At 39.8% G+C, this 144179-nt stretch overlaps 2 protein-coding genes across 5 annotated transcripts; both read right to left on the bottom strand.

The window, feature by feature from the left end:
- Nucleotides 1–24578: 24578 nt before the first annotated feature.
- RRM2B (ribonucleotide reductase regulatory TP53 inducible subunit M2B) lies at nucleotides 24579–42864 on the bottom strand. Of its 3 annotated transcripts, none has more exons than XM_088064651.1 (9): nucleotides 42828–42864; nucleotides 38071–38223; nucleotides 36419–36535; nucleotides 35358–35491; nucleotides 33705–33799; nucleotides 32660–32793; nucleotides 28515–28619; nucleotides 27341–27454; nucleotides 24579–26870 (listed from the first exon to the last, which is right to left on the bottom strand). In XM_088064651.1, exons 1-9 carry the CDS (start codon nucleotides 42828–42830, stop codon nucleotides 26718–26720), a joined length of 1008 nt encoding a protein of 335 aa, XP_087920777.1. In that variant the 5' UTR covers nucleotides 42831–42864; the 3' UTR covers nucleotides 24579–26717. The 3 variants fall into 3 exon arrangements, with proteins under 3 accessions (XP_087920777.1, XP_005517037.2, XP_087920772.1); XM_005516980.3 differs by lacking the exon at nucleotides 42828–42864 and adding an exon at nucleotides 42618–42731; XM_088064646.1 differs by lacking the exon at nucleotides 42828–42864 and adding an exon at nucleotides 39052–40387.
- Nucleotides 42865–48360: 5496 nt separating this feature from the next.
- UBR5 (ubiquitin protein ligase E3 component n-recognin 5) lies at nucleotides 48361–133393 on the bottom strand. Of its 2 annotated transcripts, XM_014255144.2 has the most exons (60): nucleotides 133231–133393; nucleotides 115920–115964; nucleotides 115360–115441; nucleotides 115108–115184; nucleotides 114186–114305; nucleotides 110970–111159; nucleotides 109268–109427; nucleotides 102575–102724; nucleotides 100409–100620; nucleotides 96069–96185; nucleotides 95878–95988; nucleotides 95021–95175; nucleotides 93017–93134; nucleotides 92037–92221; nucleotides 91158–91267; nucleotides 89461–89573; nucleotides 82717–82860; nucleotides 82507–82618; nucleotides 82145–82299; nucleotides 81106–81303; nucleotides 79743–79953; nucleotides 79073–79117; nucleotides 75808–75934; nucleotides 74725–74876; nucleotides 74230–74325; nucleotides 73697–73820; nucleotides 73274–73371; nucleotides 72337–72485; nucleotides 71821–71912; nucleotides 70766–70912; nucleotides 70549–70667; nucleotides 70326–70452; nucleotides 70097–70226; nucleotides 69711–69871; nucleotides 68964–69203; nucleotides 68688–68811; nucleotides 67989–68100; nucleotides 66810–66941; nucleotides 65917–66174; nucleotides 65301–65569; nucleotides 63041–63252; nucleotides 62448–62678; nucleotides 60596–60669; nucleotides 59854–60026; nucleotides 59641–59754; nucleotides 58886–59106; nucleotides 58108–58228; nucleotides 57908–58006; nucleotides 57395–57638; nucleotides 56707–56818; nucleotides 56037–56181; nucleotides 55626–55756; nucleotides 54692–54752; nucleotides 54231–54406; nucleotides 53777–53861; nucleotides 52678–52833; nucleotides 52196–52309; nucleotides 50749–50893; nucleotides 50084–50169; nucleotides 48361–48981 (listed from the first exon to the last, which is right to left on the bottom strand). In XM_014255144.2, exons 1-60 carry the CDS (start codon nucleotides 133290–133292, stop codon nucleotides 48769–48771), a joined length of 8442 nt encoding a protein of 2813 aa, XP_014110619.1. In that variant the 5' UTR covers nucleotides 133293–133393; the 3' UTR covers nucleotides 48361–48768. The 2 variants fall into 2 exon arrangements, with proteins under 2 accessions (XP_014110619.1, XP_005517036.1); XM_005516979.3 differs by lacking the exon at nucleotides 79073–79117.
- Between the last annotated feature and the right edge of the window lie 10786 nt (nucleotides 133394–144179).

Here is a 144179-nt window from a genome sequence, read left to right as displayed (position 1 = left end):
AGCACCATCACCTCCTGCAGACAGCAGGAATGGTGCTGGAAGAATTGGTGCTGCCATGCACTGGTGGGGCTCACAGGGCTCTCTACTCCCCCCATTTCTGGCTTTCTGACGTGGTGCCCTGAGCAGCCCCTGCAGGGGAGGGGAGATGCCTGACCCTTCACAAACATGGACAGTGCATGGAGACAGCCAGAGCTTTTGCTGTGTTGGGACAAGAAGGTTTCTACAAAATCAGTGGTCAATGACCAGTTCTGTAAAAAGCATCCAAGAAGCTGCCCAAGGTCCCTCAAGGTGTGAAAAACAACAGACAAAAAAAAAAGAACATAAAGGAAAGAGGAGAACACCAAGAAATTATATGCAATGAAAGACACCAAGGCAAATGAAACTAATGTTAATTTACTAGAGGAAAGCAAGAAGAAAAAGAGGAGGGTGATGAAACAAATTGTCAGAGACACAGGAGTGGAAAGATACAGCGCATAAAGACAAGATGCAAGGAGGAAAGCAGGAGAAAGTAATGAATGGGCAAGTGTGTGGTGTGGTGCAAAGTGAGAACATCTTGAACACAGTAACCAAGGACCAGAACAATGTAAGAACTGGTGCTCAAGCTGTGATAATCTCAGCTCTCCCAGAGACCAAATAAGCTGTCTTGTGTGGTGGGGAGGGAGAGTGGGACAAAAAACTGTTGAATAGGGACAAGTCAGCCTTACTCTAGATCATGCCATTGAAGCTTTGAGAACCATTTCCAAGAAAAATTATGCAGAGTGTAGGAGAGGAATAACTTACATTTACAAACTCACAACATGTGCTGCAAGCCAGGCAGTACAATAAGCACCTTATCAGAGTAGACATCAGCCTGTTTAATATCTGTGCTTCTCTGGTACACCAGATCCCAGTGAGAGGGGAATTTGGTCCATACTGCATAGTGCAGTGGAAAACACTTATCTGATCAGCCACTGTTTTTTCCATTACCCAGCAGCATTGTGCCTCTAGCAAATACAACTTTTTCCACAGGGAGGGTTGAGGAAATACACCAAATGAAAATAAATTGCAGCCTAGATTCCCTGAATCTGGAGGCTGATCCAGCAGTTAAATTGCAGCATTTGGCAGCTTCTCAAAACAGAGTTTAGTATATCTTCCACAGCATGAAAATCTCTCACAAGTAAACCTTGAAAAATATTAGATCAAGCACAACTGCATCCCAAGATGACAACTGAGTGCCTGGAAGCCAATCAGGAGCTTGGCCTGTTCCAAGGGCAACATGTCATCAGTGGTCTTTGCACAACCCTCCACCTTGGTCTATATCCCACTTGTTCACAACATCAAACCTGTCTTCCATGCAATGGCTAGAGGGGGTCCACAGCTGCATGACCAAGCATTAGGCATGAAGCTGAGGTGTGGTGGCAAGAACAGGCAGCTGGACATGGAGCAGCAAGGCCAGCAGGAAAGGATTTGTTGGAGAATAGGATGTAGGGCAGTGGTGATCATCTGGCCATGGCACTGTACCTTGAAATGCTTTCTGGAAATATTTATCTATGGTAGAGGATGGTTTGGTCTTTCTGGATCTTTACAGCTCTTCCTTTGGATCAGGGCCAGTGAGCCACTGTACAAGGACAGAGCCAAAGTCTGCTGGCAGGACTTCTGGTGTTTGCAGTGGTGTCAGTGGGAAACAAATCTGGATTGCTCCATGGCAGATCTCTGCTTTACCAGTTATTGGCCTAAGGAGGCTGTCTCATGCTCTTGACCCCCAAAGAGGAAGATTTGCTGGAGCTGCCCTGTCTTAAGAGCTTGATTTTCATACCTCTGAGTCTTCCAGTCAGATGAGACAGGCCTGCACATCTTGCTTGTTTATCGAGCACATTACGCAAGGGTTGCTCATCAGGGTGTGGATTTCAGATAAGTTTTTTGCAAGATCCGATGGCTCCAAGATGTTTCCGTGAAGATCTGCTTGTGTCAGCTGTACTGTATTCTTTTTTCTCCTTTCCCCTATCCAATACCTGAGATGGATATATCTGCCTTAGAGCAGTGAGTGGTGCTGTTTATTCCCACAGAACTCTTGTTGTTACTTGCATAACAGGGTCCAAAGTGAATAGATAACTCCAGCAGACAGGTCTTAAACAAAGCACTCCTCAATCTACAGACACATCAGATAGTAAACTGCTGCTGATCACTCCAATCAGCCATATCCAAAAAGAGTTCAAATAGGAAGAGGTGCAGGAAAAAAGTCACCAGAATTGTTAGGGGAGATTAAGAAAGATGTCCTTGCTCAGCCTCTAACTAAGCAAAAGCTGAAAGATGATAGGAGAATTTTTTATAAATACCCCTCGAGGAAGGGGAATACCAGGGAGTGAAAAGAGCTATTCAGACTGGAAGACAGCCTTGGAACAAGAACAAATGGCTATGGATGGGCCTCAAATAGTTCTGGGATGGAAACTGAGTTTATAACCATTGCAGTCATGAGGATCTGGCACTAGCAAGACTGTGAACAGTGTTAGGAGGCAAAGTACCTAATCTTACAGACTAAATGTTTAGGAATATGTCGTCTGTCCTTAATTCATTCCAACAATTTAAACTCAAAGAAATCAAGAGGAGGAAGATGAAGCTCTTCTTCTAAATCTGTTGGGGGAAAAGTCCAGCAATTCTCAAACAACATAAATGGAACTAGTTTCTGACAAATGGCATGGACTGACAACTCCTCTGTCACAAGGCAGAACTAAAGGAGGCTCTGGCCATCAGCTCTTCATGTTCATAAGAGCTTGAAGAGCCATCAGATGCAGACATTTCCCCAGTGGGCACCACCATGCAAAAAAGCTCATCCTGAGCCACATGAGATGGCCAAGCACTTTACACTCACATTCGAAGGACAGAAATAGCCCTGAAAAGTCTACGTGTGAGGTGGAAAGCAGATAACTCTCACCCCCTTTATTCATGGTGCAAAGCCTTTGAAAGAGAACACAGCTGCAGGACACCCACAGTAAGACTGGCAGACACAGCACCTCGTTTGCCAATTTGCACACAGGGCAGCAGAGCATGGCCAGAACATCACAATGAGCCCTTGTGCTGGCCAGAGCCTCAGGGCAGACCTGGCTCTCCTGTGCTTTCAAAGAGGCACACTGAAATGCCTCTGACATGTGCAGGAATGACTCCTCACAAGGCAAAATCATGAACTAGAGCCAGGCAAACAGTTGCTGTCTGTAAACAAAAACAACAACAAGTAAATAACCAGAATTGCTGGAAGTAAAATGCTGAATAAGTAAGACCAGAAAACAAATTTTCCCCAGTCTATTTTATCTTCGTGAAGAATATGTCCTGTTTTCTGCCCATCAGAAGTTTAATCCACATGGTCCCCCCCTTTCCATCATCTCAGAGGCCAAGATGTGGTCCTCTCTTTCCCAAGCCCCTTGGTCCATCCACACACTCTGAGTTCCCTGTTTCCTCACTCTCTCCACTCCTCTCTGCCCTGTCCTAAATTACCCACACTTCTCTCAGCTGAGGCACATCTTTCCATCCCCAGGCATGGAAACTCAACCTGTTCAGCCAGGCTGAGGTAATTAGACATCCCTCTCTTCTTACCTGCCATTCCTTTTTAAATAAAATGTGTAGCACACATTGTCCTTGTCCACAGATAGGTGGGAACATTCCTAACCTCTTTGTAACTCACATTTGCTAACACAAGGATTTATTCCCTCAGGCACATGATCTTCCTTAATCAAAGAAACTGAAAGGGTAATATCAAGAAATGTGACTGCAGATCCAGAACTTGTTTGGCATTTTTTGTATTTAAATTCTTTCTTTTCTTTTCTTTTTCTTTTTCATAGTTACATTCATAATTTCAGGCTTAACTATTCTTGCAAAGTCTAAGTCTTTTTTTCACCCCAGGAGTAATAAGCTTGCATGAAGATCCTCAATACTGCTTCCAGTCCTTCTGCCAACAGCTCTTGAATTTGCCTTCATTCTTTGTAAATATTTGAAGGGCAGCTATCTCTTTGTAAACAAAACACTAGGCTTTCCCTGTTTGCCTTGGCTAGGATACTTATGTTTATGAATGTATCTAAACTTCTTCTTTATGACTACAAAATACCCTCAATATTCATCTTTCTGCTGATAAATAAGTTTTTTTTATACTGGGAAGCACATCAAAAAGACAATGTCAAACCCCCAATCCAAATTATCCACAGTATCATAGAATGATTTAGATTGGAAAAGACCTTTAAGACCATTAAGTACAGCTGTTAATCCAACACTGACAAATCTACCAATAGATCATGTCCCCGAAATCATAAGATCATATCCACAAATTTTTTTAATACCTCAAGGGACAGTGACTCAAGCACTTCCCTTAACAGCCTGTTCAAGTGCTTGGCAACATTTTCCATGAAGAAATTTTTCCTTAAACCTTCCCTGGTGCAACTTGAGGCCATTTCCTCCTGTCCTACAGCCTGTTACCTGGGAGAAGAGCCCCGACCCCCACCTGGTTAAAGCCTCCTTTCAGGTAGCTGTAGACAGCAATAAGGTCACCTCAGGCTTCTTTTTCTCCAGACTAAACACCCCCAGCTTCCTCTACCACTCCTCATGGGACTTGTGCTCCAGACCCTTCACCAGCTCCATTGGTTTTCTCTGGACTCACTTCAGCACCTCAGTGTCTTTCTTGTAGTGCAGGGCTCAAAAGTGAGCAGTGGATTCCAGGGCTCTGTGTGTGTATGTGACAACCTTAGAAAATACTCAAATGTATAAAAGGGTCCACACATCTCTGGGACCAATCCTTTCCCTGCAGAGTCTCCAGACTAAGGACACCCCCTCTAGATTTCTCCCCAGGACCAAACACCTCTATTTCATTCCAGAATGGAGCAACAATTTTATGATGCTCTTTCCGATAGCATTTTGTACTGAAACAAAGAAGGGTTCTTTGGAAACCAAGATCAGATTATTAACATAGTCATCTGGATACTTTGTTAGGGCACTTTTGTCACCTCTTCTGCTTCTCCAGATTTGAATTGTCTGATGAGAGGCTAAAGAACATCAGTGTTTCAAACTGACTTTCTATTTCCAGCCAGTAATTCACCTATCAGTATTCTTTGAGTTTACCCTGTCTTCCACCTTCATCAAATTTAGTAGCATCTGCAGTGAACACCCACTGGGTTCTGCACCACTTTTAGGGCAGCATTCCACTGAAAACACTGAATGAAAAATGTCCTTGTAAATATTTTAAAAGGAAAAAATGTGGAGTCTCTGCAAACAGAGATGTGGTGCAATAAAGTTTTTTGTTGTTTTAGTTTGGTTTGGTTTGTTTCTTACACACTGAAGTTATAATTACTTTGTGAGTGCACAGAACGGTCAACATTAGGAGCTAGTTTTGTATGGAAAGACCATTAATCAACAGTTCTGGATTTATATTTTTACTGAATGCATATGAGCTAAAGGAACAGGACAGCAGACATTAAATTTTATTGTAGTAGCTTTGACTCATTACCATCTAGGGAAGGGGAGATGCTTAATCTAAGAACTGAAATTAATTTGCTCTATATTATCATTCAAACTGGAAAATTACTTTGGAGTACCAAGATTATTATCACATTCCCAGAGCGCATATAAATGTCACTTTCTGAAAGTCAAAGTTGAAACTGCAAACCACAAAACTCTAATGTTGTTACCACAACATTTGTTACAGTCACATATCTTTATATTCTAGCTCTTGTTGTTACACTATAAGTTTTCTACTTCCTAAACATCTGCTGTGTGTTCAAGATACCAAAGAAGATGAGGTGTCTGCCTTGGGGAAAGGCTGTACATTTATGCATGTAATAAATCACATAGGAAGTAGAAAGGGAGCAGTCTTAAGTCTTTAAGTCTTGTTTTGAGGGGAAAGAACACCCTGCTGTATTTTAGCTGTTTGGTTATAATACACTGGTAAAACACTATTTTGGAATAAAAGTTAACAGAGGAAGTTATTCCAGCATGGTTTTGAGAAATGGGTATTCATGAGCAGGTGGCATGTCAGTTCACTTCTGCTAGCTGCTTTTCAGCGTTTGTGTGTATCTGTGTGCATAACAAAGGAAAATGAGACTTTGTTTTTGATACAGGACATCCAGAGAGAATAGGAACTCAGAATGGGAGCCAAAACCTGAACTTGAAAGGCCATTAACACTCTGCATGTTCTTTCCCTGAAAGCTGATACATAAATATTTTTAATTCCTGTACCAAATGTCAAGGCTCATATGTGATGACAGGAGATTTAAAATAAGATTCTGAGCTTGAAGCATGGAAATGTTACAAGGGCTTTAAAAGCACTGCTCCTCACTGTGAGACAGGTAACAGTTAAATACTTTTTTCATGTGGTGATTAAGAGCTCTCCCTGTCACCCATCTTTATGTAATCCTACCAATACACAGTGGTGGGCTGCTAGCACAGAAGCACATAAATCACTGCTACAATGCTGGGAGAGCGAATCTGAAGTGTGTGGGAAGAAGTGCCAAGGAAAGTTTATCCCACAGACAAGCAGAAGAAGGCAGTGTGAGGAGGAGAGATGGGCTAATGTTACCAGTGCCCCAGAATCCCAAAACATGCTGTTGAAATCCAGCTTCTGCAGCATGGAAAGGGGTAGACAATAGTGCAAAGGGCATTTCTTCATGGTTAAATCTGCTTTTAATAACAGCTACTTTGTCAAGCCAAGAAGAAAGTAAATGGTAAACAATTTGCTTTAGGCTGGAGTTAGGAGAAAACTTTCACCTACCCAGATGGAGTTATGTAAGGCTTCATGTTTTTTCACATCACTTGTCAGCTCCAGACAACAAATATTTAGAATGGTCTTACTTGCCCTCACTATTAAGTTCAGGGCTTCAGATTCTGGAACCATAGTGCCACACAGCCCGTGCCTCTCCTAAGAGTGATGTCCAAGCACTCATCCCCCAAATTAGTGGAAAGAGGTGGGAGAAAATGACTGTTTTATGCATTTGGGTGGCACGTTCTTCAGTTGTGCCACAGACCCCATGCAGGTCCCCTACCAGTTTCACTGCTCTCACGAAGTAGCAGAGGGTCTGATCTGCCTTGTGGCAAAGGTCCCCTCCTGTGCCTCACCTGCCATTTGTGACTCCTGGAATGCACCACGGTGGTCCCTCATAAAGCTTCAACACATCCACCAGGGAGATTTGCAGCACCACATTTTCTGCCAGAAGGAAGGAGGTACTCCTGCCCAAGCCCATGCCCAGGCCTACGTCCTTCCTCCATCTCCCAGACCAGCTGCACAGTTGCTTCAGGTTCCATCAGGGAAAGGCTTCACTTATAAGGGTGTTGTTATCATTGTGCTGGAACATTTTTGAGCTGGCAGAGCAGCTGTGTGGTAGTCCTCACTTCCCACTTTTCAAAACATTCTCTCTCACCACTTTTCAGAGCATTCTCTCTCACTTCTTTCTGCCTTAGAGACAAAGTGTGGCTTGTTTCTCAATGAGTGCCTGTGAGGAGTGAAGCCACAGCCAAGGCAAGAAGGTCTGCTCCTTTCCTGGCATGAGTTTTGGTGAGGTGAGAATGGTCCACAGCCCATCCATGTGTTCATCCCAACACCCCATGCACAGAGATTATCTCTTTCCACCATATTTTGCAAATGGAGGAGCTACTGCTTGGCTCCTGCACGTAACCCATATCAGGCTGCTTTCCAGTGGGGCTGGGAGACCGGCCAGCAGCACTGCAGAGAGCTGTGTGAACAAGGGACACTTTAAATCTGGAGACAAAGCTGACTTCTAAAGGCTTCTGTTGCTGTGTGTGGTGTATTTAGCAGGCTTCAAAACACCATGGGAACTTCTGTGGCTGTTTGTCATGCCTGATTCTCATGATGGATTGTTGGAGGACAGAATATACAATAAACTCAAGGAAGGCAATTTACATTTATTAAAATGCAAATTCTTTTATGCTATGGCACAAAATGTAAATACTATTAATATTTCACATATTAAACTATAGTTTTTGCATGAGTATCTTAACATTTGGAGATCTAGGTCTGACCAATGTCATGAAGCTCCTACTGTGGAAATTACCTGTCTGTGGTTTGTAAGGGATGTTTCTGCCAAGAACAACAGCAGGTTCTTGAGCACAGAAGCTGTTTACTGAAGGTAAATCACCTTGGGAAAGTCAAGCAGGAAAAGGGAAAGTACAGAAGGAAAGCAGAAAAACTTCCAAGTGCAAAATGAAGAGATTCAAAGACAGGGTGAGAGTAGGAAGACTGGGCGAGAGGCTGTTAGTACAGAAAAGAAAGAGCAGAGAAGGCAAATCACAATCTGTTTGTGTACCTATCCAGAGACAGAGGGACCCCCCAGGAAAGGGCAAGCTCCACCTGCAGGACACTGCACTGGGGAGGGTGTCTTGCCCTGGGTGCTCAACCTGCTCTGTCTCCCCAGAAAAGCAATCTCCAGAGGTTCAAAAGCTCTGCACAAAGCTGCCTCATCTGATCACAAACCACAGTCTGACTGCAAAATCTGTTTGAGAGGGGATTTGTCTTCCTTTGATAATATTTCATCTCCTTTAGGACTGAACCTCCAGAGGGAGAGGACACCAGGCCAGCAATAAAGGGTTGTTAATTTTGATGATGACCTAATCAAGGGAAAGAGACTGTCATTATGGAGTGGTGTGGCTCTTCACAGGTAGAAATTCCTCAGTCAGAGCTGATCTATGTTCCTGGGTCTGAGGCACAGAATTCTTTTCTCTGCTCACTGTTACACTCTCAAAAAAAACCCCAAACTAGTATTTATGTTATTTGATGTGAAAAACATCTTTCATCTGTAAAGCTGTAAAGCAAGAGTTCATGCATTAGTATGACTTTGTGTGAAAACTCTTGCTTAGATCTGTTCCCTATGTGTTAATTATAACTGGAACCTATTTCTCTGCTAAGCTTCAGGTTACACTTCAAGCAATAAATGTTTGCAGGTAAATAGAAAAAACCATTAACAGAGGCAGCAGCTACAGAATATGCAGCCTTTTTATATATAAGGAGTGATCCATGCATGGGCAAGTCAGGCAGCTGCAGCATTAGCACCCAAACTCTGTATAGAAAGGAAAAATTGCAGATTTACTGAGAAAAGGAGAGAGAAAAAGAGCCCTGTTTTTTGCATGGAGCTCTGTTTTGTCCCTGGTCCCCCTGTCCTGGGTGTCCTGTCCTGGGTGGAAGGATGGAGGAGTCAGAGGCACAGCACAACCTTCTCTGTGCCCACTGCACCCCTGTCAGTCCCTGAAAAAGTCCTGGGAGGAGGATGCTGGAGAGCAAAGAATGGGTCTGAGGACACCCAGAACTAATAGTACAGGAAATTTCCTGGAAAGCATGAAGTAAACACTTGAAAAAAAGCACAGAGTTGCCTCCCACTCTCAGCAACTGTATCTCACACTGCATTGTCTTTAATCATTACTCAGGAGCTATGACATGCAGTAATCTACTTCCTCAGCTTCATTTAGCATTTGCATGACAGAGCCTTATCAAAATAGAACTACTGGGACTGCAAAACAAACACTTAATTAAAGCTGAATGTTTCTAATTAAATCCAGTAGGATAAACACATTACAATGAATGTCATTTCCAATAGTGTCCCTAAAATGACAAAACAAAGCGGCTGTGTGTGAGTGGCACACCCCACAGAGCAGCACCACACATGTTCACACGGTGCTTTCCCTCTCCAAAAGCTGCTGGCAGACCACGTGCACGGCCTCCCTCCCTGCAGCAGCATCCTTGGGCCACCATGGCAGTGCAGTGGCAATGGTCACAGATGGCACTGTGCCATCTGTGCAAGACAAAACCGCATGAAGTAAAGAGGGAGAGCAGGGAAGTAATGCAAAGATGCCTCACAGCTCCAGCTGAGTTCAGCAAGGACCCCTGCATGGGTGGCAACCCAGCCTGACTGGTAATCAGGGTGTTTTGGTAAAAGTGGTGGGGGACAGCAGTTAAGGGTACCTTAGTGTCCTTATGCAAGGTGCAGAGATGGGAACAGAGGAAGGCCTTTGGGGAGTTTCCTTCAGAAACCCTTCCAGAAAAATACCTGGAATTAGGTTTTTCAAAAATCCAGTCGTGTTCTGTTTGTGAGATACCAATGTGTACCTTGAATCAGCTTTAGAAGTGAGTTAGTGGGGAGCAGCCAATAACAGGGTAGTAATTTCTGTCTGAAACAGCCTAAATGTCCTCAATTCCCAAGCAGGATCTCAACAGAGGACACTTGAAGCTGACCCCTTTCCCCAGAAAATGACATATTTTCAAGAAAACCAGCACAAGGTGGCAGGTCCCCTAGGACCAGTATTAGGCCACTTGTAATTATGGAGGAACTCATTCTGGGCAGTCTAAATTTTAGATGCTTTTTCTCCTCTGTCCTGTTGATTTTTTGTCTTTTTCATTGTTTTGTGTGGAAAATTACCTGTCCTTTTCTCCTGTACCCAGGGTTTTTCTGGTCATGGCCAACAGAAAATGGTTCCCAACCACCATGGCCAGATCATGTCGGTGCTGCTGAGAGGAGCCAGATGTCTTGAGCAGTGCCATCTGTAACATTTATCCCTAAGACTCGTGGTTTGCAATGTACCAAACACTGACAGGCATGGCCAGAGGACTAGGAAGGACTGCTGAGACAGCTGGGTCGTTCACCATAACCCATGGGGAAAGGCAAGAAGGACAAGGCTGGACAGCTTATTCAGAATGTTCTTAAATCACAAAACCCACAGTGCCAACAACTTCTTACATTTTGGGGGGTTTGTTTTGCATACCTGGTGAGGAGAAGGGAAAGGAATTTTAAAATGTTATGAAGGAAGGTTTGTATGAGACTGGCTAAGGTGAGGCACTGGATTTCACTGCCTGGGATGATGGTGGGATCCAGCTCTGGAGTCTGGATTACCCTGTCATGTACAGGCTTGGCTATCATATAAGGATTGACAGAGGTGTGATTCATGCTGCCTCAGCCAACAGGAATGACTGGGGTGGTCTCTTGAGGACCTTTCCAGTCCTATTCTTCCATGCCTCACAATTGTTATTTCTGTCCCTTTTGCCCAGTTACAGTAATGACAATCCTACTCCTGACTGTAGACCTCATGCTGCCATATTTCTCTGTGCCATATCTGAACTGCTTTAAAATCAAGCCTCTGCTGATCACAGACTGGCCAGCATACCACTGGGACTCTGCTGTATTTGTACTGCAGAAAAGACTTGCAGCTAGGTATTTTTAGTAAGCCCATATGTAGAAGAATGTTGTTACACACTAGAAACAGATTGCAGTCCAGAGCAAAACAAAACACGGAGAAATAATCATTATTCACACAATCACATACATATAAATAGCACAATCACCCACAAGGCTGTCAAACGAGGCCAAAGCCTGTTGCATTTTTGGCAATCAGTAGGCAGTAGCCACGTGTCCCTACCAGGAAGACAGGATTTGACCCACAGCAGCACTTGGGGTCAGCATGGGATAAGGCTGATGGGAACTGGGCTACTTTCGACACTATCCAAGATCCTCTCCCCAGGACACATTGATCCATGACCTTAATCAGCCATGGCAAATTTGGGGCAATAATGAAGTTTAACCCCCACACACATGCCCTCACAGATTCACAGAATGGTTGAGGTGGGAAGGGACCTCTGGAAGTCACCTGGTCCAAGGCCCTGCTTGGACCATCCAGAGCAGACTGTGCTGCACCATCTCCAGCTGAGCTATTCTTTCTCATATCTTTATTAACTTTTTTTTTTCTTAAGTAATGTGCTAAACCAGTCAAAACATCTGGGGAAGATGTGCAGTGATGAAGACTTAACAAGATTAAAGAAAAAATGCCATATTCTTTTTTTTTTATTCTGGTCACATGGAAGACATCAGAAAGCATCTGATAGGCAGCAAATCAAACAAAAAAGGCACAAGCACGTATGCAAATACCCAAATACATAAAACATGAGGGGTGGGAGGAATGCATTAAATACCATTCAAAATTGACTTTCACTAAGCAGCAACTGAAAACATCATTGATGTAACACTGCAAGAGTTGGGTCTCATTTTTCCTCAGATGGGTTTGACCATTATTTGATCTTTACCTTATTCCAGGCCACTCTCTTTCAGACTGACAGGCTGCTGCTTTATTTGGAAATAGAAAAAATGTCAAGACACTTTCATGAGGGATGCCTTGTGATGGGATGTTCAATTATTTTAGGAGCCCCTGGCAGGGTCTTGGCCCACACCATGTGATACTCTCCCAAACAAGCCCCAAACGTGGGAGTCAGTGCTGTCCCAGCAGATGCTGTGGATGCAGCTCCACTCCAAGGGTGAGATGGTAGCAGTGCAAGACCAGGCTGCCCTGTTCAGCTTGTTCTTGGAACAGCTAAAAACCGTGGGCACATTTAATTTAGTACTGTAGGTGTGGTGTGGAAGTCTAAGATGGAATGGGTGAGCTTCATAAAACCAAAAGATTTATGCAGCAGTACAGTGAAAAATGTCCACCACAGGATCAAGAAAAGTGATAATTTCTGTGTTTATTTATCCCAAGTAGTTAAACATAATGTGTCTAGAAAATCAAATAAGGCTTTCCAGACAAATGAGATCATGCAGCAAGCAGGTTTCGCTGGACTTCATATGAAGCAAAGCCTAAAGACCCCAAAACACACATTCTTTATCCCACAAGGATCACTTTTTTGATTATTTAGCTTGTGCTGATGCATTTGAAGAGCTCCCCAGTGGCTGCTGAAGGGGCTGTTACCCACACTCCATGTGGTACCACTGTACCTTGGCTCTCAGCTAAACATCCTCTCCACACCACCATGGTGCAGCATCAGTGACGGACCCATGCTGCATGTGCACAGGCTGCCAAACCTGAAATTTGACTCACTGTATAATTTGTTTTAGGAGGTAAAAACCTGCTTGTAATGAAAATTTAATGTTCTGTGACTCACACTCCATTGAAGTTTATACAAGTATTCATGGTCATGACATTTATTAGCAAAGTAACTGGTACCCCTCTGGTTATTTAAAGGCAGCTAGAATTATCTTGATGAGTTTTCTTGGCTATTTAGAGCCAGTTAGAATTATCTTAATGAGTCTTCTTGTTAGGAGTTCTCAAATAATCTTATCTTCTCTATACAACAAGAGCAGTTCACACTTACAGACAAAAATAGGTCTCAGTCAACCTACAAATTCCAATTACAGATTTTATGGGTTTGGACATTGCCTTTAGAATAAGCTATTGAATAATATATTAGCAAATTGCAGTTATAACCCTACAAAGGTGTTCAAAATTATTTTCTTTTATGTATTTCTTTCCACCCACGTTATTTCCTTCAAAATACAAGGTCTAATTTTTCTCCTTTTTCACAGTATTTTATTGGAGTCCAAGAGTGTTTATCTTTCCAGTCATCTATTTGCACATCAGAACATTGCTGAGAACAAAAACCTTTTGTTTTTTAAGATAGCAACTGACAGATAAGAGCTTTAATATAATACAGCCACAGAATTATTAGTTTTGGGCACAACAGCATCAGCAATGACACATTCTTATCCAGTAGGATTGTTACAGACCCATTGGAAACTTGGCACAAACAGGGATACCTAGATTTCATCCTTTGAAATTGTATCTAAGGCCTTCCTTCCTGAACCTCTTTAAATTTCCTGACAGCAACAGACCAATACTAAACTGTTGAATTACATTTCTGGAGAATTCCAATATTTTTTCCATACTTTACTGAAGAACTTACATTTCAACTAACACAGTTTTACTTTAAAATACCTTTTTTTTAGCCTGCTCATAAGATATTTCAAAACAACTTAGGTAAAAGGTATAATATAAATAAACATTTTTGCTCAGGTTAACCAAAAGATTTTCCTTTAGGCTTATGCTTGTTCACAAACAAGTCACAATTCTGTGGCTTTTTAAGAAAGATGCTGAAGAAAATTACTTTATGCTTTGCTTATCCCATGGTCTGTGCAATACATTTTTACACTAACCTCAAAAAGATGGAACTCTTGGAAGATGAACCATAACAACTTTGAAATTTGCTTCACGTGAGCAGAAAATTCTTTTGAAGTCTGATGATAAATTAAATTACGGATGTTAATGCAATTTCATCTTGTTATCCAGTACACACAGTTCTTCAAAACTTAATCAAGAACAGGCACTGAATTTTTAAAAATGGATGTTATTTATTAAAAAATTAAATGGAGATTATGCTCTAAGTTACAGTGGTTTTGCTACATTAAAACCCACCATGAAAAAAATATAGCTCTTTGATACACTTTGTTTTACCTAATATATTTTTCACATAGCTTGTTCTATGTGAATGGTAGCAAGGATGACCCTAAAAGCAGAACTAAACCACTTCGTCCCAGCCTAAAGGCAGTGAGGAAACCACCAGCTGAGGCAGTCAGCTCCTCACTGTTAGAGACAACTTTCAATTACCTGAGACCCTTTCCAATTTACTAAAGTAAATTGAAATTTACTTTTAAAATCCTGCAAACATCCCAACAACACTGGAGTATCTGTGCCTGCCCATGGTGTCTTCCTAGTGCTTACTATACCAGGCAGCAATGTTAGGAGCAAGGAATGGAGCTGGGAGGGAAAAGGGACATGCAGAGATAGGAAAGATTTTGTTTGCAAAAAGGATACTTTAGAGGAAAAGAAGGTACACTGACACTGTGATGACAAACATCTGAGAATTCAAATATAATGCTAAATTTGCAGTTTTGTAATATGACTCTGTAGTAATATATGTGGTCTTTTAAAAGAGCTGGGATTGTGGGGTTTTTTATATGAATGGAAGTTCCACATGGAAGAAATCAATCCCTTCCAGTAACATCCCCAGCATCCATCACCTTCTCCCCCAGCTTACACTGGTGGTAACAAGGGGTTGCCAGGTCCCAGCTGATGTCTCTTACGTGCATTTATTTTCTCCTGCTATAGTGTATAATACACTAACATCTCCACCTTCCAAAAAGGTGGGAGGACTTGGATCTTTTTTCCTTAGACAGATGTGACAATATGAAATAGGGATAGCTAACTCATCACTTGCAGAGGATGTGCCAGTTCCCCTTCCAGCCCCAGAAACCAGAACACGGGAGCCACTGAAGAAACTGCGCTAAAATAGAGGGAGAAAGATCAAGATCAGTAAGAGCTGTTCCTAACACCACAGTGTGAGACACACCTGGCACAAGAAAAGATCAGATACTTCAGGCTTCCTGGCACTGAAGACAATGTAAACCAAAATTAAATTCCCTGAGCACTTTCCACCAAGCAGAGACAAACCTGTAATCCCAAGAGGTTGGTCTGACAGACCAGGTCAGGCAGATATGACAGAGCTAATGAACCAAAATGTGAAGCTGGTAGCTGGAGAATGAGGCTTGGCCTTGAATGAGCCCAGTTTAGAAAACCAAAAAGAGGTTTCATGCTGGTTTGCTTTTCTTCTTTCTTGAAAAGCATCCTTTGCTTTGCAGGGCAGAGAGGACAAACCTATCTCCAGAACAATTATCTACCTCCCAAGCAAAGTCATGAGATAAGTATGGTAGAAAGTGGCTTCCTCCAGTACAACTCAACTGGTGCTCCTTAGATGGGACTTGCAGCTGGGGAATCGACCGTGAGAAATGCTCACTCACCGATGAAGTTGAAAAAAGACAAAGTTATTGAAGCAAGACTATTTATTAATATAAACAAGTCAGCTGAGTCAGGTGCATCTCACTGAGGAGGCACACCTCCCCTTAAAATGCACAAACTTTTATGCCCTTCCCTGGCTGTGGGACTCCCTGTCCTTTTTCCCTTAGGCTGAGTACTCGGGAATTCACATTCTTTCCAATCACTGACTGTGCTCAAACCAACACCTCCTTCCTCTTCGCCCTCCTCTCCCCAGCAACCAGCATCAGTTGGCTCCCCTTCTCCTCCCCCTCGCACTCATGAGACCTGGCCTTGTGCTAGCTACACCTTTGCCTAGGTGACATGTTCTAATGGCTGGTTAAAACGGCTGAAACAAAACATTATTTTATCCCTCACATCTACCAAGTGTTTTCTCAGCTGTGACAGCCTTGGAATCATCATCATGAACCACTTCTGCTTCTGGAGGTTCTTCATCATGAACTGATAAATTCAGTGACAGACATTCATCATCTGCTCCAATTTCCAGTATGACTGGCCAAAACCACCCCCAGGAGGTCTCAAATTTGGTCCAGTATCTTGTGGTTTAACCCAAATTGCTCCTCAGGAAACCACTTTCACACACTGAAAGGCAGGATTTGGTGCTGAGCCAGTACATTTGGGTCATATGTCCCTATGTGTACGGGATGAAACAACTTCAAGCACTATCCTGCATCCATGTGCAGAGTTTAACCATGCAGCACGGGTCTGGGTCCTGTTAGTCACACCAGCACCTTTCTGGCTCCTGCTCTGGACCAGAGCCTGCTGGGTAGAGACAGACAAACCTCCATGGTTTGGGGGGTGCAGGGGAGAAGGCTGCAGCACATGGGCACAAGCCAGGTTTTCTCATGACAAATGATGGCAATGCAGAGGCTACAAAGCAGCCATGACTGTAGTTACCTGTTGCACTTAATACCTGCAGTTCCTACTCAGCAGTGTGCTTGGGAATTCATCTCTGGAGCTGTTAACACAGCAAGTGTGACTGAACTGCTCTATCAGGCCATTTTCAGGACTGGCAAAGTTTACCCAAGGGACCTCAAGGACTCTCAAAACTACAGCTTCTCCTTTCTTCTGACTTTAGTGTTTAGACAATACAGGTCTTGCAGCAGAATCAGGAAATTTATAGGGTAAAACTTGCTGTGCATCAATCAATATCCCAGTCTCCATGACATTTTTTCTTAGTTTGGGGCTAGAGTCCTATGCAATGAACATCATCTGGAACTGCAGTCTGGATGTTAACAGTAGTCCAGAAGGATATTGTATATCCCAAGGGAACAGATTTAATTAAGTGCAATCTTCCTCTGATTCCTTCACATAACAGATTCCATGAATTTTCTTAATCAGAAGCCTAAACTTGTGTGGCTGACACTCCATGGGTTTGGAAGAGAGCTGCAAGGATGTGAGGAAGGTGTAAATTAAACTAGGTCACATCAAGATTATTCTAATTTATTTCTTCCGGTACTTGCAGAGTTGGCTTCCACTTCAGCTTCTGCTCCAAGCACCCCAGCTCATAATTTAAACTAATTAGATTCCTGAGGCAAAATTCATGCTAATGTGTGGGCAGAAATACAAATACAATTTTACAGTATGATTGCCCATCAGAGATGCTCCATTCTACCTTATAGCCCAGTGCCCCCTGCAAAACCAAAAGTGGTGCATAAAACACCCCAGTGCTATGGCACCAGCACCCATCTGCACCCTCAGGGAGCTTCTCTGGGCAAAAAGCAAGTGCTTCAGTGGCACGAAAGCAGGAAGGAATGGTCAGCACTCACCTCAGGGGGCATCAGGATGAGGGTTTGGTTTTCATCCAGGACAGGAGCAGAAAGCCCTGCTCAAGGGGTTCGAGGGAGGGAAGGAGATGTCAGGTTTCTTGGTGGTATTTCCCTCCCATGGACACAACTCATCACTGACCATGCCAGCCTCTGAGCAGGAGGAACCACTGGCACCCTGGAGCAGCTGGCATCCACTTCCACATGGGAGGATGCCACATCATGCAGGCCAGTGGCCCTGGGAAAAATAACTCATCAATCACTAATGGAGAGTCACAGGAGATGCTCCTACTATGTAGGAGTAGATGCTAAAGAACAGCTGAGCAGGGGGCTGTGGTTTATTTTTAATCTTGTAAAGTGTATTTGCCTTCCACATGATCCTTTCATTCTTCCTCTCCCAGCACATGTAAATAGAGAGAAAGTAAATGGCACATTCAGGTCCCCACAGACTGAGCCCCAGCATGGAGCTGCTGCAGATTGAGTGTTTGCTGTAGCTGTCTCACAGACCCACCTGATTTCACAGAGACTTCTTCCTTTTCCTCACACCCCAGGGCAAGGTCAAGTAAGAGTCTGCAGGGCAGCCCCACAGGCACTTTTCTGCCCATGCTGCTTATCTTGGCTGACAGATCCATGCATGGCACGGTCCCAGACCACCACACATTTGGCCACGGAGGAAAACCTCTGGATACAAAACCCCTTTCTGGGTAGAATCATGTTTCACTTCTGCAAAGTTTATTGCCTAATCTACAAGGGCTCTCAAATAAAGTTTATGAGCCTGTAAATGCTCCCTGCCACAGAACGGCCCCAGGAGCCAAGGATAACCTGTGTGAGCTTTACTGAAGCCTTTTAACAGGAGTGCTGGGATGTGGTGCAGGCTGCTCCAAGGGGCTGTAGGGAGGGTAGCTGTGGAGCAGAGAGGCTCAGCTCCTCACTACAAACGTCACCAGCTGCCCTTCAGCCCACAGCTGCCATGGTGGCACTCAGGCCAGCTGGCAGCTGGGGTGTCCCACATGGATGGACACTGCCCTGGAGGTATTTGCTGCCCCTGAACCAAAATCTACCACCCTCTCATGATCTTATGTTCTTGCCTTTCATTGCAAGAGCCAGGCAGTTGTGATAAAATTAGGACAGCTGCTGCTGACAATTAATTAACTTCAGATAAGGTCTTCAGGGTGGCCATTGGGAAATAAATTAATTCTGTTTAAGCCAGCACTGTGAAGTTCCCCTGGCAATCTCTGCCAGACCTCACCCTGCCAGCAGGCACCAGGCAGTCAAGCAAGGGGCCCCACTGGATTCTGCTTGCAGGGCTGGGTCCCCACCAGCACAGTACAGCACAGCACAGCACAGCACAATTCTGCACAATTCTGCACAGCACAAATGCTGGCACACTCTGCCAATGGACTGCAGCTTCATAGTTTTCTGGGTTTATTTTAAATGAATGTTTGTTCTAGTGTAGTGTAAAACACTGCTGGCCCTCAGGGAAGGTGAATCCCTGCCCAGCATGGCACAAATTCCACCTTCATTCTAATTCACCCTCCACTCACCTGTGTCTAAGTATTACTTCATGCAGAAAGAGCAGAGAATGGGACTTTATAGGTGCTTAGCACACCAGAGCCATACTTCCAGTCTCACATCTATCAGGTGCTGACTGGGCCCAATGCTTCCAGTGGCTCCCCATGATACTGAAAGAGGGCAGTCTTGAACTGGATATTGGGAAGAATTTGTTTACTGTGAGGGTGGTGAGGCACTGGAACAGGTTGCCAAGAGAAGCAACCTGGAAGTGTTCAAGGCCAGGCTGGATGAGGCTTTGAGCCATCTGGTTTAGTGGAAAGTGTCCCAGCCCACAGCAGAGGAATTAGTGCTAGATTCTCTTTAAGATCCCTTCCAACCCAAACTATTCCGTGATTCTGTGCTTCTGTACTCACCAGTATCCTGTGTAAGGATTTGTCTTCCCATCTTTGAGGTCTATGGAAAATGCTTCTCACCACAGCCATCCATCTGCACAAGCAGTGTTTGTGTTGAACATCACTTGATGCATGTGCAATTGTGGCATACTTCCATTTTTCAGCCTCACAAGCTAAAGTATCTGTTTGGAGGGGAAAATTGCCTTTCCTACTTCTGACCAAAAAATTTACTTTCTGTGTGGTTGATGTGAGACTAACCAGACCCTGTTAATTTGGACCTACACTCAGCAGTAACAGGGAAATGAACTAGCATGACACAAATGAAACACAAGTGGCAGCAATTGGTCTCTTTTTATGGGCTTTGGATAACATCATTTGAGTTTATAATACAGTCAGCATGTGCCAATGCTGCTACTTCCACCTAATGGGTGTGGAAGAGAAAGTTTTGTTTATGCAGGTATCATACCACAAAGTACAGCAGCACCAAGAGTAAATGTAGGTTAATATTCTAAGTAACAGAAGAACTTTAACACACCTTTCAAGAACCTCATGTTTTTTTAAGTATGCAAATCTAATTGGCCTAGGGTGAATAAAATCAGCCAGGAGGGGTAGGGGGCAGTGAGCAGGGGAAAGAAAAATTAAAAATCAAGACAGCTAAAAATACAATTATTTTTTTAATTATACAGAGGAATTCTTATCCAGTGACCTAGCGTTGCAAACAGGCACTGCAGTAGGCCATGTCCTACTGTGAGAATCCCTGCATTTATCTCAGCAGCATGCAATGTTTCCCCATGAGTTTGTCTGGCCTCAACAGCATACCAAGAGCCATAAAACATCCTCCCTGCACCAGATGCAGGATGTGCATCCCATGGCTGGGGACACTGCCTTACAGCCTTATAGCCCAAGAGGACTGGGGGTTACAAGGAGGAAGGCTCATCACCTTGTCCCTCTGCCTCGGTGCAGGGCTTGTGGCATTGGCCAGCTGCTGTCCTTTCAAAGGTGCCCAAAGGCATCCTCACTCAGTTCTCAAACCCTGCACAGTGTGGGAGAAACTGGGAAAATATTTTTTGGCTTTACACCCTGCTCTGCTATACAAGGAATTAAGCAAACAGGACCAGCTTCATGGAAGGGGCTTCTAACAACAGGAATCTTGGAGAAATTAACCAAGTAACGCTTTTTTTCCATGATGATGTTAATCCAAAAATGAGGCACATATGGTAGTGGCTGTAGGACCCCTCCAGACACCATCCCATCAGCCCACAGAGGGATGACTAAGCAGGAGACAGAGGGATGACTGAGCAAGGAACAAGGCAGCTCTGTCAAGGCTTATCGTAACACCTGTCTCTGAAGCCAGCAATTTCACACACTGCGAATGAAGTAATTTAATAAAAGCAGTCAGTTCTCCAGTCAGTCTAATAAGCTGTAATCTAACTCTATTTCCCTTCAAACTGAAAGAAAAAAGAAATCAATACCTGAAATGCAAGCCTCATCTCACAGGGCAGAAATGCTTGCACTAACAACTCTAAAAGCTTTTGCAGGATATGAGTGACCACATGAATTCTGTGTATGATGATCACTTTTGTGGCACTGCTGCTGGCATCTAAGCAATGAGGAGTGAATGGGCTGTCACTCCCACTGCCACCAGCACATTTTTTGCTTGTCATACTTTTCCTACCCAAGGCACGTCACTGCCTTCAGAATTCCCCAGCCCTTCCCTGAGTGGTCTCAGTCTCAGGAGGTGGCTGATGTGCCACTGCAGTCTGCCTTCAATTAATCTCTGAAAACCACCTGTGAAGCAGCAGACAGCCCATCCCATGCTGGAGACAGCCCATGGCAGAGGCCAGCAGTGGTGGCCATCATCAGCACACAGTGGGCCCTGGACAGGCTGCTAGGTAACAGGCCTGCAGACACAGCACAGGTGCAGAGCCTGGACAACCTCCTGCATGGCAAGGCCACCAGCTGTGAAAAGGATTTCCTCATAAAACAACCCAAGTATAATCTTTCCAGAATCATGTCTGTGGGCTAAGGAATAGTGATAGGGAGGCAGACTTTCCCTGAAGCTCTCAAGTTCAGCTTAGGCTGCACTACCAGAGGTTTTTGTCAGATCAGTAAAAAGAATTTGGATGTTGAGACTTGTTCTTAACACTTCTGTTGGATCTGCCAATTGACAAGAAAACAAAATGCCACCAACTCCTCTGTTCCACCCAGAGCCCCCAGTGTGATTTTGGGAGCCTCACCACTAAAAGAAGTAACTTATGGATGACCTAAAAGAGGACCTTGTTTGAGGGGCTTGTAAAAACCACACCAGCCTCATGAGTGGGCAGCCCCCTCTGAGTCCTGGCTGGGGCAAGCAAACATGGTTGTGGTCAGCATCTGCCCCAGTCTGACAGGCCAGTGCTTCACTGCAGCCTTTCCTCTGGCACTGCCGCTGCACACTGGGATCAGCAAGAGCCAAGGCCAAGCCAGGCAGGACTTCAGCCTGAGCTGCAGCTGAAAGGGCACAGCAGCACCCTGCCAGCCATCACACTGAGTGGGCAGAGCAGCAACCAGCAGAGCTGCTCACAGCATCCCAGTGGCTTCATTTCAGTAGGAGTAGGAGTAGCATGCGAGATTTAGGAGAGACTTTCAGGGATTTTGAGCCTTTGAGCAGATCACATCCAGCTGTCATTGTGCTGGCACAATTTTTTTTCTGACATTCACTAGGCACCAGAGGGACAGAATCCAAAGTCAGTCCCTGCTGGTGAAGTCACCTATGAACCTAAAATAACTTTTCATCAGTCTGTTGATCTTTTTTCATAATATGCTGGTGAGGACCTCCCCCTGCCTCTGCAGCAAGAGGCATTTCCTAAAGGAACAGACAAGGCCTTGAAACAAGCCCCTAAGATGGCCTGTTCTCATGGTAGGTGTCAACACCTCACCCTTAATGCCAGGCTGGTCCATGCAGTTCTCTGTGGCAGCTCTCCTACAATCTCACTAGAGATGCTGCAGCAGCTATGGGAGGCCATTCCCAGGGTAACAGTAACCAAACAGCGGACTACAGCACAAAAAGGGATTGATGATACAGATTTGTTCCTGTGAGCCCATCAGCAGCCACACTATAGCCAATGCAGTGATGAATGGTGCTGCCAAAGCAATAGAAGGAGGAGGACATTTCCCAGGTAAGCCCTTCAAGCATATTTGTAAGAAGGATCTGCAGGGCAGGAGCCCCTGGTCAGCAGCACTCCACAAGAAGCTGTGATATCGGCAGCACTGCTGCCTGTCATGGAAATCTTTTGTCTGTCACTTACAAATCCCTTTACTTCACTTGAAGGGTCAAAATTCATCAGGGAATTCCCCAGCCTGTCCACGTGAGTACATTCAAACAGCCAAATGCCAAAGTTACTGTTCAAAGCAGAAATGAGTGCTCCACACTGGCCAAAAGCAGCCATTCCTGACATTTACCCGCATTTCAAACTGAAAAAACTTTAGCTAAAGTGAGCAGAGCACAGTTCTATCCTCAGGGCAGCCCTGGCTCCTAGAACCAGATCATGTACGATGGGATGGGACCACTGCCCATCTGTGCCCAGGCCACAGGAAGCAGGGCAAGGCAGCAGCTTTGGCAAGCCAGGAATAGCATCTCTTAATAGCAATGTTACAGTGTCCACCCTGCCCTTCTGCTCCAGGGAGAGTTTGCTAAAAGCTGACATTCAACAGCTTTTCCCCTCGGCTCTGCTGGTGCGTGTGGTGTGTACGCACACGCCTGTGTGCCAGACGCGTATCCCCGTATGCACAATCACGGAGTCTGTATGCATACAGGAACATTCCTGAAGGCACACAAGCATCCTCCCAGCAAAAACAAACTCAGCTACATGAAATATTAACACATCAGCAGCGCCAGTGACTGAGTCCTAGAAGGAGCTCTAGATAATAGTGACAGAAACATTAATATTTGCTGACTCAAGGGCTCCACCAGGAGGAAAAACCAGCCCAGATCATCCCCTTAGGAAGGCTAGAAGGAAGATGCTCCTCTGGCAGCCTGGGTGACTGGCAGGGAGGCCACGCCTGCTCTTTCAAAGCTTTCATCATTCAAAGACAAGGATAAGAAATGTGGTGGAAATGGATCAGCATGTCAGCTGGCCAGGGGCTGGCCGCAGTTCTGTGGGTGCTGCCACACAGGCAGCATCCTCACCTGCTGCAAAAAATTCCAGTCCAAAAACACTAAGAAAGAGATTGCTAGCTGCCCTGCTTTCACCCACTTTTATTTCCCAACACGGGCTGGGAATACTCACTGACCTACTGCACTCTGCAGTGGTTTCACAGGCAGAGCACAGCATTGGGAGCACGATGTCTGCTTGTGGCTACTGATAACCAACTCATGGGATTTGCAGGAGGCACACGTCTGCTTGAATGGGAACACTGGGAACTACAGAGGCCACTTTGGAATTTAAAAGGAGCGATTCTTCCCATGAGCCTCAGCTCCTATTGCAGCCCCCAGAGAGAGGTTTCTACTCATCCTACCCTTGCAGATACGTTCTTCATCACGAGACAAACACCTCCAGGAAGCACCTTCTCTGTCACACTGGCTACAGCGACGTCACACAGCAGCCTTATTCCAACCCAGACCACGTACACCGAAGGGATGCTTCGCACCTTCTCTCCCACACACACACACCCATCAGGCTTTTTTAAGCCTGATGGCCACAGCATGAGACACACGGAGCCCTCAGAGGCTCATTGGGTTCTGCCCCGTGCCCAGCACCAGTGGAAGAAGGCACCTTCATGCCTGTCTCAAGGAGGAACAAAGGGGCTGCAGGAACAAGACTTGAAATGGCAGCCCTGAGAGCGCATACACAAGCAGGTGTGAAGCTGTGCCAGCCCACACCCAGGTGACCAGCACTTGGCTTCAGGCAGGTGCCTGGCTGGCCCAGCTCAGGGCCTGCAGCCCATAATGCTGTGCCCAGGCAGTCAGGGTGCCCGCCCCAAGAGCATGATGCCCTTGATATATTGGGTACCGCACACTGACAATATATTTTTGGAGCATTTCTTCATTGAGTCTTATAGACTCCCAAAATACTTCTCCTTGTGCCAGAAAATCCCAATTAAAAACAAACCAACCAACCAACCAACCACCAAACCCACTTGTTTGCTCACTAGATTGCAAAACCTATTTCCAGGAACAAGAAAGAGCAAGTCAAGAGCTCCAAATTAGTGCAAGACAATATAGGGAGCACTCATAACTTTCTCCCACAGCCCAAAAGCTGTGAATACTGACTTACTCTGCCACATCCCAATTTTATCACTTTAGATTTCACAAGGAAGCATGTAACTTGTAAATGAAGGCATGGGCTTCCCCACACTCAAATTTTATTGAAACTACACACATATTTTACACACAAATTGAGTGGGAGCCGATGTACCAGACTTTGGTATCTCATATACATTTACAGAACCTGAGCACATTGCAGTTTCATATTAGAATACTCTCTATATTCTCATCATTCATGACTCAAAATAAAAGCTTTTTAGTACTTTCAGTGACATAATAGGTTCCATTACTCCAACAGCAGATCGATTTACAATATTTTCACTTTCTCCCCTATCAGCTCAATGTTTCCAAAAGGTGCTGGGTTTTCCCTCTGAGTCCACAGTTCTCCTGCAGTTCCAGCTTTTCTCTGTGCCCTCTTCCAAGTAACTCATACAAATGATGCAGGCTCTTCTCCAGGAAAAAATAAGCTGTTCCATTTCCATGGTCAGTACATACTCCTGATCTTTTAAAGAGACTAAGAAAAACTAAGTCAATTTTGCTGTTTATTTTTACAGCAGGGAGTTGTCCACTAGGAATTAAGTGCTAAGGCAGTGGACCTGCTTCATGGAACTCAGGTACCCAGGATGATGATTGATCTGGGCTGGCAGGGAAATAACACTTACACCACCCCATCACTGATAACCCTGGGCTGTCAGTTTGGCTCATGCCAGATGTATCAAAAGCAGCACAAAATGTTTGCAATATTAAGACTTACAAAAGCACTTTCACAAAATGCTGAAAATTATGAAAAATGCTTGGGTTTAATAAAGTGGAACCCTTTGTCTAGCTCTTGTACACTCACTTCATCTTGGAAAAAAAAAGAGCCCATCTATTTGCAGATAAACCAGGTACAGCTAAATAGCATGTCTTCTACCCCAAGTACCACTGCAGCATGTTAGCCACTCCTCAATCCCTCCATTCTCTGCACGTGATATCAAAAAATTACAAACAGTCTTCAGGCACACAATCAAAAACCAAACAACAGTCCTTTGTAAGATGCTGCTACTCCATACTACTTCTGGGCTTGTTTTTGAAATGTTTAATACCTTCTTTCAGAAGCTGTTCTGTAACAATGGTTCCAATGGTTCACATCAAACACACAACCTGATGTACCTTCATACGTTATTGGGTGCTTCCTTACATCTCGAGTAGTCTGTTTGTAGCACCTCAAGGAATAATCCCTTGGAATGACATGTCTTCTCACCCCTTCAATGCACAAGTACAACCAAGAAGGGGAGAATATCAAACCACCCAGCACAAAAGGGGGAGATGGACAACACCCAGAGCTGGCTGTTTCAGTGTCAAGTGATTACAAACAGAATTACAGACTACTTAATAAGGCACTTGATCAGTGAAGCAAGAAAAAACAGGCAGCAGAAGCCAAAGAACTACAGGATGTGTTTTTTCTCCACTGTTAACAGGTGTGCCTTTTCAAGAATTGTTCAAAGGCCACTGACCTGTTCAGTAACAGCTGTAAGACAAGAATTACATGTATTTGAATTACATGCCTACCAAGACCCATCAGTTTTCCAACCAGAATAAAAATTGTTTCAGACAGAACCTAGGTTAATGGGGAGATTACACTTAACTCCTGGGTTTAATAATATTCTATAGGTCAGACCTCATTAAGGTCTTCTCACGTTCAACTATTACTGTATCTGCAACAGGATGAAACAGAAGAGCTTTTACTCCAAAACTACCAAACAGACCAAACCTACAAACATGAAACAGAAAACAGGAAAATAATTTATAGTGATGTTTTTATGTGGAGTGATACCTCATCTGGTTTTCATATTAAAATACCATAACATGAGGTAAATATGCAGTTTGTTTCTTAAACAAACATCCACGTTTGTGACATGTGACACTATCCATGTCATCTTTAAAGACATCATTGACAGCAGACGAGTCAAGGGAATCTTAAAAAGGTCATCCTTCTACAAAGCCATATACATTTTTTACAGATGATGCCCCTTTTTTTTTTCAAATTACACAGAGAGAAATATATTTACTCCTCTGACAAACAACATGAAAACCCAGGAAAAATATCCCAGTAGACTCTGATTTCCACAAGAAGAAATTAGAAGAAATTAATTAATTTCACAGCATAAAGGGAGATAAGGAGAGGGAAACAGTCACCATTCATTTGCCACTTTGTCAAAAATCTGCATCCAGAGTGAAGACATTGTCCATTGTTTCTGCCATGACAGCAAAACGTTGATATTCCGAAACCCGCTTCTCAAAGAAATTTGTTTTTCCTTCCAGAGAAATATTCTCCATGAAATCAAAAGGATTTTCTGCATGAAAGACCTGGGGAAGGAAAACACACTGGTGGTTCTGACAGGGAAATAATGCTTTAAAAAGCCCATAACAAACAAAACTGTCAAATGCTTTCAAACTAGACCACCTCTGGCTGCAATACCCTCTAGGATCTATGGACATCTATCTAAGTAAATTCAGTACTGCCACTCCCAGGAGTTTGGTCTGTGGTGAAGTTCACTTTTGCAAGGTGCTTGTTATTCTTCAACACTGCAGCATCTGAGCACAGCTTACGTTTCCCATTACAAACTGAGCTGAGCAGCTGAAGGGAAACAAAGGCCTAAATTGTTCTTGCCCTTTTACAGTGAAGCATAGGTATGAATGCTGTGGTTTCAGCTGTCACTCAGAGGAAGTCCATGTGCTAAATATGACCTGCTCCCCAGCACGACAAGGGAGTGCTTTGTGCTGGCAGTTCTGGGCTGCACTGGCAGGCCAGCATTTGGGGCAATTGCATCTCTTACCTTTGAGAACCCAAGCTCCATTAGTAACCTGTCTGCAACAAATTCAATGTATTGTTTCATCAAGGTGCAATTCATTCCAATCAGACCCACAGGTAACGCCTCAGTTAGAAACTCCTAGAAGTTAAAATACAGATGACCTTTACAGAAATGAAATTTAAGAAGAAAAAGGAGAGAAGACACCTGTGTTTCACCGTAACATACTTTGTGATATTCCAGGCTCCCCAGGAAATTGTCTGAATAAATAACTTGCATCACTAAATTCAACAAATATCTTCTGTTTTCAGTAACCTCCTTTATTTTTAGCCTGTTATTCTGGAAAAGGCACAAGATTTTTATCACTGCCCCTCTAATCTGCCTTTCTTCAATGCCCCAGTGTAAGCTTCAGTGTCAGCTTAAGCTCCAGCTTCAATAAACCTACGGACCATACTTGTGGGAGCAGGAATAGATCAATAAATAACTGGTTTTCCTGGCTTCCAGCCAATATAGAATGATAGATCAGAGGACAATGAAATATATGAGTGCTGAACCCAGTCATGTGTATGTTTAGGCACCACTGCATACCTGTCAGTGTTGTGAGCATTTGTCATCATCACAGTAGTTAGATAACAACAGGAAAGAAAACTAAACTAAAATCCTGCCAAACACTCAGCCATGCAGAAACTTGTGTCTGCAGAAGGGTGGCACTTCATGTGAAAGAACCTGACATCAACCTCAGGAAAAGCCAGAAGACATGATACTCATGGCCAGAACAGAGCCTGCCTTCTCCTGAGGACAAGCAGAGATGTGAATACAATAGGGAGAGACAAAGATCCTGAAAGGACAGATGTAAACAAACTCCCCTCTGAGAGACAGCTGCAACTGGACTAGATGATTATTGTAGGTCCCTTACAAGTGAAATTATTCTATTCAATATCAAGTAAGACAGCTTTTCTTCCTTTCTGTCATTAAGGAGAAAACCAGCTGCCAGCTTTACCTCCCCCCTGTTGCTTGACAACTGAAACAGAAAGTCTCTGACTCTTATTGTCACCATTAAGGAAGAGGGAAAGAATGGTATAATGCATCAGGGATCAACCCTGAGCCAAGTATCAATCCTGAAAGTTAGAAGTTAATTTGTTTATTTTCACACCTCAGACTGGGCCCCTGCTGCCCACAGTGTGGTCACAGCCAGGATTACCTGCTCAATTTCTACAGCATTAACGATGATCTCACGGACTCGCTCTTCTGACGGTCTGTTCACTAAATAATGGAACATTAGACAAGCAAAATCACAGTGTAGACCCTGAAATCAGAGAACAATGAAAAAAACAGTCAGTTTTCCCATCTTCCACATAGTTTGCTCTTATTTTCAGGTAGTCTCATTTGCATTGAAGTTTCCCAGCCTCCTGCTTTTATGAAAGTCTTAATGTTATCACATGTAGTGTGGACTTGTAGTTTACAGCCCAGTAACATCTCAAATCTAACACATGCCACTATACCAAAATAATGTTCAGCATACACCTTTCTCAGGAAAAATTTTTCTGAGGACTCCTCTCTACTGTTAGTGATCCTACACAGAGCCTTGCTGGTCTCTGCCTCCTGTCAGGAAAGATTTTGCTGAAAGACTTCTACATCAAGACCTGCAAAACTACTTGTGAGTCAAAACAGGCTGTTTACCTGCTCTTTGAGATACTTGATTTAAATTCCTTCAGTAGCATTTCTTCCCTTGCTTCTCCCAACAGCATTTTCAGAAAGGCAGATTCAGATTGAAGTCACCAAACCCATGATTAACAAATCATCTCTGCCCCAGCTAAACTCCCCTTCTCACTTCACCCAGCTATCCTACACAGAGCCTTGTAAACTGTGCTCCTTTCCAGGATTTCCAGAAAAGTTTCCCAAGGTAAGTAAACATCAGGAGACAAGCAGCCCCAGACAGCTGCTCCAAGAGGCACTTCAGCTTCTCTTTGACTTGCCTGGGTACAGCTTGATGGTCTTGCTTCATCCATACCCACTACTGCCAGACTGAAGGAGCATTGTGCTACCATCTCTCAACTGCAAGGTGGTGGTTACAGCCAATAAACACCAAGAGGGCACACCCAGAGTGAAAACTAATCAGAAAGAATCTGGCAGACTATGGGCTACCAGACTATCCAAAATTATCATTAGCAAGTGTCAAAACAAAACCTGGGGGCTGACCTACTGGAGAGCTGTTCTGCCGCAAAAGACCTCGGAGTCTCAATGGGTAACAAGCTGACTGAGCCAGCAGTGCCCTTGTGACCAGAAGGGCCAGGGGTATCTTGGGGTACATTAGGAAGAGCGTGGCCAGCAGGTCAAGGGAAGTGATCCTCTCCCTCTGCCCATCCCTGGTGACATCACATCTGGACTGCTGTGTCAAGTTCTGGGTCCTCAATACAAAAGAGACAAGGAGCTACTGGAGAGGGTCCAGCAGCGGTCATAAAAATTATGAGAGGTCTGGAGTGTCTTTATTATGAGGAGAGACTGCAGGAGCTGGGCCTTTTTAGTCTGGAGAAGAGAACACTGAGAGGGGATCTCATTAATGCATATAATTATCTCAAAGGTGGTGTCGTGGTTTAGGAATGGCACTCACCAGTTCAGTGCCCCTACCAAGACACTCCCAAACCAGATGCCACTTGCTTGCTCCCTGCCCTCACCAAGACACCCCCAGCTTCCCCTTGCCCTTTCCTGCTTTGCGGATGGAGGCACAAAAGGTGAAAATCATGGGACTGGAAAAAACAATGAGGTAACAAAAGGAACAGTAACAGCAATATGAACAACAAAATGTATAAGACAAAGAAGTTATTTATATGGAAAGCCCATGACAAATACCCACCTGCTCTTCCCAATTACATTTTTTCCCACTGGAAGGAACAACCTTCTTCTCAAAAGGACGAGAGAGTCCCTTTTCCCCACCCCTGTCAATGACCTGAGATGGTACCCAACAACATCTTATGGTCTTAGCATGCCCACACAGCTCCAGGCTCCACACCCTCACAGCAACTACAAAAAATTAACTCTCTTTGGCTGAAGCCAGGACAAGCAGGTGCCAAGAGGATGGTTCCAAACTCTTTTCAGTGGTGCCCAGCATCAAGATGAGGAGCAATGGCTGCAAACTAAAACACAAGAAGTTTCACCTCAACATCAACATGAGGAAGAACTTTGTCGAGTGTGACAGAGCACTGGAACAGGCTGCCCAGGGTGATTGCGGAGTCACCCTCTCTGGACACATTCCAAATGCACCTGGACATGTTCCTGTGTCACCTGCTTCAGGTGACCCTGCTTGGCAGGGCAGTTGGACTAGACAATTTCCAGAGAACCCTTCCAACCCTTACAATTCAGTGATTCTGTGAAAACCATTTTGGAGAGGCTACATAATCCTTGTGATTAAGGTCATGAAACAGCCCTGAAATAACATAATTTGTGAAATATCCCCCCTCTAGTGACCAACTGCACTAGCTGCCTGCTGCAAGGTTTCCCATGGTCTTATCCAGGGCAACACTACCAGCAGGATGCAGGACATGCCTGGCTTCTCCCATGAACTGGTGTGCTCTGCTGACTGGTGATCCCACCAGCTTTGCACCTTTAAGTATCAGAGATGCACCAGCTCAAGAAGAGCCTGGGAACAGAGCCAGCAGCTCAAAAAACACACTGAGTGTTAATCAGTTATCTGTCCAGGTGCACCAAAAAACAGTTTGTAGTTTTCCACTGTGGATTCTTTTTACTGCTACTGGGTTTCAATGCAGGTGCTCTGTGCACCAAGCTTTAACCTTCATAACAGCACTGCAGTTGGAACTATGCCAGCAGAGCTCAAGAAAATTTTCATCTTCTGGTGCTCAACTCTGCAGAGTAGTTATACTCAGCTGTAAGTAATTCTGCCTCGCTCAAATGGATCAGTTCATGATGACTCACAGAAGACACAAGGAAGGTAAAGGCTGAAGAACTATTTGTTTTTCCTTACTCATCATATCACTTTTTTCAAAAGTGTCTTTTAAAGACATATTTTAAGATATCTCATTTCAAAGCAATTTATCTAACCCATGAAAATTACTTCCATTATAAAAAAGCTCTTTATACATTAAGACCAACTCTGCTAAATTACAACCATTAGCATGTTTATACTGCATACAAAACTGGTCTTTCTACTTTTTCAGTGCTGACAGCTACCTAAGTAGTGCAGTGCACAGTCCCCAGCCATAAACAACAGCTGTCAACTTGCAGGGAGCAAGGAAAGGAAGAAGAAAGAAAGGAAGGAAGCAGTGAAAAGGGGCACTTGTAAGCACATGGTCTGTCATATTTGGTGTGATGACATGCAGCCCCTCAGACACAAGTTAAGAAGCACTCCCCTCAAAGGCAGATCTGTAATTGCCCCCTCCCAGGAGATGCTATTGCTGTGCAGCAACACAAGATCATGGAGAGGACTGGTATCTCATGCTTCTGCAGCAACCTGCCACAGCTGCCTCAGTGATGGATGGAGGTGGCTGTCTGCAAGCTCTGTGACCCACAACCAGGAGGAGGTGGGGAGTGCTATTTGGACCCCACCTGAACCTGCCTGAAGAAGCTGAGGCACAGTAAATTTCAAGAGTCACACATTATCCACATTCTTGCTACAGACAGGCCCCCCTGCAGCTGGGGACCATGCAATTCCACCCCACTTCACTTCTTGAGCAGCTGGGCCTTTCCCTCCCTTCACAGGACAGGAAAACAAACATCCCCTTCAATCTAAAAAATCCATCTTTTTGCGGTGCTCTAGCGTGTCCAGGGAAGAGCAACAAAGCTAGTGAAGGGTATGGAGCACCAGTCTTATGAGGATTTGCTGAGGGAAGTGGGAGTGTTTAAGCTGAAGGAAAGGAGGCTCAGGGGAGACCTGAGCTCTCTACAACTACCTGAGAGAAGCTTGTGGTGAGGTGTGGGTCAGTCTCTTCTCCCAAGCAACAGGACAAGAGGAAATAGCCTAAAGTTGCATCAAACAGGGGATTACATTGGATATCACAAAAAACTTCAAGGAAATTGCTGTCAAGCATTAGAATAGTCTGTCCAGGGAAGCAGTTGAGTCACCATGACTGAAGGTATTTAAAAGACATGGGAATGTGGCACTTAGGGACTTGGTTTAGGGGTGGACTTGGCAGTGGCAGGTTAACAGTTTCATTCGGTGATCTTAAAGGTCTCTACCAATCTAAATGATTCTATGATTCTATAATTATTGGTAAAAGTCTGCTTCTTTCCCCTTCCTCTGTCAAGACTATCGGTTCTTCATGAATATAATTCTATCCTTCCCCGGGAAACTCACTTTTCTTCCCAAACAGTGTGCAGGACGTGCCACATTACCTCATCTCTGCTAATAAGTTCATTGGAGAAAGTCAATCCAGGCATCAAGCCCCTCTTCTTCAGCCAAAATATAGCAGCAAAGGAACCCGAAAAGAAGATGCCTTCCACTGCAGCAAAGGCAACCACTCTCTCACCTGTTTAACATAACACATTTTTGTTAGACACAAATTGCAGTATTTCTCATCAGCAAGATGAACCATTTGCATCAGACAGAGTGGTGCTGGAGAGGAGCAATCCCCTCTGCAGCACCAGATGCTGTCTCTGACCACATCCGTCAGCAGATCGTGACACATACAGGGTCTACACACCCCACAGCACCCAGCCATAGGGAACCCCAGCAGAACTGAAGAACCAGGGAGCCCCAGTAGAACTGAAGAACCAGGGCACCCACTGAAACCATCACAAGTCAGAAGCAAAAGAATTTAATTGTCCGAAGTGTCCAAGACATTAGTACTCCATTATCTCTGTCTCCTGAAAGGCAGGAAAGCAGCTGTGTAACTGACAGCTAAAACTGAGAAAAAGGCCAATTTCTTATAAATTAAACAAAAAACCCTATACCACAATTTCTTCTTGTTGGGAATCTACATAAAACCTTATTCTTACAAGAGTGAAAGACTACAGAACATAAGACACAAATAACTATTCATGTTATCCCACCTTTAATTTGGGGAAAGCAAGGCATTATTGGTGCCAGTTCTCCATGTTCTCTTCATGAATGTATTTCTTCAAACTACAAGACCATCTGACTGTTTAGTGAAGCCACATCATTCAGTATGGGTCATTCAGTATAAAGACAAAAAAGAGCACTTTTCATAACATGATTTCAGGGGGCACTGCCATTATTTTATTTCTCTAGCTGAAGATAAAAACATACAAGCTCACAAGTAAGAAGAACTTACTTCTAGCTCTTTAGTTAAACCAGAGACCCAGAAGTCACTACATCTCTGGAGAATTTAATTTCATGTTCCAGGGATGCAGCTTACTCACAGAAGGTCAGGTTGTGATACACAGTAGAAACAAGAAACAAGTAGAAAAAGCTACACACCAAAAGTGGATTCTCGGTCTTCAATCCACTTCAGAGCCCAGTCTGCTTTCTTCTTAACACAAGGCATTGTTTCAATAGCATTAAATAAGAAATCCCTATAGAAGAAAACAGAGACAAAACATCAAAATAGTGATTTATGTAAATCTGCCCTGGTTGTCCCTTCCAGCTCCCGGATCCCATTATGCAAGGCTCTGAACTAACCCAAGTAAGAGACCATTCCCACCCCAAAGAGGTGATGATCTGTCCTGCTTTTGTCTGGGATAGAGTTCATTTTCTTCCCAGTTGCTTGTACAGTACTGTGTTTTATATTTAGAATGAGAATTATATTGATAACATATTGATGTTTTAGTTGCTGCTAAGCACTGTTTACACAAAGTCCAGGACTCTTCAGCTTCTAACCCTGCCCCACCTGGGAGCAGGCTGGGGGGAACAGGAAACTGGGAGGGGACACAGCCAGGACAGCAGACACCAAGTGGCCAAAGGGATACTCCATACGATGTCATGCTCAGAGTATAAACTAGGGGAAAGCTGGCTAGCTTCTTGGGAACTAGCTGGGTATCAGTCAGCAGGCAGTGAGCAACTGCAATGTGCATCACTTGTTTTGTACTATTATTATTATTATCATTATTATTATTATTTTCCTTTTCTGTCCTACCCAACTGCCTTTACCTCAAACCACCAGTTTTACTTTCCTCCGCGATTCTCTCCCACCCCACTGGGTGGAGGCAGGCAATGAGTGAGCTGCTGTGTAGTGCTTGTTGCCTGCCAGGTTAAACCATAATGTGATCTGTGATAAAAAAGGCAGAGGGAGGGAAAAGTGTAGAAAGAAACAGCCCCAAGGACTCAGGGGAGGCAAGCTGTGAACTCAAACATCCCATCCCAGGAGTGCTCACCCACCAGATTACAGTCTCTCTCTTGAAGCCAGCTACTTCAGTCTATCCATAGAGCAAAAACCTCATCTTGCTCAACTCCACAGAAGGAACAGGACAAGTCCCACGTGCACAGACTCTGTTCCTATGCTGAACACCTGAAAGGAAACCTTGCAGTCCTCCCACCATCACCAACACAGGATGCCACTGTGGGAAAGCAAGCTCTGCCTGACCATCACCATGCTGGAATCTCTGAGGGAAAGTGCTGCTTTTCAAATGTATTACCATTTGGACTAGAAGTTCTTCAAACAAAAAAGGTGAACTCAATCATTCAAAAATAAGCAATTCAAGTTGTATTAAAAAGCACTGACAACAAAAAGGTTGAAAGGACACAAAACATTGATTGCTCTATATTAGAAACACCACCTTGATCATGAGCACTCAATTTCCTCAGGCTGATCCTTTGCTGATCAGCAAGCACTGAAGGAGCACAATAACCTCAAGGAGCTCATCTAACCTTTAACATTTCACATGCTCCATGCTTCCAGCAACAAAAGATTTATACAAATATTAACTATCCTTCTGATACTCCCACAATAAGCCTTGGTCAGTAGTACTCTTCTCTATTTTCAGACATGCAGGCCTCAAAAGCTTTAAGGAACCTTCCCCAACTCCCCCAGAAAGTCAGTATGAAACAGGAGACAGATGCCATGCTGTCCTACAACAGTGGCACTGGCTTCAGTGACAGATTTCCCACAGCTTTGTAACACAAGCAGAGGTTTACCTTTTCTTGGGATCTTTGATGTAGGTGTCTATGAGCAAGCTGTACATCTCTGAGTGAACATTCTCAATGAGAATTTGAAAGCCATAGAAACAACGAGCTTCTGGGATCTGCACCTCCTGACTAAAACGTGCCACCTACCAAAACCAGAAAGCATGGCAATGAGTACAATAAAACAGTCCTGCATGACACTACTCTGAGCTCAACAGGAAAGATAGCTGATCTCTGCTACAGAAACAGGAGTGGAGCAGTTCGATCCTACTTTGTTCAAAGACATGTCAATAGGATTGCTGTGGTGCAGAGGAAAATAAAGCAAGCTAGCCAGAAGTAAATACATCTAAGAGCTGAAGCGTGAGGGCATACGTACACAGAAGAACAGCAAAATAATGCAATACTAAACACTTAGTACTGAACAAAGCCTCAGACTTTTTGTTCAGCATTAAAAATATAAACAGAATGACATAAGGCATGTTCATGCAATACATTCACATATATACTACATGTTAGAAACATTCAAACATTTGAGATTTAAACTGGGCATCTGCAGACAGACACCACTATTAACCTGTGATGAGATATTCTCCAGCCCAGAATAGATATCAACAGGAAGAATTCCCCACCTTTTTAGCAGCACTCACCTGCAACCCTAAAAGATTCTAGGATGCCGCTCATTGAGAACAAAAAGATTTTACCTTAGGAATACATGGCACAGCCATGGTCTGTATTCCCTATTTTTCAATTAACTTGAGTACAGGAAAAATATGGGGTTATATTAATTCATTCAGAAATGCACATCCCACAGCCAAGCAGGGGCTGAACTTAAAAGCTGTGTCCTAGAGTGATGTGATTGGGAGCCCTGATGACCACAGATAACCCAACTTAAACACTGTTCCCAAATGAACAAGCTGGTTGTTCCACTTGACAAAGGTAAGATGGGAAGAAAAAAAATACACCTTTAATAAACCTATGAATTAATATGAAAAAGTCAAAATGGAAAATTAATAAGTTGAAAAGTTAATAAGACAATAATATGACTATTCAAGCCCTCTGTAAGTCTTTCTCACCAGGTTTTCATTTACAATTCCATCACTGGCTGCAAAAAATGCCAGAACGTGAGAGATAAAGTATTTTTCATCTGCTTTCAGCTTGTTCCAGTGAGGAAGGTCCTTTGACAAATCAACCTAATGAAAAGAAAAAAGGAAAACATTATTGTCCTTCTGGATTTGTCATTCTGTAAAAACAGTCAAGTGACTGAGACAGAGTTTTGGCATTTGCTTTCAAATCTTTACACGTAGGGAATTTAAATACTTGTGACTGTAAAAGACAACAGAGACACAGCAGTACTGTTGTCTCTCTCTGCAACAGTAACATCATGTATTTGTTTCACAGTTTACACTTTGTAATTTGGAATAAAAATTAGTGTCTACTAAATAAATTAACAAGATTTTGAAAAGCCTTAGTATCTTTTTGTCACAAGTATTAACATGTACCAGTAACCAGAGCTCATTCTGAGACACTGAAACTTTACTTTAAATAAATGTTGATACTCCAAGAAAGCTATACCCGAGCGTGTCAAAAGATGGACTGAGGGGACTTCTGCCTTTGGCAGGTATTCAGCCTCCATGTTGTCAAAGAATGATATGGAGCAAATGCTGAGCAACTGCTCTTGTCTATCAGACCAAACCCCAGCCATGAGAGGAAACCACAGCTTTTTTCACATGGGTCTTTTTTGTTTGTTTGTAGGATTTCTGAACCAACACAGCACTAAAGTAGAGCCAGATGTGAAAAATGCAGAAGACCCACAGATGGCAGGACAGTATCAGAAGGAACCAGTAACATAGTAAAAAGGAAATGCTGGTAAGGCAGGAGTTCAAATACTTTTTCTTTATTGGTTTAAATGAAGATCTGCTGCTACAGGGCAGCAAGCTGCCCAGGCAGGTAATGAAATACCACCTCCACAAGCAGCTGCTCCTCACCATCCTATGATGCTTTCTGGTCTATTTAGAGCCTGCCAGTGCTTTCACCTCACTCCTCTGCAGTTGCAGACCACTGCCTACAAATGAGCAAAGGGTGCATAAGCTTTGAGCTGGAACAACCAGCTCCCCTGGCAGGTGATCCCTCCAAAGCAGAGGAGTGCTCAGAGGTCAGCACTGCTGTAAGCATAGCAAGTACTGCTCAGGTCTAGCTAACCAGCAACCTTGGGGAAGAACTTAGACCTTGCACTGTAACATGGGGAAAGCACCTCACCAGGGCAATCAGGGGTCAGCTAAATGCATTTTTAGCAAGTGTCTCTGGTTAACACTGTCTGTCTGGAAATTTAGGTACCTAATATTAAGGAACAGCATGAAATTTCCCAGAGATCTTACATGGGCAAGGAGTTAGTTGCAGGTTCAGAGACCACAGCATGGTAGGAGCTATCTGACCACCAATAAGAGCAATCTATCTTAGGATTTCTCTGTAACTAGAGAAGCACCTCAGGTCACAATTCCACGTCATCCTAAACTAAGCACCTAACACAGTTCTGCTGAATCACCCTGTGGAAGCAGCTTGCTTTCCACTGTTCGTGAAGGGAGTTCTGCTTTGGTACTGGCACCTGATGTTTGATGCAATTAACTCCAACCTTTGCAACACAGGAGCCAGCAGCAGAGCTAGGAAAGATGAACCAGGACTCTGGTGGTCTCACTGCCTTTTGCCAGCCCACTAGCCCAGGGCTCACCTCTTCTGCCGTCCAGAAGGAGGCCTGAGCCTGCTTATACATCTTCCATATGTCTGGGTACTGGATGGGGAAGATGACAAACCGGCGGTGATTTTTTCTGAGTAGAGGCTCTTCATCAAGGTCAGAGCCATTCTCAGCAGCACTCGAAGAGCTCTGAAAGTAAAGCGCAGTTCTGGTTAAAGTTACCACTATTTATTCCTCCTCCTCACACTATTCCAAAGGTGCAGTTTAAAGTTCACCCATGTCACACAGACACTCACCTGGCCCCCTGGGGTACGTGTCCCCTCACCCTCCATCCGTGCTCCCTGCAGCACTGCCTGTCTGCCTGGCTCTACCCAGCACGGCTCACACCAACCACCCCCTCCCAGCTGTGCCGGTGCCAGGAAGTGCCCCACACCTGTGTGCCACAGATAAAGCCTTTTGCAGCACGGGGGGAAATCTGCTCTGGGAGACATCAGCCACTGTGGTACCACACACGGGGAGACACATGTGACATCAAGGCATGGTGCCTGCAACCAGCACAGCTCCACCAGGCTCACTGCCCAGGTACCTACAGTCATTTGCTTTACGTTCAGCCTTTAGGACCTGGATGGTCTGCTTTAAGAAAACCAAAAGATCACAGCAACTAATCCCAACTGACAGAGGACAGCCCTGTGCCACAGCAAGTCTCAGCACGGAGGTTTGTGTACGCAGTCTGTGAGGGCAGCCCACACAACACAGCGGGTCTGGAGGCTCTCCCTCGAGCGCCAATATGAAGCTAACGTGCCTCTTCCCCACAGTTGGCAGCAGAAAAACCTATGCCTGGAGTCACCCATTTCCACACTGATCCTTCTGTATGGAGTCCCAGAGGACATCTGTGCACAGCTCTTCCTCAGAGAGTTCTAGCCCAGCTGAGCTGGGGAGATGGGGACAGCTGATATTTAGGAAACAGGCCAGTGAAAAGTAGCAGAGAGGGCACTCTGAGCAGGGCTTTCACCTCACCTCTGGCTGGAGACATCTGCTCCCAGGATCAATCCCTGCAGACATGTCACCAGGCACCTACTAGAAACAACTGCTGTGAAGAGCTGTCAGGATAGCACACTGCAAGCTCTGCAGAAGGGCTGGTGACTCACAGTGATCAGACACTCAGCCAGCAGGACGCCTTTCTGGACTGGTTCCAAGATCCCACTGACACTGCTTTAGAGGATAACTAACAAGAGGCAGTTTACAAGGTGTTACATATAATACAGCAGAGGAGTGAACACCATTATTTTTACCTTCCCGGAGGCACCAAAGTCCTTTCCCTAACCAGCCTGCTTGTAACTACTCACATAATAAAAAGCATTCCTTCACTTCAATTTGGAAAATAATCTCAAACAAATAATGCCATTCACATTTTAAAAAACAAATGAGCCCCAAACATACATGCACATTGCATAGATGGCATAGATACCCCAGATGCCCAGAATGACGTTGAAGCACATTCTGGCTTACAATTCTACCACTTTATTCTATTTTTAAATATTACTCAATTACATGAGACATATTTCCCACCATCATCTTGCAGAGTCTCTGCCGAAGGCCATGAAAGATGTTTTTTACTTCCCAGGGCATAGAGATGGTTATAATAACTCTCTGGAATTGAGAGAATTTGGGGTCGGCAGGTTTGGCTTCTTGTCTTAGCACACACCTTCTCAGGGCCTGGCATCCAGCCAATAATTCCATCTTCTTCTGCACCAAGAGACATCCTTGAAAATGGAAATACTGCAAGTCTTCCCTATTAGCCCAGCCACTGCTGGCTCACAGACAGCTTGTTGTCCTCCAGGACCCCCAGAGCCTTCTCTGCAGAGCTGCTTTCCAGCAGGTCACCCCCACCCTGTAGTGGTCCCCAGGGTTATTCCTCCAGGCACAGGAGCTGCATTTGTCTTTGCTGAATTTCAGACAATTCCTTTCCCCATCTTTCCAGTCTGCTGAGGTCCTTCTGAAGGGCTGCAGAGCCCTCTCATGTATCAGCTGCTCCTTTCAGCTTTGTGCCATCAGTGAACTTGCTGAGGAGGCCTCTGCCCCTTCATCCAAGTCAGTGATGGGTAAGTTAAACCATACTGGGCCCAGAATTGAATCCTGGGGGACACAACCAGTGAGAGGCCTGAAACTAGACCTTGTGATGCTGGCCACAATCCTTCAAGCTCTGCCATTTAACCAGTGCTCACTCCACCTCACCATCTACTCATCCAGCTCACACTTCCTGAGCTTGTCTATGAGGGTACCATGGGAGATACTGGAAAAAGCCTGGCTAAAGCCAATGTAGACAAAGTCCACTGCTCTCCTTTGTCTATTCAGCCAATTGTTCCACCACAGAAGGTAATCAGATTGGTTAAGCACAAGTCTCCTTTGGCGAATCCATGATGACTAACTCCTGATGACTGTCTTGTCTTCCACGCACTTAGAGATGGACTGTAGGATGAGCTGTCCCATCATCTTTCCAGGGATTCAGGTGAGGCTAACTAGTCTGTGGTTTAAAAAAATGTACCAGTATTTTGTTAAATAGATGGTTTTGGTTGTTTGGAGTTTTTTTTTAATTTTAAAAAAGGAAAGGTCAGTCACAGAATCTCCCGCTCCACCTGTATCTCACCTCCCTTATCACCTTCAGGGTGCAGGAAGTTTTACAGGCAGACAAGCAGCTAGTGGCTACAAGACAATCCTATCTTCTCCAACTCAGTTTCAAGAACGTGGCACATTCTGATCACTGCTGAAGCTTCTGTACAATCACCACCTTGTGCTGAAGGAGCACAATGCATTCCCCACGTTGCCTTGCTGGATCCAGGGGCACTGGCAGGAGTGTGAGGGGCAGGAGAAGGTAGAAGTTACTAGGCCAACACTACCTTCAATCTGCACGCCAGATCTTTTTCTTAATGTTATGATGGTGCATAAAACAGTCAACACTCACCATAATGACAAAGGGCGCCCAGTTTATAATGTGTACGTGCTTCGTTCTGTTCAGACAACATGACCCAAATGCATAAAAGAGCTGAAGCTGGTGGGCACAGGCAGGGTCAACCAGAGCCGACTGCCCAGGGCCCCATCCAGATGAGGCTTCAGTATCTTAAAGGATGGATACTACACAACCTCTGTGAGCAACCTGTTCCAGCATCTGACCACTTTCAGAAGAAAACAAGTGTTTTCCTACATGTAGTTGCAACTTCTTGTACTTCAATGTGTGACCAACGCCCCTAGTACCACCATGAGTCAACACTGAGAAGAGCCTGTCTCTGTCTCCTTTATTCCCTCCACTAGTTATTTTCACACATTCACAAAAATCCCCTGGAGTCTTCTCCAGGCTGAACAGTCTCTCTTTGTATGACAGATGCTGCAGTCTCTTAATCATTAGCCCTTGGCTGGACACACTCCAGTACATCACATCCCAGTTATTCTGCAACTGCAAGAGGCAAGCTCTTCTGGTGATGACAATAAACCAAACGGACAACAAAGACTGCTTAGGGGTACTGAAATGCTTTCCATTAATTCTAAATTCAGAAAATTAGGAAATAATTAACATAAATACGCACATACAAGCATCACCCCACAGCTACAGATGCTGGCCTACATGTACAAGTATCACAGTTACATGCCCTACATCAGCTGTAGCCAGGGAAAAGCTAAATCCCACTGTGATGTGGAACATACACTCAATGGTATGTGCCCATGAACCCTCACACACCCTATTAAGAGGCTGCACGTGCACCCCACGAGCTCCCAGAGCATTCAGGCCAGCCCTGGGCAGCACAGGCCATGCCAGCAGTGAGATTAGAAAGACCATCACCATTCCTGGAAGAGATGGCTTGCATTGCACAGTGTCTGAGGAGTACAACACCTGCTGGTCCCACTTGCTTGGGGGATCACAGGACTACCATGCTCTTCAGTATGGGTACAGCACTTCACTGTTGAGGGGGAAACGGTAAGGGGCTTCTTACACTTGTATTTAACATGGCACACCTGTTTTTGGATACTTGAGTACCGATGAGCCACAAGGCCTCAGAACACCACGTGGGTTTCCCTGCCATAATGATCCCTTCTCCTCGAACACCTCAGCCTGGCTTATCACGGCTGTACCGGGGGGACTCCAGAACGTAGCTCAGACGCCTCCCAGGGGCAGACTGTCCTGGTGCACAGGGCCTGGCAAGCCAGGAACATCACCAACACCCACACCTGCCTCCGGACGAACTCTACCTCCCGGCCCGGCAGGTGCAGAACGCCCGGGGAGGTGGGGGCGGCGCTGCCGACCCCGAACCGAGCAGCCCGCGGCCTCCGGTCGGAGGCCCGCATCCGCCGCAGGTGCTGCCGGCGCTCCCCGGGGCCGCGCTGCCCGAGCGGTCCGACCCTGCCGAGCCCGGGCGAGACAAGGGCGCGGGGGGACGGGCCCGTTCCCTTTCCAGGGCTGTCCGAAGCAGCAGGACTCCGGCCCGGCAGAGAGGCCGCGGGGGCCCGGCCGGGCAGGGCTGCGCTGCCGCCGCGCCGCCTCCGGAGCCCCCGGCCGGCCCGGCCCCGCTCCCCGCCCCGCCCGGCCTTACCCGCTCCGGGCCCGCCGCCTCCTGCAGCGCCGCCGGCCCCCGGCGCTCGCCCATGGCCGGCGGGACCGTACGGCGAGGGGCGGCGGCGGAGGAAGGGGGAACGGCCATGGCCAAGGCCGCTCCTCCCCCGGGGAGGCCTCACTAATTACATAACAAACACAGAGCTGCGGCGCTTGGAGGCGCTCGCTGAGGGTCCGTCAGGGAACGTACCATTGATACTTGTTTCTCTCCCTTCTTGCAAACAGAGAGAGCTTCAAAAGATTCCGGTGTTGCCTTCCAAAAAGGTAACTATCGGTGCTGCTTTAAGTGTATGCCCTTAAGAATTTTGGGTATTTTCTTTTTAAAGGCACCTGGCTGCCACGGTGACTGAGACCTCCCCTGTCTCCATCCCCAAGCATGCGAAGGGGGAGTCAGGGCAGCTGGACTCCTCTGAACTGCATCTGTTTCCTGCTTTTTTATGCCTTGTGAGAGACGCTCAAGCCTCACCAGGGCAAGGGATAAGAAAAGTTCCGTGGGGAGATCTGTGACTAAGCACAAGAACAGCTCTGGTTTTCTTTCATGGAGTTTTCTGAGGAGCAGAAACACGTACCTGAGCAGTAAGTGACTGAAAAGCACAGCAGGAACACACAAACACTAAATGAGAAAAGGTGGATTCACATCAACAATATCTGCTGTTACCTGAGTACTGTTACTTCTGAGACATCCTTTAAGTTTTATTTCCCAGAGATACCTATACCAGCTGCTTAATCTTTACATCCAACAACAGCTCCACTCATATCAAGCATACGGACTACCAGGGATTCCAGCTTTTTGTCCAGAGCAATTAGAGGATCACTGACTGATACAGAGCAAAGCAAATTGACCTATTTACAGACAAATTCTATTGGTGTGTGCAACACAGAGTTTGCTGGTGGTTTAAGGAGGAGATGCATGAGTTTCTGGACCAAAACCAACAAACAGCAGACTATTCATATTAAATGACATTGACTTGCCTACCAGTTGTCTTAGCCCCCAAATCTGATTGTCCTGGCTACTGTTTCAGAATTCCCTAAATAAGGAAATGCCCTGTCCTGACACGGATTAAGATCTACCATAAATTAAGATAATGAGCAATAGAAAATTGTTCAAGTAGTTGGAGATAACTTCTTAAACACCTGCACTTATGCACAGCAAATGCCTACTTAAATGGTGCCTAAAGATGCACAAAAAAAGAATACTGGAAAGGAAAGGATTAACCAAACAGCATGTGGCTGTTCTCGCACCTCCACAAAAATCTACCAACTTGTTAGCTTTGTTTTATAAAAATTAAATTGTGTACACAACACTGAAATACAGACAAGCACATACAAATGAAATACAGCATTATGCACAATTTTGCAAGATTTCAGATTACTCTGCTGTACCTACAATGTCCTATTTAGAACAAGCTTCCTGACAGGTGAGGCTGTATTCATCCCTCAGTTCCTCACTGCTGTGGCAGCTGTCCTGCCCTGGCAAATGTAGTCATCACTCCTTTGACCATAATACCTCTTTCTACTGTCCCTCAAAAGGTATTACTTTTTGGGGGACTACTCAGCTGCCTTTTAAAATGGGTTATAAGTTTATTTTTGTATATGAAAATGCCATTTCAGATAAATTGACAAATATTCGTTTATAAATTAAAGTTATTAAAGAAATCTGATTTTTAGCTTAGCACTGTTCACTCTCATAAAGTCAATTTGTGAATAATTTCAACAGTCTAAAGCTTAAAATTTCCTTAAGTCTCCTTGCAGTCTCCTTTCAGAGAAACCTTACCATAGGTTGTGGCAACAATCTCTTTTCCAGTAGGTTTCCATGACTACAGTATTCAAGCATACTCATTTGGTTAGCTGCCATTGCCACTGGGCAAAGGGATACTGATGTGTTTCACCAATATGGAAAAGCCCTGAAATGCCTGGAACAACCAACTGCCTCTTGTTATACCAAATAGTCTATTACTATAATAGTAGTTTGTGGTGACAACAGACAAAAAAATATGTTTATATTAAGCCACTGACAAAGGGGGAAAATAGTCTCTCACAGGATAGTGTTTCAAGCAAGACATAAAGGTATCCTCTTAGACAGCTCCACAAAAAAATCCATTAAAATTAAAAGCCTTCCATGCCTCTCAATTCAGCACATCTCAAATAGCTGCTAATGAAAGCCACAGAAGTAATTTCCAACTAGAAAAGGATCCATCAGAGCTCCAGAAGATACCAGAAGTCCTGATGAGCAATGACTGTACTGTAATGGAGGCCACATTTCAGTTGTGAAGCATGTTCATGCCCTCCCCACAGAGATCATGTGGAAACTTCCAGCACTGTGAGTTCCAGGTAACCACTGAGGCTTTCACATGACCCATTCACCTACGCATTTTAATGTGTGGACACACATTCTACCTCAGAATAAGCTAATGGCATACATGCTGAAATACAGTTAATCTGGACATGCAGAATTTTCTATTTGATTTTAGCGGACTAGTGAGTAAATAGGCAAACTGAAGGTTCAGAAAAAAGGTCAAATCCTACAAAGCTTGAAAAGAGGAAGGGAATCAGAGCTACTGAGCGAGGTATCCACAGTTTGCCTTACAGAGGGGAAGTCAGAAAAATCCAAAGGTCAGTGAAGCAAAGAGCACGGACACAGAAGCAGCTCAGAATGGCTTTTACAGATGCACACACATACATGATCCACAGGCTATGGGATCCTATAAAGAGGGAGTGAGGGTACAGCAGTAAGTATAAGAAAGGAGGAGGTTGATACACGTGGTGTTGTGGGTGACCAGGAGCTGTGCTCAATTCCAGCTCCTCCTGAGAAGCAACCACACAGGAGGTGGTTGGTGGTGGCTGGGAACTTATCCCACCTGCACACCAACTCCCACGGAGAGGTGCAGCCCTGCTCACAACACACTTCTCTTCAGATGGATGGAAGTAAACTTCGAAAAACAGCAGGTCTGTATGATGTGCACAATTGCATACAAAGATAAACATTGTTTAAGAGTTGAGGAAAATTTCATTTTCTTTGCCTCTCCGAATGCTGCTGTGCAAGGGTATTTGTCTGGATTCACAAGTTTGACAGTTTATACTTTTATCACTGCTTGTTATCCAGTGACCAAATGACTAATTTGCAGGAAAGAAAAATCACTTTCAAACCACACAGGTGGGAAAGACCACTTGGCCATTTTTCATTCCTGGAAAATTATCAAAACCAGAGTGATTTACCTTGTGTTGGATCAGCTAGCTAAGCAAAAGAAAGCCAAGAATTAGTCACAGAAATTAGCACTAAAGTATCAGTTTTCCCTAGATTCAGATTAGGACCTACTCTAGTAGTTTGTCATAACATTTTATTAGTAGCTACCTTTATCTCCTCTTTCAGCAATGGTGAACAGCTAAGGATTTAGACTATTAAGAAAGTATAAACATTACAGAATTTAACTAGTTTCTTCTCTACCACATTTTAAGTGAACTAACAGAAGGGCTTAAGTCAAAGGGAGAGGAGGTGTATGATTTTAATAAACATTTTTCTTATTAAAATCTCGATATAGTTTAAATATACCATACAGAGGAAAAAAGCTATTTATAAAGCTACATACATATTTCAAGTCAATGACGACAGCATATATCATTCTAAATTCCCTCTCTGCTTATCAGAATGCCTTGTGTGTGTATATATGGTGAGCTACTGTGCTATCTGCATAACTTTTGTCTAGCTATACATTACAGGACTTAAAAAATGTTTAAGCTATATACAGAAATATATATACATATAACATATATTTATATGTTATACATACACATACACTTATATACATATACACACAATACATATATATACACAGTACTTTACATGTATATATGGCCTTTCATCCAAGGGCCTTGGATACTTCTTAGTACATCAAACCTCACAAAGCTTTGTGAGGGAGAGAGCTTTATTGTACAGACTGGAGTTTTGATGCCTATTCTAAACAATTTCTTTTGTTGCTTCCTACTAACTTGACACAGCTGAGGCAGTTTTGGTAGTAAAAATAATCACAGCAGTTTGATAGCCAGGTATAAATTAGATATTGCTTTGTACCTTTGTAACTTATCCTCCCCTTAGTATAAGAGAACAGCCATACCAGCATGAATTTTCTGTACACTAAAATGCCTCTACCTAGATTTGTGAGGCTGTACTGCTTTTTCTCTTTAAGCATAGTAAAATCTAATAATACAGTTTTTAACTTAAGATACGCTGGAGGTCACAACAGGAAATCTAGAACAGACTCCAATCCTCATACGTTGAAACTATCCTTTTCTAGGATGATCAACTTAGAGGAAGTATTAGTACCTGCAGAAATAATTCTACATCTATCTGCAGTTTAACTACACAAGCCTGAAACAGTCTGACTTATTTAGAAAACAGGTTTTTCAGCATCAATTTGGCAACTGGTGATCAGAATTTGTGGTATCAACTATACTCCATACCTTTAGCAACTAAATAAATGATGAAAACAGGCTTTTTGGAAAATCAGATGTAGGTAACTTTTGGTCATCCTAAAACTAGCTGGCAGAAAGGAAAACCCAAATGAGCTCTGGCAAAGGTGAGTTCCACTGGGATTTGGATGGAATATCTCTTCACCTCTTCCCAACAAAAGGGAGGGGAAAAAAATCATTAACATGGACTAATGGGCTTGGAGAAGAAAGAAAGAACATCACCACCACAAAAGCTCTTATCCCTCAATTCTTCAGTCTGCTAAGCTTTCATAAATTTATTTGAACACAGAAGAAGTAGCTCCTTTCTTCATTAACCAATTTCTAACTCTCAAAAATCTCTCAAGCCTCAGGGAAAAGAAGTCCTGGATTACAGTCAAAGACTGCCCTCCCCAAAAGCAACCAACCACTCCAAAAGTGAACATACAGTAGAACTCACTACAATGAAGTTTGAGAATTTTATTCTAACCTAATTGCCTTGAGATTTTTCAGAACAAGCCACTTTTCCTTCAAACCAATTCTGTTAAAAGGAGGGGTTGCCTGGCCCATTTCTTTCAGGATTCTCTGCTAACTGTAAAATGTGGGCTAAATGTCTTCTACATATCAATTTTTCAGGTACAAAATTCAGATTTTTAATAAACAACTATGTTTAGTGTATGCTGTTAGCTAAAGTATAAATGGCTTAATAAATAAAAACTATTGTTTCTTCAGTATGACTTGGTATTTTGTCTGTAATTTCTTTATTAAAAAACTGTAACAAGATACTTAAAAAAAGGCTAGATACAAAAGAAGTTAAGCAGCTCACGAACATTAAAGTTTTCCAAAAAATGTATCTTCAATAATCATGATCTTATAAACATTTTACAGTTACCAGAAAGTGCCCAGGCTGAGTTTACATAGTTAGATAATGTAGTACAAGTGTTGGGTTAGAACTGGTAGTGGAACAATCTCCTGACTGTCTGTTCACTGTAACAAGGATACAAAAATGTTGATTGTGAACTATGAAATACTGTGCATTGGCCTCATTAAATATGTACAGGGAAAAAAACCCACTAAAGGTACAGATTACATGCAAAATATTAGTGATGGTATCTGATGTGCCAGAGTTCAATGCAATAGAACAAAAATTGCAATGGAAGTGGTTTCATAAGTGAACAATCCCTACTCCGGGATCTGAGCTGTCAGGAACTTTTTACAAGTTCAATATACATGATACACAACTGCAGCCAACCACAAATTAAACACCATTAAAAAAAAAGTTAAAAACACAGAACATACTTAATTTTTTATTTCGAAATTCCCTACTCCCTCTATACAAGAACCTTTGCTGAAACACTTTCCACAAAGGCAGCAGTGAATTTTCAGAACATTTTACATATTTTCCCTCAGCAAAAAGATAAATCACAGTGTAAATTATATTGTTCTGCTGTCATCTTTGGCTGGGGTTAGGCAAAGGAGTTATTGACTAGCAAACTGCAGCAATCACATATTGCTAGTGCTCCTTAGGCCTTTATATTACAAATTTAGTACAGGAATGTTTGTATTTAAATCTTTGAAGTACCACCAGGGGTATGACAGCATTAACTTTCATAAACTTTTATAGACAAATGGAAAAATCTACAAAACTTAGCTAGTAATATTACACAGCAATACACACTTTTTATACTCTACACAAAACCAAAATTCTTGGTCTTAATGGCGAGTAACAATTTTTGTTTCAAAATCTGCTTAGAGGAATAGAGTGGGACATAAAGGCGAGAAATGCAAGTGTTTGCTGTTGGAAGATGTTGGTCATCTGGTGGCCTTATTGTGATGGATGGCATAGGCTGGAATCCCTCCTCACTGGCAGGCAATGATGGACTTGAGGTCCAAAAGTAAACCTGAAAAAAGAAGACAGCATTTAAAATTATGGTTTACTAGGCTGAGATTCATACTGCTTACAAACTGTAAGGGTGTACAAATTGTGTAGGGATAGGTTAAAAAAGAACTGCACAGCCACAGCAAGTTTGATCATACTATGTTCTCTTCAATATGCCAACTAAACTCCACAATCATGCTACTTGTTTCTGTAGTAGCTTCCTTCCCTTCCTCAACTGCTCATTCATAAAACTGGTAAAAGCAGTACTCAAAATTTTCCTGTATCAACAAATACTCAGTAAATTACATGTTTCCAAATCCATCTGGGAAGGTGGTGATTGCCAACAATACAAATTGAGTCAGGAATCTCTCACAAACCAGTTAGAGACTACAGAATGTAGTACTGGTACAGACAAAAGGAAGCAACAGAGAGTATTTGGTTTATTATCTCAAGTGTGAAATACTGAGATACCACCAAGGTGTAACCACAGACACTCCTTGAAAAATGTGCTCTGGGGTTTCCACTTTTCAGAGTACTCTTTGTTTTCTTTTAGTAGGCTGTAAGGGAGAAAGAGTACTCAAAGAGTAGGAAGTTAAAAACAGTTTTAAGAAGTGTACAACAAATACAATTTACAGGAAAATTTTTAAAAATAAAATCTCCTAAACAGTATCTTATTCTTTCATGCTTCTCATTAGTTACTCCTAAAGGGCTTTAAGAAGGACATGGTGTATTACTGACATCTTACAGAGAGGACACACATATCGGCCTCAGGATACACAGAAGTCAGGTGAGTAGATGATCCATGAAGAGAACTCAACCTCAAAACCCTAACAGCCCACAACACAGTTGAGTAGCCACGATTAGTCATCTTAAGAGCAGCTGTGCAGAGTGGAACTGCGCATCTGTAAGAGACCTATTGAACAGGGGGAAGGACACACCACGCTTACTTTGAGCTACAAGAAGGTCTAGGATTCACACCTGTTGTTTCCAGAACCAACAGTCTTACCCAAGCCTACTACCCTGCTCTGCTACCTTAACTCTTCACGAAGTCTCTGCAGGTAGAAATCATTAAGAACAGTTATGCCAATTCCTCTGCATGTTTCCAATGGGAATGGACAACTTACCAGATCTTGTCTTTCTGTCATACTCATCTTCTCAACTATGGACCAAAACCAACGTTTGAATTGCAAAAGCTTCTCAGCATTTTCTCCTGTGTGAAATAAAAAGGTATACAATTCAGCTTCTACACCAGACAGTAACATTAAGAGACCTGTTTTATGTGTGTTGCAAGTTGGATCTCAGCTACAATCACATTCATAAAGTCCTGCTATTGGAGACTAGTAATTTCAAAACTAATAGCTTTGAATGTAAGGCCAACACTAACATAACTCAGTACCTCTCCCACTCCTCCCTCCTTATCAAAAAGCCCAACTGCAACTAAATGCAGTTTAAAAATTATGTAAGAGTAGACTTGTATCTGTCACATTTACAGTTCTAAAGAATTTTCACAAGAAAGATATGCTACCAGTAATGCAATCCATGTATTTAACATCTAGTGACAGCAAAGTGGGAAAACTTGCTTTCTCCACCCTCCCTTAACTGAAGGTAAATATTTTCTAAGAAATGCCAAAAAATATCCCTAGTAATAACTTTATTCAGTTTTCACTGGCTTATTAACTAATACCAGACTTGACGAGATAGTTCAAGTTTAATGCTGGTAACTACTACACACAGAAAATCAGTGTTAAGTTATACCTGCAACTCTGTTTATGATGAAGTTATTTCATACCTGATTCATCATTGAAAGAGGTAAAGCTGATTAGCATTTGCACGTTCACTTCACCACAGCCATTTACCAGAAGTCTGAAATCTTCTGCTGTCAAATCTTCTAATGAATTCTTTGGAAGTACATCCAGGAGCCCCTTCCTCATTGCCTTAAGTGAAAACCACAAAATGCATATTGTAACTCTAACTTTTAAGACTGACTTTAAATGCATTACTGAAAAGTTTAATGTGAAATCCCCTTTAACTCAAGATTCACTATTCTCTAAGCTGTTCTTTTAAAGCTTTATTATCTGAGATACAAATCTTCTGAAAAAAAGAACTGCACCAACTTTTAAACCATACCTACTAGAGCAAAAGAAAACAGTAATGGTATGAGCTAGTATTTCAGCAGGAGCAGAAGCACATGCACTCTTTTAATGCTAGAATGTTCAGGTATTTTGCTAAGCTGTGCTGAATCAATCTGATAAGAATTAAAAAAAAAAAAACAACACATCTTCCATGTTACTTTTACTTTGCTTCCTCAGACACATGTCAACTCTGCTTCAAAAGTATTACACACACACACACACACACACAGACACATACATGCACACACATGTATGTTCTATATAAGTAAGTAATCCTGAAAAGATAGAAATTCCATATTCAAAATGGAATACTATGAATCGATTTGCTTTAGAAAATTCCAAAATGAATAAAAGTGTAAGGGTTTTCAACTTCTAAAATAAACAAGAGTCAAACTATTCATATATGCAGACACAGAGATCAACCATCTTAATTTCAGGAACATGTTCTTTCTGTCAGAATTTGGACCTCAGCTGCAGAGAGGCTATCTGGCAGCCTGCTCCCCTATCTCAGCTGTGCAGCAGGAAACCACAATGAGCGCAAGCAACAAAATTTAGATGTAGCAAAATATGACAGACCAGCCTTCATTAACTGCCTACAAAAATATATTATTCCGTAAGTGTTATTTGACAAGGGCTTAAAAAAAGCAAATAATTTTTAATACGGTTTTCTTGTCAATTTTTATGTTTCTTGCCAGGCTAGTAGAAATGATTTTATAAGTGATTTTTCCTTAGAACAAGGATGCAAACAAATCAAAGGTAATAAATTATTAGAACAAATTAGCTGCCAAATCCAAAGCCAAATTTCCAAATGGATTTGTGCCATCTGAGCTCAAGGAATGAACATATACATTTAACCAATGAGACCCACTATAAAAGACATTATCTTTCATCCTATAAAATAAATTACTCAAAGTACTCAGTCTTCACAGTACTGCATAAACATCTATACAACTACAAAAAAAAAATTAAATACTTTTAATCAAGCTGTCAAGACTAAAGAAACCTGATTAGCAACACCACAATGAAGAGAATCATTAACTGACTGAAATATTACTGATTTTTTTTCTTCTTCTTCTTTTTAAAAATACTCCACTAAAGACTTACATGTAGAGGCTGCTCTGCTACTACCAGCATTCGATGTTCTGCATATTTCCGGACATACTCATATACATTCTGAGGAGTGACTGGTATATTTACACCGTTGGAAATAAGTTCAACCTACGGCAAAGAAATAAGAACATTTAAAAAGGGGAAGAAGAAAAGAGATATAAAGGAAATGAGATTATTACAACCACCACAATATGCTGCAGAGTGATTTATTGCTTAATATACCTCCAAAGCCAAGCAAAATTTATTACTATAGGTTAAAGATTCCCTAGGATTGACTATAGTTGTCAGGGTCTATGTTAGGCTATATATCATCTTCAAAGGAAAAAAAAATCCAGGCTTCAATGTCTAAGAACACTGCACTGAATCCAGGAAGAGTAAAATGTTTTATCTGCCACCTGAGAAGAGCATGGATTATGTGCACACTACAACCTGCATCAGGTCTCAAACTACAGAGCCACAGATTTAGCTGTTCTTACCTGCCCTCCGCCCTCCTCTTTACACAGGTCTATTGCAAAGGCTAAATCCATTGCTGCAAACACTGCATCAGCATCTGTACTCTGGGAAGCGAGGATAAGTTGCCGAAGGCTTTCATACATAACTGGATCAAAAAAAGCGAAGTCGTGCCAATTCACCTATAAAAAAAGGAAGTTTGAAGCATAAAGTGTTTAAGAATGTATTCAAAATTATGTGATCTGTACCAGATCTATGCACTAGCAACAGAGGATACAAACACATAGAAATAAATGCAGATAAACTCCTACTTTCAGTCTGCTTTAGAAGGTACATTAGAATACTGGAAGGAATACAAATTAAACAAGAAAAACCTCAAGAGAGAAGAATTAGAAGGCAATCACTCTTGGAAGACACTGGGGGTATTTAAAGGTCATTTCTGCCATTAACTCTTTTTCATTAAATATTATACTATGTTGGATAACTGATTATGTGATCAAAACTGGATTTAAGGAAAGACCAGCAGTAACAAACCTTGGTTTAAGTTTGTACTAATGCATCAAAAGTGCTGTACATTACTAGTTTTTACGGGGCTGGGGTACCAGTTTTGGTCAAAAGTTTAGGTAATTATTGCTCTGAATTAAATTATACATACACCTGAGACAAAATTTTATTTACAAATTAATTCCATGAGCTCTCTCAAATATCGAGAAAAATAAGCTATATTTATAAAGTTATAAGTTATAAATATAACTTATATAAGTTTTTCTTTAAGCTATTGTCTAGCATTGTCTAACATTATCATTTATGAGTTTCAGGAAGAAAAAAAGCAGAGACAGTATGTAGTTTCTGAAGAGAGTTGAATGCTAACCTATTAGAAATCATTACATCTTAGTCAAATACCTGACTTCTAGTACATCTACTCTGTTCAAAACCTAGGAAATGAAAAAATTAACAGTCCTCAAATTAAAGAACTCCATACAGTTCCAGTATCAACTCAGCTAGTTAATGCATATGTGGTTAGGGGGAAAAAACCAATTTTATAGATGAGGTTTTACGTAATTACAGGAAATTAATTTTTTTTTCATTTTAATTAAACTTACTTAAACTTAATTAGAAACTTACCTTTCTGCCAAGTAGAACTTTGATTACGTGTCTATTTAACGTGATGGGACATAGTTCATTCTGCAACAAGCACAATCCTAGGATTCTGAAAAAAATGTTTGGAGTTTGTTTTGGTACAGCAGAAATTACACTAGGGATCTTTCAGCAAATTCACATTTAAGAGTTCAAATATTCTAAGAATTAAGCTGGAGCTCGCTTTCCAAATTTATCAGTAACAAATGAAAGTCATGGACATACATAATTTTAGAAAAGAAGGATAAAAAACGAAAAGTTTAACAGGACAAGAAACCTCAAGTTGACATATACAAATTCCCCACTATTTAGCTTCAGTGTGAGGAATAGAGACCATTAAAAAAATGACGTTTTTTCCAGCTTGAATCATCGGTATTCTCTCTGGTGTTGTGCATGACTGTCTTTCATATTTTTTCAGACTAAAAAGTTAATGGTAGCATACCTGCCAATGTTTCGGAAACAATTCAGCCTTGCTTCTGTGTTTTTACCAGGTCTTGGTGTATAAAAACCTCTCTTTCCAGGTTGGTAGAAAAGTGGTGCATTATCATCCCCATCATCTGTATCATCTAATTCCATATCTACTACACTGCGGCTGGATCCATGTCGCTTTCTATTTTCCTATTTTGAAAGTCAAAACAGCAATTAACACACTTAATTCCAGTTACTGACACACATCAAGCTATTTGCTACTAGACCTGATGAACCTGAATCAATTAAGAATTCCTGTGATATTTCCTAATGATGACATTTTATAGTTTTGACTAACTACTGTTAATCCTTTCAAAAGAAAATGATTAAACAGAACTTTGTCTTATGTGATAAAGAAGGCTTCCAATTGCTTCCAGTTTTAAAATTAACTAACAAAACGGAATCTTACATAAATTTTGTACAACAGGTCATTACCTGCACTTTATCTGAAGAGTCTAGCAATCCAAGATCCAATATACTGTCAGCACCATTCTCCCTTGAAAAGGGAATAAAAAGACAGATTTAACTTCACCATCACAGACTCACAGAGTGATAGAATGGTTTGGGTTAGAAAGGGACCTTGAAGATCTAGTTCCAACTCTCTTGCTGTGGGCAGGGACAGTTTTCTCCAGACTGAGTTGCTCAGAGCCCCATCCAACCTGGCCTTGAACACCTCCAGGGATCTACTGCTTCTCTGGGTAACCTGTTCCAGTGCTTCACTATCCTCACAATAAACAATTTCTTCTTGTTATCTAATCCAAACCTACTCTCTTTCAGTCTGAAGCCATTCCCCCTTGAATTGTCACTACATGCTCATGTATAAAGTCCCCCTCCATCTTTTTGCTGGTTCCCTTCAGGGACTGGAATGAACAATTAGGTCACCCATAAGCCTTCTCTTTTCCATGCTGAACAACCCCAGTTCTCTCAGCCCTTTTTCATAAGACAGGTACTCCATTCGTCTGATCATCTTGGTGACCTCCTCTGGACTTGCTCCAACAGGTCCACGTCCTTCCTCTGCTGGGGACCCCAGAGCTGGATGCAGCACTGCAGGTGAGATCTCAACAGAGGGGCAGAATCCTCTTCCTCAACCTGCTGGCCACACTGTTTTTGATGTAGCCCAGAACACATCTGGCACATTGCCAGCTCATGTCCAGTTTCTCATCCACCAGTCCTTCTCAGCAGGGCTGCTCTCAATAAGGAACTGTCATATTCTGAAACCAGTCATAACAGATTAAACCAAAGCCAAAAAGTCACTTGTCCAAAGAAAAATATCTAGACTATTAAGGAGTAAGCTGCATGTATTGGAGTTAGATGTAGAACAGCACAAGTGCTTTGGCCACAAAATCAGTTCTCAATTTTGATACTTTACCTGCCATGTGCAATAATGAGTTCCATTGCTTCATCAACTCTTGCTCTAAGGGAATCTTCACTAGCTAGTAACAGAAGCAGCTGAGCAGGAGATAATTCCAACAGCATTCCTGTGATTTTACTTGCAAATGCCTGGGGATAAAGAAGTGATAGGTCTTACTATTCTCTCATTTTCAAATACGATTTTATGAAAGTTTTGGTATTTTAAATAGAGAATGCATTACAAGATACCTCCTAAGCTAAACAATGAATTAGAGAAACCAAATCTTAAAATAAGGAAGAAAATAAAATCAGTCTTACATGTTCAAATACTTTAAATTATGTTTCAATTATTTCAATCATGGAAAAGGAAATAAATTTTTACATTACAAGATGACAAAAACAATGATTAAGTGTATTAAGGAAGTCTTACTGGTTGCATTGCTTGCACACGAGGGTAGAGCCGTTCTCCAAGGGCTTGTCTGTGTGCTGGGAGAGGGTCAGGGTCATCGCTAGGATTTCCTTCTGATGCTGGTCTAAAAGGCCGTGTGTCAATGGACAGTTGTCTTCTGAAGTCCCTTAAGACAATCAGAGCAGTTTGTACTCATTTCAGAGGAAAAATGCAAAAATCCTCTGGAACAGTATTATTTGCACACAGATTCATATTAGCATTAGCTTTACTGCTGGAATAGTAGTGTTGCTCATAGCTGCTTGGAGAGAATGAATCAGAAAGAGAGAATTAAAATGAACCAGAGATTTTAGTATTACTCATGTTTTGGATACAGCAGTCAGACATGCTACCATTGGCATTGTCGTTTCTAAACCACCTCACAATTTTATCTAGTACACAAGTTTTTGTTATTGTTTGAGCACAAGAGACTGATGGCCCGTGGTGGAGACATAATCTATTAATGCTAAAGAAAGTATAATAATTCTCTGAAGAATTAAAACTAGAGACTGAATTTCAAGAAATTACCCTGCAAATTGCTCCTGAAAAAAACCTCCTTTAACTGGAGAAAGTAAAAGTATCTTTCCTGATCATAACCAAGGCAATTACTGTGTTTGACAAAATATCTTCATCAAGTTAAAGATTTGTCACTTACCTATCCCTATCTCTCCGAGAACCAGTTCGCAAGCCGCTGCTTCTCCGCATTTCTCTCTCTCGCTCCCTTTCCCGATCTCTCTCTCCCCTATTTCGCAATCTCTGCATCAGACCTGAAGGGCAAAAAACTTCATAAATGTCTTTATATTTCTCTCTCCTTTCTCTCTCCATGTTTCAGTGTAAGGAAGACCAAGTTTTAGAAGAGCTTGAAAGACATCAATGAGACAGAACTACTTCACTTGAAGCAGTAATTGGGTTCAGCCAAACTTAAGGAAGGACCTGAAGTGTTTGTACCAACTTAAAAATGACAAAATACTTTAAGAGTTTATATATACTTTCAAAAACATTAAAATGGGTTTGTGAAAAGTCAGATGGAGCAGCCATATTAAAATGTATAAGCTCTTAATAGCTAAAATCTTGACAATTCTGCTGGAGAGAAGGACAGTCAAAAAATCTGAATATGTCTAAAGCAGACTCTTGTGGTGACAAAATCAAGAGATTTCTGTTTCTGAAAGCATGGTGGGATCAAGCCATTTCCTTGCTCCAGAGAACTAACACATAATTTTTATGGATTCTGGGCTGAGCTGGCAAGAGATGTCTCTGGCACAAGGCCACGTATTTCTACATTAAAAAAGCACCCAAGGTTTTAATGCATATTTTCTGTAAATTAATTGCTGTGCATCACTTACTTGTATGGGTACCCTTGTTGGCATTCTGAATGCAATCTAGATTTGGCAGTTTCTCATTTGACAGAAAAGCCTGTGCAATAGCAGTGTAAAAGCTTCGTGCTACACCACTGCCTTCTCCGGGCTCATCCTTAAAAGTAACTTTCACTCTGTGTACAGCCATCGGAGTGGTAGCACACCTGCGACCAAAATGATTGTTGAGCTGCCTCATGGTCTGCTGAATTAGAAGATCTCTGTCTCGATCAACCTAGTAAAAAAACACAAAAAAATTTCTTTCTTTACCAATTATCATATTGAGAAACTTTCAGCTTTACAACAGATTTCTGGACACTGTTGCACACATTCAAAAAATACCAATGAGTCTGGGAAAAACTACAGACTAATTGCAACCTAACTCACAAAGTATGATTTAAGACACCTGCTTACAAACTCTGAAATACAACTTCTCCTATCAAGTTACTGTAATAATTCAACTTTTAATGAAAGTTTATTCGAAGATAAACTAACATTTTTTACCTCCAATGTTAAATCCCTTGATTGCTGGTTTCTAAGTTTTTCCATCTCCCTGCGAAATTTCGATTCCTTTACTTCAAAGCCACCTAATTCAGTCAAGATCTAAAAACAATTAAAAAAAAAAAAAAACAAAAATCAGAATAATCAGGGAGAGTCACAATTTAGTTGTAAGAGGAATTGTCCTTACACTGAGAAATACATACCGATCCAGGCTCTGCTCCAACATCTTCCATGAATACTCTACCGAACAACTCCAAAGAAAGGCGCCAACGTCCCAGCAACATGTCATGAGAAATAACCATGCCCATGAAGCTACATTGCGGCCTGACAGAAAGAAGAAAAAAAGACAGATACATGGAATCAAGTTAAATTTCAGACATATTTTGAGCACTTCAACTTTTTCTTACCCTCTGCCTTCAATTAAGTTTTTTACTCCTGCTAAGCAACAACACAGTATGCTAAGTCTGTGGACAAAAGCACATGAAGCTGCTTAGTTTCAGCAGAAACACAGGTCTTGCTTCCAAAGGGTAATTACTACAAAAGCCTGTAACTTTTGCTGCTATGTGGAATTCACTGTTACTGGTCTCCCATCAACCAAGACCTTTACTTCCTTTACAACAGCCATAATTTGAAGTGAGGGCAGTTGAATCCCTAACTGCATTAAGTGTGGGCAGCACCACCAGACACAGATGGCAAGCTGTCAATTCCAACTGCTCAGCTTGGCTACCCCGGACATCACAGTAGGTATGCAGCAGGAAGCCAGGGAGTAAAGAAATTTGTCTACAGTTTGCGCCTCTTTGAAGACTGTTCAACTACTCACTTGAATAGTAATATATTGTAATAATAATAGTAATAATAGTAATAGTAATAATAATACTTGAATAGCAAACTACAAATGCAAACGAAAAAAACTTTCCAGAGTCCCAAACAGACATTTATCAGAGCAGTAATATGTCAAAGAGTAATTTTCAACTCAGCTACCTGAAAGACGTGAGGGGTGGCCCTTCACTTTCTGTCAATCCTATCTCTGCCAACAAGCTGCTTTTCAGTTGTGCTGCAAGATCATGAGCTGAAGGCCCTGGTTTTGAACTCTCAGATTCTTCTGTAGGCACATTTTGTTCTTCCCCTTCCTTCTTTTGCCGATTTTGCATGCTCATAACATTTTTTAAGTTGGCTGCATAAGACATTTTAGTTGGAAGAACCTAAAGGAGAAGTAAAATTTACTTGCACTTTCAATGCAGCCTAGAAGGCTTTTTCAGCACATATATTCATAGATGTGTATTTTAAATCACACAGGAGTGAACACAGTAATTGACCTGTTAAAACAGTGACCTCAATAATTTCAATAAATACAGAAAATACTTCCCCACTGTATGTTTGCATTTCATATGCTTGCCAATTAACATTCTGCCTGAAGGCAAGTCAAATCAACTAGACTATAAGATTTAAATACTTTTATCAAAAATAATTATATAATTAGCACTCCAAACTAAACTCAGAATTGTACAGCTGCATTTAAAAATATTATCTGAAAGCTGCTATAAATCAATAATCATCAAGGTTCTACATTAAGAATACTTTTCATAAAGATTTCAAGTTTTCACAGGCATTAGGTTTTTAAATTACCATTCTAAAAGCTACATAAAATTTTCTCTGAAACATTAAAGTGTCTTTTTAAGGAATGAAGGTTCTAGTTTAAATTACTGTATTGTTTAAAACAATAAAGCTTTATTTACCTCAAGGCAGTTTCTATCCACTGTAACTTCCATTAAGCACTTGCCACTGTTGGCAGAGGATGAATACAGACCCTGACTGGGCCGGCCAAACAGATCTTCTTTGCGAGCATTTGGCTGAAAAGCAACAAAAGTGTTCTGGGTCAATAATATACTTCGGTGAGGAATGAAAAAGCAAACCGCAGTTTTCTTCCAAAACACCATCTCTGATGTCACCTGTAATAGATGTGGCTGGTCTGCCAAGGGGATGGCCTCTGCCAGAGGAACCTCAAAAGGATTGGGTGGAATGCAGCCAAGGAACGTCATAGAGTCTGACCGTCTGAAAAATGGATGGTTTTGGCCAGTCTCTGCTGGGAGGGTGTCATCATCTTTGTCATTGAGTGTAGCACCTAAATATCAGAGATTTGAAATCAGTTTTCACAGTTATAAAAGCAAAGGGTATAAAATGCCAAAAATTAATGTTCTTCCCTCTTAGCTACCTGACTAGAGAAGAATCTCTGCAAGTTTGATACTTCTACAGCATGCTTCTGCAAATGCTGTTATCTTTATTAATTTGCTTAGTTATCATTTTTGTTCTTTTTCCTATACCTGGCTTTACTGAACAGGCACTCCTACACTGTATGTAGGAATATACGTTCTACCATTTTCAGCATAGTTTCATCAGATCAAAAAAATCAGTTAAACTATGATTCAAATTTTAATTTAGAATGGTAGGTAAGGGCAGAAATGCTACAGTTTAATGAGAAGGGAGATGAAAAGACAGCCCTGAAATGAGAGGCAATGAAACAGGCAATGGCAGAATAAACTTGGTAAAGTAACAATGCGAAGAAAATCTTACTAAAACTCAACTTTACATATACAAGCACCAAAACTGATTCAAAGTCTCAGCTAGCTAAAGGGAAAAAGCACTAAGAAAGTCTGCCATTTTTGTATGCTATGTCAATTTTTGTATACTAACTTTGATTGGTGTCATCATCATTTTCATGTTCTGAATCTTCATTGTCAAGACCCAGTTCCAAAAGCTCCCGAGTTCTTAATAAAAAACACCCAAAACAACAACAATAAAACAAAAGAAAAAAGAGTCAATCATCTTGAAGAAATTATTAGGCAAAACATGTATATCTGTAGCATAATCAGGAAGTGTACTTAAGAGTTACACAAAACAAAAACAAAACTAAGACTGAAGCACCGTAGAGATCTTCTCATTACATGCTCACTACATCACTCACACAGTTATCCTTAGAGCCATTTGGACACCTACCAATTTTAACCTTAAAAGTTACAGCTTTGGGCAGTGATGCTGGTTTTAAACACTATATCAATATTAAATGCTAGGAACCCTGCATTAGTGGAAGAAATATGCAAGCCAGTACTATTCCAAAATTTTAAAATAATCTCACTGATGTAATTTCCGAATGTAAGTCTGCAAGCTGCAAATTAAAAAACGTGATTTCAATGTATTATGCTGCTGTTCTGTCAAGAACTTTGATTAGTATTCATTTCTGGCAGTTTATGCATTGTGAAATGTGTTCTGAAACTAGATGAAGAGACTGATAGAAGTTCATTTCACTCAGACTGCTAATATGTCACCTAACACAAGCAACTGTGGTTTGAACCACTCACTTTTAATTGAAAAGGTTTAGGCCTTCATAGTTTAAAAAGCATTTCAAGCAAATTTCACAATTCTTTAATGAACAGTTATTTGACAGTTTTCAGTATGTGATTTTTTTGGGGGGAAAAGCAGCTTCTGGAAGCATGTTATTACCTGGAAAAGGGTTAAAGCTGTGGCTGTAACTACTCAAGTCAGACAGTACAAAAAGTTGATTACTGTACTGTATCATTCTTACTTTTGAGGAAACTACTGTAACAGCCCCCTCTGGTACACCTTTGAGGTCATAACAAACCATAGGTTACTAAGATAAATAGAACATAGTATTGCAACTGAAGTAGCAGTCCAAAATACATCTAAGATATCAATATATCATATTTTACAGTTACTAAATTTGTAGAGAAAATGGAAAGGTAAGTTTGACCTGCAGTATTGAAAATCAGGAGCAGAAAGGGGCAAAGATCTGCATTTAACTGCTGACTAGGACTGCTTAGTACATTACCTAAAAACCTAGTAAGAAATGAGAACAGATGTTGTGGACTGCCAACATGTGGACATTTCTATTGGCATTAACTGGCATTTAAATGAAAAAAAAATATAAAAAGAAATCCTAAAACATTTTAAAAAAATAATAAATGTACCTTGTAAAATGCCATAGTTGAAATAGCAGTTTTTCAACTCAAGGATATTTTCAGCTTTTGATTTCCCTACTGTGTGTTAAATATCAGGTGAGTCTCAAAATGCACATGACCAAATGGAAACAAAACCTCAAAGCCCATTATATCGGACAATGATATTTTCTCCAATGTCATCTCTAACATGTTTGACAACTATCTAAGTTATCATGCCAAATGCATGTCTCACATCATTAACTGAGAAATTGTCCTGAGTGCTTCTAGAGGCACTGCTACTGCCTAGTCTTTTAAACTGGAGTTAAAAATCCAACTCAAGTTTCAACAGTAAGAAAGCATTTTACAGCATAAAAAGAAGTGAAGAGAGTACTGCAACAGGCTTATCAAACACACATTACATACCATTATAGAAATTCTTTTTCTAGTATGTTACTACACACATCCACACACAGACATTCAGATTAATGCACATATTTATATAAGTTGCTGAGGAACAATGCCAATGACTGAAACAAAAGGGCTTACGCCAGTTTTATTTAAGTTTTGTTTCTAGGAGTCAACCTCAATACCTTTTCCTTTCCAGCTGAGGAGTATCCAATGTTGTCTGTTGATTCATTGCTTTAATCCAATAAATAAGGGCTTGAAAAACATATGCTACATGCTTTAGTGAGCAGACATCTAGAACAGGAAGAACATCTGAGTGCTCATCGTTGTGGGAACGCATCAAGGACAGTGCGTAGTTCAGGAAATCACCACGTGCTGACATCATTCCCTGACGAGCACTGAGTAAAGTAGCACGTCTAGTGAGGGAAAAGGATTGAATACAGAGACATCAGGCATCACAGGTAAACACATACTTTATTTATAAGCCTTGTATTTGAACATTTATATCTCAATGAACTCCATATGAAAATAGTGGTAACAAGCTACAAGCATAGAACGAGCAGTTCCGACGCAGTACATTGTAAACAGTTAATGCTCAAGATGAATCTAGTATGTCAAAATAAACCAAATAGTAGCACCAACACAGGAAGCCAACTTAAATCAAAACAGTAGCTACATTCCAGTGCTGCAAAATTAGATTCCTAAGATGTCTGTGAATAACATTTAACTATAAAACTGGTAATTCATATTGCATGCAGTAATCAAACTATTTTCATACCTTCTTCCCTCAAGTGTTCTCAAGCTGGCTTCCTCACGGGCTGTCATCCTTTCCCTTCTAGCTGAGTTCTGAGAAGCATGGAGAGGATGATTTGGGTGCCCAGGATCACCAGCGGATGATAATGCCGAACCATAACGCAGCTGAGCTTCAGTGGAGTCCATGATACTGACCATCCAATTCCAAGTAGGAATAAGCTTTTCTTCCACGTAATTCTATAGAAAATGAGATTTAATTGGTTTTGCAAACAACAGAACTAGATTACAAGAATGAAGTCTTCCTGATTGATTACAAAGAGGCTGTAAAACCATGCTCAAGAATTACCGATGATACGTTTCTGAGAGCTCTGATGAGACCGCTATTTTATTGTGGTGGTATGCAGCTCTCATCACTTAACACTTTGCTATCTATAAAGCATTCTTACCATCTCTCTCTCTTTCGGGCATCTCTTCTACACCTCCCCTTATGATCACTCAGCATCTCCCAGGTACTCACAACTTGCCAATTTCAGCTTAGTTGCTGACTTTCTATGAGCTTTAACAGCCTTCATCCCACTGTGAAATTCATCAGCCAGATCTTTCACCATTCTTCACCCCTTGCCAATTACTCAGTGAAGACAAAGTTAAGGCCTGCACAGAGAACTATGTCTGCATACAAGTCTCACTTCCTGGTCTCCTCTTGGTTTTCACCTGTTCCCACTACTGGCTATGCAGCGTGCTTTTCTTGCCATTGGGTAATTCCGTTGACCTTGTTGGATTTTTTGGATCTAACATCAGTCTGCTTTCTTCATTCCTCTGCATTCTGGTCTTCAAAAACATCCCTCATACTTCTAATCCACTAAATTAACAAAATTCTGTCTCAACCCCCTTTCTGTGTCCAAAGAAATCTCCACTGTTCAGCTTTCCTGTGCTAATACAAACCTCTTGCTGCCTCAGCTGGACAGATCTCCTGTTCACTTTTCCCATTAAGAATCTCCTGAACAGAAAATTGTTTTAGCCTCCTCCATAAGAAAACTACACTCATTTCCTTCCCTGTTTGTTTATCCTAGTGTTTGATCCCAGAATATCTTTCTAACCTTTCTCTCCCTAATCTGAAGTTTTTTCTTACCATCACACTGTGAAAACAGAGTCATACAAATACCATGTGGCTCAGTTACAAGTAAATATATTGTCAGCAGGTTTCCACATCCCTGCACAGCACTACTAACAGAAAATAGCATCCCTTGATTTCCTGCCCCCCCACAGCTGTGTTATTCTGACAGCTGTCTCCTATACTAAATTCAGTACATAATTTTACCCTATACACTATGCCCAAGTACAAGTTGATACACACTTTCTGAACACTCTGGAGTCCCTCCTGCCTTGTCAGTCTTTGAAACTAATGTCTATACACAAAGTGGAAGACTGCTGTCTGACATGTATTTTCTCTACAGATGCATTTTACACAGACTTTCAAAAACAGACAATCAAGAGTACTATAGAAAAAATATGTGTGTAACATGGAAAAGATGACCATGTCTCTGAAGGAAGGGACAGTGAACAGCACATTTACCTATACAAATATTTTATCTCATTTAATTATTTGGCCCTTTGTAACTTTCTTATAGAGACTCAACACTCCATATCCAACAGAATATGGCAATAGATGCCTATCAGAAATCCCTAGTCAATTCTGACTTAACTATTAATTAAATACCAGTCAGACATTGCTTAAACATAATCAACTTAAGTTTCTTTTTTTGAAAGAATATATGTATGTGAAGTACTACCAATTTAATGAAATAAGTAACCACAGTTACTTTAACCCACACTCTCTTCTAACATAAGAAGAGGCTGAGAATGCTAGCACACTTTGCACTGACAAAACAAACTCAGGAGGATCTTATCAGTGTGTACAAATACCTGATTAAAAGGTATGAAGTACAAAAAGCCAGATTCTTAGTGATACTCAATGAATGGACAAGTGGCAACAGGTACAAACTGAAATACTTGCTAAGTCCCTTTAAACTCAAGAAAAATCCTCTTTCACTGTGAGAGCTGTCAAACGTTTATCAGGTTGCTCAGAACAGCTATGGAATCTCCATGCTTGGAGATATTCAAAACCTAACCAGACAGTCCTGAGCAGCCTGTGCCTGTTGATCCTCAAATTTAGTCTAGTCAATATGCAGAGGTCACTTTAAATCTCAATAATTCTATAATTTTACCTAAAAAACCCCAGTTGTATCGAAATCATGTTTTTTCTACAAAAATTTCCATGTTCTTACCTGCAAGTTAACTGCATCTTGATAAGTCAGCTTCACTGCAGCTGGAATCTGGGAATATACTAAGTGATTGTATTTGGGGATCAGACCCATCAGATCAGATATCTGCCGTATCACAATACTGTATGCTCTTGCTAAGCTGCTTGCAGATGTTAAATAGCTGCTTGCATTGCTGGCTTCAAGCGCTGCAGCAGCTGCTGCAGCACTGGTACTGATGGTACCACTTCGACGTAGGTTTGAGGGATCAATATAAATCAAGCCTGCTGAACTTGCTAGAAATAAAAAAAAAAAAGATGACATTAATGAACTCGTTTAATCTTTGTTATGTCATTTGTGTATTGATTGATTTCATTAAGATTTACAGAAATAAACTGGTAAATATTACTGACATCACAAGTGTAACTAGCAAATAATTACTAACTACAGTAAGCATACTCAGATCTTAAGTTCAACAGATCTTTTCCTTTTTTTAAATTCAAAACTAGAACTGGAACAGTCAAGGTAGGCCAGCAGTACAACAAAGAGATAAGATTTCACCCTTAAGAGAATAAAAAAAAGCAGAGGATGGAACAAAGCCAGAGCTAGCTGGCATTCATGCATGCAATTCACTCAGACTTGCCTGCTGGGGTTGATGTACTAGACGGAGCTGTGCTGGTAGTCCTCTGGTTTTGAGTATTCCGTACAGCCCATTGCATGGAACGGGGAGCCTGTGCGGCACCATTAGCATGGGAGCTATTTGTGGTTCGCTCCAGAGGCTCATCAAGCATGAAGGTCTCCTGCTCTATGTCATCACTCTGACTGCTGCTGCTATCTGAGTCACTGGAATCATTTGACTGAGAGTCATCTTCAGAAAAAAATGCTGGAACGCTGCTAGCTCCTGTTGAGAACAAAAAGCAGTAACTGACAGCTCCACACCTGTGCATGTATACATGTATCATGCCAGCACAGTAGACTTCTTCCATGAGAAACTACACTATCCTAAAAAGGTTCAAGTACCATTACTGAAAATATTCAATAAATTATCCTTATAACATACTGCCTATTCTCCACAGGTGGGATGAAAAAGCAGTATGACTACTTACACTTCAAAATATAAATTAAGAAGTAATTCGATTTAAAAATTCTTTATTGCATCTACCCCTAGGAAAAAAATTCTAAAAACTGTGTTTCCAAATTGGACAGTAAGGCAGTTGCTCTCAAAAACCTGTACAATGAGTGCCCATATTTTGTGTATTGATTTAAACCATAAACCATTGTTTTAAACTTCTACACTTAAAAATCAGTGAGAACATTTCATTTCACTACACAAGAGCACAAGGTAATTTCTAACACATGCAGAGGCTCTGTAAGAGCAAAAAAATGTAGGTCACCTCTCAATGCATTTCCTTTTCCAGAAAGTCTGCACAGTACCTTACTATTACAGCAAAGGAAAAACAGGAAATCTGGGGAAGGAGGAGTGTATTTACTCCTAGTATCTAAATTTAACCAGCTAGATTAGACCCAAAGGTTTACCTGCTTCTGACCCAGCAGTAGCTGCAGTGACAACACTTCTGCGCCCACTGGCATTGTCCTGGTTACTGTGGTTACTCTCACTGTCACTTTCTGTTTCAGCAGCAGCTAGCAAATCCAACTCCATATCACTGCCTATAAAACAATGGATAAAACATGTTCAGAAGACAAAACTGTAAACACAGTAGTGACTCATGTAAGACAGAAACAAACCCCAGACACTCTTAACTATAAAGTAAGCTAATGGATATGCAGGGGGGTCATAAAAGCAGTGCAGACACTCAACAATACCTGGAGCATGTTTTCTTATTTTCCAGCAATTAGCCACCCACTCTCACTCTGCACTGTACATGTACATTCAACACACAGTGAAAATAAAGGCTTTTAGGATTCAAAATAAGTCACTCCAGCAAAAAGACTCCAGAACTCTTCATACACATGTACTAAGACAATTTACCATATGCTGTTTCAACTAGTATTTAAGAAATACTTGAAAACTTAAAAAAAACTATTAAATATACAGGTTCTATTCCAGTGTTAAGCTTTAAGAATGAAATGTTTGAATATTCAGCAAATCAGTAAACAGATTTACTGTACTGTAAATGGATTGACTGGAAACACAAAAAACAGTCAGGAAGTGAAGAAGGTAACTTTTTTTAAAATCATAGATTTGGGTCATCTAATCCCAAACTAAGTAATACAAGACAAGTCATATTAATTTCAAACATTTTCATATAGGATTAATTATGCCTACAAAATATTGAACCATAATTTAGTACTTTGTGATTAGTTTGAGAACTACCTTGCCAGGATTCAAATTGCTTTTGAGAACACACCTGCCATTGTCATGGTTTGACACTGGCCCAACTGTCAACAATGTTTTACAGTAGCAAATACAAAAGATAAAATACATTGTTAACCAAGAACATAATAACATCTGATACCTTTGGGAATGTAGTATTTTCTTCTCAACCAAAAAAAATTCATGTACTTGTCTACTACATGTTGTCTCTAATTTTACACATCTCCTTCTGTAATATGAGCAGTCTGGAACCCTTGGATTTTCTCTACTCATGCAAATCTCCCAAATCATTATCACTGGTGACCCCAAAGATGCTTTTCTTCTTCATGCATAGTTTTCTCACTCAAGCAGTGAATGTGCAGGATGTACATTATACATACCATCCTCATCATGCTCATCATGCTGTCCTTCTGCTTCAGCATTTTCTTCACCATGTTCTTCCTGTTCATCATGATGGTCTTCTTCACCAGCCACCCCCTCAACCACCTCAACCTGGAAAGAGATCGTAATGTTATGCCAGACTATCTTTAATATCAGAGCATCTATGTGTTTTCCAAAACAAAGTGCAAAGTCTGATTTAAAAAAACGGATCTTAGAAAGATTACCTCAAAATTGAACTGATGTGAACAAAAAATGAACTTACAGCCACAGCAGCTGTACATGGCTACACAGTTTATGGTGTTGTGGGGGGGAAAAAAAATCACATACACAAATAAAACAGCCCTGGACATTAGATTTTAATGCTGCAAGGATAAAACTGACTATGAAACTGATAAACAGCTTCTAAATACTGAAGAGGTATCATCTGCCTAAAAAGCCCTCTAGCTCTCTAACCAAATCTACATAACAGCTGCCATGTGCTGAAAGACTATATCTTTTTTAACAAGGAGAAAATAGAAAACAACAATTATTAAGTTCTATTAAAAATGCTTACAGCACTGTAAGATTTCACCAAGTACTACTTAACACCTTTTTCAAATCAGATGCAAGGATTTCAGGTTCAGATGTTAAAGCATTGACTAATGCATTCGGTGTGCCACATTGAGAAGAAAAAACAAAGTACAAAAAAGAAAACTGACCTCTTCTACATCAGCTGAAACGATATCATCTTGTTCTTCATCCCTGCCACGAACTGGTTGTGACTGGCTGATTCGTCTTTGCTGAGGATTCCTTATTATGTAGGATGACTGAGATTGACTGGAACTTAAAAGAAAAATATATAAAAATAAATCCTCAAAAAAAGTAGATTTGGACCTCTGGATATCACTTAATGAAAAACTAACAAAAACTCCAAAATAAAACCACCTTTAAGAAGTGTTTGAAAAGAACAGATAGTAAGCTTTAACAAGTTTTACCTGCTAGACTGGTCAGATGATGGTCTGGGTGGCAGAGGCTCCACAGAAAACAGTTCTTCACTTCCCTGCATGGCATCTATACTAGTGCTAGCAAGGGTAAAGGGTGCTGTAGGACGTGCAATTCCCATCCTGACTGGAATAATTAGAGATTCTGCTACATTGCACAACTCTTCAACAGCATAGGGCAATAATGCCTGGAATACACGTTTACATTTTCCAATTGGCTGTGGAATAAAATTGCTGGTGGAAAAATACAGAAAGATTAATGTCAAATGCATCCTTTTTTCCCAAAAAACTTTATGGCAATATTAATTGTCCTAATTTTTTTTTCTCAAAAAATTATCTCTAAGAGATACATGTACTTGTATTTATATAAACAATATGCACCTATTCAAGTCAGTGAAAAACATATAATTCAATAATTCAAGATTAAGGCTGGATATCTAAATCTACTACTGACAAACAACCATACACTGTGATTTTAATATGTTTAAAAAACCTATTTCCAAAAACCCTAACACTGTAAACAAAAGGTTTGGTATGAACATGTAAGTTTAACAAGCACTGCATTAAGAAGTTACATGACATACCAGCAGCTATTGTGCAGCTTTCCAAATCTGTCTAAACAACACAAAATCATTCAGATGTTTCGGCCTATTGTTGATTTTTATCAGCTCATTTTATAAGAAAAAAGAAATGTAAATAAAGAAAAAACCACCACAATCAACACACATCTTCATCACTTACTTTTTCTTTTTGGAGGAAGCCATCTCCACACTAAGAATGACAAACACTCTTGCCACAGAACGCAGGAATCTCATTGTAACAGCAATAGCTTCTTCTCTGCGTCCTGGTGTATACTTGTTTTGCAATTCCTTCACCAGAGTACCCAGCAAAGTATCTAAGAGCTGAAGAAAGAGATTATTGCAACTCATTCATTGTGTGCAATTTTGAAGCATGAAACAAGAGAGACTAAGACTCAAAGGGAGATCACAGTCGTAACAGTATAAATTTACAAAAGCAAGATTAACTTGAAGTTATTTTCAAATTAGGTTCCAAGTACATGACCTGAGATACTTCATAATATGGTATTATTCAAAAAACCTATGTAAAACATGGCTAAGAGTCCTTACCAAAATGTCTGCTGTACATTTCACAATAAGACAGTGTGTAAAACAGTCCAAGCGAATAGTTCCACTTTGCTGATTAAGGTAAACTTGCTCTTCAGGCAGAAGATGACCTATCCTACTGCTTGCACTAAGACTTGGAAAAAACAAAAAGAAAGGAAATAAATTTATATAAGCCAGCAGGTGTCAAATATCAGATCAAACTTTACATCAACAACTATGTGTAGATACACACGGGTCTTTATTTTCCTGGGAGCCAAACATGATCATGGATTTCAGGGCATTCCAGTCTTGTAAAACACGTTCCAGAGCTAGCTGGGCAAAACGAGGAGGTTCTAAATCATGATCAGGCATATCAGAATCTAGAAAGACAAAACAAAATAAAAGAAACAGGAAAGTGTAAGGCAGAGGTACTGAAATATAGAATTTGCCATTTATTTCACTGAAACAGCTCTTACCTTCAGGATTTGCAGTTTTACGATTACGATCTTCCCTGATTCTAGGTGGTCTGTACTGGCAGTGTTCTACAGTTTGCCTGGCAACTGTCTGTACTAAAAACAACAGAAGATGTTCTCCCCTGTAATGAAAAAATTGTTAGTGGAAATAGGATATACCACATATATTTACAAAATAATTTTAAAAATTCTGCCCTAGTCAATGCTAATATGAACTTGCCTGCTATTTGGCATGGTAACAAGATTTGTGGTGGTGAGCAGGCGGTAAAGGAGATCAAGGCGAGCAGACTTTTGTCCAGCAATTAGTGTTTTACATTTGCACTTTTCCCAGCAATCACAGTAGGCTGTTGGTGATGTTCGTTTGAGCCTACAAGAAATAGAAAAGGTGAACTGCAGCACTGTTCAGTAACATACCAAATCTTTTCTACACAAGCTGAGGTTGTTAGTATACACTCTTAGACTCCTTCTGGAGTTTTTTGTTTCTGATAGTAGCAAAATGCCAAAACCTAGCTTAAAAAAGAGAAATACAGATTTTATATGTGGTAGCACTTGATGCCTGTCATCCATGTTTCCTACACTCATCTTAAAAGGGAAGTTTTGCTACAGAGCTTTTCATACTGTCTTAGTAAAACTCATTGAAGATCATTTATTCTTCCCTAAACCAGCCTGATCCAAGAAAGTTAAGCTGAAAATACTCATGATATGCAGTAAAATCTCAGTAGCTATTACAGTGCTGAGAATATCTTTATAATTGTATTTATTAGCTTACTACAGCTAGAATATTAACTTTTACACCCTGCAACAACAGCACAGAAAGCATGCAGCTTCAAAGCTTTAGGCCAGGTTGATCTGAGGTTTCTTGGTTGTTGCTCACTTTTTCATTTGTTACAGCTGACTTTTAAAATATTAATATCCTACATTTCTTTCCAAAAATTCACAAGAATGATCTGTCATTGGGATTCATAAAACTCTGAGGGGCACCCAAAATGAAAAAAACACAGTATTATTTAGATATAATGTTCTCACAACATTACACACTATGAGAATTATTCATTTATTCTAAATACCAATTGGAAAGTACAAAACCACTTCAGGTTACTCTTTCAATTCTAACCTATTAAATAAACCTTATAGAGGAGATGAAAAACTATTTCATTAACCTTCTGTTCTCTAAGTTTGGAACACTTCAAACAAAGAAAATATTTATTAAGTATTAGTAAACAAAAGAAACCACAAAATATGTTTTAATTATAAGAAATGGAACACAATACTTACTTGCAGTCATGTCCTTTGTGACAGACCCTTGCACATTCTGTACAACAACAAAGTGATTCCAACAGGCCACAGGTTCGGCATTCGAATATATCCTAAAAGAAAAGAAAAGAAAAAATATATATTGTATAGCTTTTCCTTACAGTGCTTGCAATCTCATAGTATTTCAGGTTACAATAAAACTGCACTTGTTTAAACTGATGCCTAAACCTAGGTCAATCCTAGCAAGTGAAACTTAGTTGTTAAGCTAGAATAGTCAGTGTCTTCAAAGAACCATGTCCATCAAAATTCTTGCCAAAGTTAGCCAGAGGAGAAAAGCCACACCCAGTAATAACCATGCTGTGAGGAACACAGTAGCTTTGAGGCTATGTATCAGTTTGGGGAGACAATAACTACACCTGACTTAAAAATTACAGTAATTTAAACAGTGAAATTAATAATTTAAAAATCAGATTAGTAGACCCTATGTAACACAATACATGAAACACATTCCTATTTGCTTTTTTAAAAAAAGCTTACTTGATTAATATGTTCTGCACCAGTCCAGGTAAAACTGCATGTATCATTACAACACAAAACATACAAAGGAGAGTCATCTGGATTTGTACCGGAAGGACAAACCATTCCCATAAACACATCATCTTCTTTTTCACTGGAAGTTGCTTCAGCTAAAATAATAGAATGAAAGTGTTAAAAAAAACCTCCCGAAAAAAACCTCAAAAAAACCCACCAAAAGAATCCATTCTTGGCAGATGCTTGCCATTACAAAACCTCATACGGCATTAGAAGTTTGAATAAAACCTGCTACAGCTTTTTGAGAAAACTTTCTGCTTGTCATATTATTTCTTATAGAAGCCACTGTAAATTCCTGACTGAAAAACACAACCATTATCTCTTCCCCAGTTTTAAATTCGCTAGTATTTTAATCAATTCAATGAATCACCATTTTGAAGGATTATGGAACATATTCTTAAAAGGAGTATTCTTGTCGCACACAAAGTCCTACAGAACTGTGGTGTGACAAGGTCTAATGTGCTTGAGTTTTTCCTCAAATTCAATTTCACATACTTCTCCTAAAAAAATAAATACCAACATTAAAAGAGAGTCACAAAATATTTGTTTGTATAAGTCTTTTCAGGAACAGGGTCTAGCTTAGCATATCACTGTATCATATCAGGTTTTTTCAATTTCAAGAAAGAAGTTCCATGTGATACATTTGTTCTACCAAAAAATAGCACCTTAATCCACTTAATCCACCTTAATGCCAAAAAGACTATAAAGAACATAATAACATTCATAGAAATCTACTGCAATATACAAACAGCAAAAGAGAAATATACTCCATAATAGCAAAATTTCCAAAACATGCAGCAATCTACAGCGTTAGTAATGACTCTGAACACATGCCAAAGTTTAGAAGGAAACTACACACTAACAATTACTAAAACTGTTGTACCTTTAGCAATTTTCTGTGCAGTTTCAAGAATTGTAATTGCAGCAGGATATGCCCGGCCACTGACTGCTGACATAAATGGTGTCATGCCTCTCGCATCCCTAGGCAAAAAAAACCCCAACAGACAAGTTAAAACATTGAATTTTTTCATTTACATCTCAACAGGAGATGTAGGATGCAAATATATGAAAACTTAGCACTGCTGATCCTGTGCAAACAGAAAAACCACAGAGTGAATAAGCACTCTTGTTTATTTTATTTCTCTGAAACAGACATCCTTTTAAAGGATGGCAGGACACAATACAGCTGCAGTCTAACATTCTCAATTTTAACAGACCTTTTTTGTAACCTTTTTAAAAAGGCTTCTATGCAATTGATTACGGTAATATTTCTAAGGATAGTGAGAACTCATATGAAAATCCTTACTTAGCTGACAGCAATTCTCGAAGATAAGGCTGTAGAACAACACTATCACACAGCAATTTCAGTATGAAATGAGCATTTGCCTTCCGATCCTTCGATTCTACTACAGAGGGTTCTGTAGAAGGACCTGTAGTAAGGAAAAAAAATTGCAGAGAAACAGTTTTTCCTCAAAAAATGACTACCTGCTAAAAGCAAGTAATTCACCGGGGTGAGTAGCTGGTAACTTGACCACTCAGTGGTTTCAGCAATACTTCACTGAAGTACTGTAAATTTCAGTTCCAAATTATATTTGAAATACAGACTAATCCAAATTTCATGCTGATTACCATAATTCTATGTATTTGTCACTCTCCATGTATTTACATAAAACATAGTATGGTGCTTCATTTACTTTCTGCACACTCGAGAAATTCTGCTTCAATCCAATCTTCATCTGATAAGAGGCATTTTCATATGCAGAAAGTCTGTGCAAGCAAAGACAGCTTTTGAGATAAGTTTTGTTCTAAAGCATAATCATATAAGCAGGATGTCCTCACCTGGTATTGTGGAGGTGCTGGGTCCTTGGCCGGTGCCAGTCGCTGCTGTGGTAAGAGATCCCACAGCGGGGGCCAGGATAAAATCAATGTCACCATCTTTCAGTAAACAGAACAGCAGGATGTATATCAATACATAAAAACATCCCTAACAACATGCTCTTGCTGCAATGTCTAACACACTGCAGGTTTTCTGTATTTATCTGGTAATTTTTCCCACAAACGGCCACATTCCTAGGTCTGTAATGTAACTCAGCATTACAAAGCAGACTTCCCAGCAGTTTGACACCAGCATAAAAAGCCACATACTGGATTTAAAAACAGCTGTTAAGTCTTCAGTAAACTCTTAAAGTTATCTCAATGAACACCTGCTACACACATCAATGGCATTAGACAGATTTCAGTGTGAGACTAAATTAAGTTATTATTCACCTTAAAAGCCATTGGTTTTTTATCAAATCTCTCCTACAGTCTAATGTGATAGATGAGCAGACTTACCTGGATCCATTGCAGGAGGATCTGGAACCCAGCTGGGAGGAGCTATTGGTGGAGAAACTGGGTCCTGGTGATCACTTGACGAAGCACCAGCTTCATGTCTGCCCAATCCAGCAGCTCTCAAAGATCTTCTCATCATTTCCCTTAATCTCAAACTAAATACAAAACCAAGCCAGAAAGGCTCTCATTTTCATTCATAATTAGAACGTATTCAAGAAAAAATTCACACTGAAAAAGAAAACCAAACTCCCATCTCCCAAACTCTTATCACTGTTTAATTTCAGCATAAACAAGAATGAGACCAGCTATTTTTCTTTACATTTTGTTGTACCAGAATGTTTTAGCCTTGAAAGAGGAGTCACTCAGCAATGCTTCAAGTCAGATCTGAGGCCAGAACACATCCCTAGGCACCACAGCACTGCCCTGTGCAGGCAGCAGCTAGATGCGCATTCTTACTGCTATCTGACATTACTTTTAACCCAAGCTCATTACCAGGAGTGTTAAGTTTTTGCAAGGATTTGCTCTTGTTGCTACTGCTTTTTAAAATCTAACTACAAGAAGAGGTTAGTGGAAGGATAAAAAACGAGTCTTGATAGAATTTCTTTTTAATGACTGCTTAGAATAAAATGAATCAACTTAAATTCTTCCCCAGTGGTGTTATGTTGTTCTCAGTATTATTCCTCTGATTAAGTGACCATCCCCCTCAGGAATTCTCTGAAAACAAGCCTGGTCACTATCACAGTAGTTCTGTGATACTTAATACCTCCTCATAAAGAACACTAGAGCTTATCTTCAAATTCTCTTTCTCCACGAGGAGGAACTTCTCCACTTCACAACTGACAGACAAAGCATCAACCCCAGAAAACAGGATTAGATTAGAAATATCCCACCATTAGTTCACACACAAAAAAAGGTTCAAAAAGCCACTAGAGCTCTAGTTTGGTGCTTAAAGAATTGAAATCCAATTTTAAGCTAGCAACTGAGGCCCACTCCTAAACTACACCAAACAAAAGAATTAATAACAGATTGGTAGTTAATACAGAAATTAGCAGACAGAAAACAAGAAGAAAGCATTACTCAGTTTACCTCCTGCTACTTGATGATCCTGCCCTATTTCCTGGACCATTACTTGACACAACAGAAATTGCATTTGCAATAGCTTCCACAGCTGAGAGCCTTTCAGCAAATGTGTTCCTTTCAGAGCGCTCTGCTTCTGAAAAATTAAGAAAAGCGTCAGTGCTAAAATTTTACTTGGGAAAATTATAAGAAAGGAGTATAAAATATGTCACTAATTTTTTTAACATTTAGAGAGACAGACTAGGTTCATATACAAATTTTTATTTCAGATGAGCTTAACAATGATTCTGATTAAGCTTTCAGCATCATCAACAGACAAGGTCCTATCATGTAGCCAATTCTAGACGCTTGCTGAGTCAAGACTTCAAAAACACTGATAAAAACAAAGAAAACAAAACAAATTAAACACAAATAACAACAATGAAGGGAAAAAGCACACAAAAACAAACAAATAAAACCACAAAACAACCCACACCAAAACACCAGACCAGGAGAACAAGAAAAAACCCATACTTCACAATGAGCATCCATGAATAATGCAAATGTATGCAATTCTAATATACACACTCTAGGTATGAACATGCTTAGGAGAACTGTGCTTGGCATATAAGAAGGCAGTACAATCAGTTAACACTACAAAAAACTAGCACTTCTTCTAATATCTACAACCCTAAGCACTATAACACCTACAGGTTCTACTCATAATGAGGACCGAATTTTGTCAAGTCAGATATAGAATATTAAAGTGAGATACAGAACATTTTTTTAAAAAAAACCCAGGTTTTGGTACAGACTAGATGGAAAAGGTGTATTTCTGTATAAAGAAAAGTAATTCCTTGAAGTGACTCTCATCATTCTTTTCAAGGCATGTCTCAAAGTTGCGAGGGCCATTGCTCACTTTTCATGCAAAGGCTTTTCAAACTGAGAGTTACCATTCTCTGCACACTTATTTTCACCAGTGACACTATTAAGGCCTGGACAGTTTTTTTCCCCCTCTTTTTATTTTTAATACAAAAGCACTATTAATACCTTTCATTCAAAGAATGAAAGAATAAGGTAATCTGACTGTGTGTCTGCTGTTATGGTAAGTTTATTCTTTAAATATTTCTACTCATCACTACCCTACGTAAAAGAGATCCTAGGTTTTGCTTGTTCACAAGCATGTGCAGGTTTCTTAGGCAAAGTTCACCAACTATCCAAAGCAGACAGCTATTCAACAGTTAGCAGTGAGAGAATACTACTCTTCTGTCCCTAGCTACGAGTTGATTCGTAGCTGTAAATTAATTTCCATTGTATTTGTGCTGTACTCCTTTCTCTAGCTCTCATAACTCATGACCCATCACTTCTGGACCCCTTACACAAGGACTCACAGCTGTTGAGAGTGATCCCTCAAGCAATACAACCACTCTCTGCAGCAGAGGTTTCACCTGTTGTGGACAAAGTAATCTGTAACTGAATCTTCACTGTTCCACTTAGAAAGCTAGCATTTGTTTTTGGAGAACCATCAGTTGTAAATGCTTTGGCTCTAATGGGTGATTTGCTGTTCTACTGTCTAATGAAATCTGCCCCAGCTCTCCAGGCAAAAACTCCCAGTTTTGATGTGTTCAGTGATGTTAGCTGAAACTTAGTATCACAACTTTTTAATGTTTTGACACGCTTTGGACCTTTTTTTTAGACATGCTTTTCCCAAGATCCCTCCTACTGGCAAGACTGAGGAGATGCCAATTAACAGAAACAGAGCAGCTTTCCCCCAGCTTTGCAGGTCTGGGGCCACTTTTCCTGCAATTCATTTATCATTTATCTAACACTGCAGGAGCTATAGCAAAACTAAGCACAAGATGTGACAAAGAAAAACAAAAACAAACAAACAAAAACAAAACAAAAAAAAACAAAACCAAAAAACCAAAAAACCCCACCAAAACCAATCAAACAAAAAACCCACACTTATCCCTGCCGTCAGTATTTCCTTTCTGACACTTAAGAAATCTATATGAACAAGAGCAAAGAATCTCAAGCAGGAACTAGCTGGGAATTGGTACTACATTCTGAAATTGTAAAGAAACATCATATCTGGATGTCTGGAATTGAAGCCTTTACTTCTAAATCAAACTTCTTTTACAGTTTAAGAGATGAACATGTAACTCACAGACAGTAATGTAAGTCACCACTGTCCTCCAGATGACAAACTGAAAATAAGCTTGTCCTAATATCCATCACTAACAGTTACAGTGGAAGCTAAATGTGACCTGAATCTAAAGATATGAATCTCCTTCAAGGACAAGTTTTATGAGGGAAAAAGAGAGAGGCAGAGGAGTGTTACAAGTCTATCAGGTTCATGTTTTTCGTTTTTCACAAAGTTAAATTACACCCAAATGAAGTTACTGAAAAAAATGTCAAGGTTGCAAAGACAAGCACTCAAATTAGGAAAAGTCAGAAAATAGATTTGCCTATGCATCCTTATTTCAACTTCCGTGCATGCTTATAGTAAAGCAATCTTCAGTTACACAGTTAGGTGTTCTTTATTTTGGTTTGGGTTTTCTGTTTCGGATTGTTTTGTCACCCCACCTGCCCTGCACCCAGCAACAAGACCCCTGCCTCAATCAGTGCACAGGATGGACGACACACTAAAGATGAAGGGTTCTACAGACAGCAGGCTGCTTATGCCTTGTTTGCTGCAACATTAGGGAGTGGTTTAAGGCACCAACACCTTGGGAAGTCAAGGGGGAACACTGTGTTGTGCTTAATGCCCTGAACATCACTTTGGAAAACTGGAACCTATTTCTGCCACATCTATCAGCACACAGAACTTTGTGAAACAAATTTTTACAAATTATTGTGATACATTGTACTCATTTCTGGACACCTAAAAGGTGCCTGACTCACAGATATAATTAACATTCACAGCATAACTAAAACTACGATTAATCCAGGTCTAGAATTCAGTGTTTTGAAGTAACACCTACTCAAAATCAGGCCCTAGGCTTCTCAAACAGAACGTTCAAAATTAGTTAATAGCTTTGAATACAGGAAAACTTCAAGCTATAATAAAACTCCGAGCAAGAGATGAGAAAGCTGCACATTACCCTCATTTTATAAATAGGGATATGAGGAACAATTAAGGTCTATAAATGACTAAAATTCAATGACAGCACCATACAAAAATCCCACAAGGAAGTTCATTCGTTATTCAGTGCAGGGTTTGTATGGCGTGCAAGAGTAAGGAATGGGGCCACACACTGAATGATGAGGATAAAAAGAAATATTGAATAGCTACCCATTCGGTGAGCACCGTCCATCTTGTGCACTGAATGAGGTAGTCCTGTGGAAAAAATAGTATGACGGTGTAATTAAAGACCATTTCACAATGCATACCCATGTACAGCACGTGGGTGAACTTAATTCTGCCACTGCCTAATTTTTGAGTGCTTGACTTAGCAACCTTGTTCTGTTAACATGCTTTTTACATAAATGTATTTAACAGACATTTAAAAATGGTGTCAGTAACTACCATTAATAGGTCGCTCTTCCACATTTCTTAATACATATCAATGACAAGTAGCATTTCTATTTAAAGGTCTTAACATATACTAGAACACTTCACAATTTTAAATACCATTTTTCATAAATTTTACTAGTGATATAAAGGGGATAATAGTGATACAAAGATAGTTTTAGATAAAAAGAGTATTTTTCTAACATGTCAATGTCAAGAGTTTCTACAATCAATAAAAACAGCTTAGTGCTCTTAACTATTGAATTCTTATAAAATTCTCATGAAACCTTTTGAAAGTAATAAAAATGTTGTCTTTGAAAGGCCAGGGCACATTTTAGGTGCTAAATTTTAATATACCCATATATGAAGAATGAAGCCTTTATTTCGTATTTTCTTGAAAATTCATGAAAAGATTATTTTCAAACTATTCTCATTATATTGTTGAGCTCACCCTCTTCCTCTTTCGTTTCCTTGTTGCTCGTTGGAAAGCATACAGACACACAGGCATGCAGAATATTACGGTTTCCATCACATCTATGGCCAAGGAACGTCTGCAGCATTTGTGGATTCTGATCCAAGACAACTGCTTGTTCAAGATTCATCAGGTATTGTCTGCAAGCCTCATAGTCACATCGAAGAATGTGCTGCATCAATGTTTGTTTCTGTACTCAAAAGAATAAAATATTTTAGAAATGTAAAGCACAAAAGCTTGTAAGCTTTTTTAAAATGTAAAATGTAAATTTAAATTTAAATTTTAGAAATTTAAAAATGTAAGCTACATAAATACTTCTAATTTTGAAATTAATAGGAAGGTCTTCATCCCCAACACTGCTGGAAGTTAGTGCAGGAGCTGTTCAGAATAAGCATCATCTCAACTACAGCACTGTTAAAAACAGTTGTGTGCATTCAGGCACAGACAAGCAAAAGGAATGGAGCAGCAGAAGCCATTAGGCTCACAAAAGCATTCCTTTGTCTTCACAGTCGGATTCTTAAGATAGATTACTTCCATTTCATAGCTCCATGTAACATGGGAAAAGTGATACAACTGAAAAAGCCCAAGGATCTACACGACCAAGTTCCAATCTAGCTCTTTTTAAACAAGTGATTTATGTGCTGAGAAGTGAATGAACAGAAGCTGTTGAAAGTCTGGGAGGTTCACTCCATATATAACCAGTTTTTCCATAATGATGGAGTACTCCTTCACTGTGAAATGAATCTCAGCCTAACAGGTACACAGTACCTCCGGGTAGCAGCAGAACTAACAAATTACTGACAAGATTTTACAAGTATGACATATAAATTCACAGCACAACTACTCATACAACATCATTGATGAGGACAAAACTCTACAGGTGACTGAAGTGAAAAAACCTTCACTTTCCTCTCCTAGTTTCCTAGTGCATGCTCCAAATAGATAATTAAAAAAAAAAATAAAAAAATATTGCATTCTCAGGGATCATTCAACAAAAACAAGCTGCTGGGTCCCTGAGAAAAATTGTGCACCCATGAGAAAAATGAAACTGCACAGTGACAGCAGATATAAAAATGTAACCATTTCAAGATCAATGCCCAAAAACACCTTACTAATTAAAAGCCTGATACAGAAGTCATGCACCCCCCAAAAAAGGTTTTTCACTTTACTTGGCAGATTTGTTGATGTTTTCATGTTTCTAAGACAATCTTCAGTTGAAATTAGCTTCTTTCAAATAGTGAAAATATCAATCAGTATCAAACTTGAGGCTGCTTTAAGCATAACTTTATAAAAGCAAGAGGAAAAAAACCCACATAATTTGTCAGCAAAGAAAATATTTTACCTCAACAGCCATAATGATAATAGCAGCTTTCTTTTTGATGGTTGAGTTAGCAGGAAGATTTGTTAAGGAATGAACACCCATTCCAAGACTACTAATAGGTGGAAGATCAAGCCAGTCAGGGTCTCGTATCCCACCCATACAATCTTTTGCCATTGGATAGATTGTGCCATTTCCATCTCTAAGAATAATAGGTGATTCCTACATTTAGGGAAAAAAAGTTTCATTATTAAGTCTCCTCAATTTATAAATACTATCCTTCCCAAAAGGTCCAGTTCTTGACTGCCAACAATTACAACAGTTTACCCAAGATTCTCATTTATGTCATTGACTCCTATCAATACAAGTGGTGCAATGTAAGATAGGAAATTCCCTTTTGCAAATGCCTGAAATGTGCTTAACATAATAAATATTACTAAAAGTATCTTCCTTATGATATACATTCAATAATTAAACATTACCAATGAAACAAATAATACCTATACTTTTAGCTTATTTAAATGCTATAAGTAAAGTTGAATATATTGAAATGAAACATTCAAATTCAATTATTTTGTAACAGATGTTCCCTTCAATTCTCCCAAACAAAGTATACCATGTTTGTGGAAGAGGTGCACAAAACCTTCATCACTTTTAGTGAATCTGTACTTTTAGTCAATTACAGATTAATTTTTTGTTAATATTTCCATTTATTCTCAAGAGTAGATTTATATCTGACCCAGTTTCAAAATATAGCTAGATCACATTCCAAAATGCAGCTAGATAACAAGTTGATACTAATGCAAGAACCATTCTGTCACCTTTTTTTCCCCTTTTTTTACATTCAAGGCATAGTTTAAGTAAGATGTGTTTAGGTAAGTTCATTGCTATTCCCCTCCTGCCATCAAAATATTGAAGGTAGCAGCAAGTTTTTCATAACCTGTTTGAAAAACTGTTTCTTTGCAAGATTTTGGAAGTCTTACAGAAGGCTGTACCATCTCATTCAAAGTTGACAGAAGTGAAGTGCAGTGAGGTTAAATGATTGAGACACAAAACCACAAACCTGTCCAGCTGTAAAAATAGCAACACTTCTCTCATTCTGACCCAGGAATGCAATGCTACTAGTAGGGAAATTATTTTCCTGTTCAGCCTTTCCTGTGGCAAGATCAAATATGCAGTATCGAACCCAGTTTCCAGTTTTCAGAACAGCATGCACTCCTTCAAAGACACATGAAGAAAAAAGTTAATGTGTTTTATGGATGGCATCCAGTAAAAGAACTGCTAACTAAAGCACTTTCAAGAAATTATTCTTATCAATGGAAGCACCTGTTTATGTCATTTTGAAAGTAGGTGTTTTTCACTTGGATGACAGACAGGTAATAAAGAAACCAACAGATTTGGACTCACAGGGTAAGTCCTACTTACCTTTTGAATCTACATTTACTGCTAGGATCTCTGTTTTTTCAGGAATACACAACTTCTTGGGTGTTCTCTGAAAACAGTCAGGAACTTTTGGAGTTCCGCCAGTTTTCACGACCTGAAAACAAATGTAAAATTTTTAGCTGCAATTAAGCATACACAGTGCTGACACTTCAAAATACTAATTCTTTTCCTCCATGTTTCACAAACACATACCTGCAGTTCATCTATTCTGAGCAGCCTACAGTCTTGGAGGAGAGAAGAAGGATCGGGATCGGAATTAGAACTGTTCTGACAGTTTGCATTATTGGAGGTGCCTGGAAATTTCACAGCAACATATGCACCATCCACTTTTAGCACCTACAGGCAGAACACATTAGAGTATTACCAAAAGGCTGAACAGAATCTGATTTACTTCAATATAAACCACACCTTTTTCAGAGAGAGGAAAAATTTTACAATATCCAGTGATAAAATTGTATAGTTCTTGGTCATTAGCCTTGTCATTTTGCTAAAATTACTGTAATTTGAAAAACTTGGATTTCCTATTGACCTCATAAGCATCCTTAATCATATCAAAGGTCCCTCCATTTCAACATCCTACATCCATCAGGAGCCAATATCAGTTGACTAGAGAAGCTCCTACTAGTACGCCCCTGGTCTCTTTCCAACTTCCACCTCCTGGAAACAGCAGGACAATTTCATGTTTAATAGCCTGGACAGACCTTTCTCTTATTAATTTGTGCAATCACTTTTGGAAATAAACACTATTCTTGTGGCACTGAATTCCATACATTAGCCAACAATTCAACAACAACAAAGTCTACACTGCTCCTTCCTCAAGTGCCCTCTAGCTCTTATACTAAAAGATAAAGGAAAAAACTTTTTTTGGTCCCACCTGAAAATTTTTAGTGTTCTTTCCTCAACAAGACTACACCGTGGAAAAAAGACCTGTTAGTTTATGGGTCTAGTACTTGTTCTGTACACCCAATGATCAAGTTCTCCACCCACTCCCTTAGGACTGAAGGATACAGACAAGTGTATCCACATGTTCCTCATGTGTGTGTGTCTGTCCTTCTCTGGCCCCCCAAGGAAACAGAAGCTTTTCAACCCCACACTGACACAGACATCTCTAAGACTGTAAGCCTCTCTGAAGAGTTACTGCCATGCATATCTAATCAGAACTGTCAAAACAGGCTTCCTTGATACAGAAACTTGTGCTATCACCAAACAGCAAAGCCCTTTGAATTTCCAGATGAGACCACAGTTTTCTCAAAATGAAAACAAAACTAAGGCAAAAGGGGATGGGGAAAGAACAGACAATATTGAATTATGAGCAGAAATAAGAAGTCTGTATGCTCTCAGTCTTGATCAAAACTAAATATAAGCAACCATCAGTCTTTAATAAGCCCTAATTTCTCCATAGGATCTATGCAGAAAGTGCTTAACAAAGTAACCTTTGTTAAACCTTTCTGAAAGTCTCCAACCATAAAAAAATGTATCTCAAATTTTCAAGATACTGGATGTAAGAAAAATCCAGGCACTTCCATGTTTTCTCCCAATTTCTTTAGGTAAGTGCAGCCTATCAAGTGCACTAGAGAAAACGATATATTGACAAACCTTAAAGCATTAGCTGATTTTTTCTGTAACAAAGATTACTGTGGATAGAGTTACAGCAGTTTCTCCCTACATGCTGAACCTTCACTCTAGAAGCAGAATTACAAGTTCTAGTAGTAGAACATCACTGACAGCTGTAAGAATACTACCCAAAAATTTTGAAATTCAGACTTAGTCAAGATTCACAAACATTAACCATCATCTGGACTATACAAAGACAGATTTGTATTGAGATTGGCAAGACAACTCTCTAGACAAAAACCGTGGTTTAGTAAAAAAAGTTTTTCCATGTATATTTAGATGTTTCTAAAATAATCAGACTAACTTATAAGCCTGTAATCACACACCATTGGTTCAATCAGAGCTTCTAGTCCACCATGCAGAGTCTCTTTCTTTTTTTTTTAAATGACTAAATGTTGTTACGTGAACTTTATAAACTTGGGCTGCCTTCTGATGGAAGCACACCTTAAGAAAAGGTACAATTCTCCAATCTTTAACATATCCTACCTCCATAATTAAAAAGTTTTTACTGCATGCTTTCTGTTTGCTCTTAGTGATATCAACTACATCATCTCTCACTTATATCACTTTTGATGTATTCCGAGAAATGACAGTTTTTAAGTGCTGGAATTCTTATGGCATCCACATGACAAATATTTCTTCCCATTCTCGAGGAAGATCATGTATCTTTAAAAACTAAAAAAATATGCTTATTAAGATTTTGCTAAGAAGATAACAACCTCTTCAAAGTAAAATCAGTTACTTAGTTAAAGTTAATACTACAGCTGTCGGTATACAGAAAGAAAATAAAACTATCCCCTGATGTAGTAACAAGCTTGAGAGAAGCATTTTATAATAACTGTACACAGAAAACTCCAAAACAAGATCTGGCACAGTGAACCAGCACCAAACAAGATAAATATACAACATAAACATTCCTCTTTAACTGAATTTATATAAGTCTGAGATAACTGAAAAACTCATTACAAAAATAAAATGCAAAAACTTAAAGGATTAAGATGCTTTAGCTTACAGAACAAATGTACTGCTGAAACTGCTAACTGCAAAGTTTCACCAATTAGAAACAAGCATTTTACATAACTACATATACAATATGTGCCTTACTAGGTCTTAATAAGAGAATGAATTGAATGAAAAAAGCAAGCAACAAAAAACAGAAAATTAAGTAATTTTTTCTGAAAAACAGAGTGTCTTTTTAGGCCATTTTCAACTACAAGATAATGACACCTGGTCTTTTTAATAGAATTAAAAAAAAATATTTGAGAAACTAAAATATGAACACAGTTGTTAACTTCTTTATCCTTACTATCAACCCACTTCCACAGTCCCTAACAGCAGAATGCCACTGGAAATCATTGAATCTTTCCAGAATCACCACATTCTTCCTCAAAACACAACAGCAGAAGATTAGGGAAAATAATTTTTTTTTAGTTCCTATCCAATTTTCTTTTTGAAATGGAAGAAATTTTAACATCACAGAAAAGGCTTCATCTCTACCCCAAAGGTAGAATGAACACCTTCAAAGAAATACTGGCACTATTTTAAAAAATACTCAACTTTGAAAGATTACAGAATCCTAATAGGGAGTGAACAACTCTTCTAGGACAAAATCCAGTCTGAGCTTTTTCGATTTATCCTTCTCATTGGAAGGCTTCAATCTTAGACAGGAATCAAAGAAAAAAAAACAAAAAACAAAAAACAATAAGTTCAAGTGACTGACTGAAATAATGCAATACAAAGTAAGAACAAACTACTCAATGCAAATTTATGTTTTACAAAATTCCTAGGAGCTGATAGTTTTCTGAATGTAGGAACTGCAAAACTGGTAATACACAGGATTCTCACCTGGTTGAGGATAACTTTGATGACCAGAAGCTGTTTGGGGAGGCCTTGGACACTGCCAATGGAAAGCCTCAGACCAAAACGAACCGCAGCTGCCAAAGAAGAAAAAAGCAGCTCCAACCCAGGTTCCCCATCCCTCTGTTCTAGCAGTGGTTTCAAACACCATTTAAGCCATTTCAGAAGAAGAGATCCAGAAGCTAATGTGGTTAAGTAAAATATCCCAAAGCACATGGGATCAACAGAAGAAAGCTTTTATCCCTCTGATACTAATGAGCAGTAACAAAGGCTTATTTCAGCCTGTATCTCTTCTCAACAACACTAAAAGAACACTCCATCAGACTTCTCACCAACACAGACAAGAGATGGGACAAGTGCCAGGCTATTTCATTCCATCAGTCTTCCATTAGAGGTTGATAATCCTGGAATGATTACCTCTTCCATCTAGTGACAGACTTGGAGGAAAAAAGGCTTAATTTTGCTCCAAGTAATGAAGGATTTAAATTGAAATGAGATTGGAAGGTAATAAATTCCAAGGAGCAAGGAGATGACTAACTACAAGAGTGTATATAGCAGACATGCATTCTTAATCTCTTTCAAGACCACCCCAGTGTAAGAACTTTGCACTCTCGTCACACTCTGGTCATTCACTGCTCTGGCATCATATGAAATCCACACTTACAAAGCAGTGTGCAAAATGCACAATCTACTGGTATCAGAATAATCACAAACACTCATCTTGCGACCTTTAGCACTCAGGGGAGAGCTGCTACATTATCAACAAAACGCCCAGAGAGACACAGGCACTTTAGAAGTCAACACCTTCTATCTGCCCACCTTTCCACAGAACACAGTAGGGGTCGTGGAAAGATTTTTAAACAAACATTTTTTAGAGACATCGTGAACCTGCTGCATATATCCAAAACCACGAGGACATAAGATTTCTAGAAACAAAACTCATTCAGGAACACAGGCTGCACATCAGTAAATCTGAACCCCTTCCTTTCCTATCTCTAAATTCTACCTCCCAAAGACTAAGTGAATATTTTCCTTTTTCTGTAAAACAAAGAATTATATAAATAATTTTAACAGGTGGCAAACATTTTGACAGAAGCTCATGGCTACCTAATTAATTTTATTTTAATGAATATAAATGTTCAAACTTTCAGATGCTCTTACAGGTAAAAGGTAAAAAATAAAACAATTTTACAGGTACAAAATAATTGCTTTATTCCTCTTACTCCTTCAAATCTGAATTATTAAATAAAGCAAGATTTTTTGCCTCAGAAATCGGTTAGTTTAGTGCAATTGACTTCATATTGTGCTCAAAAAATATCCACCAAATTACGTGTGCATTTCACAAAGATGCCAAAGTACTGACATGCTCCATAACCATGTATTTTACTGGATGACAGCACTTTGAGGGAAGCTAAGTGTTGCTCCATTGACACCACACTTTGTAACATCGAGTTCATAAAACTCAAAGAGGTTTCAAATCCTTTCCAATTTTTTGAAACACCAAGGCTAACATGTGCCCAGGTTATACTGGAATAATATGTTCTCATGCAAGATGCTCATGCCACTGAAGCCACCCATAACAATACATCAAAGATGTGACTTTTCAGACTGTCCATAGGTAAACAGAAGACATGGAATACCAGATTAATGTATATCTGGGTGGACTATAAAAGGGTAGAACTTCTTAACTCAGTAAGTCCTAAGAGCCCAAGCCCATCTAATCATGTTTTTGCAGTCTGAACCTCTGTACACACACATTGAAAAATTACTTATGGATACAATAGTCATACTATTCAGAATTAAAATCCTCTTTGTGCTTAATTTAGCTCACAACAAGCTCAATTAGAAACATTAGTGTCCCATAATGAACAACATTGCTCTGGAGTCTGGCGGAGAAAACTGCCAAGGGTAACTCTTCTGCACACTGAGATGCCTCTGGTTTTTCCTCATGCAATCACACAACTGATCCAAATTACAACAGAACATATAACAAGGCTTAAACTTGTTTATTGCAGTTAATAAACTGCATTTCTGACTTTAACCTGGACACCACCAGGCAAAAAGTAGTTATGATTTTGTCTGCTGGATTCTACTCTAGCAAGCCCTGAAGAACAAGTATTATAAAACTGTTAAAGGGAAAATATGAATGGCAGTATATATCACTGGAAAAGGACAGCATGCTTTATGAAAGAAAACAAGCATTTTTGCCATAAACAACTAATCTAGAATAGAATCAGCACCAGAAACTGTATTCTGAAGACATGCCACTTACTGATTTTAGCATTCCAGTGAAAATATAAAAATTCAAGTTCTTTTATACTGATTATAGTAGATCTTGATGCAATGCACAGACACCTTTGCAACTGTATACAGAAATAGAAGAACACTCTCTGTACTGAAAATCTTAGGATCTAAAACAAGAAGGACAGATAAGGACAAGAGGGACTTTCCCAAAGATGGTATAAGAGGAAAACAATGCTTTCAGCAACTTCAACTAGATCTCAAAATCTTATTTACAGAAATTGAAGTGTTACAGTGAACTAAGTTGCTCCATATTCCCTTTTGCAAAAATGACCTAAACTTGACAATGAAAATTCATTGTGAGCCTGCTCTTTCGAAATATACTACTCAAGGCAAATTTTACGCTGCCACACAAGTAAATCCATTAGGGATGAAACTAAAATAACTCTTACTAACTTCAGCTGCCTTCTGTTGGAAAGTCATCGATCACATTTTTTTAAACCTTCTATGAATCAAGTAGAAAGCAACCCAATCTTTTTCTTTTGAGGAAAACCTTATTGGTTTTCTCCTTGCTTTTATTTTTGAAAAGCATACCAGAGAACCGTCTAGAGGACCGAATTGCTCCTAACATCACACAACAGTGCCAAGGGGAAAAAGGACTCTTTTCCTCTATGTGGCTCTTGAGTCAGAGCGAAGATTTATTAGAGACAAAATGAAAACATTAAAAGGATTAAGCAAAGGGATTTTCTGGAGTACTAAATAACTTTATAATCATATTAATGAAGTGTGTAATTTCTAACCAAAATATTTCTGTTCTTTGGTTCACAGAACATGAGATTCACCCAAATATTCTACCTATGTGTATGTAAAAGTCAGGCAAAATTGGTGGAACCCTTCAAAATCTCATTGGACATGTGTAAGTTATTGCTCAACACAACAAAATAATATTTTGGATGAAACATCATCTGTTTTCCTTAATATTGGGGATTAACTTAAAATTTTTGAGATTTATCACATTTTACTCACAACACACCTGCTCTATTATTACCGTTCTGTTATAGAAAAATATAAACACAGCTAAAATACTCATCAGAAACATTCTCAAGCATCCCCCAAAAGTATGATTTTTTTTTTTAAACAGTTAGCTTATCTAAAAGAAAAACCTTTTTTTTCCCCCCCCTCCCCAAAAACAGTGGGACAGTGTATTATAGATTTTAGACAAACCTTGCCAACAGGAACATTCTTAACATCTTCCACAAACACAACTTCCCTCAGAGACCACTGTTCCTCATTCACTTTCTCCTCCTCTTTTGGGGCAGGAGTAGATCGTCGTCGCTCTGAGACAAAGAAGTTATTAGCAAAAAGAAAGACTTGACATGCTTAATCAAAGCATTAAAATGCAATGTTCAGTAAACACCAAACCTTTTCCCCCAAGAGATTATCAGCAGTCAAATGTAGAAATTAGTAAGAGGTTAGTCAGAGCTACCTAACAAGTATATCACGTCACTTTCGTGTTTTTCTGTGGATTTCGAACTAATGAAGCCTATATGATAAGAAAAACAATTTTTAAAGATATTTAAGAAAAGTAATTAGAATACAATATTTTTTTTAAATTTTAAACACTACAGTAACTAAAATACAAAAAATTAAAATACAAGGAACAAGCCCTGTTTTGGCAGGGCTCTCATACTCGTGCTGTAAAATGGCTGACACTGTGAGACCATTCAGTCACCCCTGATAAGAGTGCTTTATATCAACCTTACAAAAAGTCTGCTTGCCTACCACATATGGATTACTTGGCAAACTTCTGGAACAGCAAATGAGAATAGTTGTCTGGGCTAATGGAAATTGCAATACAGTTAGATTTGCTGCAGACTTTATCTGAACAGCAACTGTATTGTACTCAGAATCAAATCTCAATACATAACATGGCTAAATTAACAGCGACAAGAACCTTTAATCTTCCAAGTTGAGTATACAGTGTAATTAATACTAGCAACATATTTAAAGTAAGAAGAAGAGAACTTCTAAGCTAATTGTACAATTAACTTCAAACACTAATTCAAAAACCCAAGTGAAGTTGTAGCCAATGGAAAATTACAGCTGAATGAACTGCAAAAGAAATCAATAGTAAAAGACCTTAGTAAAATTAGTGAGCACTGCAGATCTGGGCAGATGAGATTGTCAGTCACTGCACAAGGCCATTTGAGTCATTAGGTCAATGCTTCTTAAAACTGAAGTTTGTGAACAATTAGAAGGAAAAGCCACAGAGAGAAGGTTTCTTCAAATAACAGCAATGTAATTACATTTTATAAATTTATGTGTTTAAATTGAGAGGAAAAAAGTGCTTAAGGAGTCCAGTTACACAAATTTTTATGTAGTCTTTCAGGTTTTTAAGCACAACTTGTACTATGAAACTTCCCTGACTGCTTTTGTATGTTAATAAAGAATGTCTTGCTTTAGATACCTATTTTGTAACCGATAGAAACTACTGCTTTCTGCATTGACTTTCAACTACAAGGCGAGCTGTTCAACAGCAGCTTAATCTTTAAAGAAGTTTTCCAAAACAAGTTCAATTTCTGGGCTGCAAAGAAACTCATTACCACATTGCAATTAAAAATTAATAAATCTTCAGAATTTCCTCTTGATCACCTCCTGAAAGATATCTTTGATTGTGAGAACTGTTATGCTTGCGCAGACACACCTTACATTGAGGACTCACTGCTTATACATTTATTTAACACTGACAATTCACAGATTATTCAAAGTCTATTACAAAATCCTTTATCTATACTGCAGCACAGACTGAAAGACCAAAGAATTCTGAAATTAGTACAGAATCACTGTAGAATCACTGCCTTTTATGGAAACCTCTTATCTACACAATTATTTATGTTTACTCTGAGCTACACGTTACTTACTATATGGCATTGATGCACTGCTTGCTATTGAGGATGCATCACTACAAGTGGAAGCTGGGGATGGTGGAGGACCCATCTCAGTTTTCACTGGTTCCTGTTTGCTTTCAGGTCTAGAATAAAAGTTAGTTCTCAGAATGAAGCAAGAAAAAAGTGAAATGTTTTCTGTGACAATAGACAAAGCGCCAATGTATCCCAGCATTGCTCCTTTAATAATACCTCAAAGAAGTAACTCCACACTTGTAAATGACCATCCTAAACAACAAGGCTATAAATCTTGAGGTTGGGGATGGTGCAATGCTGCTTAATCAGGGATTAGCTTAACTTTAACTGAGCAGTGATACACTATTACAGAAAATAAACATGATGAGCTTCATCTGAGGAAAGAATTATTAGCTTTATACAATTACCTGAAACTCCAGAACTGCTAAACATTTTCAAGCTTTACTTGAAATTGTTTAAATCTGCTATAAGAAACATTTAAATGGCAACTGTCAACCCCCAAAATAATGTTTTTATTATTATGGAGGGACTGAAACAGATCTGTTTAATCTCATGAAGAGCCAGGAAACGACTGCTTCCATTTTCAGCTACTGAAATATAAAATCTTGGAAACTTTACCAAACACTGTAGGCAAGCCTTCATTTAATACTCCTCCTGCATTTCACATGTACACAGTGCTTTCACACAACTGAGACACCCTTCCTGCAGTAAGCATTTCTGCACATCTAGCCAAGCCTACAAGAAACCTACTACCTTATGAAGACGGCAAAATTTTCAAAATGATAAAGAACTGACCTTCCTTTTCCATTATTACTCCCCAGTTCAAGAGAGTATCAAATCAACAATCTGCGTGTATGCACACATGTTCTCCACACTTACTTTGCCTCAGTAGTTTTGCTGGCTTTCTCCATGTTTTTCAAGCTCTCAGGGGACCGAAGCTGAAATCGACAGCTGTCATTCATGTTCCAAACAGATTCCATTAGCACACCAACTTTAGGAATTCCAGCATTGATTGAAAAAGCAACTGCTCCAGCATGATAGAGGGGGTTATTTCTTAAACACACCTAGATATAGAAATAATTATTTCTATGAGAAAAATTAATTCTACTGAGGGAAATCATATGTACATTGTTTTCTTGGTGGCATATGTAGTAGTCAAAATAGAAAACTTAAGGAATAGAAACTTAAGATGAAGAGGAAAGTCAGCATTATGTACAAAAAAGATGTTGTGCAACAGCTTTAGCAGTGAAACTTTAATGTATAATATTTAGATGCTCAACTACAAAAAGAACAATTAATCCAATAACAGAGACTCATCACAGTGTCAATTAGAATGGTTTTGGAATCAAAAGAAATGTGTTCCCTGGGAAAGAGCTGCTATGTCTCATATTAGTTCTAGTACTATTTACAAAAAAAATCCTCTGTACCAGTTATTAGCCTTTTTGGTAAAGGCTTCAAACTTTGGTCTATCACACTGCATAAATAAATCAAACCCAGACACTAATACTGCAGGCATTTAAATGCCTAATCATGTGCAAAGCTATTTGTTCTACTGGGAACTGTATTTCTATACTTACTTTCTCTCAAAATACAGAATCAGTATGTAAAATAAAATAGAAGTATTTTGCATGAGTACAGCTTGTTCTTCTGTGCAGCAGGAGTCATAGAACAGTAACAGTACTAACAAGACAGCCATTTACAGCCATATAATTCAAATATACTATTTTAATTTCACATCATTGCTATCACTTTTGTACATAACTTTTTGTGCCAAATAATTTTATTGTCTTATTTTAAGAGCATGTTGTAAGCTCATCATATAGCATGGTAGAAGTGCCACTGGTGACAGGTGTACTTGCCTGGGTTCCAACAGTTATGTTTGGCATAGAGGAGATACCAGCACTAGACTTCGGCTTTTTATTTTTTGCTCTGGCCTTTTCTAGCATTTTCTTCCTTTGGCTGAAAGGAACTACACCCCTGTGGAAAAATGCATGTTATTTTAAAAAGGCTGTGAAAGAAAAGCTTTGTTCAGAACTTTGAAGAGTTTATTCCTTCTGCTTAATGTAATCATGAGCAAACATTAAAGTGTGTGTGACACCTTCTCCGAAATCTCAAAGCACTGCAGAAATGTCATCTTTTTCCATATGTATCCCCACTTTCCAAATTCATCTGAACTACCCCAATTTATATGGAGGAGGAGGAAGAGGCAGAGCACACTATTTATTTCACTGCCAAATGGCTTTCCTTCCAGTCTGAAGCACTGCAAAACCTCTGTTATAAGTAGCATACTCCAGTCACAGCTTTCAAGATGCAGCCTGCCTCTCTGAACTTGAAGGTATCTTTCCCTTGACTAGTGATAACTTCCAGAATTTGCAATCTCTGGGAACATGATTTTTGTTTCTAAATTCTAAAACCTTCACTTTCTCTCTGGGTACATGGCTGAAGGAGTCTGGGGCTCTTACGACAGACTTTAAGACTGCAAGAGGGGGAAAAACCCGCTTCCTTTTTAATGGGATCTACTCGGTTTAGTTAAAAATCATCCTGCATATACAGTTAAGCATGCTTATTATTTTGATACTTCATGTTTTAGTCAGTGGCTTATACAGTTAGAAGCTTTGATTCAAGAAGCTCCATCATGTTAAGTAAAACGTAAAAAGCATCAGTCCTGTGAAACACTGGAAATTGAAATCCTGTCTCATGTACTACAGATCACTGTAACTAAGGGTATCAATAGTAACAGAAGCTTCTGCATAAATCTGGTAACATAAAATCACCACAGCTGACATTTAACCAGAAAAAGACATGTTATAACATAAATTGATTTCAAAGACTACATGTAAATGCTAATAAATAATTTTGTATCTTGCACCGATTATTCCACTAAATATGGAAGGATCTAATAGCCAAGTATGTCCAATGCTATGGCTTAGCAGTTTCTATACAAAGAGTAATTAAAGTGTGCCATGTCAGCCATGGCATAATGAAAGAACCAAGGACCAGAAGTTTACAAGTCTGGCTACAAATCTACTTAAATATTTTCCAGAGTTAAAAGAATTTAATGAGAAAGCTGTTTCATACAATTAATTTTCAATGCTCTCATTTCCAGCTCATCATCAAGTATTTAACTCATCCATGCCTCAAAGCCACTTGAACTTCAGGCATGATACATAATGCAATGGCTCCTGACACACTGAAAAATAATGCATGTTGACAATGCATTAGTATTACTCAATGAATTCATTTAAATTACAAACTCATTTCAGAGCCCTTTAGGAAGTATTCTTTTTGAGGGTTTGTTTTCTGCTTTGGTTTGTTTGAGTTTTTCGGTGTTGGCATCTTAATCATGAAGTTGTTAGTTGAAATATTTTAACTAGTATTTCATACTTTATGTTTGAAAGGGTTATATTTTAACAACAAACTCCAGAGGGAGCATTTGATGTTATTTTTTCCCCTTCTTTACGATTTAGAACACAAACTAACAGACCAAATCTTCTAACAGAGCCAGAGAGAGAGGGACATTGACCTCATATGTTTGTTCCATATTTATAATCTGAAAAAGACCCAAAAGGCATAGAGAAGGTTATTCTCTGATCCTGTGTAGTACTGATACATCTGAATGCTAAAGCATTTACACACATCTCCTAAAAGAATGACCTTATTCTGTTAAAGATGTTACAATTGGATCCAAAAGCTTTAGGCATTAAAAAACAGAATAAATATATTTTATAAAGGGAACCTAAGATCAAGTGCAGATTTACCAAACTCAGAACAATGGTGGTTCAGTAGTTTTGCAACTCTTGTTAGAGCTAGAGACATGAAGACACCCAGAGCATCCACACTGCTGTACACAACCCAATACTTACCACCAATACAAGTTGTTCTCTAGTTGAGCACACGTGTAAAGAGCACAACAATGTAAGGAAACAATCCGTTCTCCCTGAAGCTCTGAGTATGTCTGTGCAGTGTGTTCTAATTTAGAGGCTACGGAACTTAAAGTTTCATCTACCCATGTAGCAACCTAAGGGAGAAGGAAAGAAAGGAACAGAGAAGGTAGAGGGAAAAAAAAAAAAAGAAAAAGAAAAATATTTACTGGTTTACTGGTTACTGAAAGGGGGGAAATAAAGAAACAATTATACCCTTTGGAAATTTATCCCCTACCATCTTTTCTTTCCCCAAAAGAGAGCTTTTCAGAATTGTTTTCCCTTCTATTTCCAGTCCTCAACCTTAACAAAAAAAGTTGGAAAAAAACAAAAGGAGAAACCTGTCATAAAGCATATGGATGTGTTGGTGTCTTTACCAAATCATTTTCAAGTTCACTCTAACTAGGCTAAAAAGCATACTTAGCTAACTTACTTTACATCACTGAAAGCTTCAATGTCCTTAGTTTTTCTACTAAATCTTTACAGAACATTAACAAGCTTCTCTATTCTCAAACCAGAGTCAGTTTCTACTGTAACAGCAAAAAGTTGAGTGTTTCAGATAATCAGAAAAACCAGGTATTTTTTCACTGTTTCAGCTCTAAATCTGATAGATGTAATTTTTTTTAAATTTTCTGTATTTCTACAAAACATCAGATGGGAAGGAAAAGAAAGGAATGAGTAAATGAATTAAGTACTTTCTAGTGCAGATGAAGCTGAAGTAACTACTTCTCTATAATATAGTGCAAACAATTGAAAAAACACAGCTTTGTCAAATTCAGCAACCAGTGAACATTTCATACCTTGTTATTTTCTGTGGCAACAGTTGCTCTAATACTATTTGCAGAAAGGAGCACAATCTTTTCATTGGTTAAGCCCAAGAACATGGCTCGTGGATGATGCAGCGAAGGATTCTTTAGAAACAAAAAAAGTATTTTAGATATTCAAAGCATATAAATAATTCTGAAGGGGAATATTTAAAGCTATACAGTACCTGTGCATTTCTGTAAGGCTCTGATTCACTCCACTTCCACTGATAGAGTTCTCCTTTACTGCTGACAGCCACAAGCTCAGAATATAGAGCTCCGATAGAAATAAACTTTGTTCCATCCTACAAACACAGAAATACAAAGTCTAAGAAAATTATATTATAAATGCATCTATAAAAACATATAAATGCAAAAAAAATGAACTTGGAATTGTTTTCTTTTTTTCAAGGTACCCATGAATGTTGAACCTGAAAATAAAGATTATAAACCTGAAAATAAAGATATCCATATTGTCTCAAGATCAGCATGCCCCCCCCCAAAAATCACTGTTTCTGATGAAGTAAAGAAAGAAAGAAAGATACTATTTTATTATTTCCCTTAACTTTAGCAATAGCATATATATGACCATTAATTTGGACAGTTTATTAAGAGTTTACATGGTGCTTTAAGAACACAACACTGCCCACAGAACTAGAGATGAAAAGATCTCTTGACCTGTGACATTGAAAAAAAAGTTTCTGCTTGAAATTCTGGCTATTTGAAATTAACTAAAAAGCTACATAATTCCACTATTCCATTGCTAAGTATAGTCAGGAAGGTATCTTCCAAGCTACCCAAGAAATCAATTATCGAATTCACTGTTTCATCAGTTAAACAATTCTTATCTTTCACTTCTCAAAGTAAGTAACTGCAAACAACGTCAAGTTTTAAAAAAATCAGGATACTATGTCTCAATAATGCATCATTATAACCTGACATGCTGGGAAAGTTTCTAATTATTGCTTATTCCTCTTGCCTTTTTCTCCTTTTTAACATTTTATCAAAACTCATCTGGTTTCTTTCCACTGCATCACTTTGTTCATTTGCTTCATACTATACCTGTGTGGACCTCACAGGTCTGATCTCCTCCCTCCTAAACTGGGTTTTGTATCCATGTTGCTGTAACTACACAAAGTTACAACCTCACTTTTGCAAATTCCTGTTCCTCCTTGCATTGAAATGGCTCACAAACTACAGAGAATTTGAGTGATTCCACAAAACAGTGAATTCTGTTCATTGAGAAACATTTGTAATGTTTCATTGCTCCTCAGCAAGTGCAGCTACAGGACAAACATGTTCTTTCTTAAGTTCCTTACTACTAGTAACTCAAATTTTTCTTCCACTTCCAGCTTCACAAAAAATGAAAAAAAATCCCCCAACTTAAACTAGTATAAAATCAAATGCTGTCTTCTACAGCTACAGATCTGAAAGAGAGGTACATGATATCTAGTCTCTGTAGTGGTTATCTCCCAGATCAGTACCTTTGACTGACTCTCAGATTACAATACACCACGTTTAATTACTTCAGCCGTCTGAGGGGAAACTGAACACAGCCATTAAGAAAGTCCCACTATCCAGTACATTTATCTGTCCTCTGAATTAGAAGACTTTTCACCACAGAAGTTTAAAAGTGGAAACATTTTTAGTTTCATAAGTCTGGATTTACGTATTTTTTTTACTGTTTTCATGCCTAGAAGTGTGCATTCCAAAAGGTATGTGTGTGTCCTTGAGTGACACAGGATTCATTCAGTACAGCTCTTACCAAATGCTCACCAGTATTTTGGGAAAAAGAAAAGCAGCAGGAGGAAAGGACAGAAGCAATTACAAGCAATTCTCTTTTATACCCTGATAAGAGTCTCTAGCATTAGTTAAATCATTAGAGAACTATTTTGTTCTGGAGGGCATCTACCAACACAGCACAGAAGTAACACAAATACTAATCCATGTCATGATTATTAATACATGCCATGGCATAAACATTGCACATTCTGAGAAAGAACTGTGATCAGAACCTACTGTAGTCTAATGAGATGCATCTTCAGAAGTTAGCAGGCCTGAAGCCTCCGAGTTATGTATGGAAGGCAATTAATTTTTGCTCCAAGACACTCTCATTTTGAGTTTTCATCTTGCTAACATATCTTTTAAAAACAAACAGCTTTGTACCAGAAGCTGAATATTAGAGAAACCTGCCAATCACATTTTTTTCTCTCTCTTCCATCAAAATATTAGCAGCTGTGACCTAAGTGCTTCAGGATCAATGCTGCATTCACCTCCAGAGGGCCATTCAACCAACTGCCCAAAGTTTCTGTAAACCAGAGACTCCTGTTCAGCTACAAATTCTGATTTCACACCAGAGAAATTAACACACTTGAAGATGATGCAGACTACTGAAAAAATCTTAGTGTCTCAATAGCTAAGTAGAATATACTTGAAAAAATGAAAGGCTTGGTTTGCACCTAAATTACAGTCAAGCAGGGAAAAACCAGTGTATTTGCCATTACTGCACTACAGATACACTTGGCTCTGATACATATGGCACAAGGTTGATACAGTGCAAGTGTAGACTGATATCTGAAATATCAGAAGAATGTACTCATTGATTTGGATTCCTGAGCAACTGATGAGATTTATTTGGTGGAGAAAACTCAGTACCTGAGCAACATGTCTATACACTGTCAGTCTCAGATTGTTGGTGAAACTGATGCACTTGGGAGCACTATCAGATTTCCAAAAGTTTCAGCCATGCCTCTCAGGTTGGTACCTCACCTCCCACAAACAAAAGTTAACAACCCTCATCACAGTCTCCTACAGAGTTCTGTCCCAAATGCTAAAGGTCAAAACAATGAAAAGTGAAGGAAAAATATTTGCAAACATGACTGGCTCTTTTGTAGTGGTTTCTTGTGTGCTTTAAATTGTCCCCTAGATTACTGTCTTTTCCATTAACCTTTCAAGACCTCCTTCCTATTTTCCAAAATGAAAGAAACACCTGAACTGACTTCTCTGCTAAACTATCTCAGGATTTTCACCTTGAAGAATTTCTGCTGGAAAATACTACCCACAAAAATTCATACTGGATTTAATTACTTTTGAATAAAAATGGAAGGTCTTCCAGTAAGACACCTTCATTTAACTGGAAACCCAGAAGCTGGGGTTTATATGACTGCACATGCAAACAGGTAAGTGGGAAGCAGTTCAGTATATATAAACTGCACAGGCATAGAGTTAGATATCACAGAAAAACAAACCAAAAAACCAGTAATGGCCATAGTAACAATTACCAAAACACAGATGATGAGTCAGTATTCCAAATCTAAACTATATTTATTCTTTGATGTTGGATTCCTGAAACGTCTCTGCCCAAGCTAGATTTTCTCATTTTAAGTTAGGGGAACAAAAGCTGCCAACTTTCAGTGTCAGAGAAGTTCAATATTACAAGATGAGGAAAACAAAACAAAACCAACAACAAACCCAAAACAAAGAAAGGAAAACATTTTAGACATAAAAGATCTGGTACAGAGCATCTACTAGACAAACATTCTTTTTCAGTCTCTTAATTTCTCAGTTTGAATGCCTAAAAGAAGACAACAGCATCTAAAGTCATGCTGCTGCTAGCAGAAATAAGCCCCTACATTCACCTCTGTTTTCAAGCTTTCTATCTATATTTAGTCTGAAATTAACAGAGACACAGAAAGTGTGACCGATCAAAAAAGCAACCTCACAGATCCCGTGGACAGATAGAAATGGGAACACTAGACCAAGTAAATAAAATTTGGTCTGCTAAACATAGATGATCACTGCCATTCCTAGGAAGCTTTTTGGTTTGGTTGGTTGGTTTGGGTTTTATTTTATTTAGGTTTTCAAAAAATCAACTCCCCAAACATCTAAGTAATCCATAAAGACAGTGACCACAGATACTCAATTACCAACATATAGCTGGTGTTTCTATTACTTTATCTCCTGCAGTAATTACTTCTTGCCTTGAAAATGGAATTAAGGCTACAAAAAAAAACAGCTAATCAAAGCCAAAAGATTTTGAAGGAGCAACCAAGTTAGTGATCAGCTCAAAACACAACTGCAAATAAATGCAAATTTTTACCCCTGTAGTTTAAAAGCCCAATCTGCTCAAACTGAAAGTATCTCTAGGAATAATAATTCTTATCAAAAACACTTCCTTGATGAAGCATAGTTTAGATTGTTTCATGAGTTTCCTACTGCCAATTAAATGCTTTAAGCACCCAAACAAAAAAAAAGAATGAAAAATAAAAACCCCAAGCCTTATGATCTTCAGCAGTATCTTGAAAATACAGAGAAGAAAATTAAAACACTAGTAACAGAAGTGCCGCTATAAGGATGTCATTAATTACGTGTAATTTAACTAAGTGCCTAATAAGGAATATGCTTCAATACATTATCTCACAAAACTAAGACATGATAGTCAAAAACGCAACTCTCGGTATTTATTCAGGAAAAAAAATAAACAGATCTGTTGCACAGCATGCAAATAATAGCTAAAAAAATTCCATACCTTATCTGGCCACCACTGCAAGTCTTCTCCTAAAGAAACAGGACTTTGAACAGGTGTATTCTTCTTGTCCAGGCTTGGTTCCCCTTCCTTACTTGTTGAGCCTCTTTCATTATCAAATGAGGCTCCATCAAGCCACCTTCGTTCACGCAAACGTAAAACGGACTCACGTTCACGCAACAGCTCAGAGTCTCTCTCTAAGGGAAGAAGGAGAACTGGTATGCAATTGGGTCACACCAGTGGGATAAAAGTAAGCCACTCTCTAGTAAAGACCCTTCAGGATGCAACTAACAGCAGTTAATCTACTCACACAGATTAAAAATATAGTCCTGACATGCAACATTCAATATATTAACTCTTTCAAGAATATGTACTTTAGAATTACTAAACATAAAATAAGCTAGAAATAAAGGCTTACAGTTTTGTGCACTATGAAAAAATTCTAGAGAAATTTCACTTACATCATAAGAGGCCAAATACATTTAACATTTCTATTTAAAGTTTTCCAGTACAATACGCAGTTTTGTAGTTTTATCAATGTAGTTACAACAATAAAAGAATCTTAAGTCTATACAGTCTGACAGATAGCTTTATGCAAACCAAAAAAGAGTATTTATTAGAGAGTTTCATAGCAACTTTCCCAGAAAAACAGTAATTTGAAAAGGTTAAAGAAAGCAAGCATTAAAAAAAGCTCTCATACATGTTTGATAATCCAACCCCTTTCGTTTAAAGCAATATTCTATAGGACTGGATTTAATAAATTAAAGTGCATCTGCTTTCAGTAGATTAAATGAAAACTTTTCAAGAGTCAGACAAGTTTTTAAAAGGATCCTCACAGGAAAATGTTCCTTACCAAAATGCTTCCCCTCCAACTGGCCTATAAACTGTCTAAAGCCAGTACTCTGCAGTTCGCTCATGCAGAAAAATTTTTTAGATCAGGTAATCAAACTAACTTTCCACGAGTCAACTATGCATGGAAAATAAGGGCTATAAAATTCGTGGTAACATCTTATATAGAATAACCTTAGAAAAGGAAAAAAAAGGAGGAATTTAGAAGGAGTTATGTCAGATGCTGAATATTCGCACATGCACATAAATGCATTTAACCTATGAAGTACCTCACTTATGCTCACAAAAATCAAATGGAATTACATATACGAGATGACTGCATTATTACATCATAGGTTCAATGGATTACACCAAGTCTTAGGTCTTTTGCTGTATTAGACAAATGGGAAAGTTTTTACATAAGCCAAACACAACAGCCTGTCTTACAGATGTATTTCATCTAAGTACTGTACTTAATCCCTAGCAAACATCATACTGCCCCCTAACTAATAATTCTGTAACAGGAACTTATATGTTCAGCAATTAATATATTAAGCATGTTCATGAAAGGCAACAAAAACTGTACTAAATAAACAATCACATCAGAGGTTGGATTAACAGTTTGGAAATACTCTAGGTATTTGTGGTAACAGCCTCAAAAAGATAGGAAATTGCTGCATGGTCTGTTATAAATCTTGCAAGTGTATAATCCTTAAAAGAAAAAAATACCCTAACACTTCTCAAGGAGCTTTTTTTATCACCTGCCAATAGTTCTCCTTATCCAACTATAAAAATGCTTCAAAAAAAGTATAATTTAGATTTCTTCTCCCTCCTTATTATCTAAAGTTCCTCATTCCATAAGGTAACTTCTGTCATGGAACAACTAAGGAAACGTGAAGAACAGTGTACAAAGAGCAACCCAAAAGAAAGAAAGAAGAAGAAAACAAAAAAAAAAAAAGTATTAAGAATGCTGCATGTCATTGATTATTACTGATTTTTGAGCCAAATATATATTTGTAATGCAATCTATATATTAGTAAGTATATACACTACAGTTTAAAATAAACTTAACATGCAATGATTTTGTAACACTTTGCAACACCAATGATCAACACTTACATTTAAAATATATGACTACCAACGTTCTTGCAGAACTTACCTGCTAATAGTCAGAATTCATTAATAATTTTGATGAACAGCAGTCTACTTGTCTACTCTATATTTGACAACACATCACAGTCTACTTTCACATTAAATCAGCATCTAAACCACCAGTGTGTACTATCACTAGCTTTTTCCACAGCAAACTAGTTATTACAAAGAAAAAAGGTGCAAAATTACCTCTGGATGAGCCTAGCCTGGAAAGTGATGAGCGCCGAAAGGATGGATAACCAAAGTAACTAATATCTTCTGAAAACATAGCATCAGCATCAATAATGACACTTGGGTGAGCAGAATGTATGTCAGCATCCAGAAGAGACATAAGATCCTCTATAAGAGGAGACAAGGGTCTTAAGTGAATAATCAGCTACTTAAAACATCAGCTAGAGAGACCATCAACTAAACAAATATCAAAACAAAAAAAATCCTATCTATTAATTGAATTTCTGCTCTTCAGATTCACCAGTGCAAACTCATGTGCCTCCTATGCCACCACATTTACAATCAAGCTCGGTGAACTAGTGAACAAAACCAGCTTCCCTGCAAGAACTGCTCTGTCACTTACCTAACCACATTTCCCAAACAAGACTTCCCCAAAACATATTGTTCTGTATCCCAGAAATTCAAACTTTTGACTGTCACTTTGTAAAAGAACAAAGCACTAAAATAAGATAGACATATACACACATGTGCACACACACTCATGCACGTGATGCAGAACTCCCAGGATGACCTAGAATGAAGGGAGGACAGAGCTGATGGAGAAAGGCGGCCTTTGCACAGCCATGTCTTTGATGCCAAAGACTGCACATTTCTCCATGAAATGTTTCTTTCAGAGAATGACGTACTCATTAAATTCACAAGCTAGCAACTTGCAGCTCTCAATACAAAGCTTTAACTGGTAGCTACATGAACAACAACAACAGTTATCTGGGAAAAGCACAATGTTTTAATACCATGCAGTTTAAAAAAAAAAAGACCCAACCAAACCAAAGGGTTGAACTTCAATTAAATACTGTGACTGCCCTAGCTTCTCTGTTAGAAAACCCAAGTTCCCCTTGTAATGATCATCATTAAAACGCAAAACAATCTCCTTTCATTAACAAAGCTAAAGCTTCTATCTACACACAAGAGAGGCCACTGGAAATTCATGTGACTTACTGAAGTCCAGCAATATAGACTGTCAGGACAACTGAACCTGACCATCATCTTCCTACAGAAGTCCTGCTTCCCTCCTTTATCCATGAGGCAGGCACCTCCTTGGGACAAGGGGGGATTTCTAAATCTACTGCTAGTGCATTCACCTGGCTTGAAACAGAAGTTCACTGGGTATAGAAGTAAGGTGGGAATAGATCTTCAGACTAACTTAATGGAGTAACAGAGCCCCAAAGGTGGAACTTCACCACATGCTGCAAAGCTGACAAGACCCTACTGATTGCTGCCAAAGGAAATAGTTCTGCCCTTCCCAATCTTTCAAGCAAATCTGACTTAAAAGAAAATTTAAAAAATATTAAAAAATCAGGCTCCCCAAATTAGGTTTCACTAGCCCATAGAAGCCAAAAATCTCAGCCCCATGTAAGGGAATGGCAGGGTAGTGCCTTCTGGCAGCAGGACAACCTCATCTGCTTAAACCACCCGTGAAGCTCGTGCGAGGCTATACACAGACTCCCTTCAGGAAACTTGGAAGGAGCGCACAGAATTGCTGCACATCCAGTTCTCAGCCTCTATCTCATAGACATAAAACGAAACAGCAGCTACAAAACAAGCAGTCTTAACAGCAGAATCTGATAATTACAGGTCTTTTTCTCAGTGTCTGGAATGAAATGGAGGGAGGAATACAAAGTAGAGGGTATCCAAAAACTGAAAAGGAGCCAGAAGTCTGCTCTTAGAACTGGTACTAATTCACTTAAGACTTTCACACCCCTGCACATGAGAATATTCATCCTTGTATTTCTAAACTCTCATCTACAGGATACGTAACACATACCACTGACTGTCCATAGAAAAACAGCACTGTAAACCAGTGAGCACAGTGGATTCAAGGCAAGACCTACATAAATGCTTTCTGCATTAATTAAGTAATCCACTCAAGTGTAGGCTGTGTTTCTATAAGCACACCATTTGGGACTCCATAGTTCAGACAGTACACTTTACCAAGTTATCCATGACAGACTGCTTGGAAATCTTAGAAAATTCACATTTGGCAAACAGGCTCTACCTGGAACAATTCAGATCACTGAGAGTACCCTTACCCTGCCTGCTACTGGCTTTTCACAATAAGAAAGCTGCAGTACACCTCACCTTCAGTATCAACTCGTAAGTAACAGACTTTCAGAGCTGGGAACACAGATGAGTTTCTGTTGTATTTCCCAATACTGACATACTGCTCTCTCCTCCTTCTACCCACAACCATCTTTATCTAGGTAAGCTCCAACCCCTGTGTAGTCTAGAAACTAGTTCTGGTATCTTCTGGTCAGTGTCCAGAAAAACAACTGCAAAGAACTCTGATCTCTTTCTAGGAACCAAATTGCCCAGTACAGAAGAGAACTTTCCACCTTCATTCAAAATAGACAATACTAGATTTTTTTAAGATAAGCTATGTGAGAAATCCTCTTGACAGAAAACACACACTAACTCGTGACACACACACACACACCTTCCACCAGGTCAGGCATCTTGAGTTTAGCTGTGTTTCCAAAAAATAAAAGTTAAAATTCAAGCTATCAGACGTAAGAACCAAAACTATGTGGGTTTTGGCTAAATACGCATTAAGATGAGTAACGAAATGAAGCCTTTTCTTACCCTCTTATTTCAGCTTCAAATCAGATTTTAATTTTCTTCCAGTATTTCTGAAAGAGATCCCCCTTCTTCCATTTTCTATATCAGCAAAGAAAGGTGCTAAAACCAGTAGGGATAGGAGCCAAATCCACTCCCCTTCAAACATCACTGGAATTTTTTTAGCGCTGTGAAAACACAGATACTGCAAGGCTACATCCAGTTTAAGAATCCAGAGTTAAAAAAAAAAAAAAAAAAAAGAAAAGAAAAAGAAAAACCACAAAAATAAACCCATTCTCTATGTCTTTATTTTCCTGCTCTTTAGACAAATCCCATGGGATTATATCATTCATCTCCTGTGCTGTGTTAGACCTGAATCACACTGCTCCCTTCACATCTAGGTGTGATATTTCTGATGAACCTATTTTCTTAAAAAAATATCTATGATTCACTACTAAATACTGCAGAAAATCGTAAGGAAAAGGATATCCAGTTCAGAGGAAAGAAACAAAACAATAAAAAAATACCCACACCAAAAAAAATCATCAATAACCCCCTAGTTTTCAGTAAAGCAGCAATTCAAATAGCATTATCACTGGATTTATTAACTGAAGATGTTGCTTAGATCAATTCTGATCTCAAGTAGAGCTCACTTTAAACCTTTTCTCTTAAGGGGGCAATCGTAACTTCTCTCCCCTCTTTTCAGCTGCAGACTTTTATGAAATATTCAAGTATTCAAGTTTTTCAGTACCTCCTCCTATTTCAAGTTTGGATTAAATTGGCAAAACTGTGACAGTGAAGGGAGAGAAACATTTGTTTTGGTTTCCTAGGAAACTAGACTAAAACAGAACTCCAGAATTCATTCTTGATAAGATATTTATTCAAAATATTACTCAGCTTGAAGTTCACAAAAACAGAGGAAAAAAAAAAAAAACCAACCCAACAACAAAGAAAACCAAACCACAACAACAAAACCACAAAAAAAACCCAACCCCATTATCTAATTGTTTTCCCCGAAGGCAAACCACTGAGCTGATCCTACACCAGGCTGCAGTTCCCATCTCCCCTCACTGGAAGCTAGCACAGTAAGTCCTGCTGCGATACCAACCCATCTCTCTTCTCTGCAAAGCAGCCTGGATGTTGTCAAACCCTCGTTTCACAAGTCCCACTGGCGAGAACCCACTGTACCATGCAGAAGTTACTGAGCAAATATGCACTCCTCTGAACTACACAAAAACCAAACATTTCAACATTTACAGCATCTCTATTCAGAATATTAACAGAACAAAAAGACCTTAAGAACCCTCTAATACAACCTGGTATGAGCCTCACACAAGCTGTCAAGTCTTTCCTATGCTAAATGATCTTGTTCTATATATGTTTACCTTGATTATTCTCCTTATGTATTTGTTATGAAACAAATGAACCCACAATCCCCTCTGCTAACTATCATAAAAAAAAAAGAAACGGGATTAGAGAAGCCAAAAATCAAAGTACACTGGGATCCAAAAATAAATATTTAAGAGACACTCCTTGACAGCAATCTGTACAGAAAAGTAATCCTCTGCTCTCCACTTAAGACATTTTGAAGAATTCAGAAAGGATTGAAACATGTTTTTTGCTACCTCAAAAAAAGTCAAGACGCACAACATTTACAATACTAACTGGAACCATCACAACTGATATATTAAGAAAATATGATCCATTAAACAAGAATTTATTAATTTCACAGTACTTGGAAAGTATTTCAGCTTATTAATGATTCTATAATTATTATTTTTTAAATCATATATAAAGTGCCTTAAAAAAAGTTTCCCTATCTTGGAAAGCTTAGAGAAGTATCCCCTAAATTTAAGGGTCACAAAGCATGAGACATGCAGAAGGCAGAAAGACAAAATTAACATATGCTTTTAATAGAAATGCAAGAGCCTCAAAAGCCCAGAGGCAAATTCTGCCTTGTCTGCTTATTTTGTGCTCGAAATGAGAATCAAAAACTTTTAAAGCATAATTTGACATAATTTTAGAAAAGGTTCGTTATCTTTCAGAACAATAAAGAAGCCCAACAATTGAATGCATACAGCATTTATCGGTTATCCAGTTTTCTCTGATGATGTCATAGTTCCAAAGGGGCATCCAGATGTGAGATGACAAGTGAAAGCAAGAAGACTGCAAAGTTTCTAGAGCAAAATACTTTTAAAAAGAGCTATAGGCAACTTTCTTTGGCCATTTGGTTTTCCTCAAAACTAGCTTGCACTGTCATGTGACACAAGCAAACCTGATAATTTTTACTATGCAATGTTTTAACAGTAGAGTCATGACAGAACTGCCTAGTGTTCAGCTACACTTCTGATCAGTTTCAGATACCAAACTAATTCATTTCTGTACAAGAAACTGATTTTCACCTATAAAACATAGGACAAAGAAGGCATGCACATTCTACAAATCAGAAATCATCTCTGAAGACTAGCGTTAAGGCAGATCAAGTGTCATTTCAGTCATGATTTACGTATCTTTTCCCATAAAAACTAGGAAAATATTAGTCCAATTTTCTCTGTGGGGTAAAATAGGGGAAAAACACAATTTTAGGACACTGCAATCCCTTAAAGAAAATTTACTCTGAACAGGGAAGAAGATTTAAATATTAAGCCAAGGAGAAATCTTTTTCTGGATGTCCAGTGAGGACAGTGAAACTCTGTATACTACTTTAACCCATCTCAAATAGATGAGACTCACAGACTGCAGTGGAGGCACCTTCAAAAAACTGCTACTAGTCACAGGTTGTCAGACAGTCCCTATTAATTGATCCGTAGGATCACAAGAGGTACTCAGAGAACAGTTAATGCTGTAGAAGGTTGGTTAGTATGGTTAAAAGCAGTAATTTACAGTAAAAGTTCCTAACTGTGATTTATCTTCTGAAGGCCAGTTCTGGAGGAATGCATTTGGGTATGCTGAAGAGTAAGAAGCACTCTGAACACTTGGAAACGTAGAAGAATTTACTTCCTCCAGTGCATCTGTCTAATGCTATTAAGCTGATCACTACAAAGTAAGACTGAGATTAAAGATTCTTCACCCCTTTCACCAAAAGACTCTTGATGCTACAGCAAAATAAAGATGCTTGAGAGATGCAACTAAAACTAGAAGAAGCAAAATGAAATGCAAAGCTTTTGTTGCAGAAATTAAAAAAACCCATTCTCGAATCACATGACTGACAAGATAAAGATGGACGAAGCCCATGAACCTTCCTGGTGAACCAGATGAGCAGAAAAAAAACCAAAACAACAAAAAAACATTTATTAGAAAAATATCAAAACATCATTTTGACACAAGGAAGAAAAGATACTACATAGTCAGAGTTTAGACTTGCTCTTTTCATGCAGTGCAACTAACACAACACTGGATTTGGCTGCTATGTTTTCAAATCTGTTCAGTCAGCAAGAAAAGATTGCCTAAATTATTTAGCCAGTGAAAAAGAAGATTCAAGTCTTTTATAGAAAGTAATTTTATGGGACAGACAGTATTTCAAAAATAGCTGTGCTTATATTACAGCATTTTGCCACTATAGCCAGAACAGCATTTATAAGGGGAACTTGAGATGAAGAATAAATTCTCAATCTAACTGTAACCACAGTAAACTGTTTTGCCCTCTATTAAGGCTTTTTGATTTTAAAAAAGCATATAATTTTTTTTCTAAAAACTTGTATAAATATTAACAATATATGTTAGTAGTAAAAAACATGCAAGTCACTAGAAAGTTTTAGAATTAGCTTTTATGAGCAAGCCACACAGCAGTCTCAACATCTCATTGAGCAGCAAAATAGAGGAAAGTAATGCTAGTGTTACAAAGTCTGGGATCCTAAAAGAAAATATAACTTTCATATCCCCCACAAACAGTATCAACAGTTATTCTTCAGCAGCTATCCTAATCCCTCAAGACATCCCAGTCCATCTTTTGTTTTGTAGATCTTTAGACTTTGCTCCTATAAGCAAGAATTGTCTTCACTGTGCACCTTGCACAGCACAGAGTTTGCTGTCAGTACTTAAATACAGAAAAATAAGAATATATTGGCATTTTTAAATCAGAAGTTGCAGGATACAAACCTCCAGGAAGATATGATTCACTTGCTGTGTCATCCCCATCATCTCCATCTTCATCATCACGACTCAACAAATTATTTACAGCAAGGTTTACATCAAGATTTGTTCGTTGGAGTTCTCGAATAATAATACTTCTGGACTTCCCTTGTAAAACAACTTGTGCCTGTAAGAGCAGAGTGAATTGGCTACTGGTCACTCTCAGCTCACCCACTATTCATACGAAAATGCTTAATTCTAAAAGAAGTCTAATTAAAGGATCAAAAGTCAGTAACAGTACGTACAGACACATGCTCATATCAGTTTTGCACAGCATCCTGTACTTGATATCCAGCTTTCCCTCAGTTCCCGTTAAGCCACTGAACTCCAGCTTTGGCACTAAATTTCCTAATGGAATCTTAGAATCTACTTCTTGTAATGTTTAATGCTGTAGTTAAATAATAAGCAAAATCTGTTTTTGAGAGTGTTCTGTATGCTTCTATAAAAGTGTTTAAACTTTGTATGTCCATCAACAGAGTCTGCAATCAATTGCTGTGCCAAAACTACACCTCAATCCCTGTATTTTACACTGGTTTCCCTTTCCACTCCCCTTCAAACAAAACCACCTTAATGACTCCATTTTTCTTGTTACTATGTTTCTACAGGCAAGTTTTTATTAACAAGTGCAAATGCAGATAAAACCTTCCAAACACCAGATGCAATGAATATACAAAAAATCAGAGAAGCTCTGATTTATTCCACTAAGTCTAGGACTCAGAGCACCTTGTTCACATTCTAACAGCATACAAAGGTAAATTTTTTGTCAAAGCATTCTATGCCAGAAGTTTGCAGACTTTTGAGACCTCCTAGAATCTACAGACCATCTGTGAAGATCTTTCCCATTGCTCTGCTTTAATGTTACTCAGAAATCTTTTAGACACATTCTGTTTCAAAGGTAAACAAAGTAGGCTATTTAAAAAATAAAAGAAAAAAAAAAGAAGGCAAAATATCAGAGCAAGGGAAGTAAAGCAGATCTTTGGCCTAGCAACTAACATCTGTATTTCAAATGTCAACCAGCAACTACTTCTAAGCTAACAGTTAAAATGCATTAACTAGACACATATTTTGAATGTATTCGCTTCCTCAAATGTGGAGGAAAATGTTTTAACAGACTTAACAGCTTCTTCAGATTTTAGTGCATTAGAACGCAAAAGCAGAGCAATTTATACCCAACTTTATACTTTTATTCATAAAAGTCACATAAAAAATTAAGCAGAAGTGTCCATGAAGAAAAATTATCTGTATTTTAAAGAGAATAAATAAACTTTATGTCTTTCATTTACATCTGAAATGGATCATTCCTTCTATCAAACATGGAAAAAAGAGTCAATCTGCCCTCCTTCATTACATTCCTTCAAGAAACTTCACATTTGATACTATTCTCAAATATTTGATTTTCTCACTAAATCTCCCCTGTGCAACCAAACATGGCCTTCCTCATTTACATTAAATATATACCTTGTCTTGGGGGACATTTGGGAAATGGAAATTCTAGAATCCAAAAGTCTATGACTTCCACTGCATATTTAAGAATAAAACGAAGTCAGCTAGGAAAGTCAATTTCTTTAATTGCATGCCATTACTCCTTGGAGAATAGGCACTACTACAACACATTCTGGTACACATGCTCTGAGAAGCTCTCCGAGTTTTGGGCAACTAGTTCACATACCTGTGAAATTAGTTCCTCTGGAATGACTGATGCTGGAATCACTGGTTGTGGTTGACTCCCCAGCAATCCAGATCCTCTATCGCGTCCTGTGCGTATAACTCTGGTCTGCCTTCGAGAGTCTCGAGCTCCAGCAGATGATCTACCAGAAGATCCTCCTCCACTTCCACCAACCCCTGAACTCCAACGACTTCTAGAAGATTTAGATTATTTATTTTTTTTAATATAGCAGCATATTTTGGGGACTACTTCAACAGTCTCTCGTTTTATTATTAGTAACTTATAAACAGCCTCTGAAAAATAGTGAAGCTTGAATTCACAGACAAACACTATAAAATTAACTCTCAAAACTAGAAAGAACAAGAACACCAGGAAACTGATCAAGTTCTGAAATATCCAGAAGAAATTAAAAAAACAGGACTCCAACTGAAACTTCCACTCTTTCCTACTCATACAGCTGCATGGATGTATACATACATAAACACATAAAAGGATCAATTCCCAGATTTTCTAAAAGCAATAGCAGCAACGTAACGTTTATCTGTCAATTTCCTGCTATAAAAGCATACATGCACCAACTTCACTGTCAGTGGCTCTGACAGAAGATCACTATACTTAGCTGGATCTTCTGAAGATTCTGATACTTGATTCTCATTAAGAAACTGGTTAAGATTACACTGGAAAAACCAAGTAATCTTCTCTACTGCAAAAGAAATCTTACACTAGATAGTTCTCTGACCCTCAATAGTTCTCAAGAGATACTCTACTTTTTACCAATTCCTATTGCAGAAATCAACATCAACTGTACACATTGTACCTGAACAACATGCCAGAACTGACTGAACAGCTTCTTTGTTTCTATGAATCAGCATCAAAATAAGGCAACAAAAAGTGATTTGTAAAAGCAGACACCTCACCATCATTACAACTATCCACTAATAATTATCACCACAGAACTGTGTCAATTGAATGTGCTCTGAATTTAAGACATCATAATCTGCTGCCATGAAAGACAAGAGACTCTAGTTTGTTCTTTGACATTAACCTTATCTTGTAATATACCTTAATGGATATTGGATACGGTATTACTGCTACTTAATAATCTGTATCAACAGAACCTTCCTGTTATCAACCACTTAAAGTCTCAAACTCCTTTCAAGAACAACATTTAAAATCAGACACGAAAAAAGAAAGTTATGTTCTCTGAAACGGTATCTAATAAATTAACATTAAAAGTCTATCATATGTAGCTATTAAAAGCTAATTAAGTAAGAATACTTGTCTTGTATTTTATACCTTCAATTGATTACTAGCACCCTTTCTCAACTGGGTTTTCTTTTTCCTCCTGATAAGACCGTGCAACCAGAGTAACTCCAGTTACTCTGGTTAAGACAAGACCCTGTCAGACACATCTACATTTTTCAGAATTCTAGCTACTGACCACACAATGACAAGACAAGACAAAAAGCAGTTCAATTATGTCTTCAGGAAAAGTCTTGTCTCATGAGTTAGAAAGAAAATTCTTTATTAAAAAAAAAAAATACTACTGAAAACAGAAAAGAATGTGACATTTTAAATAAAATGAGCCACCTAAACTGTTCTAAACACGGGAAGGTGGCTGAGAGGAAAAGAACAGGGCTGAGGGAAAGTCAAATTCTACCTACACAGTAATTCTCAATTCAACCCTCTGCAGGGAGGAGTGAGGTTAAAGAAAAAATTCTGTATTAGATATTAATACTACAGATGCATTTTCTACTTTAAGTTATAAACTATCAATGGCATCATTTAGGTATTTAACAGTTAAAACCATTTCTGTTTGTGTAATAACTCATATATTCCCTGTCTGTCCTAACCTGGTCCTGTTAAGAAGAATAAGGACACAGCCATTTCTCTTAAAGCCATCTAAACCCAAGTTAAATATTAACATAGAATGGAAATAATTCATCTCATTTCTGTTCACCCACTAGTTTACCACATCTCTCCACTGCACAGCAGCACACTAGCAATTTTCCAAATCCAGTTATCTACTCTAATGGCTCCACAGTTTGAATGGTTTTATATTCAATTCATTAAGATAATTATTTCCCCCATTTAACAGACTAGTTACAGTGCATACTGCTATTCTATTAGTTCAGTGACTTTCAAGTACCTAGTTCCGAATCATTCAAGAGAAGACATTAGAAACACTTCAGGGTTAGTCTCTTAAGATTCAAACAATTTTAACACATTATGCTTAGCTAAGAATAATGAGGAAAAAAAGAAAAGCATTGCATGTCCCACAGTAAGTTCTTAAACATGACAATACTAGTTTCAAGTTTAACACATGGATTTTTAGGTTCAGATGCGTAATGATTTAAAAAAAAATTTGGGAAGGTTATGGGGATGGTTATTCTTCATGCAACTAAGGCCAAATGAATTTAGTTTATTTGGTAATAAAAAAAAGCAACAAATTTTCTGGAAATTCATGGAAAATATGTAGTCCCTTCCTCTTAACAAATCATTCACACACAGAAACCACAGTTCTCCTTACTGCAGCTAGTAACCTTAGGAAGCAGCATAGTTAGACATGCCTTACAAAACATGTAACAAAGAGATCACTGTCATTATGGAATGAAAATTGCTTTTCTATAAAAAGGGACACCATCAATTTTAAAGCTAATGACAAGAAATCTGGATCTATACAGTACATTTTGCATATAATACAATTTTAAAGGTTCTGAGAAACAACCTTTTCCAAATGTTCCTTTTCTATTACTATGTATAGGACCCCAGCTATCAAAACACCACCCATGACTTCAGGCAAGGGAGTGGAGAGCACTAAACAATGGAGCCCATAATTAAGGTTCTTCCTGCATAAATGCACTCATTTCACATTATGCTTCAAGCCTATTATGGTTTAAATTGATAGTGTCCCTCTAAAAGACTGTTTTTCAAAAATCAAGCAACTAAAAAAAACATTAAAAAGAAGACAACACATCCTAAACTAAGTTATTCTTCACACATCTATGAAGAACTCTCTGTATCCTGTGTGCTGAAGGGTCACTTAAATGTTTGTTATTTTAATCAAGTCAATCAAGGGGTTTTTTGTTATACCCTACCTACACAACTGCTGTGATTATACGTTCCCTTAGACATACTGCATACAATTTATATATGTGTATACACATATACTCAAATATGGAACAAACAGATTGCAGCCTCAATCCTATCAAAACTTACCCAAGGGTGTTGCCTGCCAGTCTGCCCAGAGTTTCAGAACCAGACAGAAACCATGGGGAGTCACTAGTCCTGCCTGGCCTGGATGTCCTTCCTGCCCCTGAGCCACTGCTCAACTTTGAACTGAAAGTAAAAGATGGTAAATCAGTCACAAAACAATCCCAAATGGGTTAAGAACAAAACCTGGAATCCCAGGTTGAAATTCTCAGGGACTTAGTCTGGTAACATACCAGCTTAAGCAACACCCTTGGGGAATATTCCAAACTAATCTAACTGTATATTAAGAAGTACACTGGAAAAAAAAAGTGGAAAGCATGCCTAACAGACCTTACGTACATCAGCAATCCATAATAGCACAGTTGCAAATACATATTAAGCTAATTAGCTTTTGAAGCTAGCCACTGTGCTAAGTTTTCCATTAGTGTATATGTACAAATTGTAATCAGCAGGTGTTCTATCTGTAAACCTAAGCCTGAGTGTGCTACTTCAATACAAAGTGGATTAAATTCAAATGTGAACTGTTAATTAGCCCTATGAAGGGGGACTTACCTGGACCGAGGACCACAGGCCTAGAAAGTGAGCCTTGCCAAATGGGACCACTTTCAGAGTGGATTCTACATTAAGCTTAACAGTTTAACACTGATTCTTTCTTAAGGATTATTTTTGGAGTAGTTTGTTTCTTGAAGTTAAAGAGAGCCTGTCTCACTTCTTTCAGAATCACATATCAGAATCACATATACTATTTCTTCCTACACTAGTTTGTCAGTCTAGGCTGTTTGGCTGCATCACCATAACCATTGTGTCTCTACTCAAAGTATCCATTCCAAAATCTACTTGGAAAACAAACAAATAAAATCAAAACCAGAAAAGCAGCTGAGCTGCTTATCAAGTTCAAAAAATATCTTAGAAGAAAAGTATTTCTTACCCATCACTATTCTCAGGTTTACCCAATTCCAATCTGTCTGGTTGAACTGAAAAACCAATCCTGCAGACTCTACCATCCTGTATTTAGAGCAAGAAAGGCAAGTGTTCAAAACTGAAATGTAAGTCAAGTTCACAAAAAAATTAAAACACAAGTCTTCCATTACTGAAGAGTGTTAATCAATTTAATGTTAGAATAACTAATTCTAACTGTATGGTTTCAAGTTTGTTATCTGAGAAGCTTTCAGCAACTTACCTCCAGAAGAAATGCAGCATGATTTGGTCCCACCACACACTGTTTAATAGTGGCCTGTTCCAATACATTCAAAGGCGGGTGGCTGAAAATAAAAAGTGAGAATATTACTAGCATTTTAGAACTTTTGAAGTCTGAAAAAAAGAATAAAAATCAAGTTGTGCAAGGAAGGAAAAATGTGCAGTGGGAGTCACCAATACAAAAAAAACTCTGAAAAATTACTAAATGTGCATTAATTGAAGCACACAGCACATAAAATGCAGGAAAAAGATCTTAAAAGGTGATAGTTTTCACTTAATCTGATCAGAAAGAAACAGGGTTTATACCTCATATTAAGAAGTCATTTCATAATGAAGATTTTAATAATATAATTTGTCACAACTGAGAATCTCCCATTTTCCTCCTGTGTTAACTGTGTTATCTGAAGCATTTCTGGACTTCAGTATCAGTAGCATAGACGATTTCTAAGGTTCCATCATCTACAGTACAATCATCTGCTTCTTATTGCTGTTGAGAAATTGTACTTTCCTAAATGATTTACAGCAGTATGTGATATGCCTTACCTGTTTAAATTATATTTGTTCAGCTTCTCTGAAACTTCCCTTAACCTGAAACAGAAAGAAATGAAGCTGTTATTTGATGACATACTCCACAGTCCACAACATTCACTCAACACAGCATATCTATGATGTTATGGGAACAACTTACCACCACATTTATTGAAGTTTAATATAAATACTGCTTGGTGCTGGGAGTCTGTTTAAGAACTGGATAGCGTTCAACTTCAAATCAGGCTTTTGTTTTGGAGGTTTATTTGCTTTGGAGTTTTATCTTTATCACAGAACCTATGTTTCCTTGCATTTCTGTGTGTTTTGTAAGTCACTATCAAAAAACACTACTCCTGCCTTGTTACAGCAACTTACAACTTTATGCATAAAATAAACATATAAAGCAATGACCATGAACTATAGATATACTTGTTTTTCCTTGTATAAGCTTGAATACAGAATCCCAGAGGAGAAAGGATTACAGTCTTCTAGGAAATCCAAGTATGTGGCATGTGAGAGAAAAATATGACAGTAAATTCCCCAAAACAGAAAACACAAAGAAACAGATGAATAAAAGCCAATAGCAGAAGGGACAAAACCAAATTCTGACTAACAGAAGAAACAATCCAGAGAAACATCACTATTCATAGGATTATGTAAAACATTACCTTTACTAAAGGTAAATAATGTTTCCAAAAGTTCAAAATATCACAGCAGAAGGGCCAACCAATACACCACTCCTGCTTACAGGATACTGTGTCCAAAAGTGGAAAGCAACCAAGTAATAATTTCAAAGGTAATTTCTCATCCACTTAGGAAAGATTCTCTATGGGCAGCAAAGACACTGGAGTACTATCAGGTAGGCATGTCAATTAAAGCCGGGGCTCCTTTCTTCCCAGAGGAGACAAGCAACCTGAAAAAGCCCCTAAAGAGCTTCCAGTTATAGTTGGAGTATTTGCATTGTATCAAAACATAAAACCAAGACTAATTCTGTAAAAATTGTGCAAGGTCTTCTTAATTAAGAAAAGAAATCTCAGCTCTGGTATCATGTTTGTCCTAGCATAAATCAGCAACACCTTTCTAAACCTAACAAAAAGACAGGCACACCAGCACTGTTCCCCTCTGTTTGTTGGAATCCATGTCTTTAAATCCTTCATTTTTACTTGCTTCACTTCAGTTTCTACAAACAGACTATGGACAACAGACTTCAGCTACCTGCAAATCCCGAGCATGAGAAAGAAAACAGATCAGAGGTCCAAAGAGTGAAATCTTAACATTATCAACAGTGTTTAAAGTATTTGTCCTGAGGGAAAAAATAAGGAAAAAAAATCTCCAAGTCTGTTTGAGGAACAAGGTATTTTATACTGGTAGAAGTAATTTCCAAACCAAAGAAGAAAAGAAAAGTGAAAAGTAGACAGCAGGAAGCAATTGAATGTGTTTAGAATTGCCTTTTGCTATCCAAGCCAAGCTGCTGGTTTGTAAGTAGGCGATTTCACACTCCCAATTTCCAACCACAACTACTTTACACAGGCCAAGAGTACATATGCAGATAAGATTCTGTAAAGACAACCCACAAAAGCAAGAGAAAACACAAACATCCCGTGCAAACTGTGCAAAAGGTACCCCACAAGAATGAACCACTGTGGGAGACTGTGGAATGAACCCCAAGCTAAACAGCATACACTCCACACTGTATCATATGGTTTTATACAGCAAGCAGGGATTGCTGCATAGTATCTGACAAGTTACACATCCCTGAAGTTCCATGTCTTGAGTTTATCATCTAGCAGTTTCCCACAGGAATCCTGAGCAGTTTCCCATTAACATTTTTCTCCTGGCAAGCATGAGTAATAATTACAGAATAGGAAAACCTATCTTTAAATTCATTGCACTGCCTTTAAGAAAAGCTGATGGCAACAAAAGTAGCACTTTATTGGAGATGGTTACTAGACTAGTCTATGAGCAATATTTAAAGCTTCCTTATCTGAGCCTTGCTCATAAAACCAGACACTACCAAAGAACAGACATCTTTAAATCTGAAAAAAATCATCATACTCCTTTTGTACATGTAAAAAAATGAAGCAATAGGAAAGAAATATGCTCAGAAAGCTAAGACTTGAATAATCAATGAATCCACGAGTAACATCAATCTCAAGAGAGTAGGTCTATCTGCAACAAGCACGGGCCAAAAGAGATCTAACACTGCTGGAAAGAGGCTCCTGTCAATCTTTAATAGGAGAGAACAGAGAAAGTTATAAGTAACAATGCTCCAAGTACTGAACTACTCTACAGAAAGAAAAAAAAAAAGGAAAAACTATCTCATGCCTCAACCATATCATATGTAACTGCTGTAACAGTAAAATTAACAAGTACTGCTGATATGCTCCTGTAAGCCCATGAGAACTTGAATTTGATGCAGAACACCACTGGAGTTGCTCCCTGCTTGGTTGCTGGTTCCACCCTTGTTCCTCCCCTTTCTTGTGCTGGCACCAGCATTCACATGAACAGTAGTCACAAAACCAAACCAGCAGGAAAACAAGAACAAAGCAGAAAGATATGCTTGTATACTCTGTATGGAGAGTCTCTCTGTGCAAATAAAAACTTTAAATAATTTCCTGCAGCAATCTAAGCCTTTCTACCTGCACAGTTGCAGGGTATTGTACCACTGACCTTCTGAAAGGAAAAGCTTATTTAAGATCAGGTTAATTTTAATAAGACTGCAAAAATTTCAAGTGATGGTGCTCTGGAGGAATAGATACAGGCAGAGACGATTTAGTCAATTCTCACATTAAGGTCTACATTTTCACTAAGTCCTTTCTGTGGTAAATGAAATCTCCAATATAAATGTCTTGACAGGCTATGCTTTGAAAAGTTCTCATTAAAGGCAATTAAACTATTTCAAAGGATAAAGTTAGAAGCAAGAAGTACTCTCATCAAACATTTTTGAAGAAATGCACTAGCTTGGCAACACTTCCAGAAAAAAAAGTTTAGTGATGGCTCCTGTACCAAGACATGCATTCTTTAAATATTACTACTGAAATTAATCCAAAAACAGTTGTGAGGAAAACAAAGTCAGTTTGTCCAAGCCAAGTAGGGATTTCTTTAATTTCAAGTTTTGCAGCTCCAATTTCTAGCCTCTAGAAACCAATCAGACTAGAAGGGATCTATGCTCACGCTCAGCAACCAAAAAGGCTTTAGGTCAGAACTACCACAGCTCTGATTTCCCACACAGTACTTTTATTCCTCACAAGACATTACTCCTCTCAAAAGATTTCTATTTCCAGACAAGTTTATCTCAGGACCCATCCTTCCACCACATCTCGCTTTATAAAAGCAGGTTAGGCTCAAAAATGCAGAAGAGTTACTCCATTTCAAACTACTGAAGGTAAGAGTTGCAGAGGAAGGAAAGGTAATTCTTAAAACACCCAAATAAACAAAATGTAAACCAAACAAAAACAAACAAACCGCACATGCACATGCAAAAAACCCAAACAAACAAAAATCCCCACATCCCAAATCCCTAAAACTAGCTTGTTATTATGAACAACTTCAAGTAAGGAAATAATAAATAAAGCTACTTGAGACCTGGTAGATTTTTCTAAGTGATCAGGTCTCTTTAAGACAATTTAATATGTCAACAAAGGCTGTAAGCCAACAAACATGAGACTTCCACACCAGAGCAGATAGAAGTACACAAGTACCACTACAATGCTTTTCCAAGGGAGGACTAATACTAATTCTAATAATAATAAAAAGCAGACACCCAAGGGGACACACCCATATGACACAATCCATTTAAGCACTGAAGAACAGTGTTACATACCTATCAATACTTAAAAGGTAAACACAACCTTCATCCTTGTCCCTCTGTTGTGATCCTGAAGTGCTCTGAGCACAGCGAGCCAGACCAAAGGAAGGACCTATGCGGCCAGTTTAGAGCTTTGGCCCAGCAGAGCTGCACAGCCCCCAGATCAAAGACCTCTCACACCTGCCTGTCTTGAATCACATTGAAATGAGCTCCTGTGCCTGTCTATCAAGTGTCACAGAAACAGTCTGAGAAATGCAGAAAATGGACACCAATGAAAAACTTCAGCAAATACATTATCTTTGTTTCCTAATCCCAGGATAACTTCAATGCTAGATGCTGTCGTTGATGTAAAGCCACACCCAGCTATCTTCCATGCCACAACACAGCATACAGAAGGATCCGGCCCCCAACTGCCATCTCAAACATTAGAGAGCAGCTTCCAAGGAGGCAGCTTTCCACAGCTACACCTTTCTCCTACTGGAATAAATGAAGATTTAGAGTATGCTTTAAGTCATTTTCGGTAAAAAGGGGGAGAATCCATAAAATCAAATGCTAAAGTGCCACACAAAAGCAAGCAATAAGATTATCTGTAGAAAATAAGGTAATGTATGTAAGAAGAAGAAGAAAAAAAAAGAAATCCCAAGCACAAGTACAAAATTACAGGCTCCAAGGTAACCAATACTGCTCAGCAGGGTAGTGGGATAATGTGTTTAGACTATAATACACAGATCACTGAAATTAACTAGAAGACAAAGAAACCCATTGCTTTACTCAGTCAGTAATCAGGGGAATTATGGCTTATACTGTGTCCTCTCCACATTTTAAGAATTATAAATTAGGACTATTTGGTTATTATGTACCAAACCAATACCTACTGCTCATGAAATCCCCAAGCTGCAAATTCTTATAAGGTGGAAAAACATCACTGTATGTTTGCCCTATTCTAACATTGTTCTCCTGTTAATCAAGCACTGGTCTCTGCCACAAACAGGAGGAAAATAAAACATACTTCTTGTCTGACTTAAACAGCTGGTTTTGCATTTCATGGTATCAGCCAACACAGTTTTACAGAACCTTTGGCTGATACTTTGGCTCCCAAACTTTATTTCCTCTTTTGTGGGATTGTCAATTTGATTGAATCTGCAATCTGAAGTAGAATGCTAATCTGACAAAGATCAAACAAATTAATGTCCTGAAAACAGCTTTCTGTCAATAAAAATTCTTCAGGTAATACAGTGATTGCAGAATGAAAATTCTCTAACAGTAGACCATCCCTATTTAATGATATAACAACACTGACGTATATAATGACCTAAATTGGGTATAAGACAGCCCACAAGAAGGCTGAAGCATGACAAGAAAAATTAGCAAAAATAGGACATGTATTTTAGTTCTAGTTTTAAGAAAAAAAGGCAGATTTCACATCACCACATAGAACAAGGGCAGAGCAGTGTATATTGCCTAGCAAGGCTTACAGTGCTGTGTTCCACAAAATCCTCATGCAGAAGCTGTTGATGTTCAGGCTGGATGAGCAGACAGTGAGGTGAACCAAAAACTATCTGAACATCTGGGTCCAGAGGGTGGTGATTTGTGGTGAGGTCTGGCTGGAGGCCAGCAACAAGCTGTGTGCCCTATGGGCCAATACTGGCTCCAGCGCTGCTCAATACACTCATTAACATTTCAGATGGGACAGCGAGTACCCTCAGCAAGTTTGCTGATGACACCCAACTGCAAGGACTGGTGGATATGCTGGATGTCGCTGCCATCCAGAGCACAGCAACCTCATGACAACCAAGGGGAGTCAAGGTACAAATCCCTGCACCTCGGCAGGAACAACCACATGCACAAGAGCAACCACGTGCCAGAGACTCTCCAGCTGGAGAACAGCATGGCAAAAAAAGGACCTGGAAGTCCTGGTGGCCACCAGGTTGAACATGAGCCAACATGCCTTGCAGCAAAATAGGTAAACAGCATTCTGGCTGCAATAGAGCCAGCATGCTGAGGCAGACACTCCTTCTCTTTATTCAGCACTCATGAGGCCACAACTGGAGTTCTGGGCTCCCCACTACAAGAGAGACATGAGCATAGTGGACAGAGTCTGGCAAAGGGACACAAAAATAATTAAGGGACTAGAGCATCTCTCACAAGAGGAAAGGCTGAGAGAGTTGGGACTTCAATGTAAGGAAGAAAAAGCTCTGGGGGGGATCTTATCAACATATATGAACATCTAAAGTAAGGGTAGTAAAGGGGACAGAGCCAGGCTCTTTCCAGTGGCACCCAGTGACAGGACCAGAGGCACCAGCACACACCAAAACATTGGAGGATCTGTCTGAACATCAGGAAACACTTTCTTTGCGGTGAGGGCGACCAGTTACTCACATAGGATGTTCAGGAAAGTTGTAAAGTCTCAACCCTTGAGTTATTGAAAAGCCATCTGAACACTGTCCTGGGCAACCAGCTGTAGATGGCCCTGCCTGGGAATGGTAGATGATATCCAAAGGTCCATTCCAATCTCAGCCATTCTGCAGTTGATACTGAGGACTTAATGCTTTCAGGATGTGATCTCCACACATCTAATTTGAAGGCACAGCAGCAAAAGGAGGGAATTTGTCGTTGAAAAGCTAGGAGCTCAAGTTTTGCTCTAGAGAATCCCTCTAAGGTCAGTGGCACAGGAAAAAAGTTACATCAATGAGTCAGGAAAGTGTCAGAGCTACACATTCAGTAAAAAAAAAAAATCATGGATACTTAAATATCCAGCTGGAAGTACTACTCTGTTTCCTTTGCAGGAACAGCAAGACCAGGTGCAGACACCCATAAAATTTGTGAAATGCCTCTAACTAGCAATGAATTCTTAAGCTGGGAAACTGGTTCCTCTAGCTCAGAATCTTATACCCTTTCTTCAGATTTAAGTGACACTGAGAACATCCCCCTCTGAATAACAAAAAGAAAACAACCCAGAACCATAACCCCACACCACAGTGCAGAGGATGGCCTTAGCCTAGCTCAAAAGGAATACAAAGTCAAACATGCTTTTTAAATAAGTAAACACCCATAAGCTAAAAAAAAGCATGGCCCCTCTTCTGAAAAAAAGTCGTAGTTAACAGTCTGAATACAAACAGGACGAAATCACAAATGGTGTGAGCCAGACAGGACTGCCACAGAGGAGTTACAGCATGCCTACATGTTATTTAGCATATTATCTATAGGATTTGGTAGCAAAGTAGGTCTACAGCTACAAGCTGCCTAAACACCTAGTGTTATTTCTGGGGGGGGGGGGGAGGGGGGCTGAACAGAGGAAGAAAAATACACTACAGGAAAACAAGTCAGAATCAATCTGAGGCCCTTCTATGGCAGCAGATTTCCAAAAGTATAGTTTGCAAATGCAGACAGAAATCTGTTCTCTGGTGCAGAATGCATCAAATCATCATTCTGTGCAAGCTATTTAACTATCCATAATTTTAGGAAATATATCCCCTTATGATAATAAAACACGAATAATAGGAATTTAGAACCTCATGGTTCTAAATTCAACAATACCTAAAAAATACACATGTGATAATAGCAGCTACTATACTGAGGAGTGTTACTATACTGAACAACAAAAAAATGCTAGCTATCATAATATGGCTAAGAAGCTATATACTTGTTTAATTAGAGTAAGTGAAAATTAAAAGACTCCATTAAGGCAAAGAAAGGAAAAAATCCTATTTTTACAGTCAGAACATTGCTGTAATGATTCCATTAAAAAAATGCTATCAAAATAAAAATCCGGTCACTGAAAATCATAGAACCTTTTTGTGTCCCATTGTGATAAAACTGCTAATGCTCCTTCAGGAGTTCATTATAAGCCACCAGGGAGGCTGTGAATTTACCAGCATACCAGCTTAAAGCCTGGAGAGCCAGGTTCTGGTCCCAGCTGAAGCTACTGCCGAACCCAAATCATCTCTTCACCATTTTCTTTTGCTCTAACCTTTTGAGAGCTGTGATCACTTTGTGCAAAGTTGGATAAATGGCCTTTGATTAGAGCACTCAAACACTATAAAAATATTTTTAAAAGTAAGAACTGTCACATTATTAAATACTTTGTGTCTTGACTAGCAAAAAGCAACTGTATGTTTTGTGCAAGTGATTTTATTAAAAACAAAGCACAAACAAGAACTGAATTCTAATTGCTTTGCTATGAAGTCCAACAACCTTATTCTCATTCTGAATTAGTTTTAGCAACAGGAAAAGATCACTTAGCATGTCCAATCTGTTACTTGCCAATACCTCCAATTCCAAGCCTTGAAGTACTCAACAAAAACTCTGACATCACAGTGTTACCTGCAAGTCACTTTTTCAAACTTGCTAAAAACTGCCTTTTAAATCCCAGACCTCCTCCTCTCACTGCTCTGTCTTCCACTAAAAACATATCTTCAAAACCTTTCTCTCAGACACTGCATCTTTGATTTAGACAGGAATGGACTGAGGCATGGAATAAAAAATAGAAAGCAAGCACCACGCCAGGAAAACAAGCAGCCAAATCACTTTCTCCAATGCACAGTGAAGGAAAAATAACTCAAAAGAAGCCCCAGCTTCTGAGGCGCACAGCTGATCCCAATACTTTTTTGCAAAGAAGAAAAAGGTTCTTTTTTCCATTTGCCTGCACCCCAGACATGAAACTCCAGGAGCTTCCCTCAACGTACCCAATGTTTTAGTTCCCCTAGAAGAACTCATGAAGCAGCACTCTGAGTACCTCCTGCATCACATTTTATCTAAGGCCCTATTATTTCAGGTAACAATTTTGCCAGATACAGATTCTGCAGCGCAAGAGATAAAAACCAAACTTCGGCCATTCCAGCAAAATAGCCTGTTAGTCCCCAGCCTTCCTATGAGGAGCAGGGCACACCTTCTGCCTAGCCAATCTGCCCCACAATGCCAAGATGTTACGATCTCTATCATTTGAAGGTTTAATTAAGTACTTTTAAATTACTGCTCTGAAGACAGATACATTTTGTCAAAGTCAGTGAACTGTGCATACAGTAACTTTAAAAAATGGAAAATGAGAAAAGAAAAACTACTGTTAATAATATACTGTGGTCAAAGCCAAAGAAAAGACTTCCAACAACCTAAGAAAGATCTTTAAAGATCAGACAACAACTTATACTACAAAATATTAAATGGATTAAAAGCTATAAATTCTCTTCAGAAAAACATATCTTGATATTTACTAGTGAGAGAGAGGAAAAAATGCAGCTCTGATCACTTTCATGCTGGATAGAGAATAGTAAAAATTCCATACCACAAATGAAAGAATAAATACAGAGATACATTTAAGAAAATTAATTTTGTAAAATGAACAAGAAATTAAGACAATACCACCCTTACTGAAGGAAGTGACAGGCCCCAATGGCTTCAAACAACAACGGAGTACGGCCTATATTCAACTTTATTCCCATTGGCAAATATTTATTCTCCAGTTAAGTTTTCAGAAAAATGCTGTAGCACGAACATTTGTTTATATTAAATCAATATCAGACTCCACACTGACACCTACACAGTGAAACCACAATTTTGAGTAGAATCTAGAGATCCCAATCAAGATCCATCTCACTGTATCAGAACTCCCTACACATAGAGATAATCCATCCCAGAGGTGAAAAACATGAGAAGTTGAGGAAACATAACGGATAATAGAGAATTAAGCATAATGAAAGACAGTAAGCAATTTTTTAAGATGCTGTTTTATCACAGGTTTGGATTAAAGTAATCAGCTACTACTTCTATAGCCCATAGAAAAAAAAAAAGACAAAATTAGCATCCATCTTAACTAGAGATGATGGCAAACATGCTGCAGAAAGTAACACCAGCAAGACCCGAGTACAGAGCAGTTTCTTTCTGGGCTCTCTTCTAATGAAGAGGCAAACTACAACTGCATGGGTATAATCACCCTCAGCTATTAGAGATATTTTGAACTGATTCATTTGACAAACAAAAAATACACTCGAATGTGGATTATTTTTTGTAATTTTTTTTTTTTTTTTTTCCTGAAGACAAGTTTTGTAAGATCACTGAAGTCTCCAGCCTTGGTACCTTCATCTGCTGCATTACACTACTGCTGTAACAAATTAAAACTGGCAGACCTCATGACTGGCAAAAAAACAACAATAGCAAGAAATCCCAACACAGCTAATGTCCAAAATAGTATTAATCATGGAAATGTTTTCAAAGGTTTTTTTCTGCACTGTTTAATAAAACACCATAATATAAAAACTAAATCAGAAAAATGAGACCAAAATATCTTCAGGCATCTTTTCTGGTAAAAGGCAGTAACCAGTTTAATGATGAAAAGCTGTCCAAAACAACATTACAGAAAATACACATTTCATCTCCACTGTGAATGTAAGCAATTTGAGAAATCATCTCAACAGCAACTGGCTTGGGATTACAAAAACTAGCCAGTAAGACAAACCGTAAAATGCTACACTAAAAATCATTTTTAGAACTGCAACCAAATGATCAAGTCGGGATGTTAAATATTCAACGTACCAAAACGGATTGCTGCTCTAAAACATATTGCACTTTCAAGTGCAGCAGCTAGGATTTGCTGAAAGACTTGGTGAAGCATAGTTAGTATGAGAAATTCCCCTGACAAGTGCTGGGTGTAGCAGTGAGACTTGTGAGCAAACACAGCAAATTTAATGGTTACATCACTCCTCACCTGGAAGCAAACTGGCAGTTTTATGTAAATGCAGGGGTCCCATGCTCCCATCTTCAACCTTTCTATTCTATATAAAGTTACCTTAAAACTTTCTATTCAGGTTTACAGTATGTTTCAGCTGTTTAGAATTGTCACACTTCATACCTTTGTATCCATGAGTTTGTGTTCTCTCTCATATAAAACAAAAAACTTATTTAAATTGAAGCAAAATACTAATTTCCCTAGAGGGGAAGTGTAAGAGAAAGGAAAGCAGTCTTGGTGAACTGAATTTTTTAAGCACAGAAAGACTTTTAGAAATAGAGCCCAGAGTTTATTGTCAAAATAGCTCTAAGCCAGAAAGAGCAAATCAGATCTGAAGTTCAGATAACTATTCCTGTAGTGCAGTAACTACTGCTGTGTCATCCTTGCTTAAACTGTCAGGCTTAAAGTTTTGGACAAAATACATGTGCACACCGTGAAAATTAGATTTATGTATTTATTTCAACATCTTTTTTCTCCAAATTGCTCCTCTCCGTTTAAAATCCTCTAACTACTGCAACCAGTCCTTGTCTTCACACTTCCTCTGGGGCACATACAGATGCCAACTACTGCAGTCTCCTATGTGGAGGCGTTTCTAAGAGCCAAATCCTTAGTGGACTTCAGTGAACTCAAGGTTCAAAAAAAATGTCTGTACAACTGGAAAGCATATGTAGTTTTTTTGGTAAACATTTTTTTTCCTGCATAAATGGCTGTTGATGCAGAGAAAGACAAAACAACAGCTTTTACACTAAGCATCTTGCAATTTAACTGCAAATTAGATTGCTGCTAGTGTAATCACTAAAATAAAATATCTTGAACCCCCTTCTCTTCTTCATAAAAGTTTCAAATACCTAATACCACCTATTTAAGTCACAAATTATTAACTGCTGGAACTGTAAAAAGGCAGCTACAACACACTGCAGTTTGCCAAGCTTATGAACATCCTTGGTTCTTTTTCCTTGAGTGTCAAGTCATTTTTCAGGTAAATATAATTGTGTACTGAACAGTTATCTTACTTTAGATAGCTTAAGAAAAAAAGTGGCACACCCTTCACATCTATTTTTTGATTGACTCACAAATTTGACAAACAACCTACATGGCAATCAGAATATTTCATAAATACATACTATACCAAAAATTACCTCAAATGTGTGCTAACTTTTAAAAATATTTAGCACATAAATGTTGTTGACTGATACCTTACTGCTCTTAGAATTAAAAATGTTGTTCTCTGACAGCTGTGACTTGCAGTGCCAACCTTGAAATACAGCTACTAATATCTTAGTCCATTAGTCTTACTTTATCATTGGTCCAACAAATATGCTCAAACCTTATAGATGATTTGAGAAGGAAAAAGGAAGCAACATTCGTGCCCCAATTACTATTTTACTAAATTCCTTGTGACAGGTCACAACTACTCTCAGCCCAGATCACATTCACAGTACAGTTTCACATTACAGTAGCCAAAATAAACTTGCTGCTTTCAAAATGGAAGGAACTCAACCCTGCTTCCTCTTACCCGTCCTTCACTACCAACTCTCCCTCCTGCAGCACTTTTCAAAATATTCTGATGCGCACCCAAGAAGGAGATAAACCAGTTCAACTTCCTAATGCACTAAATTATATTTACTTCACTTTACCAGGGCTATCTTTATATCATTTTAGCAAGTCAGTTTCTTATGGGATCAGAAACTTACAGTTAGTGCAACGTAAGAGGTGGGGAAAACAAACCTCCGCCTTCAGAAGAGAGCAATTACTTTGACTTACAACATCTCAGGAAAGTTTCAGCAAGAACATTCACAGACAATTACCTATGTCCTCTCTAAAAAGAAATTCTGGGGTGTAGCAAGCAATTGCAATCAGAAGAGGACCCTGGCACAACAAAGTCCAAAAAGGCCTAGAATAACAGCCTATGTAAAAGTAATCTACATTCAACTAGACATGAAATAACACTGAAAATTCTGATGCTTAAGTTCCAAAATTATTGTTCTTAAGTAACAATACTAAGCAAGATCAAATCTTAATGCACTGCTGCATGTATGAATCCTGTAACAGTCTGTATTACCATAGTGGTGTTGCAAATCTTTTGAGGCAGCCAAATAATTTTATTTTTTAAAAAACTGTTTCCAACTAAGACTGATGATAATAATAATAATGTCATGACAGTCATACCATCCCCTCCTTCTCTTCTGAAAGAGGACAATCTAAATTTAGCTATGCTTTCAAGAAATTAATCCTAAAACCAAGTTCAACATTTCACCTGTTACTGAAGTTTAAAGTTACTAAAGCAGCTGTAACTCAGGGAATTCAAATACTATATCAGTTATGGCTTCCCAGTAATTAAATCACCTATTACTGTTTGAGGCAGGCTACCTACACTTTTACTAAAGCAGATTAGGAAGAGTTCAAAGCACACCAAAACAAATCATTTAAGCTAAAAGAAGTACTGTATTATCTGCACAAAACTTGAAGATTCTCTGTTTAAGAACACAAAAGTACATCCCTTCTTTTCCCCAACTTGGGGCAGCAATGCAGAACACACGTAAGTAAGAACCGAGAAGTTCGAGCTTGGGCTGCCTTCCTCTACACAAGAGGTCAGGTACTCTCCCAGCACGCCTGTGGACGTAGCAGAGGGGGTTCAGGTCGTGCATTATCACTTTAACATTAACACCTGCATTATCAGGAGCTCTCTCTCCCTCCCTGTGCACGGCTGCTGCGGATGTGTGGGGCCAAGACGCCAACTCCACATCCCTGCTGGCTCCCTGCACAGCCATACCACACCCTAAGCCAGCTCCTTCCAGCAACATCTGCTTGAGATTTTTAACAGATTTGCTCATCAGTAAATGCACGGGGGGGTGGCGTTTGCCAGAGTAGCAGCCACATATCCACTGATCACTTGCACAGTACCTTAAATTGATGTGCAGATTAGAAAGGTATGTTCTTGCTAGGTATTTTTTTTCCACATAAATTGATTATCAGAGAGTGCAAACAATGCAGGCATTGCAAAGTACACAACTTAAATTTTCAGTTCAGGCACGGCCTAAAGTAAGTAACATTCAAATAACAGAGACAGGAACTGAATGTATTATTAAGGGAAAACAAAGTCATGTTAAAAAACGAGATCATCGTTTCTTTCCCCAAAGCTGACCCTAGATACAGACTCACTAAAGCTTCAAACCAACTTTTCTCAGGTTTCAAAGATGTTACTGCCAGAAAACTTACCACATGACAATCCTAAACAGTCATATTCAGAATACCCTCTATTTAACCAAATTCATTACATCTCATCTTCAGGAGGAGAGAAAAGACCACATTAACATTGTGTCAATGACCACTTGAAATACTACATCTTACTCTAGGACATAAACCGTTTAGCTGACAAGAATTTTCTTAGTACAAGGTAAAAACAAAGTCAAAACTTTGAGATGAATCCTGTCCCTGAAGATTAGCTCATGTACGAAAAGCCATTTATGTAAGGTGAAAGACTCCCCTTCTCCTTCCACAGAGCAGCAAGTTAAACTGCTCCTGTGAGGTTTCATAACAGCCAAGAAAAGGCTATTTGTCATGGTTACACCCACTTCCTAACCCAATATAAAATTAAGAAATATAAAAAGAATTTACTAGGATTAACTTATCTATGAATCTGTGTAAAACTTCCTTCACAAAGCACAAAGTCTCCAACCAGAAAGAGGTGGATAATCGACAAAATATACCTGATACCCATTGTAACAGAAGCTGGACACCTCTTTTTCAAATATTAAAGCCATTAATTATTTACATTCCAAATACTCTATGGAGTTATTTCTCAAACTGCAAGGTATACTGAATTTTTCTCCCATTAAACTCCTTGTATTCAGTTTGCAGACAACAAATTGCTTGGGGTAAAAATTCCCAAGTTACCTATCTCCCTTAATAAACTTACCAGAAAAAAACTTTAATTACCTCTGTTCATCCTAAACAAAAGCTTAGCCTAGTATCCATTTCAAAAGATGAATCCTAATACAACTACAAAATTAAGTATGACCTTGTCCTCTGTGAACTCTCTTCAGTGTCACCAGCTCTCAGACATCTGAGTGAAGAACTCAACACTGTTTCAGCTTATTTGAGAGAGGACTAATAGTCACCATCAACATACAATACTAACCTACATTTTCAAAAACACTAGCTACGAAGTATTTTCAGATGATGAGCAGATGATCCTCCGATTATTCCCCATTATTCTGTGATTATTTGTGGTTGTACAGTTACTTTCTCCTCTTTTCTTTGAAGAGTTTTATCATTCTCACAGTTGCTGCACGAATAAGTGTGGTAACAAATTACACAGAAAACCTAGTAAGAACTGTAGAACAGAATGACAGAAAATGCACCAAACCAAGCTGGAAAAAACTACTTCCTCACATTTTGTTGAGTACTTAAGAGCAGAGCAATACTTCAGAAGGATTGTTTCCAAAAACACTTCACTGCCTCCACACATCTACACTGATTATTAAGCGTAATGTATCAAATATTTGATTATAAAAATTCAAGTGTCCTGTATCCTAAACACACAGGGGTCGCGCTGATAAATGCCTTGTGTTTTAAGTGATTCCTCCTTAGATTCATAAACCCATTACTGAAAGCATACAATGCAGAATTATGATCCCAAAATCTGATTTTGAGAAATAACTATCATTAAGAATACAGATAGAAAAGAACACTGACTGACCACTGTCTGCAGCACAGACTCAAAAAAGCCTATAAAGTGAGAGAGAAAAGAAACATCACAGAGACACGAGACTTTCAAAGATCCTAACTTCTATGAGTACGTGTATGGGAATTTATTAAGCTATCAAGATCTTGATCTACATTGACAGAATAGTAATAAGCAGCAATGCTACTGATAAAATTGAACTGACATTTCCAGCACATATGTGTGTGCCTCAACCCTATTTATGAATCATTCTGATTTCACTGCATTACATGTTCTGATACACAGCTACTGCACTTTCTGTAAAATTACATTTTATGAAGCCAAAATTTCTGACTTTCAGCTCAGATCAAGGAATCGCTTGATTTTTCAGAATAGTCACTGCTTAACACGACTTCTACAGCTTTCTCCATATATTAATTACCACACATTTTGAAGCTTCCTGTATCAAATAGTAGTTGTAAGAGCTGCTGCTGTGGTAAGAAGAAAAAAAAAATAAAAACGAGAAGGCATTATGAAGACTGAAAGGGACTCATATTTTATATCAATATGTCAACAGAAGAGGTAACATTAAAGAAAAAATAGATGAGCTCTCTCACTTGGAGCAAAGTGTGATAATTACATGCTAAATGTTTTCTAAGGGCCTATCAACATAAAAAGAAAAAAAAGAAAACCCACTGGGGTCCTTTCAAGTTCAAAGCCCTAGATCTTACTCCAAACCAAAACAGTGCAAGCAGTAAGTGAAAGAACTCTTGGTACAGCATCATCTCTCTGTTCGTCACTCTAAAGGAAGATGATCTATGCCAAATTTGAATGTAGTACTTATGGAGAAAGAAAATCAATCCCATAGGAATGGCTAGGCCTCCTAGGAAGCAGGATTCTGTAAAACGTATTATCAGGCTAAGGGAAAAAAATACACTCCACACTGGTGTATCAGTCAGGTTCCAGATCTGTTTTATCTTTTCCCTGTGTAAGCCTACAGATTATGTAGTTAGGCAGAAATTCTGTCTTCAAAATTACCCATTTTCCTCATGGTACACTCTCAAAGTTCACCTGTTTTAAGAGGCATCTCAGCAAAGACTGGTCTAGGAAAAGTGACCTAACTACAAACAACTTTGAAGTGAGTTGGACCCTGACCTACTGCTCGTATAAAAGCCAGGAGAGTATAACCAAGAGCTTATGCCTTTTAAGACTTAAAAATATTTAAATATTGTTTAGACTCATTAAATAACATTCATCTTTAGTGTAAGAACACTCAAGGTTTCTATCCAGTGATGATTAAAGATCACGATTTATTCACACATAATTTTTTGAAAAATTAAAGATTAAATTACTGGTTTTTAAGAATTCCTATATAAAAGAGCAGAAGCAAAATCTGCAAGATATTACACATACCATTAGCAATTGCTACAGAAGAAATATCTGAAAGCCACACAGAGCTGTCAAATACACGTCAAGCAGTGAAGAAAATTTGGTTCACGGATTCATTTTCTCTCCAAGCACTCCAGTTTCTCCCCAGCCTGCAATTTCTCTCCCCCAATCCTACATAAAGTTAGGTGCGTGGTTTCCAGGCTGGCAGCTGTCATCCCCATCTCAGCCAAGCCGCACACCATCAGTGATTTGGAGATCGGGCCTCCTTTTGTATCTAACACCCGGTGCGTGAGGAGGGGAAAGCAGCGCACACCGGCGCTGCGTGTGACAACGCTGCCGCCTTTATCCCCGCTCCCGTCATTCTCTCACACACCGCGATCCCCCACCCGCATTGTCTGCCTCGCTCCATCCCTGATTAATACGGACACGTTCTCGCTCCTCCGCCAGGGATCCCCGGGAACCCACTTCCTCGGCCAGGGATCCCCGAGAACCCCCTTCCTCGGCCGGACGCCGGGATTTCCCGGGCTGGCCGGAGCCCCCGCCGGGCCCGCGGCGAAGGTCGCGGCCCCCAGCCACGCGCGGGGCGAAGTTGGGGGGGGGGGCCGCCGGGAGAGGCCGCTCGGAGCGGGACGCCCCGGGGCCCGGCGGGACCGCGGCCCGGCGGGGGGGGTCGGGGCGGCCCCGCTGCCCCGGGGCCCCCCCCCTCGCCCCCGGGGGGCCCCTCCCCTCCGCCCCCCCTCACCGGTCGTTGAGCTGGTCCTCGGTGCCCGGCAGCGGGTGCACCACGAAGTGGATCGAGGTCATGTTCCGCGCCGGTGTCCCCCCGGCGGCGGCGGGAGACGGGCGGGCGGGGGCCGGGCACACAATGGGGACGGAGGGGGAGGGGGCTCTCGGCCTCCGTCCCTCCCCCGGGGTGGTTCGGGGCCGCCCGGTGGAGTCTCGGGCTCTCGGCGGCCGCGGCGCGGGGGGCGGGGGGCGGGGCGGACCGGCCGCAACGGCGCCGCTCGGGGCTGGGCCCGGGCCGCGCTCACGCACGCGCCGCCATCTTGGCTTCCAGCGGGCCCTTCTCCCTCCCCCCTCCCCCGCCCTCCGTGCGCCGCGACAGGGAAGGGGCGGGGCTTGACCGGCGCGCGCGGCGGCGCGCGTGCAAGCCTCGTGCTGACTGGCGCGCGCGACTCCCTCCCCTGCTACTAAGCGTGCCACCGATTGGCCCGGTGTGTCGCCCTCGCGGCGGTGCGCGATGACGTCATTGCGCGAGAGGGACGTAAAGCACCACGTGCCTGCCCCCGGCTCTCTCTTCCCCCCCCCGCCCCAGAGCGGCTCCCCGTGAGGCGTAGGGCAGGAGGGAGGCGGGAGCGGAGTCGTTTCCTCTTGTCCGGAGCGGCTCCAGAGAGGAAGCGGGAGTGGGGGGGGTGAGGCTTCAGTGTGCTGGTCCCCAGGGGTGCCCTGTGGGGGGAACAGGGATTTCCCCTGATGCCCACAGGTGCTTCAAGCCCAGCGCCCGTCGGAACCATCTCCCCGTGGCCGGTGCTGGCTCTGTCCTTTCCAGTTGAGTTTGTTGCATTTCTAGTGGGCCCTCCCTGTATCAGCCGGGATTTTTCGCCATTTTTCAGGCAGGTTCCCAGAATCATTAGGGTTAGAAGGGACCTCGAGATCATGCAGTCCAACCTCTCTGCTAAGGCAGGGTCACCTGGAGCAGGTGACACAGGAACGTGTCCAGGTGCGTTTGGAATGTGTCCAGAGAGGGAGCGACATCCCCGGGCAGCCTGTTCAGTGCTCTGCCACTCTGCGTAAAGTAGCTCTACCTTACGTTGAGGTGGAACTTGTATTTCAGCTTGTGGCCTTTACTTCTCGTCCTATCGCTGGGCACCAGCAAAAGGAGTCTGGCACCATCCTCTTAACACATTCCTTTAAGATATTTATATCGCTTGATGCGGTGCCTTTTCAGTCTTCTCTTCTCTAGACTAACCACTAGATTGGTGGTGTATCAGAATAAAAAGCTACCACGCGGTGAAGCTCCCGGTGCCGCCGGCCTTGCATGCCTTCCCTCTGGACAGTTTAACTGAACTGTTCCAAGAGATTACACCTTGCCAATGGAACTGTTTTTAACAAATTAACATCACAATATACCGAAGGTTGAGTCGCAAAGTCAGTTAAACAGCCATTTGTTTCTATAGAAACTAAACACCTTAGCAGGGATTGTACCAAGCTTTGATTGTGGTGATTTTTTTTGATTTTTTTTTTGATTTTTTAACAGGAATTTGCTGCTTTTACAGCCTGCTCTTGCTTGTTTTCAGGAAATCAGAAATTTGGAAAAGTGACTCAGAATTTTTTAGTATGTGAGGAATGATGGTAATCACATGATAGTGGTACCAAAAAATCTCTGGAACCTAGTTCAGTGAGTTAGAATTGACTTCTGAGTCTGTAGAATCATAAACCCTAAAAATCTATCCCCCATTTTCAGACCTTAAGGAAGTTTGTAACTTCCCATCTTCCACTCCCCTTTCTTCCTAGGCTCTTTCTCCAGTACAGCTGAAGGAGCTTGTCCAAGAATCAGCTAATGCAGCTGCTTGCTGCCCAGAGATTTGGGGAGTTTGTGAAGGGTTTTTTTCCCAGCTATCATTGACATGAGGAAATGTCAGAAGAAATACTGAATTGATGCATTCCAGATTTCTTATCCTCAGATGAAGTTTCCCCAAATGTTTTGTTCTCAAGTGGCAGTGATACTCAAATGCCTTCAAGACCACAAACAGTAATTTTATTTATCCTGCAAGGAAAATACTAATAGGTTTCTGAAAATTTGCAAGGCAGGGAATAGGATTCATTCTGTTTGGTAATGAGAAGTGCAGTAGCTGTGCTTTTAAAAACTAGTAGGTCCATATTTACCTTTTCACTTTTTTTTTTCCTCTTAGGACAGAGGAGTTATTAGAGTTTATTTATTATTTAATTCTGTGTTTGGTTTTACGTAAGTTTGTTCATTTTCTTCTGCCTTTTTTTTCCAACACCAGTCTTTATGCTTTCCCTGAAAATAATTGTGGGGTTTATCACAGTGAGAGAGTCTTGTGAGCTGTGTTGATCTCAATTATTTTATCAGAATCACTTGCGTGTTTTGATAACCACCTGAAAAACGTTGCTTCTCAATTTGATTTTTTTTCCCAGACCAAAAAAAAAGAGAATATTTCCCTTTGGCAATCACTCCTCTTTTCCATTGAACAGTAGGAAGATGGGTCATGTGAATTCCCACAGAGCCCTTCTGAATGCTGTCAAGAACTTTTGGTAGGTTTTGGGAAGTTCCAGATATTTATGTTTGCTTTTCTGTTCAAAGTGCAGCTCTCCAAAACATTTACATTTCCAAATGTTATGACTTGTTCATTGGAATTCTCCAAGAGGGTGGGTATAAGGAAGATATTTCCATTATACTCTTCCTTCCACCATTAACACACAACCTTTAAAAGTGAATGAGTTATGGAAACTTGCTAGATACAGGAAAGGAGCTGGGAAAGCCCCAAGGGGGTGCACATCTGTTAGGCCTCAGCAGTCTTCTGCTGGCCATTTCCAAGCAATCCTTTTCTGTAGCTTTATTTACATTGTGTCTAAACCCCAGTTTTAGCCATTGCTTGTGGCTTTGCCAATGCAAACACTCAGCATGGGCAAAAATTTAAAAAAAAATTAAAATGGGTTCCACTGGAACTTGTATTCAGAGCCAGAACAAACTTGAGTAGTGCAAATGTCAGCTCTTGTTCACACGAAGAGTTTACACTGCTATCTAAAATGGCTACTAAGCATAGGCAAGAGGACACAAAGTCAAGTGCTTAACTGACAGTGTTACTCTGACACCCCTTTGGAATATGGAGGAAGTTCCAGCTCACGGATGTGAGGCTGCATCTTACTGGATGACTTTTGCATTACCAGGAAATGGCAAGCACTGAATGCCTGCCATGGACATGTGTTCTTGGAAGAGAATTACAGGGTTGCAGCTTGATGGCCCTTTATCTGAATTTGACTTCAAATAGAACCACTTTCTGATTGCAGAACTTTCTTTTTAAGAACTTCTATTTTGAAGTTTTTTCCAAAGTTCTCTTGATTGCCCCAGTCTGTTGGATGGGAGCATCCAATACTGAAATGGTATTTAAAAATTCATATTTGCCAAGTCATGAAAAAACCCTTAAGAACCAAACCAGATTTTTTTTTTTCTTTACAAACTATATCTTTAAGACAACATTGTATGTCTTGGCCTAAGAAGTTTGACTGCCCACATTGCACAGCTCCTTGTGTAGATAGTGCTAGTTTCAGGGCTACAGGTAAAGCAGCAGCTTCCTTATGAAGGTGCAGGTATAAATACACCAACACCCAACCAGCAGAACAAGTTTCTTGCTGGTATATTTTCTGTGCAAGAGTTTTGTCAACTTGGAAATACCATACAAAATAACTCCTGTGGGATCACTGCTGTCATGTCTGAAATTCAGTTTTGACAAGAGTCAGCATTTCCTGAAGTTTTCAGACTGGTACAAGCACATAGTTTGGCACAGATCTCTGGAGATTGTCTTATCATACCTGCTCCACAAGCGTTCAGTTCCAGTGGATCAGGAATTTTCACATCAGAAAAAGCTTCTGAATAACATGCACTGGGATAGATTTATTCCCAACTGCTTGTTTCTCGTCAGCTGCAGGCCTGGTGGATTGCACAGAAATCTGTTAGTTCTGATGGGTGGGGACCTGCTAAAGATGGGAGGATTGGGGTAGGAGGGCTGCAAGAGACTTTGTGCTGTAAACAGCGGGAACAGATGCCAACAGGTGTACCACAGGCAGTGCTGCCTGCAGCTGATGGCACATGCAGAAGTCAGGGAAGAGGCCCTCAGTAGAAGTGAAGGCTTCAGGCAGTGAAGGAGAGCTCCAGAATACACTTCCCAGGCTGTTAACTCCAGATGTCAACAGAGACGACACTGGGCTGGCACCATGAGATTGTATTTTGCTCTGGAAGAAATGAGGCCAGCATTCCTGGAAATGTCAGACAAGAATGCTGTGCAGAAAACTGCAGTTTCTAGACTATTCCCAAAGCTTAAAAAGAAGTTCCTGTAATGAGCAGCAAAGTACATGGCAAGGTTTACATCACCTTGTGTCACAGACTGAAGCAAAGTAGCTTAGTAAAGTTCAGAGCACATGAAAACTCATTTTCCATGGGACTTGCAGTCGTTTTTTCAATGTCTAATAGTGCACAAACCATTTCTCTCTGCCCTGGGATTCTTCAGTGACTAAAAAAAAAGTTGAGCTTTGCTTTGATCTTTATCTTTCCCCTAGCTGCAGTACTAGGTGGTTCTCCTGCTGTCTCTCCAATGCTTGGATCAATTAAGCTAGTAGAGACCTCTGAGACCAGAAATTTGTGCCAAAATTTGGCTGAGAATCAGATATTCAGAAGTGAATATGGTGAACTTTGACACACAGCCTGGACTGAAATACATCTGTTTAAAATCAGGCAATACTGGAGCTGCCTGATCTCCCTTCTCCTCCCTTTTCTGATCCACTCTGCATTTCCTCTCTTCAACTCTGCAGTGAAGGACTCCAGGGATAGAAATTAAGATTATGCAAGAAATTTAGCCTTCAAGAAAACTGGAGAGGAACTTTCTACAAAGGCACAGTAGTAATGGCTTTACACTAGAAGAGGGCAGATTTAGATGAGGGATAAGGTAGAAATTATTCAGTGTGAAGGTGATGATGCACTGGAGCAGGCTGCCCAGAGAAACTGTGGATGCCTCATCCCTGGAAGTGTTCAAGGCCAGGTTGGATGGGGCTTTGAGCAACCCTGGTCTAGTGGAAGGTATCTCTGTCCATGACAGGGGAATTTGTAACTAGGTGATCTTTAATGTCCCTTCCAACCCAAATAATTCAAGGAACCTATGATCTGTTAGTGCTTTCTTTACTACACAGTATGGTTTGCTTTCTCTGTTCAGAGGTATTGGCAGAACATGTCTGGAATCAAAATGAGGTCTCTGCCAAGTGTTCGGTGGAGCTTGTAGATCCACCAGTACCTGGTAGACTGAGATTTTGACACTCACTTCACATTGCTTCTCCCATGGTTGTAGCCCCTTACTTGCATCTTTCTCTTCCAGCTCTCACAGAGAGACTTCTGAACATCTGTTCCTTCTGACTGGGCATCTAGGACATCTCTTCTTGTCCAGGCCCCACCACAAAGTTTACATGATCACTTTTTTATGTGTAGACCTGACCTGTCCACTGACAAATGCAGCTGAGTGTGACAAGAGGAGCTCACCAGGCATCCTGGGCACTGTGCAGGAGCTGAGGGAAGAGAGGCTGTGGGCAGCCCCTTGTGTGACCGTCCCTGTGAGGTGGCATGGGCAGAGCTGGCATGCACAGTGCACATGGTGGGTGTATCTCTGAGACTGTGTCACTTGGGCAGGTGTTCCTGTGCAGGCAATGGTAAAACAGAGCTGTGTTCTTTTGTATCAGAGCAGCTTCCTTTAAGTTCCTGGTAAGGAAAGACAGAATTTGTTTGAGCTTTGGCAACTTTAAGGTGGGCATACGTTCCTAGGGGGTTGTCTGTGTTCCCTATGGAATTGTCTTCTTCTCCTTATCTGTCTGACAGGGAGTCCAGGGAGTCCAGGTGATTATTTAGGATGAGAAAAGGGTTCTTTATTTTCCTATTAATGTAATCTGATTGGGTTAGCTACTCCTGTCTTAATCATATTTACCTTCAAAAATGGAAGTTTTGAAAAAAAAAAATAACCATTATAAAACATGTGGGTAAAATGCATTCACAGAAACAGTTCTGTGTAGCCTTGATTCATGTACTGCCTTCTGAAATTATTGCAGAGTAAATTTGTTTCTGGAAGGGAAAGGAGTGGAGACCTTCCAGGTCAAATGCAAGTGAATTATTCCACGGACTCCAGTGGGGCCAGGATTTACCTTTCAGCATATGTACTTTCAGCCTACATTTTAGCTGTCGTTTCTCTGTGATTAAATAGCCATTTGTCATGGATGGCTATAATATAGGAAGAAATAGTAGATAGTTATTGGATTTTAATTCCCCTTGAAAAAAATATTTTAAAATATTAAAATATTGAAATTTAAACATTTCCAGAGAAGTTGTAACACAAAGCAGTGGGTGCCAAGTCCGCAGCCATCTCCCTTTTGAGGGTGGTTTTGTTGGCCAGCTCTAGCTGTTCCTCATGGACTGAACATCCACAGCTTTCCCAGAGTTAACAAAGCACTTTGGGAGTGGAGTTTCCCATTTGGTTTTACCCCAAAGGAGGCCAGGTTGTGTACTCTCAGGCTGCTCCACAATGTCAAACAGAAGATGGTGAGAGGAAGATGAGTTTTGAGCCCAAATTGCTGATTTGAACAATAGCACAGACACACAGAGAGAAAACTGATCTGCTTGTGAAATAGTTCCAAAGCAGCCTCCATTTACATCTGGCACTTTAAGCAAACCAGAGGCTGTGTCATTTGAGAAGTGGTTTATAAACAGTGGCTGTTCAGGAGAAATTTGGCATGTGCAAAATGAGTGTACACAGAGGCTACAAATCCACCATCCCTTCTGAAATATCTTTTCCATATTTCAGCAGTTGGAGGTTCCTGTCAGGAGGTACAGGCAAAGTGTCAAGCACAGCCCATTCCCTTTAAATGATGGGTTTTGCTTCCAGGGAAGATTGCACCTTCTGCTAAAAATCTCATGAGCTTTTTTCCTCTTTGTTTTTCCCCTTTCAATCACTAAGGGCATTCACATAGAACAGAATAGTTGTTTTTTATTGTTCTTCTATGTCCCTATCGTGTGTTCCCTAGATGAGAACACAGTGGGTCTTGCAACAAGTCACAAAAGTGATTAAATGTCAAAAAAGTAGATGTTAAATTCACGTGAAGAGAGACAGCTCTAACATTTGAGAGTCACACAAAATAGGATTTTTATGGTGATGGTGCTTCTGTACTGAAAGGCAGGAAAAAAATCGTAACAGAGACAGTGGTCAATAGGAGATGCAGCACACGAAGACTGTGCTGGGAACTGCTTTGGCAGTTAACATTTAGTTTCATTGACAGTAATGGAGGAAAAAAAACATGAATAAATACTCTGGAAGGTTTTTCTTCCACTGCAGTTAAGAGGAAAGTAACACAGTTAACTGATGGCTGAACATTTTATTGTGAATAAAAGCAATTGCAACACTGTTGCACATGCCTGCATATGTGTTGGTGAGCATATTTCTATAGACAGGCATGTAGTTGACATGAAACTGTAGGCAGATTTCAAGTTCAGAATTACTTGCTACTAATGGAACATGCAGGTAGTTTCTTTTGCTCTGAACTGAGACTTTAATTATTGGGGCTTAAATGTTTAATACTGTGTATCTACTTTGTCCATTTTTTAACAAAGGTGTCAAGCAAAAGGTTTAGATACTGCAAAATGGGAAAGGAGAAGAAATATGGCCCTAAGTCATCTTTGAAACGTTTTCATGAAAACTGTAATGCCACTAGAATCTGAAGGAGGGCAGTCAGTATGTTATCACTTGCAAGAAACTTCAAAGTTCGAAGCACAGGTTCTGAGCACTGGGCAAAAGAAAAACTGAACTAAATAAGCCAGGTAGAAACTTGTTAGCATTTGGCAGATCTGTTCACTCATGATTACGTACTTATACTTGGCCTTTTTCCCCCTTACAGTTTGTACAACCTACCTAGACCCAGCTAAATTTGCCTGAAGTTTTCCCTGTCACCGTGCCTTCCAGCTGGCAGGGGAGCCCCTTGGCTGCTCCTCTGGGCAGAATGTCTGCTAAGCACACTGCTGGGGCAGAGCTGGTGTCCATTGGGAAATGTCTTCTTCTGTCACCTAGCTTTTGGGATTACAGAGGCAAGAGCACAAATACATTGGTTTGGGATGTCCCATTTAGAAATGCTGTTAATTTTTAATGCACAAGTTACAGGCTTTTACCTGAGGAATGTAGAGAATCTTATAGTATGTAAGGCACTAGGGCAGGAGTTCAAATAGGCTTCAGTCATAATGACAAGCAACTTATCCATTTGGCTTTCTATTTCCTGGGATTTATTCTGCTGTTCTGATAAGCTATGATTTAAAACACACTGAAGTGCTGCTGCAGGCTAATAGCCCCTTCTCCTACACTGAAACACATCACTCAGAGTAGAAGACACTGTGCTTTGTATCTGTCTCCCAGGGTGAGGGAGAGAATAGCTGAGAGGTATGGGGCTCTTCCCACAAAGAAGCTGTCAGCTGAATTTGAAGTGGGAATCAGATCCAGAAGGCAGATACCTGAATTTAGGTGTCTAATCTCTCACACTAGGCAGTAGAGTCTTAGTTACGGCAGTCAATGGAGCTGGGAGTGTGATTCATCTGAGGAAATGTAGGTATCCATCCTCTGTTAAGCTGAATCCCTCCTGGCAGTGGGAGGTGGGACACTGAGCTCATCGTATGTCGACACCTCTTGAGTACACAGCTACAGCCTGGAAGCCCATCCCTGGTAAGGATGCGCTGATGACGGATTCACTTGCTGCATTGTTTCTGCAGTTTAATGAAAGGGGCGGGCTGGACCCCCGGCAAAGGCTGGAGCTGCAGAGCCCTCTGGAGAGCTGGAGAGTCGGAGCGTGTGTAGGCAAGCTTCATCCCCTCTGTGAGGGGTGGGTGAGCACATTAGACCTTATTTAGGTAGTCAAAATGGCACTCAGGACTGTGCAATAAAGAAACAACATCTCTCTGTTCAATTATTTTTACAACCTCTGTTGTCAAGTTCAGACAAATAGACTTAACCAAGCCTTCTTACGATATGAAACATTAGTATATACCGCTTACATCTGAACCTGTGTTTTAGATTTTATTTTCCAGACAAAAGAGTAATTTAAAATTATGCAAATGAGCTGCCAAACCAAGGCATTATGCAGATTTGTGAGGCAGGCAGCAGAGTGTTAACCCTTGGTGCTGCAGCTTGCTGCGGAGGGAGCGCTGCTGCAGCAGCTGTGCGTGAATTCCTTCCAGCCCTTGTGCTCTTTGATTACAACGCTCCTGTGGCAGGGCCTGAGGTGTGAGGCTCACCCCCTGCACACCCCCATTGCCAAGTGGATTTAGGTGGATGAGGGAGCTGTGTTTGCTGCGTAGTTCATCTCACAGTCCTGCCCAGCACAAGCTGTACCCAAATCCAGCCTGGGCATCTCAGAACAGACAAGTGTTGTAACTGTCATCCATGGTTTCATACGGGTTGATTTCCAGAATATTTGAAGTGACTGCCATGGGAGAAATACTAAATTGCTTTTCAAATGTCAGCACTGCAGTAACACTTTGAAAACAATTGACACTGTCAGCTGTAAGTCCTCTAGCTTGCTGGCCTGCTGGTATATGCAAGATGCACTAGCAGCCTTGACTTTCTGTAGAGGAAAGTCATTAAAAGAACTCCATGTTGTGCTAAATTGTGGATTCAATAGCTCATTATCCCACCCAGCTAAAAAGGTGGTGGGAATAACTCTCAGTCAGGAACAGATGGGTTTTGATAGAAATCCAAGGTCTGATCTGCTCTGGAAGTTTGCCCTGATCTCTGCAACTGATGCCAACAGCTGACATAGCCACATTGGTGCAAGCACTAGTGCTGAGCAAGAAATCCAATGTTTTATAGCAGTAAAGTTTGGCAAATGGCAAGAGCAGGCAAATCCCCAACATGCACAAGGATGTAAGTGCAACTGATCTCTAGTGGAGGTGCCTGATGACAGGTTAAAATAGTGGAAGCCAAGCCTGGGGAGAGAGCGAGAGAGGGAGAGAGTTCACATCGGGCGGTTTTGGAAGGCCTGAGTTTGTGCTTCAGTCATGCCCATGTGGGATGCCAAGCCCTGTGAATATTGGATTTGTTCAGCATCAGGCAGGGATGGATCCTGCTGAGGTCAGGAAGGGGTCTGGCTGCAATATGGGGGGACTTGAATCCACATTTCCTTCTGCACTCCAGTTGATAGAATCATACAATAAAATCATACAATCATAGTTGTTCATGGCTCTCTATGAGAGAGCTCACAGAGCAGTGCAGGTTCCAAGGAAATGCCAAGGATCAAGTATTTCTGTAGTGAGTTACTTCAAGAACAAACAATGTCTCAGTGCTGCTCCAGGACACAGAGGTAATCTGGGTTTTTCTCTTGCACCCTCTTACACCCAAACCCTTTAAAGTTTTCTCCACTCACCACATTGCTCCACCACTTTCTTTCTAGTTAAAGGTGTCATTTCAAGCTGCCTGTCTCAGCCAGTACACAATACTGAATAAACACTTCAATGTGTTCAAACCTGGATGGTATCGGTGAATTTACAGGCTTAAAACGTAGGACCATTTTTAAACTGGATACACATGCGTGCTCACAAAGGTTAGCTCAGTTTAGCTACTTTGGTTTTGCTTGTTCTTAAGAGCATTTTTGGCTCAAAAATGTGATGTCTCTCACGTATTTGGAAAGAGTTGTCCAAAGCACATGATCAACATCTGTTGGTTTTGATATTCCAGAGAAGCTATGTAAGAGACTCAGAGATCAGAGAATACATTGCTGCTGTGTATATTTGTTTTTAAATTTAGATTTTCTATTTTGAATTTGGAGTTTTTCTATTGCTTAGCAATTTAAGCAATGGGCTGATGGTCTGATTAGTAAAAAAAAGCATGAAACCCACTTATATTGGTTCAGGTTTTTTTAGTTTTGGAGAAAAAGAATATAAGA

The sequence above is a fragment of the Pseudopodoces humilis genome, chromosome 1 (genome assembly GCF_049639895.1).
Source record: "Pseudopodoces humilis isolate 2021_Gansu_Grassland_sample_001 chromosome 1, ASM4963989v1, whole genome shotgun sequence".
Classification (NCBI taxonomy): Eukaryota; Metazoa; Chordata; class Aves; order Passeriformes; family Paridae; genus Pseudopodoces; species Pseudopodoces humilis.
This window is presented reverse-complemented; position numbering and strand designations above follow the sequence as displayed.

Bases quoted from the DNA above. Each gene is read 5' to 3' on its own strand.
- RRM2B (XM_005516980.3), bottom strand. From the start codon at position 42,725: ATGGCCGTTCCCCCTTCCTCCGCCGCCGCCCCTCGCCGTACGGTCCCG. The intron at 27,455-28,514 runs GTAATCCTGGCT...TTTAACTTCTAG, and splicing joins ATGCTGTAGAAATTGAGCAG to GAGTTTCTAACTGAGGCGTT. The intron at 26,871-27,340 runs GTAAGAGATGCA...TTCCTTCCCCAG, and splicing joins TGGAGCTTGGGTTCTCAAAG to GTCTTTCATGCAGAAAATCC.
- UBR5 (XM_014255144.2), bottom strand. From the start codon at position 133,292: ATGACCTCGATCCACTTCGTGGTGCACCCGCTGCCGGGCACCGAGGAC. The intron at 93,135-95,020 runs GTAAGTATTGGG...ATTTTTCCACAG, and splicing joins GAGAACAACTTGTATTGGTG to GGGTGTAGTTCCTTTCAGCC. The intron at 72,486-73,273 runs GTACAACAGTTT...CTATTATTTTAG, and splicing joins TGCACAGAAAATTGCTAAAG to CTGAAGCAACTTCCAGTGAA.